This window comes from Pholis gunnellus (assembly GCF_910591455.1).
Source record: "Pholis gunnellus genome assembly, chromosome: 1".
NCBI lineage: Eukaryota > Metazoa > Chordata > Actinopteri > Perciformes > Pholidae > Pholis > Pholis gunnellus.
In genome coordinates this window covers 27,945,278-28,078,774 of record NC_136528.1, presented here as the reverse complement: position 1 = coordinate 28,078,774, position 133,497 = coordinate 27,945,278, and the positions used below count along the sequence as shown (strand labels likewise).

Below are 133,497 nucleotides of genomic sequence, written 5' to 3'. Positions count from 1 at the left end.
TGGCCGATGAAAGTGCTTTTTGAGCTGCAGGGAATTTTATTACAGTGTACTGTGGCTGAGTGGAGAGCAGGGCAGTCTTTCAATCAGAGGGTTGGTGCCATTGGTTGCATGTCGATGTGTCCTTGAGCAAGACACTTAACCCCAAAAATTGCTCCCGTAGCTGTGCCTACGTCATGATAGCATCTCAATTGTAAGTCGCTTTGGATGAAAGTGTCAGCTAAATGACTGTCATGTAATGTGTAGCGGTGGGACAATTGTGAGCAAACATATTCAAATTTGTTAAAGTTGCAGTGTGTAGGATTTTGTAGCATCTAGCGGCGAGGTTGGAGACTGCAACCAGTTGTGTGCGTGTAGGAAAACTACAGTTGCCGACTCAAAAATGTCCAGAGCCAGTGTTTGGTTTGTTCGTTCTGGGCTTCAGAAACATGGCGGACTCTGTGAAGAGGACCTGCTTCCTATGTAGATAGAAGCAGCTGATTCTAAGCTAACGAAAACATGCTAAACGCTTCAGGTTAAATGCTAAAGACTGACACGAAAGAAAACATACTTCTTAATATTACATTTCATTTCTGCCAATAGATCCCACTGAATGCTGCACACTGTTTACACCTTTAATATATCCTTGCGTCGAATGTGAAGAAGAAGTATGTGCATTTGAGCACTTACCTCAACTTTCAGTGTGGCCTTGAAATACATGCTTTAACTCCAAAAATACAAAGATTAAAAAATATTTGTCCTCAACAACAACAACAGAAAATGTATATCCCTGCCGCCACAATTAAAAGGAGTGCAACTGCGTATGACAAGAGTCAGTTTTCCGTTGATATGAAAACAGGCAGGGAGAAGTCCTCCCGGCACAAAAGAATGGACAGGGACCCTGCCGTGTTAGGAACATTGTATCCTTGGATTAACTCCACACTCCCCATTCACACCACAGCCAGTTCAGTGCAGCCACCAGAGCTGTACACACCCGTAGAATGACCTGTGATCCTGCCCCCTTTATACCGCCTCCATTTTCCTCATCTAGCCTTCCGGTGAGAATGGCGTCCTGAGGTTTATTTAAGTGTGCCGTGTTGTGGAAAAAACCAGCCTATTCACTGAGGAGGTGAGACACGTTCAGTTAAGTGTTCTTATTGATTTGTGCAGTCAGTGGGTTTTTGGGGTAAGCTTAAGGTTAACTTACACTGCCTACTCTCTGGATTTGTCTTTATTTTTGCTTTCAAGTGGACTTTCTTTTTTCTCTTTGCTCATGCAGTGTCTCACTTTCTGACTACCAGGTTTTTATTAATTCATTTATTCTCTATAGATCTCTATTCCAACCAGCCAATACAGAAATGCCAGAAAAATAATACAAAGCCAATCAGAAGATAAATACATTTCACAGCTTTGATTATCTGCTCTAAGGTTTGAGAGCGCAGCCTGTAGTTTTTCCCGAATCAGTTCGGAACAGCGTTGTTCCAGCCAGAGAGCCACAGTATCTGTAGATCTGCATCAGCCTCGTTCTGATAAGCAGCAAGCTTGTCTTACTCAGATAATTAGAACCATTAGAACTTTCATATCCATTATCATCAGTGGTTGTTGAAACAGTATCTTCATTTTAATAGCCCCTCCTTAAAGAACCCGAATTTGAACAGCACCTTTTTTATGTAGTTTCCGTCAAGGTCAAATGAAAAAGTGAGCCCAAGGCTCATCAAACGTTAAAAAAAAGGTGACACACAATCTTAAAGTTGATTAACTTCATAATCGACTCTTGACAGTTTAAAGAAGAAACACTTAATGATAATGAGTTTTACACATAAATGCCGGAAGGCATGAGGGAAATAATATTAGTACCATTACAGAAATAGAAATGCTGCCATTACCACTAAGAATAATAATTCTAATGATGATGAAGTTGAAATAATGAGTTTTTATCATAAAATCATTCCATAATTGTAATACCAATTAATTAGAAGGAGGCAATTTATACTGTTGTCCAAAGGTTTTATAATAATGTGAATAAAGATGTTTTTCTGAGATGGATTTGGACTCATATAGGGTCACGGCCGTCTGCAGTGGCACTATGGGCCTGATGTGAACCAGATGTTTTATATGGGATCAATACAAAATCCCTTTACATTACTGTCTTTAACCTTTAACTGCCCTCCGTGTACTGAGGGTCCTGAGAATTTCCATAGTTATTGTCAGTGAAACTTTAGATTTACTAGTAGGTTCCTTTTCACATTGCGACATCAACATTAAAAGAGGAATCATATAGGTGCTCTCTATTATTTCAGTTTTTTGGGGGCATAATTTAAACCTTAAGTTATATTCCATGCCTTTAAAAAAACAAAGTATATCAAACTATTAACTTAGGTCAGGCAAATGCCTTTGAAGACCTAAAAATAACCTTCGAATGAAGTGAGCCAGGGAAGATCTGACCCTGACTAATCAACTTGCACTCACCCAGATTACCTACCATTGTTCTGTGTCTCAAGCCACAGCATAAAAACAAACATGCCGCAGCTTTCTGAAATGACTCCCCTTTCATTCATGAAAGCCAGCCGAGCGCGGCAGTAAATCAGGCCTTAACGATTAATGACTAATGACGACGTACTATTTATGACCTTTCCCTCTTGACGAGACCAACTGCATGTGCAGTCCTCAGATGGAACGCCTGCACCTCGTGCTCCCTGCTGTGTGTGCATCCCTGCTGCGTTATGCTTTTAACCCGCTCAAACAGCATCGGGGAGGGTCGTTATTGTCCGTCAACAATAGGAAGACCCTTAATACTTTGATCAGCATCATTACAAGCCCTCAGCCTCAAGGAACCCGAGGGTCAGGGGGTCACAGCAGCGCGACAATGGCTGCGTCAATTTCCCTGGGACTCTACTGCAGGCGTTGATGATAAGACAAAGTGATGGAGACAAAGACTGATTGGGCAAAATAAAGTCTAACTGGATGAAAAAAAATTGTCTTTCCTGGAGTCCAATTGTCTCAGTTGAATTTAGATTTAATTAAGAAGGAATTCACATTTGGATTTTAGCCACTTATTGGGCTCTCTAAATCTGCCATATTAACATAACAAAACATAAAAAGAAACAAAAAAAAGTCCTGCCTGTCAATCTGTTCACCAATGTAACAAAACATCTTAGCTTTTACGACAAACATGCGAAGCGCAAAAGGTTCTGTGTCAAAGGTCAGAGGTCAAGCCAATTATTTTCCCTCTCCGTCTCCCTCCTTCTCCACAGTGTCCCCTTACCTGTGTTGGGGTGAGGTTGTGGGTGCCTGTTGGGGTCCCTCGGGTGCAGGTTGAGGTTCGTCAGCGTATACGTTTCCTTCCCTCGGTCTCAGCGTGGTTTTTCTGGCTACGTGGAGGCTGGAGGCAGCTGCTCTTATAGGGACCCACCCCTCCCCTTCAACCTCCTCCTCTGATTCTCGCTCTCTTTCAAAAACTCCCTCTTTCATTGCGGAGAGAAAGAGAGGGAGGGATGATGTACAGAGGGGGGAAGGAGAAAGAAGAGGGAGAGAGCAGAGGAGAGACACATAGGAGTTGGGATGGGAAGAAAAGTAAGTGGCAGAGGAAGGAGGAGAAAAAGAGAGAGGGAACAGAGATTATGGCAGAAGAAAAAAAAAAGGGGACAAAAGGATTGAAAGAGAGGAAGATGGAAGAGGGAGAGGAACGGAAGGGTGATGGTGAGGTGGAAAAATGTAAATGGGAGAAGAAAGGACAAGGGAAGATGACAGAGAAAAGGAAGACATGAAGGAAGGCATCCGGTTATCTGTCAACCTTTAATGGTGGGTGGGGGGGCTGATGCTTTGCTGCAAGATATTTACATTTTTAACTTAAAGACACTTGAGAAATTAATTCATTTCAAGAGTTTAACTGCTACTTCACTGAAAAGTCCAATTTAAGTGCCGTACTCTGCTCACACATCATTCTGAGCAGCAGCGCAGCTCAAATATCCAACGAAAGTATCAATAAGCAATGAGTGAAAATGGCACAAATGGTTCAGTCAATTCTGTTGCATTTTACTGCATTCATATTTTCATTTTGTCAAATTCTCCACAGGAATCATCACAGTTTACCTTTATCTATATCTGATCTGAACATGTGTAGAGTGACTTTTTAAAAATGTATTCTCTCATTGTACTGGCCATTACGTACATTTAACATATTCATAGGGTGTGAGATTCTGATCAGTCACAGTCAAGTTTTACACTCCGAAGTCCTAAACTTAAAGGGGCTTAAAGTCGACATCCAGGGCATTGATATAGCAGCAAACACCTATTTTGCTATGCAAGGATATAGTGGAGTAATGTCAACCTGAGCGGAGAATGAAGTCGCTCTGCCACTGTTGTAATCCAAGCTTTTCTGTGCTTTGTGCTTAATTAGCCATGCAGTGCGTGTGCCTTTAAGTGCACGTTAGCGCATGTGAGCGTGCCCCCACCGGTTGGCTCACGACTACCTGCGTCGCACTGCGCTCCGACGGCGGTTACTGCTGATAACGACGTCTTGGCTGACAGGGTCGTCGCGGAAGTGTAGCACTCAACCTCCAGTTCCCCCTCGGGTTAACACTGTTAGCTCCGTCAGCACTGTTGACGTCCTAATTTTCCTTCAGCAGTGCTTTCAAGATGATTATTCCTTGTACCTTCAAACGACTCAGACTGCATATACAGTTACGACCGTTACAAAAAATGAAGAAAATGTCGTATTTATTTGCAGCGTTCCTTAGAGGAGAGGTTGGCAGGACGTCTGGCTGTCACTCCTCCGCCATGTTGTGGGAGTGACAGTCAGATGTCCTCCAACCTCTCTTCAGGCAGTGGCAGGACTGTATTACTGTCAATTCTGCTCACAAACAAAAATCAGCGCTGGAAACAAAAGAACCACGAGGAGCGTGAGTCGCAGAGTTTCTTATTATGCATCTGTCTGGCCCTCGTTATCGGGAGGATGCGCTCTGTTGCTCCACGATTAGGGTTACTTTATTCTGGTTTTGTCAAGCGGTCATTCCTCATGAGGATCCATGTCAACCTGTTGGGGTAGTTTACTATTTCTGGAGTATTTCCTGTCTCAGGTTGTGTGCGTCATGTTTGGTTTCCTTAAGTCAACAGAGGTTTTGCGTGATGAGAAAACTGCAAGAGGCTCTTCAGTCTACACACAACAAACAAGCTCTGCTTTTCTGACAGACAGGCCAGCGGACATTTCTTATTCTTAAAGACTAAGTTTGACATTCTGGACAGTATGCTCGTTTATTTTTAATGCGAAGAGTTCGGCCAGAAGATTAATACGACTCTTGTGTCTGTCAGTTCAATATGAAGCTGGAGACAGGACATGGTTAGCTTAGCTTAGCACAAGGACTGCCCAGGGCAGAGGGGCGCTGGCGAATGCCAGACCAGGCTGGAAGAGGGTGAGGTGGAAGCAGGCAGGCGGATGATCCGGAGGCGCAGGGGGAAGAGAACCGTTAATGCCACGACATGAGGAAACGCACCCCCGAAAACACAAAACTACAGAGGCCTGAAGCGAGTCACTGAGTCAATGATCTAGCACTGGATGTACGAAGAGCTGGGGTTGAAATACTACAAGACTGATGAACTGATCAGCGGCAGGTGAGCAGGCTGGAAGAGATGACGAGTCGATAGATGACAGGTGTGCGTAGAACCGAGAGCAGACAGGAGGGGCCGGAAACACAAGAAACACTACATCTGCAGGGGGACGGCCGTGACAGAGAGCCAATGCACTACACAGTGGGTACATAATGCATCACTATTGAATATGACAGACAGAGACCCCTTCTAGTTAAGTTAGATTAAGAGCATTTTCTAAATGATGAGTCACTGCTTAGCCTCATCCCTGTGACATGTCGTCAAAAAATGTTTCCTTACTGCCAACAAACCGGCAAACTGTTGCTCGGACGGACTGGCTGTTGCGGCAGTAAAGACAGCCCTCTGGAGTTCAATAGGCTATTATTGTGTTTGTCTCTTCTAGCCAGCGGCTCATTAGTAGATAGGCATCGCAGCAGATACAGCAGCTTGGTCAAGTAATCTAAAAAGACTGTCCCATAATCAAGACGTCATGGGTTCAGTGCCCACCCGTCTCACATCTCCGTCCATCCCCACCATTAACGCCGCGTGTCATATCATGATCTGCCTCGAGGTACTTCACAAACATTGGTTAAATCTCAGAAGCATTGAAATTTTCTCACCATTTATTCGCTGAAGGGAAAATAAATGGTTTGTGCAGAGCAGCCTTATGAATTTTGATCGCCTGCAGTTCACTGTGGTTTAAGGACATGACTTCACTGTGAAGACGATGCTTTTCGTCACCAAAAAATCGTCAGTACTCAATAAATCTTCCCGAGCTGGTTGTGATTTACACTCATGGGCGGCGGTGGTGTAGCTTGGTTGTCAAAAATGGGCTGGAAAGAATTATTTGACTAGATTCAACTCGGCTCAGAACAAATATGGACTGAACTCACACACCAATCAAATTAACGGAGAGCAGAGACAGAGTGATCAGATGCATATCTCCCTCAGCTCAAAGTTGCACTCTCCTCAATCTTCAGAGACCAGACAGGAGGAAATAAACCCCCAGACAATCACCCACACGGTAATGATGGTCTGCAATGCTGACTTATTTGCCTTGCCTCATCGAGTGCCCACCCCTGATTAAACATTCTGGTGTTTTGGCAGTCTAAAGAAGAGACACAAAACGCTAAATGAGCAATTAGGTTTGTATTGTGGAGCCGACCGCAGCTAGTTGGTTCGCTAATTGAGCCAAATAGCACCGAGGAGAAATGTTGACTAACCACGTGGGACCATCTGCAGTGACACAATAAAGACATTCAAAGAAGTGTATAGTGTAACGTGTGAAACCCACAAGGGAGTAACTGAGACGAGGACTGAGATATGGTGAGAGACATCGCTTTGTCCGATCTCGTGTGTCTGATCCATGAAGCAGATTTTCCTCCAACAAATGAATCAATGTCATTAATTAAACACTCGTTAAGACTTTTCCTGCGGGAAATGGCTGATGGCTAAACAGTAAATTAGACAGAACCACAAAAGGATGCTAATTTTAGCCGGCTTCAAAACAGCCAGAAGCAAGAAAACAATATTATTTCAAGATACACCAAAGTGATGTCATACTGTTTTTTAGTTGAAACTTAAGGGAAGAACCTGCAGGTGAATAAGGTGAAATAAATAATAATAACTAATAGATATTGCCACAGGGCTTCCCCACTTGATTACTTACATTAAGACAGTGTAGTTTTGTATTAAAAGTGTTCTGAAAATATAATGTATTAAACATGCAAATGAGGCATTATCTTATCACAAAGGTGCTAATTTGCATACATTTTCAGAATAGAAATCTAAACATTGGATGAAGCAGGTTCAAAATAATTGTGTCATTTTGTTGACACATTAGAGTCAAAGGTTTTTACAGAGGACATTTTGAAAAAAGAAAATCAACTGTCACCATATTTTCAGGAATATAATGTTGTATATTATAATATTGTATATTATAATACATTGTACACAAGCCGCTGCTTGCGTTGCGGCTTCACTTTCATCGCCATGAAATCGCCACGCTCCAGTAAGGGGCTTAGATGCCTTGCTCAAGGTCACCTCAGTGGTAAATCTAACCTTTAGACCACCACTGCATCCATACATGTATTCATGCTCAATCATGTCACTGCCATGAGAGTGCTGCTAATGAGAGTGCAACCGTAATCAACCAGAGCATTCATCGGTAGATTTTTAGTTGTGTTTTGAAATGATTTTGTATGATGCATTCAGTTCTGAAGTTATATAATTACTGCCCCAATGTCAAACTAAATACTCTTTTGATGCAACTGATTAGCTAAAATTGTTCATTAATGGTAATATCTTTAAGTACATGTAAAGTTGAAAAATACAAATTCACTTTATTAGTTATTCAAAATATTTTTTAAATAATTTTCAAGTTTTCTAAACTTAAATATAATATTTCTATTTTCTAGTATTTTGTATTTCTTATCCTCAAGAGTCACAAAGTGGATATACTCATCCAAGTCCACGATTGTAAAAAAATATCTAATTTAAAGAACACAAAACAAATATTTCAATCACAATGTAGCGAAAACAATCGGGGTTCTCTCTCTTTTTGTAAATTAATGAAATAGTGACAAGTGGAACAAAGTGGAGCGTTTGCAGCCATATCTATATATATATATATATATATATATATATATATATATATATATATAGATATATATTTAGTTATATCATTACCACCATTGCTAATTATACCTAAGCTGATGTATTTGTGTCGTTCATCTCCTTCCCTCCCTCTGGTCCAGTCACGGGGAGGACGGAGAGAGGTTGCGGGTTTGTCGGAAAGAGATAACAGGTCTTATCTTCTCCCCGCCAGACGCTGAGAGGCCTGATCCGATCGAGACCTGGTTAAAACAAATCATCGACTTCTACAGCGGAGCATCAATAAGAAATAGGTTCAGGGGAAAACAAAGGTGTTGATTAAGGGAGGAGGGTCGTTTTGTTGGATTTGATGTCATCTTGAAGGAGCATTGCAGGGATTTAAGTGGGAGATGGGTTTTTTTTGGACTGACGTCAAAAGAGATTCTAATTGAGACAACAATGCGCTGGGTGTTTTTTGGAAGCACGCGTTAGGTGTTAGGAGTTATGGATTCAATACTCATCCAACACAACTTCCTGAATCAAATAAAGAAGAGCTCAGCATACATTCTTGAACAACCCCGAGCCATGTCGATTGTTGTTTAGTTGCCGGTGCGGGAGCACTGCTAGCCACCCTGGACAACGTGTGAAAACCTCTCGATGGACCATATGTCATATGTGATTCACTCAGAAGGCGTCAGACCTTGTCATTTTCTCACCCATCAAGATGCCAAAAAGGTTACCGGGACTGCCCCCTTCCTCCAGGTGGCAGCTGGCTGCCATTCTTCCCCATATAATTGAGCCGCTGTCTATTAAGGTTAATGGTCATCCTTGCGCCACTACCGTCGTCGTATCTGATGATGATGTGCAAGTGTTTATTCGGTGGCGGAGACACTACAGCTTCTCTCCACACCATTTTCAGCACACTGTCATTATTAGTCTGGCTCTATGTCCTCTGACTTCTTGATCAGTTGTATTGAAGGTTTTGCGTTCTGAGTTTTGTGTCTTCTGCGTGGTTTTCCTTGTTTCGTGTTATTTGTTCACGCTTAGTGTCGACAACTTCACTTTCTGCCCTTGTGCGTTTTTCCCGCCTGTGTGATTGTCTGCTTTTTGTGGATTTGTGGATCGTTTGCTGAGTTACCATCAAGCTTTCTCTTTCTGGGTTAACAATGATGATGAAAACCTTGGCTGTGGAAGCAACACTGGAGCTGGTTTCATAGAGTGGAATAATGCAAAAGAAGGAGATCATTTTGTATTTCTGTCTTCATATTTTCTCCTCTCCTATTCCCACATACATTTCAGAAAAGTACAATTATTTTGTGATCCTGATTCTTGAAAGGAATCTTTTCCCTTCTACCTTGACCGATGCCTACGGTGACGACTGTGGGGATCGCAGCTAGTTTTTGTTGTTCTCTTCGCCATCGCACTGCTTCATTTAACAGTAGACGTTGAGGCTAGAGCCAATCAGGCTTTAATCCCGCCTCCACCTCGACGGCTGATTTATCAGCCTCTAAAGGCCACATCGTGATGGACACATTAGCTGGAACTCATGAGCAAAAGATTGGATAAACACTTTTCTCCATCACTGTCTTGTGATGGCCCGTTGCATCCATGGAGTTTAACGATGACAGAGAGCTGGTGTGGCGCTGTAAAAATTCAATGCATTACCCATTATTCATGGCGAGGAGTCATCAGCTGGTCAATGGCGAGAGCGTCAATGATCTAGCCATCGGTCGCTTAGCTGAACGGTGTCGGAGAGAGTGGAGGAAAACAAGATGGAGGAGGAGAATCAGACTGAGAAGAGAAAAGGAATTCAGCACGCTGCTCAATTCCAAGCTAAATGGGCAGCAGTGCCACATCTGGGATTTTTGCGTCACGGACAGATGTGTTCCCTCCCCAGCCAACTGAGGCTCTCATCTGGATGGTGACTGATCAATGCTAGAGCTGAAGGTCTTTATTACAAGTTGTTTTTTGCCAATGGCTAAAACACAATTTCTGTAAGGCCCTCTGTCAAAACCCGACACACAAAAACACATACATAATTTCCACATGCCGACTGCGCACTCATATACTAAAAGTATCAGACAAAGTGACTTTAACTGAAGGCGACATGTTACTGTATTGTACTGTAAACAAAAGTACAGTTTATTGCAATTACAAGTCCTCTAACTCTCTCTCCAAAATTGGCCTCCATTGATGTGCACACCAAAGTTCACACCTGAATCCTATTTGTAATTGTCAAGCTCTGAATTCTAGGTGATCTAATTGGTCAGAGGTTGCTCCGTCCACAGGTAGAAAGATACTCTACCAGCACCTCTAAAGCTCACTAACTACCACGTTATATCTCAGACAGTTATAAAAACAGCTATGTGCCGTAGAAGTTCGTGGCTGAGTGCCGTCTCTTCCTTGAGTCTCTACGGTTTGGCTGATATTGAGGACAAAGTCAAGACCAGATCATTGCCATATATACTATGTCTATAAATGTACCAAATGTCTTGGTAAAATAATCAAAAGGCATTTGTGAAATTCATGTGTAGGACTTTTCCTTTATTCTCTATAAGCAATCACAGAAATTGTGTGAATAAATTAATCAGACAAGGCATAGGGAATTTAGTGACATCCCCAGATGTACGGTCAAATAAAAACCTACGTCCTCTTCATCTGAGAACATCACAGGGCCGAGTCAAACTGTGGAAGACAATCAACAAGTGTGTTTGAAACCGTTCTGAGACTACAGAAGTTACCTTTACCGAACCTCGTGTTCTTCATGGTTTAACCCCAGGAATATCACGGTGTCTTGATCCAGTGCCGATATTCCCAACGTGAGGGACGGCGGAATCCTTCTTGGATTTGAACAAGGCGAGGATGGCTGAAAAGAAAGAGTAAAGGCTACTTTTATGAAACAGGAACAGGAGGAGGCCGACATGTGGAGGAGGACGGAAGAGGTGAGTCTCTGATGGAAAGGGGCACTAATAGAGGTCAGAACCATTAGCCAAGGAATCTGGATGTGGACAGCAGGCCAAAGCATCAGGGACTGAGAGATGCCTGACCCCAATGGTTTGAGGTGGGGGGTTTTCCGCCTGAGGTTCAGTCCGAACCAAGATGAGAAAAAATGGATTCAAGGACAGCTGCATCAGCACAACTGCTGAAATATTTAATACACGACTTCTTAAACAGTCAACGATTTATTGTCACACATCCCGGTGTGGACTTAAAAACACACTGGCACATACACACCAGTCTATTTTCACTCCTCTGGGGTTTTATCTGAGTGAGGAAGTGATTGGTGTTCAGCAGAGCAGAGAACAGAAACACTCTGTTATCTAGCAGTGTTCCCAGGATGCTTCACTTCTGCCATCATGTCTTTGTCTCTCAAACACACACACACACACACACACACACACACACAAAATACTCTCACATACAGCAGCAGCAAAGCTTCACATTTCATGAAACTTACACAGTGGAGTACAAAAATCACTGTTGCACTGTGAGCTGTAGCTTTGACTGGTATTCAGCTCAAAATGGAGGACAGAGAAAAAGGGAAGCAGCTCCTACAGAGGTTTTAGTCTAGGTACAAAATTAAAAAAAACACCGCCTACAAGTAATGTCTGCCATAAAGGCCTGGCTTGAAAACACACCAGGATTTTAAAACACAACATTTTCCGGCAAAAATCCATTAATTTCAATGGAACCACTGCCATTGTTGGATCCACTCAAGGAGTTGAAAATAATCGGTGTAAATGTAGAGTTCAATTGATGATTACTGTATAGTTGACATGGAAATTTGCGCCGTTGACCAATAGCGAGCTTTGAGTTGACGGAGCCACGGAATTGGAGACTTTCACTCTAGTTGAAAGTTTCAAATCTGTTGCATCTGTAATCAAACCCAACTGTGATGTCATAATGTACTGACCACACCCTTGTGCCTCGCTGCAGCAAAGGGAGGTCAACAAGAACAAGATTGTCAGCTGGTGTTAATTTACTCTTTAACATTCATTCAGTTAAAAACCAGTGTCATTGAACAGCCAAAAATATTAGCAAATGTAATCTCAGATTTTGCAGAAACGTCAGTCTGGCACTCAGGTTTTATCCTTTTGTATTTTTCTCCTGGAAAAAACTTTGTTGTGGGCGTCACATTGACCAGCATGCACATTATCACTTCCTCCGGAGGCTCAACGTGCATTTTGGAAATGGAAAACATACATACCGCAGGAAATCAGTAACCGTCTGAGGCAGATAAGGCAGGGTGGGAACACAACAGAATCGCAAAATGAAGTGCGCAGAACATGTGATAAAACAAATGGGAAATCACATTTCACCCTGGCCATCACAAGCCACATCCCCAGCTTCTAGACCACTGTGTACCATCACACTCTGGGTTTAAAATAACCCTGCCAATGGTTGATCTATGAGGTGGTTCAACCAAACTCCTGCAGCTTCCTATTAAACACCGCAGGACTCAGGAAGCACCGAGCTGATAAGTCGATGCAGGAACAGTCGATGCTGCTGCCGCTGATGCACAAACGCACACATGCTGTTCAAGACATTTTAACAACCTTTCTAATTTTGTCAGTGTATGTAAATCTTAGCCTGGGTTTCTTTGTAAGTGAGACGTTAGTTGGAAATCAAAATCTACCACTGCAATCATCAAAGCTAATGGAGAGCCTCTTCTTCAAGTGCACTACATGGGTGGTGTCAGTAGTTTCTGTCTACACACGACAGAGTATCTCCCAGGCTGCACAGGAAAAACCCCGGGTACCGTTTTTCCCAACACACCAGTTTGCTTGTTGGTGGTCACCAGTGTGGCTGCTGATTATATTGGCCTGTCTAAGTAATGAGCTCATGGCCATAAAGCTGCTAAAGTCATTAACCTTAAAGAGCCAGCTGTAATGGACGGCCATATTCTGGCATGGACCTCCGCCACCAAAGCCATAAAGAGCAATCTCCACTGTCTCCTGAGCAGGGCTCTGCTGTAAGGTGCATACCTACCCCCCACCCCCCTGCACACATCCAACACTAACTGCACCCCAAACCTCCGCCATGCCCTGCACTGAGGCAATTGGCAATAAAGACAATTATATTAAGCAACCATTTGAGATCCCATTAGGATTTGGTCGGCTGGGGCTTAAGGTTTGGGAGATGTGGGAGGTTTGATGCATCGCTTTGCCTCTTGTAATGGGCAGGATGACATCACATCGCTCAGGTCATGACTGTGTTCTCAGGTGGCCTGTACTCAGATCATGTCCAGATGTTAAACGTCACTGGATGATGTTCTCCAGCTTGCGTAGGACCACAGAAATAGAATAGGAGTAGAACGGACAGTGAACCGTGGCGAGTGGTCATTTGACCGGCCCAAAAAAACAAATGCAGATTGTTGTTAGCTGCCAAAGTGACAACACACATCAGTTGGGCCATAAAGTGTTGTCGCAGCTCGCTGGGGAAGAGAGTGGACGCAGCTTCGGGAAGGCAGATGGCTGGCTGGTTATGTAAGTAGCTTGTCCTTCTCCAGAGCGGCGGGGAGTGAGGTGGAGGGGCAACAAACTAGCTAGCTTGTCAATTGGCTCTCTACGCTTCGTAACGTTACCACACCACTGCTCATTTTAGTCATTACTGTTAACCCTCACCTCAGTTGTTTGCCGTAAGTCGGTTTAGTTAATATGTAAGTAAGCCTGGCAAGGGTACACATAAAAATGTCATAAAAATAATGTCATAAAAATGTCCGCCACTCTGGCCATCCTGCTTCTGCATCTATTCTATTTCTTTGGGTAGGACAGTCAAAACTGGTGTAAAGTCATGGTCAACATTACATATTTAACTGACTGGAAAAATACCAGAAGACATTTTTAAGTTTGTGATGAACAAGTCTCTCTGATTGACAATATCAGTTTCCCAGTGTAGGTCTCACACAGCCTTGTTTTTAACATCGATTGAGTGAGGATAGAGGTTATAACCTGAGGGCTAAAAAGTAGTGTTGCACTAGCAGACATCATTATCACAAAAAACAAACACTAAAACAGTGTGTTTGTGTGTGCACAGAACACTGCCGGAGGGTGGCATCACTCAATTATGTCTTCATCCCGCCTGGATTTCCCCGAGCCTTTCGGGAATTCAACCAAGAGGCCCTCCAATCACCAGCTGGCTCCTGTAACCTGCTGCAACTGATGTCTGCTGCAGACTGACCAGGACACAAGAAAAACTGGTTAATGTCCAGAGAAATATTAAACATTTAATATATCTCTTTAAAATATAAATGTCGGTGAATAACGGAAAACACCAAAAACATTCTGTGGAAGGTTAATGGAAAAAAAAAGAAAAATAGAACACTGGCCTTTAATGAAAAGCTGTGGATCATAACTATGAATCTGTAAGATTCATATATATATATATATATATATATATATATATATATATATATATATATATATATATATATATATATATATATATATATATACACGCACACACACACCATCTCCTACTTTGGTCTGATTAGTGGCCGGAACAATTACTGTAATCGAGTCATCTTAGCAAAGGAGCAGATAAGGAGTCAGACCTTTTCCTCCACCACTCCACCCCTCCGCCCTTATCACTCAGATTACCACACACGCGCACACACACACACACACACACACACACACACACACACACACACACACACACACACACACAGAAATACAGGAGAAAGCTCTATTTCCTTCAGATGTTCACCATAGCCTTCCCTGAAGAAATAAAATCTAATGCAATGAGCATTGAAGATGTGTAACTGTCCATATTTTTGTTCATATTTCTCCAACACACTGCAATAACAATTATTAAAGAGTTTTATCAAAGAGTGGACCTGTTTTAAATTCTTGTTTGTTTGTTGTTTTTGCTCTACTTACTACCAGAATAACATAAACTGGTTGGCAAAATCCCCTCAAATATGTTGCTTTATTACATATTGACAATCCCTCATTATTCCAACATTTGTACCCCAAAACACACACAGCTGCATTGCTGTAAACCCCAGCATAACCTAACCATATATTTTACATGATTTATTATTATTTCTAGTTTCCCAAAGCCCCTTTCGTCCCCCCACAGCATTTCTAACTGTGATATCTGAAAAACTATCATTATTTCTATAGGTTTCCACAAAATATCAGTGTCGTTAACGTTTGTTGCTGTACCAAAAACAGTGTCATTTATTTCTCCTCTACTTTAAAATGCCCAGTTGGTAACCCTCTCCTGCTCCTGGTTTTAGAACTAAGATCTTATTGTTTTGCAGTTTATAATTATTTCTTTCACTAATGATAAAATTGTACTCACTAGATTAATTCCGGCCACACGCAATGAGATACAAGGCCACAAGTCAGTCTGCAGTCGTTGCTTCCTTGCTGCTTACCCTGAGTGGAAGACGCTGCTTGAAATTGAATAATAATATGAACAGTATAGTGTCATTAATATACTTCAAAGCCCCTGCCCTTTGCATAGGAAAACCCCTCGGGAGTCTTAATCAATCTAAGCCCTCCACGTTTCCTTCGGTTGTGGGGCACAAACATTTACTTTGAATTAACCAGCTTGAAATAAAGCAAACAGACCTGTAGGGCACAACTAGATTTTTTGATTGATTCTTTTCCAGTCACTTACAATGTGTCATGGTGACAGCTGTGACATCCTTCTCGCCTATGTACTTTGCCCCCCACTTCTTCTGTTTAAACCTGCTATTTCCAGTAGAAGGGGAGTGGTGCGATTCTTTAATCGTTTCACATCCACTTACTAACTTCCTTTCAGCACTTACGTGGCTCTGTACGTCACGTGTGTGGCCACGGGCAGAGCGAAGGGGAGCACCTCCAGCTGCTGTAGCAAAATCAACGAGTTATTCCCCGACGTTAAACTCACCAATTTTGAAAGGTGGTACCTGCTAACATTCATGCGGGGGGAGAAGGGAGGTTTTACATTCATCCGTACTGTACACCCTTTAAAAAATGAATTGGCTAAACTAAATGACTGGCAAACACAAATTCTTTGTGTTCTTCATCCATCACTATATTATTCTCTTTTGTTTTGAACTGTAATTACTCATAAAACAAAGTCATGCTTCATCCCCAACTTTTCTCCTCATAAAACTTTCTGATGGAATAATGATAATATTACAATAAGGAATACATCTCTTTGATATCTTAAGTCCAAAGAACTATTGTCAACATTTTGTCTATTTTTGATGAACGTGGCCTTATACGGTGAGCGTTTTTATAAATAGACACAACTTTCCAATTCCTTTTGCAGAATACAACTCCGTAATCTACGGAGCCCTCTGGGGATCACAGACAGAATGCTGTGTTACAAAACCGTCTTGGCATCCCCACAGTGGCTTTATGCTTAAGCTTAACACTGCTGTCCTGTACTGTACTGTGGGCTGGCATGATTTGAATGTGAGGTACAGTGCATAGCTTCAGAAAGTATTCAGACCCCTTACATTTTTTGCACACCGGAATGTGTTGTAAATAGAATTTTAAATGAATAAAATATACACTTTTCCCCCCCATCAATCTACACTAAATAACCCGTAATGACCAAGTGAAAACGTCCTCAAAAACTGAAATCTCTCATTCATTAAAGTATTCAGAGTCTTTGCTGTGGCTCCAGATTGTGGTCAGGTGCATTCGGTTAACTTTGATTATCCTTGAGACGTGTCTAACTTGATTGGAGTCCACCTGTGGACTTAGTGTAGAGAGGCCCACGGCTGCGTATGTAAGATCCCAAATTCACAGTGAACAAGTCATGAAGTACAAGGAACTCTCTGTAGATCACGAGGGTACGAAACCATTGCTTTACAAAACCCTTTCTTATGAAACGAGTGCTCCCGCTCCTTCTGTGGTAACTGACAGATTTCTGTTTTTGATTTGTAATACATTTGCTAAAAGCATAATTTCCCTTTGTCATTAAGGATTATTGAGTGTAGATTTTTAAATGTTTAAATGTTGTCGAACACAATCAAGTGTGGAGAAAGTGAAGGGGTCTGAATACTTTGAAGCGACTACAGATTGTGACGACCCCTGCCTTCCCTACTTGTTTTCCAGATGGCAGGCGATCGTCAGTGCTAAATGGGAACACCTGGACCTGGTGTTCCCAGGCTGCTACCAGCAGTCTCTGTCTGCATCACTGCTGCAGTTCTCTCCCTCCTCCTGCCCTCTTTGCCCTTTTTAAACTATTCTTTAACTCCACTACCACTCAGTTGCCTCAAAAGCGCACAAATCTAAAATAAAATATTAAAATAATATATAATAAAAATAAAATTATATTATATATAATTATTATATATATATATATCATATATTTTTTATTTATATTATAAAAAATAATAATATATTAAATATAATTAAATAGATTGGTTCTACATTAATTGCCTAAGAAGAGCCGGTTCATAACATTATACTTTAGCCAATGCCATGTATTTGAATCATTTCAAAGTAGATGTACCCTGAAATGTATGTGCATTAGCTATTTAAAAGAAATAAATGTTTAACAATTTCAAAAGGTGAAGCTTATTTTTAAAAAGTTGTGTCCAAAGTTAATAATTGTAATAGTACTAAGATAACAGGCGTTTAATGTACACTTGTGGAGAACTGTGATTTTTGCTGTGTACTTTTGTATTATCCCCTTTAGTGCACGTCTGGTTTGGATGGATGGTTTATCCGTTTTTATTTAAATTTTTCAAAAATTTCTGATAAAGATTTTGTGAATCATATCTTCTCCTGCGCATCTCATTTATCGGACATAAATAAGACGTGCTTCATACCAACCAGTGGCGGATGGTCAATAGAGGGCCATGGGGCCTGGCCCCACCTTGAGCCCCGAAAAAAAAAATCCTGCGCTTTTATTTTGATGGGGATTTGGTATGCAGCCGGTCCGCTCGTCATCTCCGCTTGTGTGCACGTCTGAGAACGCGCACCTAGTGGGGCTGGCCCCATCGAGGCGGGTCTATGAAGCAGTTTAGCCAATCGCTGATTAAAGATATAAATGAGTGACATACAATTTAGCCAATCAGCGTCCTCAAATAGATTCAGAATGGGGCCAAATCGTTTTGGCCACACTAGCTGCGCGTTCTCGTCAGGAGAAGTCTCTACAGGCGAGCATGAGCGCCAGAGCACTACTCCTCCAAGACCCGTCTGAGAGGAGAAGTTTGAGGAGAAAGTACAGTGAAAGAGCTGATCCCAGATCAGCCTGACCTCACAATCAGACAGCAGACTAGCGGGAAAGGGAAGCAGTACATGAAGCTTCTCTACTAGCTGTACCAGACAGGTTTGGCTAGCTGGATGCAGTCATGCTAACAACTTATTTAGCTTTTTAAAACACCGGGGACAGATCCAGCACGGACAGTTAGGGAGTGAGGGATGAGGAGGTAAGGAAACATGAGAACACCAGGGCACACATGAGAACTCTGTCAAGCTACATATTAAGCAAAGTGAACATCTTTTCTTCTACATAGTTTCATGACAACTTGGTCATGGAGGCATCAACATTTAATTGAGATGGTAAATTAACAGTGAAAACTCATCATAGCTTATATCTATAAGCGTGTGTTTTATAGTATACTGAATATTATTATATGATATATATAATACTGAATTCCCTGTGAGGGTGACTAAAATAAGATGTCCTGACGTGTTTATCAAAGTGTTATTTACTGCTTTTTCTTGTGTTGGAATAAATGTTGAATATTTAACTGCAAAGTAGTAATGCGTGTTTGATACCTTACATTAAATCATACTGGGGTGTAGCGGACCCCAGCCGGACAATGGTGAAGCTTACTGATATTTCCAGAGGCCTTTATTCTTGTTCAACTTTTATCCTTCCTTTGATGAACAGAAATATATGTTTGTCCAGAAAACACCGTAAGAGCTACGAAACAGATAAAACATGAGTGAGCTCTTACGAGTTTAAACATTCAGTGGCTTACATTTAAATATACATGGGGCATTAATCAAACATTTTCTCATGTATATCAACAGCATATGTAAAACCGAAATCTAGTATTAGCTTAAAATTACAGCTGAGTCATTTTGCTATACCCGTTAAGCTAACATTAGCATCTAGTTGAAACAGTAATACAATAAAACAGAATAAACACACAATACCTTGTTCCCGTTCCAGCTAGGTGCTTAAACGTTAATTATGAAAATATATTGCAGAGTAATATATTTCATGTCACCTTTCCTTTCAGTCTGTACCGTAAATTTCTTTCTTAGCTTGAAGCGAAGTCAAGCTACCATACTCAGACGAGATATGGCTCTGCTTCCGCTGGCCATAAGGACTTCAAAATAAAAGACCCAAAACGTAAAAAGGCACTTACAAAATAAAAGCTAGCAGGAAGTGATTAACTTGGGTAACTTGCAAAGTAAAAGGTTTGGAGGAAATAATCACATAACCTCTTAAGAGTCCTTTACATGGGGTGTTTGCTGAAATTGATTGGATGGCCCCACCTAGAAAATTTTCCACCAGCCGCCACTGATACCAACGCTAGCCATTATAAAGTCACACAAGCCTTTTTTCCTCAACTACTGGCCGTTGCCTTAATCTCACAATTCCAATAATAACTTTGTACTAAACCGTACTAAAACCAGCCATCTCACTGTTTCACTGCTGAAGAGCACCTTGATACTGTATATTCTATTTTCAAATATGCCTTTGCTGTTTCTACAACCTTCATTTCCCAAATCTCAATCTTTTGAGGAAAAGCTACAGCTGACCAATGCACTTATTTCTAACCAACACTGGGAGCCACCCAGTGGGTAAAAAGTGACCGCAGTAAAACATAAGCATTGACAGCAGACTCGAGTGTGTGTGTGTGTTTCCTGGAAAAAGAGGCGGGGTACCAATCTTTGTCTGCGTTTTTCTCCCCTCTGCCTACGCACTCAGCAGTGTGACGACTAAAGCTCATTACTCTCCGTCCTTCCGGTCATTATTTACCAGTGATGCAGGGGCAAATATAAAAAGAGTGTAAGTCATGACCTCTACTCTTTCATCATTGGGCACACTGTCAGTCATATCATAGAAAATCTTCAACTTGTGTTCTTACTTTGATATGATTTCCAATTAAATATTCTATACTATCATACTCCTGCAACTCTACACTGCAAGGAGTGGTGTTTTTAAAAAAAAATATGTTCATCCATGGTATCCACCACCATTACGCTTTAATGCTTGCAGCAGAGCGCCCTCTAGGGGTTTCAACTGCTCCACTGACCAGATCCCAGCAACAGCCAGTACAGTGCACTACCTACACCTGCTAAAAGGGCCCGCTTGTTCAAGAGCTCCAAAAATATGACACCAAACCCTCTGCGTGACCTCTGACCCCTCTGCTAAGATGTCACCGTGAAGCTCTCTTTAAGACAGAGTAAGATTCTGGTTTTCACTTTTTTAAGTGGTCCGAATTACATTTTTAACCATAATTGTTTGGGGTTTTTTGTTTGCAAAACTCCAGTGCTCTAGTATATTCAACAATTCATTGAATGTCCTCACTAGCTGATGGAGGCCCTCTTCATCCTTTCCCTCATATTTTAAATCATCTCCATTTAGCTTTCACATCAACACACTTACTCACATTCACAGTGGAAGCAGATGACGTGGATAAGGTGCAGGTCAAGTGGCCATCGACCATATCTAAATGTCTAGTCACTCATGACTTTAGTTAGAAAGAACAACTCCTTCACGAGATAATGCCTAATATCAGGCAAGATATTGCCTTATTGTTGTACAGTAATATTGCCACGTAGTACCGACAGTGCTCAGCAGGTGTCAGCAACCTTCCAGTCTTATGGGCCTATACCACAGTCGGAATTGAAATTGACAAGAATCCTTTGTTCCGTTGAAGGATGTGTCACTACTTCCGGTACTTGTTTTTCAATATAATAGCTGATTCTAAAATATATATATATAAAATATATATATATATATATATATATATATATATATATATATATATATTTTAAGTTTTTAGTTGCTGGTAAATGTTGAATGCGTGGTATTTGCTGCAATTTTAGATCAGGAGCCGTAAGATTTACAGAAATATAATAGGTAAAGGAGCTTGTCTGTCATGAAGAAATAAATATCAATACATGTTCATCTCAACAATACAGATGATTAATTGCTCAGCTTGGTGAATCATTGGGAGTTTTGCATGTGGTCCATTGTGCAAAGGATAATGTTAACCTAATGTCAATACTAATATTCATGTATGTATGTAGTCTTTCACAGCAGGTAAAATGGCAGATGACAGTTTTTGTTATAGTTTATTTTAAATTATACAATATATGGTAACATACATATATTAAACCAAATTGCTAAATTAATTACATTTGAGCTCTTAATACTGAAATTAGCATTTTTGCGTAGTTATTTCAGTGTTTTGTTTTGTTGTACTGTTGTGCTAAAGGTACTAATATATTGTGCTATATTGTGTACTGTCCACTTGTGTGAGGTGGAATGAGATGAAACTAAACTGGACTGGCTGCATGTCACTGAATGTAACTGTAACACGATGTAAGGTGACTGAATTCAAGCGAATATCAGGATTTATTTTGAAAACTATAGCAGGAAGTGTAACGTTTTAATGTGTTTACTTTGACGGTGGACAGCGGAAGTGTCGCGTGACTGCCTGGGGTCTTCAGCACATCTGGTAACAGGCACGTTTTTCCCCCCATATTTCATCTTAAAAAACGGTAGTTTAAGTTGGTATTTAGTCCGTTTCTCCAGGGGAAGAGTTAAACATTGTAAGTGACCTTACTTATCGAGCCTGACCGGCACGTTTAGCTGCCCGCTAACTTGACGTTAACGGTCACCGGCTGTAGCTCATAATGTCCCCCTGTGGAAACTGGTTGCAGCAACCTCAAGATTAACCACAAACGTGAGACTAGAGTGATGTAACGTGAAACATGTTCAACAGATACTGTCGACCAAAGTACACGAATACGTCAATGTAAACAGGTGCTTCTAGTGAAAACAATAATTTCGTCTAGCGTTATATAAATGAACGTTAACGGTGGAAGAGGTTTGGTGAGGCAGTGTGCGGTAACGTAAAGGGTTTTAGCTCACGTTCATTTTCCTATCGCTATCTTTTAATTACGATTTTAGGGTTTCTGAACTAACGTTAAACGATATTCCTATTTGACGGTAGTTAAACTGACAACGTGTGACCAGAAGTGGTCGTTTACAGTTCATCGGCGTTTGACAGCGGTCCTTCTTTGGTGGTTTGGTTCAACGAACAAATAAATGCGTCAGGACTAGCTAAAAGTATCTATGTTTTAGCTATAAGGCTACACAACTCGCCTCGTCCTAAAATATACTATTGTGTTATGTGGAAACAATGTATATTCTACTTAGAACTGAGTTTGACAGACCAGAGTTTAACCTACGCGCTTTTAATTTGAAGGGGTAATACTCAGCCGGAAAAGCGGATCCTGCTCGCTGCCTCTAGCTCGATGCAGAGGGAGGACGGAGTGGATTCCATTGGGAAGAAGTAGATCATCGCCAGGCGCTTCTCTGGCGATCTCTCTCCGTTATACGTGTAGGTTAGCGGTGTCACCTCCGGGATGAATCCACCAAGGTGCGTAGCTCGAAGGCGGGGTTGTTTTTGGGGATGCTATGTAGTCAATCGGTAGGAAATGGCCAAAACTTTCTTCCTTTCCTGCCGCTACTACCCTTCAGCTTGCCTGGCAAATTAGCTGGCTAGCCCGTTTTTTTTTTTTTTTTGTGCCTTTGCAGATAGCATGTGTTTGCTCGGTCACATCCACCAGCTGCTTTAACATCGTACTTAATTTACATTTCTCTTTTTCCTTCCAGCGTCCACGCCTCTGTGGATTTAAATTAGCCTGGAATATGAGCAGAAGAAGAAGAAGATAAGCAGCAGCAGCAGCAGCAGCAGCAGCGGTGGAGGCTGGCTTCCTGCGGGATTCTGTGCAGGCTTTTTTTCTTGTTTTTTTTCTCCCCCCGTGGACATGCCTCGTCTATGGAGCGAAGCTGAGCGGAGCTAGCTGGCTGACAGTCCGGCTAGCGCGACATTTCCAGGCTTTTGGATGATCGTTTAGCCGAAGGAGCTGATTTTATTTAGGACCAGCGCTACCTCCCCTGCCCGGGTAAGGAGTCAGCATGGGGGAGCCCAGCCTGGACGACGCCAACGTCAAGGTGGCCGTCCGTGTACGGCCCATGAACCGGAGAGGTGAGGGGGGCTCCAGTCTGCGGATTTGTTATCGATACACTCTCAAACGAGAGTACATGGAGGCTGCAACTGTCTTCATTGTCTGATTTATTTTTTCCAGGTTAACACAATGGATACACTGAGACTGTAGTGCATCTAAATGTCAGGTTAACATTGTTGCACAGAGAGAATCTCAGGTTTATAAGATGCCTAAACAACCAGGTTTACTGTAAACAAAGTGCATTTCACAATAACAGGAGACCGGCTCCACTTAAGTACCAGTTAATTTCCTGTCAGTCAGAAATCACCCACCCATTAGTGAAATGAGCTCCTGCAGATAACAGAAGAAGAAGCTGTGGTCTGGCTGGTCTGGATGGCACATGTTTGTACACTGCTGCCATAAGGGCTTCCCTCATGGCTGCCTGCCATCCAGCTAGATTTAAAGCCGAGCTGCTGTGTGAGATCTACTGTTAATAAGTCCGGATGCTTTCGGCTTCTTCGCTGGCTGACACCTAGATCCCAAATAGCCTCTTGACTTCATCTGTCACTTGCTGCAGCAGCATTCAACGTGGGCAACAGAAATAAGTCCGATACAACTTTTCTCACGAGCATCAGTGGTTACCAAGTATCTTTTACTAGAAGTTGCTTGGTGATAATGTATTTATCTGAACAGAGGCTGTTTTCTTACTCCCGTCATCGCTGCCTCACTAACATTTGGCAAACACGCCAAGTTCCCCCTGGGACGCTACATATTCTGTCAATGTATTGTCACATCCTCATCCCTAATTTTAGAAAAGCCCGGGGTAACAAAGGCAAAGTGTTACACAGATCTGCGTGGAAACGCTCCGGTCAATTATATTGCAACATTTGCAATAGAGCACACAGTAAAGGACGGATGACTTTTTTTTTTGTGTGTGTCTTTTTCTGGTCGATTGCCAAGTCGTGTTTTTGCCGTGGGAGACCATGTGTCCCATGAAAGGAGGAGGAGGAGGAGGAGGAGGAGGAGGAGGAGAGCTGCTGAGGCAGAGTGGTTGACCGACAACTGGCAGAATGAATCACGTGTCTCCCTCTCTCTCTCCCTCTCCTCCGTGAGCTTGAGTAGTCGGTCACAAGACCAAGGCAGTGGATCGCCACACTGTTCCCATAAGCAGGGGTCTACCGTGACCTTCTAATCTAGAGAACCTCAGCAGTCAGGACTGTGTTGTCATTTCAGCCATAACGCTGCAAGGGTTGGACATTTGTTTTGGGGGGACGCAAAATGAATCCATGTGTTCCTAGTTTTTGGGAGACAACCGCGAGTCAGGTGACGTTTACTCAACTAAACGGTGCGACCGAGACGGAGAGGTCACAGGTCAGCTCTGGTGGAATCCAGCTTCAGATCCGGTACGGTTAGATTCAGAAAGGGACGAGATTTACCGTCATGCACTTCTCTGGCCGCATCCCATTCATACCGGTGAAGGCAAACACGTCTATGAGATTCACTTGACCAACACACCACCTCTTTCTTTTCTTTTTTTGTGTTCCCCGTTAATTCCAGTGTTGATTGAACTCTGACTATAGACTACAAAATCCTCAGTGTTTCTGTTTATTTTTTAAATAACCACGAGTCAAGCGCCAACAAATCCACCATCAAAAGACCAAAGTCTCCCGGGTGCAGCCAAGTTTTCAAGAGAGGCGTCCTGCGTTCCCCGGTGCTCGGTTTCAAACATGCAAAGCTTATTTTGTTAACAGTGTAAACAAATTCCTCCGCGTGTCTTCCATTGCTCAGCAGGGAAGGTTACTTATGATTTGGGTGATGGTGAACAAGCGATGTTGGCAGTGGGAAAGGGGGTTTGGAACCAGCAGTGCCAAGTGTCTTTCTGCCCCCCCCCCCCCCCCCCCCCCACGTCTGAATGGAGCTTCTGTCCATACCTGTATTAATGTCAGACTTTTATGATTTCAAATAGTCCCCGAATACTTTATTAGCTCTGACTTGACACACAATTCTTTCGTCAAACGTCTGTCCAGAAGGACTGAATTGCCCCTCGAAAAATTTCAGCTCCACATTATTTGCAATCCAGGCCTCTGCACATTCTTTGAGCTGCTCAGTTCAGGTACAACTCCCTCCCTGTCCCCTGCTGCCAGACATTTGCTTCAGGACACAGTAGCAGCAGCAGCAGCAGTAGTTATGGGAGGGCGCTCTCATTTCCCCAGCTGGTGCAGCGATTCAGGCCTGCGCCTCTGAAATAATAAGCCGTCTTCTTTAACCTCGAGGGACCGGCCCCCCGCGTGTCCCAGGTTGAGGAGGAGGAGAGGTGGTGTAACAGCCCAGCTGGACAAAGGCAGGAAGGGAGTGAGTCTGAATGAATATTTGCTAACGTTGCGTAATGCTCCACGTTCCCATGGCCGTGGCCTTCGAAGAACAGAGCAACCCCGGGCGTAGCAACGGCAACACCGCGGCCAATCGGCTCCCCCGGCTGGCGTGCCAAAAAACCCTCCGCACCGGTAGAAGGAGCGAAGTGGAAAGTGGGAGCCGCCGGTTATGGAGCAGGGAGAGGCAGATAACAATGGGTACATTTATCCTCATCGCATCAAACTTTCCCCTCTATTTAACAGGAAGTGAAGCCGCAGGGGCACATGGGTAATGTAGGCAGCCGCAGCAGAGGAAGAGAGAGAAAGTTCAGCCTCTCTGTTTAACTTGATCTTGTTCTTTCGCTCTCACTGTCTTTTTGTCGCTCTGTTGGCTCACGCTGCTTTCTTTCTTTTCGCTCTGTCGTATGCTTGACAGCAGAAGAATTGGAGGGTGATTCAGGTCCTCTGACCATTTGACACCAAGTTTCCATGGCTCTACCACCGTGTTGCTGCCAGGAGCAGCCAGCAGCGTTTAGCCTCAGATGCCTAATGTTCCTGCATTGCACAGGCACAGCTAGCTTCTTCCTCACACGTAGAGCTCCTCAGGTCGGGATTCCCCTTTTGTATCTCAGGGAGGGAAGTGGTGCTAGATTTTGACTGTGGATGGGAAGTTCGAGCAGTCTACTCAAGCAGCCACCTTGTTTTAGAAAAATGACCAAACTGGTGAAGTGACTTCTACCTGCTACAGCCAGATACAAAGGTCATTTCTATGTGTTTGTTAGGAAAAACAATACCACACTAATAATGTGGCATGCAAAGCACACACACAGCCTGCTGAGCACCTGCAGAGTTGAAAAACACTCTGGGCAGGAACAGAGCTGGCAGGTATGGCCCGGTGCCGTTTGGTAAGAACGCTTCTTGCAACGGCGTTCATACTCGTCACGAAAGTGTTAAGTGGTCGTCTGGTGAAGTCTTGGTGCATTGAGGAAAGGTTTATTTGAAATTGCTCCGCCTCCTACATACTGTAATCAACCCTGGATAGATCACCGACTGTTGAGAAACTCGTTCCAACTCATTATCGAGAAAAAAGATGGCACATCCTCCACTCATCCCAGCCTCAGAGTAGTCCTGCCATGATCAGACAAAAAGCAACTGAAGGCATAAATGCCATAAACTGACAGTCATATTGCTTCAGACGGTTCCTGTAGAAGAAAGGAATTGAAACCACAGACCGTTTTTTCTGTCCTGAACACATTTGCTGAAGTTCTGCATAATGGTTACGTGATATTGTCACCAGATGGTGACGGCCAACACAGTGACTTTAAACCGCAGGATGGCTGCTTGTTTACATGGGAGGCTTGAACCAGGTCTTGCAGTTGAAGGACATTACCAGCAAGTCCCCCCTCTCTGCTGTAGTGTCCTTGAGCAAGCTTTGCTTTGCAAATAAAGGAGTGCTGTTCCAGCCTTGACCTCTGACCTCCCTGTGGAAGGTAGGCACAATAGAAGATGATATCCCCACTCTTTAAAAAAACAAATTGACATGATCCTAATTATGTTAATTAAATATTTTGTGACCATTTTTTGTTTTGGTGATGAAGTAAAGTGGTGTAGTCCGTGTGATAAATTGCACAATTGGTGTTTATGGCCATAAAACAACAAAACAAATAAAAATAAAACACCAGCTGTAAAAACAGGTGTTCTGCTGCTGGTAAATTAGTCTGCTCTGCAAGTAACCAATTATCAAATGTTTAAAAAAAAGAAATACAACCAGTTCTGACAACAACTGGATGCCCAGGACGCGCTGGCCGTGTTTGGACAGCCATCATTAGGACTCATTGGCCAGACGGATGAATGGAGAGACTTACCAGCCTCGTGAATTTCCAGTGCGGTTCATGTTGTTATTTTCCAACTCTTCACAGCAAGGCTTCTATTAGAAGGCTGTAAGACTGACTCAGCTATGAAAACAAGCACAATATGCAGTGCTTTACACGGGGGAACGTGCGAGTTCTCTGTTCTTAAAGTCGTCTCAAAGAGATCAGGTGTTTCCTCTGCTCTAACGCATTACTCGGGCGAGTGAAAACCTTGTTGAAGTAGCCTCAACGTGCCACATTATATGCTGACCTGTACAGGCGATTAGCATAAATACCCGAGTGGACGGAGCATTAGCACCACTCTGTATGCCGAGTGTTGCGTCATGACAGCCCAGGGTCAGCATGGGAGGTCCTTTTAGTCGTGTGTGTGTTTGAGAGGAAAGGAAAGAAACTGATTCCCTGCACAAGTCCTGTTGAAATGATTAGCTTAATGCTCACTCAAAGGTCCTTTTTCAGAGCTGGTGTTTGCCGGCCCGCTCACACAACTGTTTGAATTTGACGTTCCACAGGAAGTGATTCTGCCAAAATAACTATTTACCTCGTGTGCTCCATCCCTGACGTTGTGTTTAAAAAATGTTGAAAACGATCGAGGGACAACCGTAGAAACGTGTTGTTGTGAGGTTTTGGTGCTTTGGTTGTAACACTGTGTGTCATCTGATCCACAGAAAAGGATTTAAACACTAAATGTATCGTGGAGATGGAGAAGAACCAGACGATCCTCCATCCTGGAGGAGCTAACCTGGGCAAAGGAGACTCCAGGTACGCTCGTCACACGTATTCTCTACACACAACTACACAAGTCAGTGCCTATAAATATATATATTTATATATTTTACTAGGGGGATTGTATATTGCAATACACGTCTTACACAGCACTGAATATGAAAAGTGGTACTGGGAGGCGTGAGGCCCAGGTGCCTGCAGGTGTTCTGAAAACAATGGGAAGTTAACACTTATCGTCCAGTTGCGTTCAATTTGCATACATTTGTATTCCCTCTCTCAGTCATACTTCAGTCAAATCTGAAAACACAGACAGGATACACATACTTTTCACATTCTGTATGACTTGTGTGTCAATACAGCACTCTCAGTCATGGAACTCTATCTTCTCATGAGCCCTTCTCCATTGCCCTCACACAGACACCAGGTAGACCCACAGCTGTGCTTTATTTCTTTTATCCTCACTCTCAGCGATATGCTTCGCCTTGGACATTTTCTTCCTTCCCCCCCCGATTTGCTACTTTCAAAAAGCTGGTCTCAGACTTGTTTGGAATGTTCCTTTGTCGTCATGATGTAGCTTTTGGCAGGAAGCTGACTAACCAGCTGTTGGGCCTCCTCAAGGCAGGTGTATCTCAACTCAAATCACTCGTTCCCTCGCTTGGCTTTTACTCCGTTTCCCTCCTGTTGTCCAGCTGCTGTTTGGTGGGTAACGCTGAAATGTGCTCGGAGTCTTGAGTGTCTCTGAGACGGACGGACGTGTTAGATCCGGTCGCACCGGGCCGAACACAAATGTGTGACTGCGTGTACTCTGTGTCAGAGAGAGGGAGGACTAACCCCCCCCCCCCCCCCCCCCCCCATCTGTAATGAAACAGCTGTAATGAATACAGCTGTTTCAACAGCGTGGAGACCGAGGCGGACAGAGACAATTCTACAGGAAAAAGACAGACTCCAGTCCGCTCCTCCGGGTCGTAACTCCCACCGCCCGGCTTCCTCCCTTTTTTCTCAGCTCTTCCGTTTCCGTGGCAACACAGGGGGGAGGTTAACTCCGGGTCGCCGTCGGTGACCGTGAAGCCCCTTCCTCGAGTGTGGAGACGATGGAAGAGGGGGGTGAAAAAAAAAAACAAGACAAAAAAAAGAAACCTCATTTACTCGAGCATCTGTCGGCCATAAACTTTCCCCGCTGACTTTTATGGAGGACTAAACAAGAGCAGCGCTGTAGTTTCTCTCTCTGTCTCTCGCTGACAAAAGAGCGAGGAAGCAGCAGGAGGAGGAAGGACTGACTGATGGCTGCCCTCAGCATGCAGATGCTATGTTTGTTTTGTTTGTTTTTCTATTTCCATACTGGGTAAATTGGAGGATTATCTTTTACTCAGTATTTTTACTTAATTGTTAATAGTTGAGAAAGACTTGAGTGGGTGCAAAGAGGATGTTAAAGTTAGGATGCTGCAGGTGCGTTACCAGGATGCTCTTTGTGTAAAACTGAGCAGACATTTCTGCAGCAGATAAGAAAGAAGAAAGTGCCGCTTCCTGACTGAATCCAAGCCGTGTCTATTCTTTCACAGCTCACCTTTAAAACTACTGAGGTTGCAGTAGAAGCGTATGTTATTACATTGATTGGCACAATGTGTTTCAAGGATTCTCAGGTTATTGAGCGAACAAAGCGATTGGATATGAAAGAGAGGTGTTCTGTTACTTTGGAATATGAACGGTGTAGTTCTACTGTTGATAGAAGGTAAAATAAGCTATTTTTTAGACCACATTGGGTTTGTGAGGAGCCTTCCTAGACGAGTGACCGGAGTGGACACTGCGGAAAATTAGATTTCAGCGACAGTTAAAATAGTTGTTTTTTCGAAAATGTGATTAACAATTTATTATATTAATAATATTACGTTTTCTGAGTGTTTTCCTACTTTCAGACTAGTTGACTACTCTTAGTTTAAACCTCCTTTTAAATATCAGGGAAGTTACTCATTGGGAACATCCCTAGATTAAATATTTGCAGCCAAGATCATTTTCCTTGGTTGCAAAATCCTGTGCAGTGTTTTGACAGCCCATGAGCCAAACTGGACTTTCTGTCTCCCTAGTACCTTAAGCACCACCCTTATGTTGTTTTCACACCCACTAGGTCTGTTGTGATGCAACACAACCCTACACACACACACACACACAGTATATTCACCATCTTCAGAAGCAGACTCCTGGTCTCTGCAGTGTTTTCAACAAATGTCTGTAGCGGTGTTCTTCTGGGGGTTGTTGGCTGTTTGAATATAGATGAAAGATTTTCTCTCAGAAACACTTTTCCATCCACGTAATTGGTAAAAACCCATTGGAGTGGATCTGATATGCTTTAAATGGTTCGCGGCCGCTGGGAAGTAGAACATTCATTTTGTAGATGTGAATGTTTTTTGGAGCTTACGGCCGGTTAGTAAGAGGAAAGAATTCCCTACAGCTACAACAGTTAAAGTTATGGACGTATAGGGCCCATTTATTGCAAGTAGAAGCGCCATTCTTTCCCTCTTCTTTGTGATCTGCTTCCAACAAGGTTGGGAAATAACCCAAAGAGGGTAAAACGATGGTTAGTTGCCTGTTGAAGACTAATTAAACCGACATAAGTTAATATTGACCAGAGTTTGCTTGGTGGACTTTGGTCATTTCCTGGGGTCAGCAGATAGAAAATGTAGGAGAAGACAACCTTTAAAGACGTGCATTATTGAGGTGTAACTCACTATCCTGTTCTGTATGTGGAGTGGACATCAGGTCCCACCTAGCTTCACATTCTCTTACTATACTTCCACTCAGGCACGGGGGAGAAAAGACCACCCGTCATAGGAAGTAGAGCCGTGTACAGGATTGGTTAAACACTAAACCTTGAACAACCCAGACACACAATAGACCCTGTCCCCCCAGTGTGTAGACCGAGTCAGTCCCTCTCCCTCCCTCCACCACATGCTGTTACATTAGAATGAGGCCCGAGCTGCGAGACAAGAATGAATCAGTAAATTGTAATAATTCATTCGTCAGAATTATATTATTAGATTAATATGAGTTCTGTTAAGCACCTACCTAATGTATTAATAATAAAGATAAGCCACAAAAGATAAGAGTTTGATGCCATTACATTTTCTAGAAACTAAACCAAGTTTCATTCTGGGGTTTACCTGATCAAAACATCCACATCTTTGAATTCTTCCTTATTTGAAGGTTTTTAAATCTTTTTTTCCCCTCCTCTCCTCAGTTGTGTGTGTGTGTGTGTGTGTGTGTGTGTGTGTGTGTGTGTGTGTGTGTGTGTGTGTGTGTGTGTGTGTGTGTGTGTGTGTGTGTGTGTGTGTGTGTGTGTGTGTGTGTGTGTGTGTGTGTGAGATTCAGTTTTTCCACCAGCAGTGCGAGCTGGGCAGCGAGACTTCAGTTCCTCACGCTGCCACTCTCTGTGACTCACTGCGGCGATGATGGTGACATAAATCTTTTTTTAAGCACTGCTTATAGAGGATCATCAAGGGAGTATCAAGGCTGTGATGTACAAGCTCTCCGAGTTTTTATTTTTATTTCTTGGCTCTTTGTACTGTAAATCTTACGCTACATAGTCCGCACGCGTTATTTTGTCTGCCCTTCTGCTTTTGCGCCTGCTCTGCCTGAATCCCTTTTGCAACCACCCGGGATGTCCTGACCTCCACAGCGCTTTCTCTACAGTCCGTCTGATAAGCAGACAGCTCGGCTCCCACGTGTTGTCAAACACCGCAGTTTGCCTGACGACCTGAGGCTGTTTGCATTGGGTCGGTGAAGCTGGATGTTGACGCACTCCGACAGCGATCTGTCTCCCGTCAGACGTCGGTGATGCGGAGGAGATGTTGGACATTTTGTGTGTGTCTGTTCGCTAGCATGTGATTTTAGGACGTGGAGGATCTCCAGTATATTTGTTCCCGTAGGAACAGAGACGTGATATTTTGATGCAAAGTGCTTTAACAGTCCAGCCTGTAACCAACCATGTGGTGGTTGGAGTTTCTAACGGCCCGCTGACATAATGACAGAGTTAGGAATTTAGGAAAGAGAGTGTCATTCGTTCACAGGCCACGCTGGCTCATTTAATTTGAATTATTTTCCAGTTTCAGACCAGGCTCAGGTAGAGGCTGCCGAGTTGACAAAATCAATTTTAGAAAAAGTGAATATCAAAGTATAGCAAACATTTTTGCAACATCTGTCTATGTGGTGCGTTCGTGTGCTGGTGGGTAACTCGAGCGTCTTGAGGCCTCTTGTCGGGTGACAAACAAACATCGCATTCACAAGCTGTAGTGCGGCAGCCCGCCGAATATTGGACTTTCTCATGAATACACCACCATGATGAGCATAAACTGAGCTGGTCTGAAGAATAAAGGACTAATGAGTGTGAGGAGGAAGCAAGTTCCGGGATGAAGGAGGAGAGCACTGGTCCATCTCTCACACATGTGAGGAGGCCGCCATAGTCACCACTGCCCAGTTAGAGTGCCTGTCCAACTATGCATCATTGGACAGCAGCGCTGAATACAAATATGCACATTTTCCTGCTGGTGAGGCTGAACCCCGACTGTGTGAGATGGTATGAATGGATGGCATTAGCATCCAGCTCATGTTTGACATGACCATCTAGAGTCAGGGCCTGGTTGAAGAATTTCAACAGCTCGATAATATCTTGCTTATGAACCGGTTCACTGTTGGCGATGGCAAGATGCTAAACATTACTCATGCAAACTATTACTATTTTTCTAGGTCAGCTTTGCTGGTGAGTTTGCAGTGAAGAGCTTGAAAGCTAGAAGATTTCAAATGAAGCTGTCTGCCTTTCCACAGTAGAACGTGTGATGATGTGTTATCTTATACACTGGATTTATTTAGAGGTTTCCTGGTGCTAATGGGCAAACAGAATGAGAGTAGAAGCAGACCGTAATACTGAATTTGATCGTCTCAGATATTCTCACTGCCTGAATTTGATTGTCTTGAATTCTAGGCATGCGCTATAGGAACCATGAAACATCGAGTTGACCTCAAGAATGCGACAAATCTGCCTTCAGCCAACAGCTACACATACCACGTATTTACATTTTAAATGGCATAAAGTAAAATACGACCGCCTGCCAGAGAAAATCTCCCCGGGCCGTGTGGATAATGCGGTGAAACATGGACCTCTTTGACACGGCAGTGAATTTTATTTCAACGTCCTCCGTAGGCTGCGGGAATACTGTGCTTTCAATGCATGATTTGTAAAGTGACACAGCACCTGAGCAGTGATTGGTATCATCCTCTTTACGTACAGCTTGTGTATGTAGGAGGATATGCTCGGGCCGTCTACCGTATGATCATTTTCACAGTATGTGGGGAGCTACACAGTGTTGTTCAGTATATGTGCTGAACTATATTAGCCTGTTACATGAGCTGTTGTCCTCTGCCGTCACTGTGTACCGTGTTACGCTGATGCCGGTCCTGCTTCAGCTTAACATTCCAGTCTCAGGCCCAGCCTCTTTCCTTCCCAACCCCCCCCCCCCCCCCCCCCCCGGCTACCTTCAGCCTCCATTCCATCCTCCATTCCTCCCCACACAGCAGAGGATGGTACAGTCCCAGAGGAGGAAAAAAAAAAAAAGAATAATGCAAGGACGGTAGAGAAAGGAGGGGGGGGGGGGGAGCAGCCATGCAGTAAGTTATTTTTTAAATGACGGTGATCAGAGCAGAGGAGCAGGCCGAAGGGAGGAGGGACGAATGGAAGTGTTCGAGGACCGAGGGAGGCGGGCTCAGGGCTCTCCTGACTGCCTCATTCTCCCCTCTCATTGGTCGGGCTTTAGCTTCGTTCATGGGCGACCCCGCTCGCCCGCAGCCTCTGAAGCGACCACGACAGCTGTCATCACTACGTACGTCAAAGCCTGCCACACGTATTTCAGCCCTAAGGTGTCTGGAGATGTGACCGTGGGGAGATGGTCGGCATGTAGGATGCTCCCAAAGCCCCCCCCCCCCCCCCCCCCCCCCGATATATTGAGGAGTCACAGATTCATAAACGACGTCAGCGAGCCTTTAGATTCACGTTGGATGAGAGGTTCCAGTTTGTCAAGATTTGACTCCAAGCATAGAATTGCTTTTACAGAACAGTAGCATCCTGTTCTATCCCTTTGTAATGTTAGAGAATACGATGCTTTTTACACATTTTTGTCCAATATTAGGACAGAGTGAACACCAGAAACCTCTCTCTTAATGCCCCAAAAACAGTCTTCTGGATAAACGTCAACGCCCGCGTAGAAGACGTCCCAATAGTGTCGCGGTTTGAAGAGAGCTGCTGGAATCAGTTAGGCTTTACCCTGCGTGCATTCGCTCTCTGAATGCGGCACGTCAGCAGCGAAACGTCGGTGAAATATAAGGTGTTGCAGATTTTTGGACTGGGTGCTGGTTGGTTTCGCGAGAGAACTGCAGCTTTGGCGTTTTGTAAAGAATGTGCACGGGTAAAAGGAAACAGGTGTGTGTGTGTGTGTGTGTGTGTGTGTGTGTGTGTGTGTGTGTGTGTGTGTGTGTGTGTGTGTGTGTGTGTGTGTGTGTGTGTGTGTGTGTGTGTGTGTGTGTGTGTGTGTGTGTGTGTGTGTGTGTGTGTGTGTGTGTGTGGCGCGGGCGAGAGCCAGTCGGAGACATTTTTGTGACGTGGCTCGGGGGTCAAGGTTAGATGATACGGGGTCAGGTCGGGCGTTCAGCACTGATGGAGAGCATTACTGAGAATGTAGTAAGAATGAATGTAGTTGAGGGGTCACTGCCATTGTTGAGCATTCTGTTCCCTCAGGGCTTGCTGGGCCTCACGTTGTCATATTGCAGGAAGCTTTTTTGGATCAACGCGCCGACCGAATGACAAGTCACTGTCACGAGAAAGCGTGTCAGTTAGTTTTATTCAAATTTGACAAGGAATTGACCTGACATTAGCGGATTCATTGTCTGCTCATTTGACGCAGTGGCTTAAAAAAAATAACAAAGTACAAACCCCGTCACTATCTTGTCCTACCAACTACTATATTTTCTGTACGATGTTGTGATGGTTATCTTTAAAATCATAAGTGTTGACTTTAAAATGTGTAAAAAAAATAGAGACAACTGAGCAGCATTTGTTTTGTGGAGGGTGTTGTCCTTCCTCTCATGGTGACAGCTTCTCTTGTACATTTCCAAGGCAGAGTTAAGAAGTATCAGTGTCTTTATTGCACTAATATTGCTCTGTATTAGTTGTCCTTGTATAATAAATACGTCCAGTGGGGCTAATTCTCTCTCTCTCTCTCGCTCTCTCGCTCTCGCTCTCTCATTTATTTATTTTTTTTTAAATGTCAATTTAGTTATTTTTATACGTCAGAGGCGTTTTCCCTGTTCCTCTCTGAGCATGACTTCGACCCAGTAACCCCTCTACGCCGCCATCTGATTCCACCACACACTACCCTCAACCCTCTGCCAACTTCACTACCAACCCCCTACACACACAGACATTCCCACAACAATCCAGAACACACAGTCCACAGAGTTTTTTTTTATGTCTTCTCAAGCCCTCAGACATGAATGCTGGTCCTACCCCAACATCCACAGACGCACACCCTTACCAAACCCCCCGGGAAGTTGCTTTGACATGTGACAAACAAACAAGTCGTAAACGAGCTACTCACGCACAAGGCCGACTATGAATCAAATGTGTGCTAAAGTGACTAAGGCCCGAGGCCGGCGGCTCTATCTCGGCCTTTGTCTTTCATTCTGTCTCTGCTCACCCGTGTCTTTATTGCTCTTTCTGACCCGCTCCCTCTCTTTTGTCAAAAAAGAAAAAAAAGTTGATAAATAATTTCTATTCTCGGTCTGGCTTGCTGTCCCCGCAGCAGGGTTAGCATGGAGTTTGCGGGGTTAGGCCTGTCACTTTAAAATCGACTAAACACAGGGCTGAAGTAAACAACGCTGCACCTCTGAGTTTAGGTTTACGATGCGTGCGTGAAAAGGGGCCAAGTTGTCCCAGGGTCACCTCCTGCAGTGTGAAGAGCCTATTGAAGGGCTGAACTGCATCTTCTGTAACGTGTGCACTAAATGTCATCTTCCTATCTCTCCACATGCTGCTGTGGACCTTGACCTCGCCCAACATCAACAGGAATCAGTCCAAGGTAACGGCACACACCAACATGCACAGACACTTTTCAGACTGAGCTTGTTCCGTGGCTGTGAATCATCGCGGTGTCGAACAAAGAGGCCGCTGTATTTCACCGACTCGCTTTTTGCGAATCGGCAGCAACCGCCCAGACAGCGATGCAACGTAATGATTAGTAAAACTTTATTTTTTTTTAGCAGAAGGGTCTTGTTTAATTTATTAACTTTAAACGCCCGAGGAATATTTGTTGCTAGGAAACTGACATGTCTGTGGCTGTGTGGCGGCTCACTTTACTGTATGTCAGCTTTTGTCTTTTTATTTTTTTCTATCATGTGAAAAATGTTGCCCCATAAGTGCCCTAACCCATGAACCACACGAGCATAAAGTCCTGTTACACGAAGAAATAAGTCATTTATGTCCAACTTTGTTTCCTTGTTTCTGAAAGCCAATTAAATCAAACATTTTAAACTGGTAAGCTGGATATGTACATCACAAATCCCAGTTGACTGCCATTTTTAGAAATAACTCTTATTCATATACAACCTACAATTGGAGGGAAACTCTTTCATATATATGGACGATTTTCCCAAAACTGTATGGCAAGTCAAAGGTGAAATGTGTTTTTAAAATGTTTTGATTGCTGCGTTACAGTCGGCCGTAGATTAGTGACTCATGCTGCCACATGTTTCTCCCTCCAGGTCTTTGCCTACGATTACTGTTTCTGGTCCATGGATGAGACTGATAAGGAGAGATTTGCTGGTTAGTTCACGCAGTATTTCAAGTTTTAACATTTTCCCACTAAAGCATATGGGTTCATAAAGTATCCATATTCACAATGAAATAGAATAAACTTCCTTGTGTGTGTGTCCAGGTCAGGAGGTGGTCTTCCAGTGCCTTGGGGAAAGTCTCCTCCACAACGCCTTCCAGGGCTACAACGCCTGCATCTTTGCCTATGGACAAACTGGTAATTAACCGTGAGACAACTCGCTCGTCTGTTAACAATATGATGTGAATCTACTTCATTACAGAGCCTATTAAATACCTACAGGGCACGCTGTGTGAACACTGTCTCTTTAGCCTCATTAGCGTAGCGCCCTAAAGCTTTTTGTATTGTGATTAAGAGAGGAGTGTCAGTGTGGATGTGTTGCAGCAGGAAGGTTGGCCAGCCTCTGTTCTCTACGGTACGAAACAAATACCAAAGCTCAAAAGCAGAACGTTGGAGGCACGATAGACCTACAAAATGTTGCTAGAACCCAAACACATGTATACGGCGCAGATATCTGAACGGGGTAAAACTAAAGTGTTTTCATTCCATCAGACAGGCTAAAAAGAACACTTGATAGACTCTGATTCTGATGAATCATTCCGGTGTCCACACAAAGCCAGACTGAGTTGGACACTCGGGGGCCACTTTCTCAGTAACGTGACGCACTACAAACTGTTCTGCCACGTCTACTTTTATGATGGTTATAGTGTTCCAGGTTTAAGAGACTTAAGAGGTTTTAATTCAACTTTATGTTCTAGAATTGAGGTCAGAGTTGGTGGAGTGGTATCTTTTTTTATTACATTATATATTACAAATTTAGATCAATATAATCCAGTCCAGTGCAACACCACCTTTGCTCTGACCTCAGTAATAAACATATAATTGAATTTACACATTTTCGACCATGCCAAGGAATACTGAACGTTAACATTGTAACGGTATAATTTACGCCAGGGCGGTTTTATTGATTTTTATTATATTGCATACTTGCACCTAAGGTAGTGTTAATATTTTATTTTATTTAATGACTCAGTTGGAAATGGCTTGAGTGCATTTCTCAAAGTTTTGCATCAGCTGCCACTTTCCCCTTTCCAATAGCCGGTCCCCGCCGACGCCGTCTGTGTGTTTCTTTACCAGGTTCGGGGAAGTCGTACACCATGATGGGTTCGGGGGACCAGCCCGGTCTGATTCCGCGGCTGTGCAGCGCTTTGTTTGACAGAACCCAGAAGGAACAGCGGGAGGAGGAGTGCTTCACCGTTGAGGTGTCCTACATGGAGATCTACAACGAGAAGGTCCGAGATCTGCTCGACCCCAAAGGGTACGACCTCGACTTAATCCTCAAACCCTTTTTGTTACAAGGACGAATCGTTTTCTTTCTCTCTGTATGCTCTATGTAAGGTCTAAGGTATCTACGGTTACTTTTAGTTTTCAGTCATGGACTGGGGCATCAACCTTAAATATATAAGTTAGCTGGTAGAAGGAGAGAAAGTTGCTGTTGGATTCAGGAACCACCAGCTGCTGCTGTGGTCAGTGGATGAAAAGATCACTCCTCTGCTGATCGAGTCCAGTTCATCTCCAGCAGGTCAGCAGTAAATCAGCAGCACAGGCCTGCGTCTGCTGCCCCAGACAGCATGACCTCTGACCTTCCCTCACTATGTGACCTTTAATCTCAGTGAAAGGGGCCAAAGGGAAGCAGACCATCTGACAGCCATATGGGCTTTTTACCGTGGAGCAGAGAATGATGAGCTTGTGAGGCCTGGAGCAAGTTTGAATCGGCGTCGGAGAGACGAGTGCTAACCAAAGTACCTGTGAACTGGGGGGGGTAGTAGTGGTGTCCAGAACCAGCTGATTCTATATTGACTCTAATACATCAGAGGAATAGTAATCTACCAGGTGTGACCACGTTGTTTGTCTGTGTTTTAAACCTGGTTTTGTTTTCTGTCCAGGGGAAGACAAACTCTGAAGGTGAGGGAACATAAAGTTTTGGGTCCCTACGTGGACGGCCTGTCTCGACTGGCTGTGGCCTGCTACAAGGTAAAAATAAATAAATGTATTGACTTGCTAATTGACATCTCCTGCTGTGTTGCATGCTGGCTGCCGCTCTGACCAGTGTGTCGGTGTCCAGCTGACACGGATGTCTGCAGCGCATCGTACTGGCATTCCTTCTGACTTTGATCTTTAAACTTTGAGGATTTGTTACAGCGTTGCTCACATGACGGCAGCAGTCTGCTTAGTAACTGGCCTACCAATCACACTGGAAAGAGGCTAGTAATAAAAATGTCAGAATTAATTACCTTTTCTTTTGTTTATATTGAGCTTCCCAGACTCCAACTCTTGGCCAATTAAAGCAGTCACTAAATACATAACGAGGCATTGAATCTTACCAAATTTACTGTATAATATTCCTCACAGTTATTGTTTCATTTATTCGTGTATTTATTGTTTGATTTCTGCTGCTCTGCCAGGACATCGAGTCTCTGATGTCAGAGGGGAATAAGTCTCGGACCGTCGCCGCTACCAACATGAATGAGGAGAGCAGTCGGTCGCACGGCGTCTTCAACATCATCCTCACACACACACTGAAAGACTTGCAGTCTGGGGTGAGATACAACACACACAGACCAGTGTACGACAAGTTCATCCTAGTTTGCACATCATCAGACATCCCCTCCCGCCTTCTGTTGCCCCAGAATCCATCTGCTACATCTTGAATGTGTTTTTCTGTGATTTATAGTATCTGTCAACATATTCCAGACTTTTTTAAAAACGTTTTTGATCTGTACCAGAACTGAAGTGTACGTGTAATTGTGTACACTTGACTGGTCAAACAGTGTCTGGTGTCTTATCCATCACACCCTGCCACCAACGGGGAGAAACGGTAGTTAAAAAACGGGATGATGTCAGCTCAGCTGTCCGACCGGGCACTCAGACGGAGCTTAATGACTAATTCCCCATCCTCACTGACCCACTTGAGCTCTCCTGCTCCTTGCTCTTATTTCCAGATAAACTTCGCCACCAGCGAATCCTGTTAATAATTCAAAGGCATGACTTTGAGTTTGTCAGCTGATACGGCCTGCTCTGTTTTCACGGCACACCCAGAGTCCGTCACTCAGTAGCTTCATCAAGCAACCTGCTAATACGTAGATGTGTAGTCAGTGAATCACATCCTGTGTCTGGATGAGTCAGTTCTTTTTTGTTTTTAATTGCTTTATTACATTTTTTCCTCATTCTACTTGAGCTCTGATCCGATAATTCACTCTATTTTTTATTTACACCGCGTTGGTTGGTTAGTATGTAGTATGATGCCTGTTTTTATGTTCCACTTTTTGTTGCTTCGTGGTGCTCAGCAGTTATGAGCGATGTAGGACCTGTGTTCAAAGTTTGGAAGAAAACAAAGAAAAACTACAAGCATACCTTAAGTGCTTTATAACGAAACCGTTGATCTTTTTGATAATCAGTTAATCGTTAAGTTTATTTATCAAGCAAAACTACCACACATCCTCTGGTTCAGTAGGATTTGCTCTTTTTATATGATACAGAATTAAATATTTGTTTGATATTTGGGGGGGGTGGGGGTGTATAGTTGGTCGGACAAAACAGCTAATATGAAGAACCTGTGATGTGCATTTTTCACTATTTTCTGACTTCTTATGGGCTAAAAGGTTAATAATTAATCAGTGAAATAATTACCAGATTAATCAGTAATGAACATAATCATTGGTGCTTGAAACTGTTGTGCATTTAACTCAAATAACTGGATGTAGTGTTCAGTTGAGCTTTAATTATATGCAGACCATCTTGTGTTTTAACGATCGTAGCATTATGGAGCTCATCTGTGCCCCCTAATGGCCCAGCCAGTATGAGGAACAGTGATGAAGGCACATGTTTAAAAAAAAAAAAAAGAGCTACCTATGACGTGTGGCGTAATCCTGGGATGAGTCATTCTGTCGCTCACCACAGGATTTCCTTTCAGTAGCGTGTCCTGCTCAGACTTGTCAACCAAAGACTCAAAGTTCAGTCAGTCTGAACTTCGGCCCTGTTTGCTGCCACCTCTCAGTTTTTTCTTGTCAAGCTTTGGTGACGTAGTTGAATGTTCAAAAACATAATGTTTTGTTTTTTTCTCTCCATTTTCCCCCCATGACGTCACCTCCTAGATGTTTAGCGTATATTGCTGCCCTGACACTTGTTCTGTGCTGGTACCTTAAAGCTGCGGTATGTCCTGCCTCCTGACCTGGTTACTGATCTCATGGTTACACAAATCCCTTGTTAAGAAAGGAAGATGCCTCATTGGCTGGCGTTTCCTCCTTTTCTCTATTTCATCAGCCAGCTGCAGCTGCATGCTGTACGCAATTAATAAAACTGTAGAGACATGCACAAAGTGGTTTACTGGTAATTATTTCAAAGTCTGGCACCACCAGGTAACGGGACCTGGCACTGTTTGTTAGAATCTAGTCATTGCTCATTGCAATAAGGAGCTGCGATGATTGAATTGCACTAAGTTGTAGCTTCCTACTGTACATAGTAGTGTTCACCTCCCCTCTATCTGGCTCTCCAATAGGTATTGACAGTCACTGGCTCTATTTTTAGAAGTTACCAAAAAAAAGTGTCTATTTTTGGATTTTATTTGCTCAGTGTCCCAGATAGAAATCTCTTGTTTGTTTAATAATTTGTTTTACTCTGGGGGGTATTTGAGTGTTGGTCTAAAGCTGATCTGTATCAGTGCAGAGGAAGTTGTTCTTTATCAGTAAGTCTTATGATCGGGACTTTTCAGGATTCAGGTTTTGGGTTTGCGTGAGATTTAAATGTGATGTGAGCTGCGTACGATCAAACTTATTCTTTTGTACAATGGAAACTCCAAAACTAAAATAAAAAACACACACACACAACCCTCCTTTCCACCACACAGAATGTTAGACTTCATGTAATAGTTTTCTTGTACAAAATGACGTTTGTGTGTCTTGTCCAGTACACATGACTCATTTTAGTCAGCCATTTTTTTTTCAGCTTTCACTTCTTTAGCACCACAAGGATTCTTATTGTGATCATTGGCGATGAGGCAAATCTTCTTAAAGACATCTGTTTTCAGTCAAAATAAGGTCACACCACTGAAGAAGATAGCAGAAGCAGTGTGGAATCCAGATAGATTAAATGGAGGCATGAGTGTGTAGGAGTGAACCTGTTTCCTACAAGTAGGGAATATCACAGGATCTGGGCAACGTCAGGCACATTTTGTCTGACGTTAATGGGAAAACTCATTATAAACTTATTATAAAGACGCCTACCAGATAAAGCCTTAACACCAGACATGTTTCACCAACGGTTCTCAGTCGACATATAAACACTGGCTATGCGAAGGCTTGTACTTCACAGAAGCACTGCGGCTGAACACTCCCACCTTAGACACAGACGGAGGACTGCTCTGCTGTGCAGCAGTCAGGTGAAGATCAGGTGTTAACATTCGGCCCCGTCAGCTACTGACCTGTCACGCTTGGCCAGGAGTTGGATCTGTCCCGGTATAGATGGCAATGTGATATCCGCACCTTGAGCAGCCCGTGAGAGGAAACCAAAGGAAGCCGTCAACAAGAGACTGAAAGATGAGAAACCAAAGTCCTGCAGAGCACTTGGTTGGCGGAATCGCAAGAATCTGAGAAAGCATAGAGAAGGTCTGAACAAGGGCCGACGACAGCATCCAGCCAAGCGAGAGCAACATTGTCGAGGGGAGCTTTTCTGATAAAAACCAAACCCCTTGTTGTTTATTCCTGGGTTGTCTGTTGCTATCATGCTGGCAAATCAGAGAAATGCTCAGTTGAAAGCTGCTGAACAACCCAGCAGGGGTCGCCTTGATGTAGCGTCTCCTTGGTGATTAATGAGCCATCCTGTCAGACTTCATGCGGATGTACGACACCGCTCTCCTTAATGTCCTCGACCGCAGCGCCAAGTCATTTGTGTGTCCCAGAAAACCCAGACTGGTTTTGATTTAGCAAGGGACAGTGATGAGAATCAACCCATGTCATGTTTCAAGGCCACCGTTGAAGCTCCACGTCCACCCAGCCCACTGAAACTGCATGATGTTGCTACAAGACAAAAAGAATATTCTCTCACAGGGGGTAATTCATTGAGGGAAATATTCCCTAATGTTTAATACTGCCAGTTGTGGCAAGTTTTAAAGTGGTCTGGGCCGAAATTGTCCAGCGAGGCAAATTTAAAAGCTGTCTCGTGTGGACAAAAATCGAACAATCATCCGCAAAACCACTTTTTTTCTAATGGAAAGTAGGGGTGGAGCATTACTGTTTAAATATAAAATATGCAAGTTGTCAGTTTAAGAGCTGAATATACTCGAGAATGAGACGATAATCGGTCTCTTGTCTGTCTTCCTCTGCAGACGAGCGGGGAGAAGGTGAGTCGGTTGAGTCTGGTAGACTTGGCTGGAAGCGAGCGAGCAGCAAAGACTGGAGCGGCGGGGGAACGGCTGAAGGAGGGAAGCAACATCAACAAGTACGCCAACGCAGTTCAACACAGATACACAAACCCATTACTGTTTTTTTCCCCCCTATCAGGCTGTTTAATAGAGTCTTTACCCCATAAAGTGTCTTACAGATGTTTTGGCCCTGGCAGAATTGACATTTCTTTCTAACCACACATTGTACTCGTATGCCTTGTTTTTTTTGGTAATTGCATTTATAGCTGTAAATTTGAAAGAAACCATATAATCTGTTATTGGTTTTATTTATTTTTTGTGAATTTATTGTCCCACTACAGCAACTTTACTTTCAGCTAAATCATAGAATAATACGAAGTGAATGTTTCTGGAAAAACCCGAATAACAAGCTTGATTTGAGGTAATCCCATCACACAGGGACATAGCGGTATCGACCATTGAACAGATGCATGAAATGACATGAGAAGAACTTAACCCGAGTGTGTGTGTGTGTGTGTGTGTGTGTGCGTGTGCGTGTGCGTGTGTCAGGTCTCTCACCACGCTGGGCCTTGTGATCTCGGCGCTAGCTGAACAGGGAACAGCCAAGAACAAGAACAAGTTTGTTCCTTACAGAGACTCTGTTCTGACATGGCTGCTGAAGGTACATACACGATTACCATGTCCACCATAGACTGGAAACATTTCCCCCTTTGTTCGACTGTCCAGTGCATGGTCTTTATTGTCGTATAATTTCTCTTTCCTGCCTCCTCCTCCTCCTCCAGGACTGTTTGGGCGGCAACAGTCGCACGGCGATGGTTGCTACCGTGAGTCCAGCAGCCGACAACTACGAGGAGACGCTGTCGACGCTGCGCTATGCGGACCGAGCGAAGAGCATCGTTAACCACGCGGTGGTCAACGAGGACCCCAATGCTCGCATCATCAGGGAACTCCGAGAGGAAGTAGAGAAACTGAGAGTGCAACTGACTCAGGCGGAGGTGAGAGATCTTTGGAAACTGAGAAATCAGCAATCTCTGCTTTCCCAGACTCATCTGCTGTTTTCTTTATTTTCTCTCCAGTCTTTGAAGGCTCCTGAGCTGAAAGACCGACTGGAAGAGTCAGAGAAGTTGATTCAAGAGATGACCATCACGTGGGAGCAGAAGCTTCGCAAAACCGAGGAGGTCGCACAGGTGAGACACACTAGAGTGGTGAATGTATGGTTATTAAACCAAACGTGTTGAGCTACATTTGGTAAAACTACTCTCCAGCAATAATTTTAGATATTGGATTATACACTTTGTGAATGGGATCTCTGTGTGTTTTGCAGGAGCGCCAGAAGCAGTTGGAGAGTCTGGGTATTTCTCTCCAGTCTTCAGGGATTAAAGTTGGAGATGATAAGAGTTTCCTCGTCAACCTTAATGCCGATCCTGCCCTCAACGAACTGCTGGTGTACTATCTGAAGGTACACACCGAATAACAAACAGTGTTGTTACTATAATTGAGTTCACTTTCTGTGTTTGACACAATTTTAAGCTATTTGGGTTAGAGAAACTGAAGTACCATTTCCATAACGAACTGGTTTCGCAGGATTCAGTCGTCATCTGACTAAAAGTGGCTGCTTGTGGAAAGCAGTGTTATTTGTGTCGGGAGGCCTCAAGACAGGAATTAATTAGATAAAAGCACAAAACAGCTTTCAAGAAAACAAAATCAAGCTAGTGTTAAATGGGCAAGATCAGAGCAGATAAAGATACGATCTGTGATTGCTTTTCTAAAAAAAAATAGTCCATGCACATTATGAAGTTGTGTGGCTTTATTCCTGTAGACACGACTCTGTCAAGGTAGTTATATTATCCAACTCTCTGCTGATAACGTGGAATGTTGTTTCTCAGGACCACACAAAGGTGGGCTCGGCCGACTCTCAGGACATTCAGCTGTGCGGCATGGGCATCCAGGCAGAGCACTGTGTCATCGACATAACGGCGGATCCTGCGGTGATCCTCAGCCCCTACCGCAATGCTCGGTAAGGAGCGCCGATATCTCAGACCTCGAGGTCCAAGTGTGTATGGGGGGGGTGGGTGGGACATCCGTCTTCAACAGTGAATCCTGATGTCGCTGCTGTCTGTGTTGTGTTCTAGGACATGTGTTAATGGTTCTCCAGTGACCAGTGCTCTGCAGCTTCACCACGGCGACCGAATCTTCTGGGGAAACAACCACTTCTTCAGGTAAAATATCAAATATTACTCAATATTTGGTTGGTTGGTTTTTGGTTGATTTGTTTTCCCAGCCAAGAATGATTATGTAAAATAAGTTGCACCTCCTTTAAATATACTTTTAACTTTCTTCAATATAAATATTCATTGAATTTATTTGAGTTGTTTATTTAAACACAGTTTTATTACATCCTAGCAAAGTCTTCTGCACCAGCATGAGGATTGAAGATATTGTGCCATCTAAAGATATACAACATATCGCTGAGTTGACAGCAACTCAACCGACAGAAATGATACCAAAGATTATGGTCAATTAACTGGACATCCTTCCTTCAGGATCAACCTGCCTAAACGGCGCTCTCGGGGAGCTGAGGACGAGGAGGGGGAGGGTGGCGTGATGAAGAACAGCAGCAGCAGTGAGCAGCTGGATGCGGATGGGGACACAGCCAGCGAAGTGTCCAGTGAAGTCAGCTTCTCCTACGAGTTCGCCCAGACAGAGGTCATGATGAAGGCCCTGGGCAATAATGGTAAGGAGGCGTTAAGGAAATCCAATATTTATATTCTGCATTGACGGAGCTTTAGTTGGTTTGGTCTCCTGTGTTTTTTGACTCCTCTACGTTTCGCTCAATCAGACCCCATGCAAGCAGTCCTGCAATCTCTGGAGAGGCAGCACGAGGAGGAGAAGCGCTCTGCTCTGGAGCGGCAGAGACAAATGTACGAGCAGGAACTCCAGCAGCTCCGCAAGAAGCTGAACCCGGACCGCCTGTCGGCCGGCCCCTCTGGAGGGCCGGCTTCCGGCCAGCAAGGTCCAGGACAGCAGTCTCACTACCGCAGCCTGGAGAGGCTCAGCATGGGAGGGATGAGTCATTCAACCAGCGCTCAGAGCAGACTGAGACAGTGGAATGAGGACAGGTTAGAGTGAATTCATTTAATTTGTACATCTTTTTTTATCTTCATTTTGATATAAACGCAAACTGAACACCACCTCTTTCTATTCCCTCCCCCTCGCCTCTGTCCCTTCTTCTTCACTGCCATCCCCGCTCCTCCTTCAGGGAGGCGGTGTTGGTCAGGAGTCTGCGGCGGTTGAGGGAGCAGATAGTGAGAGCAAACCTCCTGGTGCAAGAAGCCTGTTTCATCTCTGAGGAGCTGGAGAGACACACAGAGTACAGAGTCACTCTGCAAATCCCATCTGACAACCTTAACGCAAACCGCAAGGTCACACACACACACACACACACACACACACACACACACACACACACACACACACACACACACACACACACACACGCATGTAGACACTTACACATGCACAGATCTTCCTGTCATCTGTTTTTAGCATGAACAATTCTCAAAATACATTGTGTGTGTGTGTGTGTGTGTGTGTATAGAGGGATGCAGTGCTCAGCGAACCAGCGATTCAGGTCCGACGACGGTGTCGAGGGAAGCAGATCTGGAGTCTGGAGAAGATGGAGAACCGTCTGGTTGACATGAGAGAGCTCTACCAAGAGTGGCAGGACTACCACCTCCATCACCAAGACAACCCTGTGAGTTAACTTGACAGAGTTAAGACACGCTAGAACTCTCATATCAGTAAAACAAAGTTTTATTGTATTCCACATTCTCCTTCTTCCCTTGTTCAGGTGATGCGCTCGTATTTCCGTCGAGCAGACCCGTTCTTCGACGAGCAGGAAAACCACAGTCTGATCGGCGTTGCAAATGTCTTCCTTTCATGTCTCTTCTATGATGTCAAGCTGCAGTACGCTGTCCCCATCATCAACCAGAAGGGAGAGGTACAGTAGTCCCAGACCTGTTGGTTATCAATTTGATTCCTCCATCTCTTTGTCATAAAAAAGGGAATCGGTAAGGAATCAGAGCTTTGGAGATAGTCTCCAGACTTGGTGTATTCTGAACTTCTTCAATGTAGTTTCTGTTGTGTTTTTTTAATTTCCTGCAGCTACTTCTGTTGAGATTTTTCTAGTGATCTCTGTGACACCATTCCAGAATGACTTTCATTGAGATCAGCAGTTTTTTCATTTCTGAATCATCATGGGTGTCAGAGTTTAAGGTCACATGATTGTCAGATGATTTTTACAATAGAACTCCAAATAGTGGATGAGTAGCTTTGGGGTAGATCAACTTGTATCTTTCATTAACAGACACATTTTCTAGGTATGGATGGGGGTAAAAGTGTTTTATCATGTTTTCCCGTCTCCTCTCCTGTGGTCAGGTGGCAGGGCGTCTCCATGTGGAGGTGGTGAGGGTTGGAGGGGGATTAGAGGACAACATGGCTGGAGGAGATGAACCCGACAACAATCAAGACACTGAAGTGCAGGATCGCAAACTGGTCTGCATGGTAAGACAGAGGGATCATCAGAGAGAAGTACACTGTCTCTGGGAGGACCTGCACAGTCCTGCAATCAATTCTGGAGTTTGTTCTGAAATGACTTTTGACCCGTGTTCCCTCTACAGATTAAGATCCTGCAGGCCACTGGTCTTCCCCAGTACCTGTCCAACTTCGTCTTCTGTCAGTACTCCTTCTGGGACCAGCCTGAGCCCATCATCGTGGCTCCTGAAGTAGACCCAGCGTCCTCGTCGCCCAGCACCAAGGACCCACACTGCATGGTGGTGTTTGACAGCTGCAAGGTGAAGCCTGGGACGGAGGGCAACTATAATCGTTGTGTTAAACTCTCACATGGAGAGCTGGAAAGCTGATATTTATGTAAAAGGTGGTGTGTGGGGACATGTTGTTGGTGTAAGACTGATCTTCCTTTGGTGCTGCAGGAGGTGGCCGTGTCAGTGACCGAGGATTTCATCGAATACTTGACTGAAGGGGCAGTTGTCATCGAGGTATTTGGACACAGACAGGCGGATGCAGGAAGAAACCCCGCCCTGTGGGACCTCAGCATCATCCAGGCCAAGACGCGCACACTACGAGACAGGTAGACAGTCATCTTTGACTTTTTACGTTTCCCCTTTGCTTTCCAGTAAATGATGAAAAACGGATGGGCTGGTGTGGCCCAGATGTGCTGATGAGGTTTGTTTTTTTGTAGGTGGAGTGAGGTAACGCGTCGCCTGGAGCTGTGGATTCAAATCCTGGAGATAAACGAGAACGGAGACTTTGTTCCAGTGGAAGTGGTTCCTGCTCGGGATGTGCAGACCGGGGGAATCTTCCAGCTTCGGCAGGTAGGGGAAAACAAAACCACAGTCGACTTGATCACAGCAGGTGGAACTGAAAAGCCAGCTTCTAATTATTTTCTGTGTCTTGCTCCTCCTCCTCCTCATCTCCAGGGTCAGTCAAGGCGAATCCAGGTGGACGTGCGTTCGGTTCAGGACTCGGGCACCATGCCTCTGATCGCTGAAATACTGCTCGCAGTGTCAGTGGGTTGTGTGGAGATTCGAAACACAGCAGCAGACCAGGAAGGAGACGAGATGGACAGCTATCAGGTAGATCAGACGAATACAGCTCTGCCCACAGCTCGTTGGCCTCCTTCAATAAGTCTTAAATTGACTTAAAAGTGAACTGAAGCCCGAAATGATGAACTTGCTGGTTTGTTGTTGCAGGAAAGAGACCTGGAACGTTTGCGGCGGCAGTGGTTAGCTGCTCTCACCAAGAGACAGGAATACCTCGACCAGCACCTGCAGAGCCTGGTCAGCAAAGCAGGTAACACACACACACACACACACACACAAGTATACAAACATTCATAAAAACAAGCTTACACATTACAAAATCCTTACACATTACAAAATCCACCCTCTCTTTGGGTTGTTTGGTGTCTTTCAGTGTAGGAAGTGTTAAATGTGTGAGCGTTGTTGTGTGCACAGAAAAGACAGAGGATGACATGGAGAGGGAGGCCCAGCTGCTGGAGTGGCGCTTGACTCTGACGGAGGAGAGAAACGCTGTCATGGTGCCCTCCGCTGGCAGCGGCATTCCTGGAGCGCCTGCTGAATGGTATGACACACAGCAGGACGTGTGCACGTCTCTAAATAGATTTATTTGATGTTTCTTTGTGAAGGCCTCTCTCAGCTTTCTCCTATAACGGACAGAATCGTGTATATGTTGATCCCGGTGTGTATCGCTTGTTTGTTCACAGGGTTCCTCTGCCGGGCATGGAGACTCATACTCCTGTCCTCTTCCTGAACCTCAAACGTATGTCACTTCTTTGCCAAATAAAATATGCCGGCTCACGTGTTTTTCTACTCGCCGGCTGATTTGCGATGTTTTCCCCAGCTGATGACCTCAGCTCTCAAGAGCAGTTCGAGGTTCCCGAGGCCGGAGGTTGGGACGCCACCCTGAGCAGAGAGGACGAGGACGACTTCTTTGACCTGCAGATCGTCAAACACTACGACGGAGAGGTGAGGATGACGGACCCGCATTAAGGTATTTTCCCCCACCGAGGACGCCCACTTGGGTAAACCGTGTCATTAACCAAGTGTGTGTTTGTCGACCCCTGCAGGTCAAAGCAGAGGCATCATGGGACTCCACCGTCCACGAGTGTCCCCAGCTCAGTCGCGGGGGGGCGTGGCCGGAGCACCGGGTATACCTGACGGTTCGAGTGGTGGTGCAGCTCAGCCACCCCGCCGACATGCAGCTGGTCCTGAGGAAGAGGATCTGCGTCAACGTTAACCCGGGACGCCAGGGTTTTGCACACAACTTTCTCAGAAGGATGTCCACCCGCAGCACCATACCTGGCTGCGGGGTCACCTTCGAGGTGGTCTCCAACATCCCCGGGGTAAGGCCAGGGGAAAATATCAGGCGTGTTTCGCCTAAGAAACTTTCACAAATCTTTTATGATGTTTTTGTGCCATCAGGACGCCCCTGGTTCAGAGGACAGGGAGATGCTGGCCAACCTCGCCGCCAGCGCACACAACAGCCAGTCGGCTGATAACGAGGCCGCAATTGAGAAATACCTCCGCAGCGTCCTCAGTCTGGAGAACATCCTGACTCTGGATAGACTCAGACAGGTAGGTGAAGAAACCGGTAGAGAGACAGACAATCTCAAGTCGGTAGAAAAATAGATCTGTTGATCGATAGGCAGACATGCAGTGTTTTAACACACAGCAGCCTAGAAGACAAACGGCTTAATTATAAAAAAATTTCAAAGTTGTGATTTCTTTGTACTTTTTCATTTGAGTACTTTCTTGTGTGTGTGTGTGTGTGTGTGTGTGTGTGTGTGTGTGTGTGTGTGTGTGTGTGTGTGTGTGTGTGTGTGTGTGTGTGTGTGTGTGTGTGTGTGTGTGTGTGTGTGTGTGTGTGTTAGGAGGTGGCAGTGAAGGAGCAACTGACGAGCAGAGGGAAGAGCAACAGACGGAGCATCAGTTCTCCTTCTGTCCACAGGGTAAAACACATATACAGTGCCACTATAGTAATACTACAAGACGATGCAAAATAGTACAACATAATCTGATTTCTCTCTCACACTGTCCATCCATCCTCAGCTGTCTGGAAGTAGACAAGACCTGTCCACAACCTGCCTGGACGACAAGGTAACGCACTATTAGCTTCTTGCCTCGACATGTTGACTCTTCTCAGCAACAGCTGGTTAAGAGTGAGACGTTTGAATATGATGTAACTGAAGAACACATTTCCAAACCCATGCCCTGCCTGTCTGTTTCTCAGGGCCGATGGGAGAGTCAGCAGGATATCTTCATGCCTTCTCAGTTTTACCGCACCCTCCCCCGGCCCGCCTCGTCCCCTTCCACCTACTCCACCTCCCCGTCTTCATCCCCGACTCCCTTCGGCATGTCGCCCCTGCAGAACCAGGAGCCGGAGCAAGGTAAACCTCCCTTTACTCCCTCTATCTCTACTCTCTTCTCTGCCATACATCCATTGTCACTTTTCTCTCTTCTACCAGTTTCTTCATCCCTCTTCTCTCCTAAACGGGTTCATCCGTTTCTACTACACGCTGATCTCAATAAGACGTTGATCTCCATCATGAGACTCCACTCCTTGTAATTGATGTGTGTCATTGTTAACGTTACTAAATGCTGGGTCTCAATGCTCTGTTCCCTTTCCTTGACGCGTAAGATGATGTGTCTCTTCCTATCGGCTCCTCCTGGTGTCGCTTACATCCATTTCTGTAACCGTCTTCGTCTAACGCAGTGCTGCGAACCTCCTCTCTCCTCATGGTCAAAGCTTTTCATTGTAATCAGTCTGAATATGTCTCGTAGTGATTTCTTGCCCATGCCAGAATGCATGTTATTGTGACGTGCTTTTAGATTAATTCCGTTCACGAAATGAACAGAATTAATATTTTTTAGTAGTAGTGTTTTTTTTAATCACATTGTAATTGCCAAAAATCAACCGTCGGTGTGTCTTATTGCCGGCGGATGTCTTCTTCTGTCAGTCTATCACTGTGTTGTTGTTTTTTTGCCATTTCCTGGACCCGCTTTCAACTTTCTTGTCTTACTCTTTCACACCTCCTCTACCTCCCACACCTGCTCCTCGCTCCTTTCCTCTCCTCTGCCTCCTCCTCCTCCTCCTCCTCCTCCTCCTCCTCCTCCTCCTCCTCCTCCTCCTCCTCCTCCTCCTCCTCCTCTCTCACCTCAACCCCCTCCCCCCAGGTCGTTCAGGACTTGCTGCCTCTTATCTTTCAGTTAAGGCGCTGGTTCCTCAGATGCCCAAACTGCTCAAGTCTCTGTTTCCAGCGCGGGACGAGAAGAAGGAGCTGAGACCGTCGCCACACAGCCAGCAGGTCAGCAGAGCTCCGTGCTTTGTTTTACTGTGAGGATGGTGAAGCTGGGTGGGACCCAGTTAGCCTCGCTGACGGAATAGAGATTACAAAGTTCAAGCATATAATTTGTAGTAAATTATGCTAGACTGGTTTTAAAAAAATGCCAAGCTCTGGCAGCAAGGTGAGTGTACAGGTGTGTTGTGTGTGTTGCCATGTCATGACCTTGCTTGTTGTTACTCTGCAGCATGTCCCTCGCATCATGACATCCGGAGGGGACGACAATCGAGTCAAAGCCGACACGGTGAGTTTCTCCTGTTCGATCCCCCGTCGCTCAGATTGTGATTCATGTCACGGTTGGATTTGATCAATATGGGGATTGTTTTGTGCCAATACGTTACAAAAATCTTTAGCTTTTTTCTTTTTGTGTATTCGTAATTGGATCAGATTACTAGAAGCACTGCAGCTTTCATCAATCTAATACGCAGTCATATTCAAGCTGCACAACACTTCCCGCAATTGCAATCTGGGGCCCCTCTGGACATTAAATCGTCTACTGCCATACTGCGTTTAAGGGTCGCTGCAGCTATTTATTACTGCTCCCCCCCCGCCATAAATTTTGGTGGACTGACAGAGACTGTGAATCAGCAGAGGCTGAGATTACCCTGTATGTTAGTCCACAGTATGGGCCGGGCTCTAGATACACTGGATCATACACCTCCAATAATGCAGGCAATAGTATCTTTGTGTTAGACGCTCTCTGCCTGGGAAATACTCGCGTCCCATGAACGCCTTTAACTAACTCTTCTGCTTCCTTATTGGTTCCTGATCTGGCGCCGTTTGCAGTAACATAAGTGTATATGTGGTTTTGTTCCAAAGACCTTTTCATGTATTTACTCATTAGCCCAAAGGGCGACTGCGTTATTTATCGCTGTCAAGCAGCGTGTGGCTGCAAATGTCAATGTTTTCATGCTGCACATAACGGACCCTAGATGTAAGAGCAGCTGATTGGTGACATTTTTGGGGGGGGAAGTTGATGATTTTTTGTTCTGTTGTTTTGCCTTGCACGTTCTCGTCTGAAACCGTTGGTTTCCTGTAGACTGCAGTTCTACGGCCCCCGGCCAAAGACAGACGGGCAGAGTTCCCAGACGTCCCTCCTCTTCCTGTGCATGACCCGCATGACATCACCCCCCTCAGCCCTCTCAGCCAGTCATCGAGTGGCTACTTCTCCGGTAGTGTTTCTACGGTTACCCTGTGTGACGTCCTCCAACCCTCCTCCTCGTCTTCCTCCCTCCTGGCTGCCGAGACCGCGTTGCCCACAAACCCCCAACAGCAGGGTGCTGACAGGAACGATGTTGTAACCTCTCCTTCTCAGTGTGGCACCAAGACGGCCGCCGTCGCTCCGCCCGCCTCCCACAGCTCAGCCAATCACAACAACGTCACAGCAGAAAACTCCTTCTCTGAACACAAGCTGGTCGACTCAGGAGGAGGAGGAGGCTTTGAGAGGCTGGAGATCTTTATGGACGATGACGAGTGCAGCCATGATGACGTGCTGCCTGATTGGCTGACAGAAGGGGCGTATGTTACAGTAGGAAGCAATAAGGCCGGGACAGTGCGTTACGTGGGAATGACGCAGTTCGCCGAAGGAGTGTGGGTGGGGGTGGAGCTGGACACCCCTGTAGGTAAGTACACAATTAAAGGGCCACTTCACACAAATTACCCAAATAAATGAAAAAGCACTTCCTCAAGCACCAGTAAAAGAGTATACCGTCACAAATATTGATTTGTTAATGTACGGCCTTTGATTGGTGGAGCTGACCACAGTTTACTTCTGAATGACGTCCGGCTGGCGCTGACGGCCTTCTTTGTTTTTCTCCCCACAGGTAAAAATGACGGTTCAGTCGGAGGTCATCGGTATTTCCACTGCAAACTGGGTTACGGGGTGCTGGTTCGCCCGGACCGGCTCTCCTGCCGTGACCGGACCAGCCGGCGCACGGGAGACTTCGCCGCTCCCGCCCACGTCCCCGTGCTGCGAGGAGAAGCCATTGTTGCCCGACGGGGGGAGAACCGCAAGTCCTGGAGCAGTTGAGGCGGGGAAAGTAGGAGCTGGATGGGAGAGATGAACTCCCCGACAACCCTCCTCCTCTTCCTCTCCTCTCCCAGCTATGCAACAGGCTCAAGCATTCAGAACTGACACACTGCCTACCCTCCTGTTAGAAATACACTCACTACATCCATTCACAAGTGATGGATGGAGGTAGAACAAAGACAATGAAGAGGCCATTCAGAACCAATGCAAGTAAGTTGATGAAAGACTATGCAGAGTATGTACAAGTCCGTGGAAGGACTATTTATCATGTGGGAAGATGATGCTCAATGAATGGCGGTCAATGGGAAGACTGCTGAGAGTGAATGGAAGGCAGTGCAGACTTTGTCTCTGAGCTGATATACAGGGATGCAAACTGGTCACTTTATTTTACTCCCAGTTCCCTTCTGAGAATACATATTTCAGCTTAAAGTGCAGACGAAACACTTCTAGAATGAAAAGGCTTCATCTTTTCCACTTGGATGCTGGCTGTTATTATTATTATTATTATTTGCCATTTTTTCATCTATCCACCATTCACAACGATGAGTAGTCATAGCTTCTAGAAATATTTAATCGATTTTTTTGTGTTTCTTTTGCCTTTTTTTATCATCCTTTCACGTCTCACTAGCATGAGCTTTCGTGAATTAGGAAACAAAAATGGATCAAATTTAGATTTCTTTTTAAATTTGGGGGTCATACCGTGCTACAGTGTATCCCGCTGTGTGTTTGCATCCCTGGATATGATGTCTCTACCTGGTAGTCCTGAGACTGTATGTCCCAGAATCCTCTGCTCCGGCTGCCGCTCTCTCTCCCCTGAACACTTTGACACATTGTTTGAGACTCGTCTCCTCCTCCTGGACTCCTTTTTTTCTTTTGAAGATGGATCCTCCCAGAATGTGCCTTCACCATGGCTTTGGTTTGCATTTGTATTTTGTCTTTATTTAATTTCTGTGAGCTGTGTTTTGTGTTTTAAGAGAATGCCTTGTGCTAAGTGTGAGGTGATCTCAGGGACTGCAGAGGGGGAATGTGTGTTTGTGTGTGTGTAAATGTTGTACAGTGTTGTCCTGTGTGCACAGATGAGTTCATATTGTAGTCGTGTCGATGTCGAAGACTTTATGTGCTAAGCAGGAGAAGTTGTGTCCTTTTTGTGGGACAAAGCCACTAAGGGAGCAAGTTGCTTGTACCGGGAGGCATTTAAAGTCTATTTTGCACTGGAGACGTTGGATAAGAAGCATCTGTATGTGAGCAAAACGCGTCCGCGTTGTCGCGGTGCAGCGAGACGGAGAGGCAGACTGAGCGTGGACGGATTCCTCGAATCAACTGGCAACGTGAAGACGGTTGTTGGACGTCTGTCCTTGAAGCCGGTGAGCTGGTCGTCCTCTGTGACTGACGTTTGGACACCGGGGGGCGCTGTGGTACTCCGGTGCGGTCGGTGGGCATGTGTACGTGTTGAGGAGAAGAAAGTGATGGAGACGCCGCATGTATTTCACGCTTGGGAAGAGAATCGATTTGCTTCTCTGCATTTGATCTGTTTTTGAAAGAGTCTAGTTTTAGGTTCTAAATGGGAGAACAATAATTGGGAGGACGTTTAAAAACAGGAAAGCAGTTCTGACTGAACATTCCTGGCACGGCTGTTGGAGAGAACGCAAGATGATGTGGCACACTTTGGGATTTACAAAAACAATATATTTTCCTATTGAACATCCCATTAACATTTGACAGTGACCTCGTTCTCTGTGTGTTGATTTGTGGAAAAGCATCAGCAGTGGTTTCCTCATCATGAGGAGCACTACCAAGGCTGTGGAAAGCTCTGTGAGAGTGTCTGATGAACTAGATTAAGGTCGGAGGTCAAAGTGTTTGCTTTGAGTCGGAGCGATGCTGTCGCTGTTCTGATGATGGGAAAAGTAATATTTCATCATGATCGGCATCACTTGGTTACTTTAGCACCATGTGTCATTTATTAACGACCATTCTAAGTTCATATCCCGATGATGAAGGACCTGAATATGCTTATTATTATATGCGGTTTCTATGGTGACATCCATAAGGAGTCTGTTGCGATGATGCACACGTGACCACGTTATCTGGAGAAACACCACCACCATCATCATCGTTAATGTTTTATCGTGCGTCTTCTTAATTCGAGAGGCCTGACTTTACTATTTATATTTAAATGCTTGTACACATGCATTTTATCGCATGAAAATTGATAAACGCCTTTTTATTTTGATAAATATTGCACAAATGATTCCATGAAAATTGCTGCTATTAGCATTGTAGATCGACCGGTTTATCGAACACTCGGTGTCTCTTACTGTGTACTAGATTTGGGATTCCAGTAGTTTTCTTTTTAACCCCAGACGGAGAAACTAAAGTCAACGCTTTGGTTCAGCTTTTAAATATGAAGCGGTTTAAAAAAATAAAATAAAAATCAGGCACTTATGTGAGCCTTTTGAAGATAAGCTGAGAGGGAAAAGGGTCGTAATATTCCTGCATCGAGCTCTGGAGAGGAAGTGTGATATTGGACGAGGAGACGATGCATCACCATAGCTCAGTCATAATCTGTGTGTGTAATATCTCTGGCTGGTTACTGTTGGTGGCTGTCTGGTATGTTAGTAGTTGGCGAATAGCGAAGTGGTTTGTAGGTTGGACTGCTGTTTATTTAATAATGTTGTGGTTCAGAACAGTCATGTGGTAATGAAGGAAGGGACGACAGTTCAGTTTCTCGTGTGTTTGATTGTGTGTGAATGTTGGGTGGACCTGGCTCTGATTCAGTTATGTCGGCGAGTTGCTGCCAAGACGAGAAATGACCACCAGCTGCCACTTTCCTTAACACACTGAGGGGGCAACACTCTCTCACCTCTCTCTCGCTCTCTCTCTCTCTCTCTCTCTCTGGGGGAGTTCTGGACACCCCTCTCTGTGGCTGGTGGACTCTCCCGTCCTGGTCTCGGCTCGCAGCGCTGCTCTAGGGGTTCGAGATCACTTCAGGCTTCCCTTGTATGCGTTTGTGCCTCAGAAACCACGTGACTGAGTATCTTGCACACACTGTTTCCATATCGACAACGCTTCAGTTCATTTGCACAAGAGGGAATCGAAGAGTTAATATCTGGGAACACTTGTTTCTGTCTGAAGAAAATACAACCTGATGTCATGTTATGATCCAGTGTTCTGTGTTTTTAATTGTACTTAACTCGTTGTAATGTTTTCTGCTTTCAGTCACTCACCGCTCAATTACATTTTAAGTCCGACTGGTTCAATTGAGAGCTGTTATTTTGCGTGACAAGCGACTCGGGTCACAACAGAAACGAGTCTTTTCTTCCAGCGCACATCTTCCTCTGTAGCTCTCCACTCGGTCTGCGGCGTCGTGTGCGCATCACTTTATCAGATTTAAGTGTGACGCTGACGTTAGATTTAAAAACATAATAATTCCGGCTCGCATTTCAATAAGGAACTGTAAAAACTAGCGTTGGAGAGAACTATTTTGCTCAGAACGGATTTAATGTTGTAACTTGTAATTCAGTGGCCTCCGTGTCTGCCACTGTAGAGATTACAGCAAAGCCACAAGTGTTATTTATGGGACTGTATCGACCCCAAGAACCACATCCAATTCCATTTTTATTGATGCGATTTGTGTCCCGGCATATTCATACTTGTATGTTCAAATCTTCCCCTCAGAGTTTCTTTTTGTTTGTGTTGTCTGTTCTTGTGTTAAGTGCTTCTGTTTCGCTCAGAATTCGGTCCCATATCTGCGCTGCATTCACCTCATCAGCTCTCACACGACACACATCACTGCTGTACCATGAAACCTATTATTTAACAGGATCATTCCAAAATGATATGAAACCTTTCTTCTTTTTAAAGACAGAGTAACCGTATCTTCATTTATGCACCGCTGCTGTCCGGTTTTTAAGACATCAAAGGGAGTTTTGTCACTGGTTTAAACTCCTGTATTACTGCCTTGCTGGAGGGGCCTGACTTCCACACAGGGAATTTTATAAACCACCATAAAATCCTCCAAATCTGTGGATTTACAACCCACCACTGCCCTGCTGCAGCCACAGCTCCTGCCTACCTGGGACCATCACCAGATCTGACGAGGTGTTCTGATTTTGAAAACTTTTTACCTGCAGAAAAGTAGTTTCTTTTTTTTTACTACCTCTTTCTCGCCTTCTTCCCTGAGGCCTTTTTTAATTTATTTTTAGCTGACAGAGTTTTAACCTGCTTTGCTGCTGAACAGTTCACCCCTCTGTGTGTTCTCACACATTAGAATAAACCACACAGACGAGCGACACGCAGTGCAGCCTCAGTGTAGTGTTTTGTTTTTGCAATAACAGATTTATTTCGACAGCCGTGGATTCAGATACGACTTCTCGTCTTGGTGCATTTTTAAAGGCAGTTGGTATCAACGTGTAATGTGTTGCATTCAAACTTCCTCGGCACCAGCAGCCGTATTTCACTGAGCTGAGTAATACGAGGAGCTGAAGGAGAGGACTTGGTGCTCGCTAAGTCATGTTCCTCCTGCAGAGAAGACCCTCCAGAAACACGCGGCTCAACAGTATTACCATATCATCCTGACTAATCATTATCAGTGTCTGTCGCTGCTGTTGATTCTGTGGCGGCGACTTTGCCTTGATGTGTCATTTGTATGTGTGAGTGGTCGTTAGGTGTGTGTGTGTGTGTGTGTGTGTGTGTGTGTGTGTATGCGCATATTAAGACTTATATAAAGACAAATCTGAGCACAAGTTTGGGTTTTGATTAATTTAATTGTTTTCTGTAATTCTATGCTGCAATCCAAAGAATAAACATGTATTATAATACATTTATCATTTCCTTTTTTTTTTTTTTTTATCATCTGAACAGTAATCTGGTAAGAAAAAATAAAAAAAGGAAGATTAAAAGAGTTCATTTGTTTATTTGCACCAAACCGATTTAGTGTTGACGGACACGTGCAGAGCTGAGGGAGGCTGATGACGTGTTGAAGGTAAGTGAGGTGAGGAAACAGCAATTCACAAAACAAACTATTCACTTAAACTAACGGTATTGTAACAATTCTGACTCCTGGTCCACTTATTTATCCAGAGCTTTCAACCTTACCGCCCCGTCTTCATCAGCGGATGAAGTTTGCTCGGTTGTCATGGGGATAGTTCTGTTTACAAGTTCGGTACCTCGTCGTCTCGAAAACCCTCATCTGGTGAAGACTCTGTGATACAGCTGAAAGCTCCAGAAAAGGCCCTTGATTCGGGATTGGTTTAACAGTTTAGGGTATTTCACACATGGCTCTTGATGTTGATCTGTATGGAGCTAAATCCAGGTCAGATAGTTACACGTTGAACAACCGCGTCATTGACTCGTTTGGCCACAAGAGGGAGTTTACCTTTAGTGAGCGCTTCTGTCGGCAGTGAACTAATGCAGGAAACATGCGTTTTATTTATCACCACAGGTAGAGAGATGTTTTCCTCTGGTTTTGAAAATATTTTTCTGAATTCATGAATCCATTGTGCAATGAAATTCGTTAGCATAGCCGTTAATTCACCCCAGTTTAGTCTGCTGGTGCAACTGATGTTAGCCTATTAGCTTAGCTTGATAAAAACGAGTAGCCATACTTTTACAATTCGTCATTTTTTTTTTACTAAACCAATTAAAACTACCAACAGTCATACCTTCAAGGACCATAGTGTATTGTCACATATTGTCAAATAAAGGCTAAACTGCCGCGGCTCCTCTCCCACACAGCGGCACAACTTCCCGCTGCAGCTGAGCAGCGCTGACACACTTTGAGCTTCCCCTTTCTCGCGGACGCTATCGCGAGGATACTACGCTGCAATCACAGTCGTGTGGAAGTGCGAAACGTCAGATATTAAAGTGTGGTAGTTGAACGGACCGATATGTCAGTTTATTGCTCTTTTACTGTGATTCGTGCCAAGTAGAGGCTAACACAGCTGGCTAAATAGAACTTTGTCACTAGCGTAATTTTCTTTACTTGCAATCACGTGAATATGGTTTATAGAAAGTGTTGAATCATAATTCTCGCGGTGCCCACATTACCTGAAGGCAACGTGGTTGAGGACGGTCCTCGGCCTTCTTTGTTATACTGTCACTCATGATGCCACGCCCCTCTCCGTTGATGCCACGCCCCCCACGTTCGATCAGGGTAAAAAATCTGAACTGAAAAAAAGATTTGAATCTGAAAATATTAAATCTGAAAATGAAAAATATAAGAACTCAAATATCAAAATATATATGAAAGTGAAAAATAAAATGTATTCAAAAATTCCAGAACTGAATCAAAATTATATTCAACCCCAAAAAACTTTTCATTCACTTATTTTTATTTTGAATACATTGCTGTATGTTCCAATGTTCAAGACCACAACTTGAACTTTCAGGTTCAAATTCTTTTTTCAAATGAACAAAACTTTTGACCTGGATTTATTTCCATAGATCTGTTGCTTCTTTAGCTGTGAATAGGAATTGCTTGACAAAGACAACTGTGAAATTAAGTATTCAGGGAGAGTTTACGGTACTTTGACCGTATACACATTTACAGTACAGTAACAGCCGTCTCTCTCTCTCTCTCTCTCTCACTCTCACTCTCACACTCACTCTCACACACACACACGCACAACAAACCAAGACACACTGCATGGACTCGGATCACGTTTTATTCCCTTGTAAATAGAATATCAATAAAAACACCTTTTAAAAATAACAAATAAGGTTTATCCAACAGATGAAAGTAACAAAAGGCATATGTAGATCTTCTACATAGCGATTACAGAACAGTCTACCGTCCAAAAAAGGCACTAAATCTTGAAATAGAAAAGAACGAGGGGATAGAAATCAAGTCAAAGTGATACAACAAACATCCTGCTGAGGTTTGATATTTTTCATTCTATAGAGAATTAATAGTTTATTGCCAAAATGAAATGGAAACCACTGTGTTTTTCTTTTCTTTCTTTCTTTTTTTTTTTACATGACTGATAACTTTTTTTAAAGTAGTATTTATTTACAGTCATTGGCTGATTTAATGAGGACATTAAGACTGGAACAACCACATTTTATGATGAATGCATGAATGTCTTTTTTTCCTTCACCTAAATAAAAACAGCATTTCGAGGACACCACTCTGCAAATGTCATGCGGCATCTCGTGTATTCCCAATATTGACGCACGACCGGCACCATTCAGTCCTGAGGCGTGAACTGACTGAAACCACGATGGCGGCGCAGTCATCTGTCCTTTTCTATTGGTTCACACAGCAGACCTCGGATCAGATCAAGAGCCTCTGCCACCCCCCACTAACGCCTTCATCGACATGCACCCTCATTTTGTCACGCTAAACAGCCCACTGTGCCAATCCAAACAGTGTGGTTAAGACAAACATTTACTGCGCTGCCTGTGTAAAGGGACGGGGACGTTGCCGGAGGAAGTTGGACTTGGCAGGAGAAAGACAAATGTGATCAAGATAACGTCGATACCAAGCGTCTGACACACTGGACGCTTTTCTTTTTTTCCTGTGAAGAACCAGCGAATGGAAGCTCATCCTTCTAAACCAAACGGTACAGCAAGGCAACAGAGGGCTAAAGGCAGGTGATAAAACTGCATTTAAAGCAACGAAGAGATGCAACATGTTGCCCTCAGCAATGTCAGAAACAAAGTGCTGAATCTAACTGGACGAACAAAGGTCATGTTTATGGAAAATGATCATGATCACTTTGACTCATGGTGCAATTCAAGTTCATTATAATGAGAATAAACACTTTAAAACACTTCTGTAAAGAAAAAGTATGGAGCCAGTTCAGGGTCAAAAGCTGAAAGCAAAGTGAAATGTAAAGACCAATCACAGGTAAACTCGACAGTAAATGAGAAAAGATCGCACGTTTGGGTTCGTCGTTTTGGGTTTCTCATTATGGACGACGTGTTTTGTCGTTTTTTGGACTCCTATGTTTCTCGTTTCTTTTTCCTTTCAGATTTTTTGGCTCTAAAATGACACAAAACAACTCCATTTTCATTTCACATTAATGTGCAACTTCAGGTCTCAAAAGTACAACTTCATGAGAAGACCATGAAGGCGGCAACTGAAATGGTTTAAAATCCTGAAATAATCTCAAAACAGCACATCGTCTTAAATAAACCCAGAGGTTCACCTCAGAAAGGCTTCTGCTTGGCAGATAAAAAAATTCTAACCCATAGAAGTATATTTTGGTGTAAATAATTCAAACAGATGACAGAAAGCTACATCACTGACTTATGATGACTCAGAGTTTCACAAACGCTTAAAGCAAAAGACACATGGGACAGCTGTGCTGCCGTACAGTTAAAGAGACAATCCACCACAGAACTTGAATTCTTAAAGACGTTCAATCTGAAACCAACACTGACGAGTTGTGTTAGTATTCCACCAGGATGAGGGAAACAATCTCTCATATATATATATATATAATAAGTATTTCTTGGACTTGGTGGAAGCAGGAGCTTATGAATGATCTTTTTTTTGGAGTGGAATTTCCCTTTATGTTTAAACTTAATAATTATTGGCTCAAGTTCAAGAAGGAATTTCCCTTTTAGAGGACACCGACATTTCTGATCCCAGATCAGCCAGTGAACCGTCTTTACAGCCTCGTCACAGTTTGCCGGCAGTCTCCTCTGAATAAATCGTCCCTACACTTTTTACTATCGACTGTCTAAACTTTGATTCACATTGAAGCAGCTGTGGAGGAACCTGCGGGGTGTAGCTTATAGCTGAGCGGGGTAAAGTGAGGTATTTGTGTTGAGTTTTTAAAACTCTGAACTAGTAGCTTAGCCTGTAAAGCACCTGGTGATGAACAATGATGGCGCCGTTTACAGAACACCATGTTCCTTCTTGCATTGTTTTCTAGTACAGTGATGAATGTACAGCCATTGTGGAAGTCCTTCTTCGCGCACTGATCCTGTGTTAATACACAGTAAATAAATAAGGCACTTCAACTTAAAACCATACGGTACATATCGTGTGCTGAAATTATTCTGGATGGCTGGATCGCCTAGCATTACTTTCTCTTTAGCTAGTGAGAAAGTGTTCAGTGGCAGGTGGTAATGTGTCAGTAAAGTACACGCTTACGCAAAGAAAAAGGACGTTTCGATGTCTGATGGAATTTCTACGGTGTTCAAGAGCATCAGCAGTGATCAGCTACTGAACTTGAACGTTAACTTTTGGTAACGTTAAGATGTAGTATTTCAATTGGAACGTGATCGATAAAAGGTGCACTTAGCTGAGTTTTTCCGGTCGCATGCGTCCGTGACTGAGTGTGCAACTCGGTGTCTGTCCACGCCTAATCTCGCGCTCTGCTGTAGAAAAACTACTTCATATTTTTCGATGCCCAATTATGGTTGCGTGCCCAAGGACATCAAGAGGTTGCGGTGACTCACACTTTTATACTGCCATTGACTCCTCAATCGACTCCTCACTCACTACTCTTAAAACGGATCTCCGGCCGGTAGTTGTTGCTATTGATAACATAGCTGAGAACACAGCGGCCCCCCCAGCCACCACTCTTTACCCACAATGGGGGGATAACATTTTGCTTGGACTTACAGCTAACGGAATGGACGGTGTGTTTGGCTAACCCCTAACTGCTAACGGATCTACCAGTACACACACTGCTGGACCGGCTTACTTTTTTTTTTATTGTTTTGGACAGTGGTTTTGGCTAACCGATCTACCAGTACACACACTGCTGGACTGGCTTACTTCTATTGTTCTGTATAGTGTTTAGTGTTTTGGGCTAACCGCTAACGGAACTGCCAGCATGCACACTGCTAGTCATTGCCGCAACTCAGCCAACGCTAGGCGGGAAGACAGCTTGGCGAGTTTAATTTTGTTTTGGCAAGATTGTATGAAATATCTTGTGTGACAACTTTTTTTTGCCGCTTTTTTAGCTTTTAGCTCATTGTTTTGGTTGTCTAGTCCGCAAACTCCTGCTGCCCTGTGTTGTCAGTGAAAAAGCTCCAATAAACCCTACCTGCCCAGCAACAAACAGCAGACTAAGGAAGTCAGCAACTAACGTTAGCTAGTGAACACGAGGAGCATTTGGCAGCTAAAGACAGATACTTTCCTCGGGGAGTGGTGGCAGCCAGAACGGAGCTAAAAGAGAGCAGCCTGTTTGGAAGACAAATATAGTTGGATGTATAACACAAGCTAAGACTGTTTCCTGATAAGCTAGCACATGAACACGTGGTAAGATGTTTGTAGACCTTTTTAAAATCTAAAGATCCAACTAGTTATCAGACTGTGGTTAAATATTCCTGTGCAAAAGGATAATAAAAAAAAAGGGCATAACCTGACTTTAACAAAAAAAAAATTCCTTGTTGGGTTGGAGATTAACAAAAATGCAGAAAAAGACTTCAACAACGGCTGGACTGGGATACATATTTCTTGAATTGACTAGTTTATTCGTTCTTTTCCCAAGAACACTTCTTGCTGTGGTTGTTTCAAGGGAAACCTAACTCACTCGTTTCCCAAATCATCGTCTCTTCCTACTGCCTCTCTGGTCTGTCAGTCGGTCATGCTGATCAATCGAATGTTTAAACAGCAGGGACCCTAAGCACCATGATAATGATCCAATAAAGTGTCATTTGAAATAAAAATACAATTTAAAACTGGACAATGTGTGTTTAGAACACATGGCATATCGAGCACAAACACGGATATGCCTAAAAAAGGAAATGCATTTTCCTCGCAATAATTGGACACATCTGATGCGTCTTTGATTAGCATATCTCTAAACACATAGCTCCATCCATGACTATCACACACTCTGAAAATACGCAAAATTAAAAACTTAATACTTTGGCTAATGCGTCACTCACCTTTCACCAACAAGACAGACTCATACTGACGCTTTCTCTCATTTGAAGCTAATATTTCTATATAGAAATGGATCAGGGTGTAATATACATATATATATATATATATATATATATATATATATATATATATATATACTGTATTTACCCCACGGTTTATATAACATACTGTATATGCATACATACATGTGTAGTATATGTATGTATTCAAGTTACACTTTTATCTGTAGTATTTAAACAGTCACTGTTAAATACTTCCCAACTGACTGATCTGTATTGATTATAGATCATCTCACGCTAATCATTCATTATGCCTGACCACAAATTAATAACACCCGGTCACCTGGACATCCGGGTTTCTAGTTCTCATACAAATCTGTATGCAGTTATGTATTGAATAACTTTTTGCTTGTTATTGATATGGAAGCAAAGAGAGGCCATGAGGATTTAAGTTTTATAAGCAACTGACTGCCTAATTGTGGAATCTCTACTGATTACTTGATATTTAAATACTGCTAAATGTATACTAAATGTATAGTATGTTTATAATGTTATCTAGATAACTGCCTTTTTATGTGGTTTAAACTCCTCTTTGCAATTTCAAGTTGGGCAATAAAAATAAAATACTTGAAATTTGAGAACCCTAAAAAAAAAAAACTGTAGATCAAAATAAACTAAATTCAGGTTGCTCAACTTCATTCATTTTCTGAACCAAAACATGTTTGGGACAAGAGGATGAGCAGTGAAGCCTAGACGGGATCTCTGGCCTATCGGGCAATGTTCTGTGAGTCATGTGATGCAAGAAAGGAGTTCATTTTTATAAAAATGTCAATATTATACATTCAGGTCTTCCTTTCTTTGCTTCCATATTTGAAGCTTGTTCTACCAGGGCAGGAGGTGGAGAAGTGGGTCATTCTGTTCTCTACATTTTTAAATCATCAGAGGCCCACAGAACATATCACCTACGTGCTGTGACCTCGGAAAAAAGCGGAGCTTATTCTGCTCTTCTTCACACTCGAAGGAACCAACAGCAAAAATTTGAAATAAACTCAACTGCGATGAAATGCGCGACAGAATTTCAAAAGTCAGTTGAAGTGAACTTGACTTTCAACCTGGCGCGTTTATCTTTTGAGGCTGTTCAGTTGTGTTGTGATCACAGTGCGCCCCGGGTCAAATACAGTGTTGTCCTGCGCTGAAAGATGCAGCTTCCAAAGAAACCCGCACAATTCATCGTGTCCCTACGGAAGATTTAAAATGCCGAAAACAAATCAACAAAGAAGTAAAGTGAAAAAACACTTGTTACTATGTGTACTTCCTTTTATGGGTCATAATTAAAGAATGCATAATCAACTTCACTTTCTTGGTTTGATTTGGGCATTTTTAACCTTCCATAGTCTGCTGGGGAGCACTTTAAGAAATAAAAGTTTATTGTTATTATCATCATTATTATTAGAATATACTAGTAAGTCCTATAAGAGCGTAGCAGAGCAGGTTGGTGGTTGGAGGTAGGGTTGGGAGGTATCTCAGGGTTGGACTTTACACGACTTTTGGTCTTTTTTTTCCTTTCACTTATTACATTCCTATAAAATCTGCTTGCATATTAACACACCTCTGATCCTGCTCCATTCATCTCTCTGACAACTCCAATGTCCGCCGCCCATTTCAGTCGTCCTCCAGCGTTTCCGTCTTGATGTCATTCCCGATACTGCACCCCGCCCCGTCCACCTGATTGGCCAGGGCGTGGCTACCGTGATTGACAGCCGCCTTCTCCAAACCGATTGGGTCCTGGGGCTCGGACAGCGCGCTGTGAATGCTGGGTTCGTCCTGGAGGGAGGGCAACGGGGGAGACCAGGACACGCCTGTCAATCTGGAACCTTCCGACTGAGGGCCCGCCCCTGACACGAGGGAGCGGCCAATCAGAGAGGCGCCCCTCTGTCCAGACAAGCCTCCTCTACTCAGGACGGAAAACCAGCTGGGGAGCAGCGTGGGTACCTGAGCGAGGGGAGGATGAATTAAGGGAAGGGTTAGTAGATATTGTATTTAATCTTTCTAGACTGTCTTGGAAATTTTGACTGTAAATCTGCCACAAAGCTCTTTGTTGGGCAGTTACAGTGTGTGTGTGTGTGTAGTCGGGCTGTACCTGGGTTGGAGAGGACAGGTCAGCTCGACTGAAACCAAACTGCTTGGCTGAAGCTCTCTTGTCAAATAAGGACACCTCGCAACCCTGTGACAGAGCAGCGCTCAGGTTACACAATAACCAGGTCATTCCACTGACAAGAATAGTGCCGACCGCTGACCTCTTCACAGCTAGTTATTAATAATCTCAGAGTCAAAGGTGTGACTAAAGTAAACGGGTTACCCAAAGTGGACTCAAAATAAGGATTATTTCCCCTTTGTATGAGCCCTGCTGTGTGTTTACTGCATACCTCTGAGCTGCTCAGTGCAAACAACACCCAGTCCCGCCCCGGTTTACCTGGTCAGGGAAGTCGTTGCCGTCCACCTCGTCGCTGTTGGACTGGCCGCCTGGACTCTGAACCTCGATGCCGTGGCTCTCCAAGATGGCTGCTTCTTCAAAAACACAAACCTCATCATAGCATATCGACCTCAAGTGACGCGCTAGGTAAGAGAGAAGGAAGACGCTCTTTTAGAGCAGAGCAACGTCCCGCTGACGCCATGGTGTGTGTGAAATACACACAGCAGCGTTGTGTGCAGCAGGACGGCATCTATGTGTTGGCTGTGATACAGAGAGCAAGGAGCATCCAACGAGGATGAAGCAAAAGCTCTTTTATGTGTGTGTGTATTGATTTATTTAGAGACAGCTCAGCACAGTGGATATATGGTTCTTAAAGGGATAACACGCATTGAGTTTAAGGTCTTTAGTCACACTTGGACACATTGTGAGTATAACCCCAATAACACACACACACACACACACACACACACACACACACACACACACACACACACACACACACACACACACACACACACACACACACACACACACACACACACACACACACACACACACACAAAGAGGGGTAGACATTACCAATGTTGGCGCGCCTCTTGATGTCTTTGCGGCGGTTGGCAAACCAGTTGTAGACCTTCAGAGACGTAACCCTCTCCAAATCAGACAGCTTCTTTCCTGCAAAACACACACACACACACACACACACACACACACACACACACACACACACACACACACACACACACACACACACACACACACACACACACACACACACACACACACACACACACACACACACACACACACACATAAATAACAGCTACTGGGCTGCTGCTTCTGTCTTCTACTCCTTCAGTCTCTCCCTGCGAGTGTTTTTGACGGCTCATTCAAGCGTATCTAACTTCACTGGTCAGAAAGTCTCTTCGCAGCAATGCAGGGTTCTTCCTTTGACAGATATCTGATGACGCTGTATTTTCTGAATAAAGTTAGCTTACAATGCAGTTCAAAGATTCAATGCTCCTGGCTATTTATCCTACGTACCGTATATTTAACCCTTTTGCATCACTAGGGACATTTTGACATCATTTCGGCTATGTTAAAGCATGTGGCATACATTTTGGGAGCGCAAACAAATCTTTAAAGTGACATTTAAAGAGATACATTCTGTAAATATGTGGTATTCATGATCCGGACTGATTGGACAGACTCAGTGAATGTGGAAAATAATATTAATATACAGGACTGTCTCAGAAAATTAGAATATTGTGATAATCCCCATACGTGTGATTTAGTTTACTGAACCAAGCGGAGTGTTTTTCAAGGCTCAGGAAACCCTTGCAGGTGTTTCGAGTTAATTAGACGATTCAAGTGATTAGTTGAATACCCTACTAGTATACTTTTTCATGATATTCTAATATTTAGAGATAGGATATTTGAGTTTTCTTAAGCTGTAAGCCATAATCAGCAATATTAAAAGAATAAAAGGCTTGCAATATTTCAGTTGATTTGTAATGAATCCAGAATGCATGACATTTTTGTTTTTTTAATTGCATTACACAAAATAAAGAACTTTATCACAATATTCTAATTTTCTGAGACAGTCCTGTATAGTTCTATAGCAGTTTTACGAAGGAGACACTTTCGTCCTCTGGACATCAGGGCTACTTTGTGAAACTGAGGCAGAGGGGTTAATTTGTGCGTTTGTTATGATGCAACTCTTCTGGTTACTTAGTTTTATTATTTTTTTATTGTTGAAACATGACCAATACGTTAACCAATAAAACCAAATCACTTCTCCAGATGGATGCAACCACATATACTCACCACGTCCGCCAAAAGAAAGAGGATGCCAGCCTGCAGTCTTGATAAGTGGACGTTGTAAAAGCACTTTCTGTTGTGTCTCAGTATACAAAGTAATGGACATGACAGAGGGAACGCCACAGTGTTTTTCCTATAAGATCATCTATTTCCCCTCAGTCATTACAAAATAAGAGTCTGACTCACAGCCAACTACACATCTAGAAATAACCATGTTTGCATTTGGACCATGTGACTCCTTGACATGGCAGGTCTACATCTCAGCTCTGTTGCTAAAAGCCTAAAGACTAAAACTATTTTGTTAACCAAGCAGTGATATTTACACTATTTACCATTTCCATTGACCTACCTGGTTTCTGAATGACGGCGTTGCAGGAGGTGGCAATCTCCTCTCTCTTCGCTTCATCTGGGTACTGGTTGTCAATGAAGTAGCTGTGTAGACAGACACACACGTTATAATCCCGAAGCCGTTTAAAACACCGTACTTGGTTACACCTCCTCCTCACCTCTCCATAACAGCCAGGCACTCCTTCCTCCAGGTGAACCTGCTCCCGCGCCGCAGACGGAAGCCCCCGGGGGCCGAGCTAAACGGAGGCGGGGCTTGCTGCCACTCCATCACGTCCTCCAGGGCCAATGGGGCGGCTCGCATGGCCAGAGTGGCTCCTGAAGTCACAAAGACAGGCTTTTTTTCAGCGCCTCGATAAATCACAAGCAGTTTTCTGTTCAGCGTCACTCCACCTAAAGAGGTCTCAAATAAAACTATTATTGAATATTGCAAATTTGCTATGTACCTTTAGCGTGTGTACACTTCATCATGAGACCGCAAGGACAAAAAGTAATTCATCAAACCCTGACATTTATCTCAGAGCATCGAGCCAACGAACCAAATTAAAGTCAAGAGATCTTAATTAAGGCACCGTGCCAGTTTTTGAAGGACGACGCAGGGATAACTAGACTGCACTGATTTTCTTTGTACATTCCACTGTGTTGGTCTCGACTCAACACAACGTAGTCATTGTTCAATCACAGACAAAAAGTTAACAGCCTCTTATTCCTTTGACGTCTCAAGGCGCCCGTTAAAGATGCGCACACATGCCACAGCTTTCTTTTCTGTCAGAAGAGACTCCTTGATGGCAACTCTCCGATCGCCGGAAGCCCGTCCTCCGCTGCCAAACTGAGGAACTCACCTCTCCTAGTTCATGTCGAAACCACAGCTACGAATACCAATGAGCTGAGGTACAGTTTACTGTTGTGCTCTGGTGTGTCGGAGCGGTCAGTCTGGGGGTGTCCGGGGTCCTACTCGGGGAGACTTTGACAATGTGCGTGACGGCAACATGTTTTGAACAGATAACGAGCTCTTCCCATTCTGTTCTCGGAAGAATTGTCCTCGGAAGTCTGAATGGATTGATTTTTGCTCAGTCAGCGTTAAGAAAACTCTACGTGTTATTAAAGTCGGCACTGCAAGTCGGGCATTCAGGGCAGGTGGTTATTGAAAAACACAGTATTAAAAAGTATTTTTAAGTGGAGGGTGGTGTTACCGGGGTTGGTCTTCTCCAGCTGGTACCAGCGAAAGAAGGCCCGTTTCTTCTGCTCGCTGAGGTCTGATCCCTGCTGCAGGAGCCAGTGGGAGATCCGGCTCTGACTGATCCCTGGAGGGGAGGGGAGAGGAGCGGAGCGAGATCTGTATGGTCAGGAGGCCGGACGCCTGCCGGCATGTCAAACTCTCTCTGGAGGCAATTCAGTGGAGCTGGGTGAAGTGCAGAGGGAGTCGATACTCACCCGTTACCTGAGCGACCACGGCCTGGGAGATCCGCCTGTTCGCCAGGAAGGACTTAATCTCCTCTTTGATCATAGCACTGTCCCTCCTACAAGCAGAGGAGAGAGGGGGGGGGGGGTTCTACTGTTTTATCACAAAGTACCGTCTGACATTACACATATAGTGCACACTTAAAACCATCTGTAAATCTGCAATCATATATATATATATATATATATATATATATCGCCATGGCAGCAGCTGCTGAGGCTGAATATGTGCATGAATCAGAGGCCAGACGCTGCTGTAATATTCGCTGCTTTCTGCTTTGATTTCATCTTCACACACCCTCGAATCAATACCGCTCTGATTGCTGCTGTCTGACTGCAGACTACAGATGAGGGGTACTAGTGACTGTGTGTGTGTGTGTGTGCAGGAATTAATCCTTGAATCCTTCAGGTTCAGTGTGAGCTACAGGCAGAGAAGCCGACCATCAGGCCCTGCCGTCTGCTGCAGCGGTCTACTCTTTGTGCTTCCAGTGAGGCTCTAAAGCCACATTGTACCCATTTGATTACAAAAAGAAATCACAATGAGCTGAATTTTCATGCTAATTATATAATCAACGGCTCTAAATGCAGTTGGTCGGTGCTACTAACGGTCGGTCTGCTTCTCTTTAATACTGTCAGCAACAAGGTTAGGTTTCTCGGCACTCTGAGGAAATACTGCCAACGCACGAGGCATGGCGTCGGCCAACTAGTACAAACAAGTTTATGCACTGAAGAAATGTACTGGGCAGAAAAACAAACTTGTCGTTACTCTCTGGTAAAGCGTGGTACCGCTTCAAAACATTTTGGGCATTCTTTGTGCTTCGATTTCTTGTCATTCATCAGCTGACGTCAGCTGGTCTGGCCTGCTTCTTCCTGGTCGAGCCAGTTCTGGTCCAACCTAGTCTAAGCCGTGTGGTCTTACCTCATCAAGTCCTCCACCTTGTCGTCGACATCGATGTCCTCTTCACTGGTCTCAAACACGTAGCCCGGCACCGTCACGCCGCCGCTAACCACGGCGAGGGGAAACCGGGGCGGCGACAGCTTCCCGTTGGTGACGGCAACCAGGCCGTTCTGGACCACTGCCGCCATGGCGACAGGCGAGGCCACTGGGATCGGCAGAGGCGGGGAGGCGGTGTCGAAGTTGTTGTTGGGCGACAGCGAGAGCCGGTTGTTCAGGAAACTTGTCTGCGTGGCGGTGGAAGTCATGGAGGACGAGGCGACGACGGTGCTGGAGGAAGACAAGGAAGAGGAGGGAGGCACGTAGGGAGGTTTGTGGGCCAGCTTGTGTCCATGTTGGCGGTCCAGGTGGTCCAGCGTGTCCAGGGCGTGGAGGACCTCCGTCTGCGTGATGCCTGTCCTCCTTAGCCTCTGGAGGAGGTCGATCTGCTCGATGGTGAAACGAGGCTCCTCGCACTGCTGGAACATCCTGGAGGAGATCGAAACAACGACAAGAACGTAAATGGCAAAGAAAAATGTGAAGAGTCGGTTTTCCAAATACAGCAGTAAAAAACAAAAACAAAAAAAAACAGGAAAGGCGTCTGAGAAATTGTCAGGGATAACACATCAAAGTCCAGGACATCACGGCCCCTGTTGTTCCATCGCTTCATCCTCGCCACATGCATGCCAAAGAAAAGAAATAGTAATATATTGGACTTCTTTTCCTTTATACAAGAAAAATAGATTTTGGTGTATTAAAATGACTATTTACTTATGAAGAGATGTTAGCTAGCAGCCTCTGTTTGACCTTTTTCTTAAAGGAACAGTGTGTAAGATTGAGTGCCATCTAGTGGTGAGGTTGCAGATTGCAGCAAAGTCAATACCCCTACCCTCCCTTCTCTTATCCATACCGAAATAATTACTTTTAAAAACATTTATATCATTTTAAAAACGAATACATTCAGAACAGGAACAAGTATAAGTAAACATTGTTTCTAGAGCAGCAACAATATTTTTTTACAAAAGAAAAGACAATATAAAGTCATATCTCACATGTCAATAAAAGTTTAGAAATGCTTTTATACGAGCTGATGCGCTGCGCTTGTGTGAACATAGCGATGGTGGGTGAGAGACAGCAGACAGATGGAAATAGGTTTCACTTTTGTTTACATGTTCATGCTTGCTGAGCAGACGTATTGATAAAGTACTGCAAATGTTCCTTGCAAATGTTTAATAGTAACAAGCGTATTGTCTGAATCGTCTCCACCATGCCCCTCTACTCGCTGACTTTTCTGCGCGCGTGCGTGCGTGCGTGCGTGCGTGCGTGTGTGTGTGTGGGAGCTCAGCCCCGACACAGAGAGCAGAGGAGATGCTCGCTGTAGAGCGATGATAATACCTTACACCAGAACATTAGAAAGTTCTAATAAAAAGCCACAGTAACGTCAAGGCTTATCAGTTAATCATTTAGCACAGAGGCCCGTTTAATACCGGGTTTCGGTGCCCATCCCTTACTTTAGTTAGTGTCAAAAGGCTCTCGATGGGGCCAGTGTTCATTCTGAGCTGCTGTAGAAACATGGCGGGCTCCGTGAAGAGGACTGTGTAGACATAAATGGCTTTTTTCTCAGCTAACGAAAACCCTAATGATTCTTAGTTTCAGGTCATGATACACGAATGAAAATGTAGTTGTACATAGCCAATAAATCCCCCTAAATGTTACACCCTGTTCCTTTAAGATCCTGTGGACCACGCTGTCCTGATCTTAGGCTGCACAAATGACTTCATTTTAGGCGGTCCAAAAACAAGCCGGTTCCACTACGGTCCCCGGTCCTGGAACGATCTGCAGGCAAAGCTTGAACTGGAGAGCCTTATCCCTTTAAATGAATTCTAACTTAGAATAAAAGGAAGTGGTCACTGCTAGCTGCAGGGTTTTTTTTTTTGTCATATCTATTGTTGATCACTGCTGTGATCTGATGTTCTATGTCCTGTCTTGCCCAAGTCTCGCATGCAAAAGAGGTTTTTAATCTCAATGCGACTTCCTATTTAAATAAACGTTAAGATGTACTGTCGAGAGGAAATTGACAAATGCGTGAGTGGCTCTTGCGTAAAGAATGCTGGCCATAAATGGAGCTTGTTATAAGGAAAATCCACATTGTCTACTCCTGATTCACAAATACATTTTCAGCTCATTGGTGACCTCTCTCTACAAACTGAGCTTCACATCCCGTCAAGGAGACAATCACAGAACAAAATGGAAGAACGGTCACATCTGTTAGCTTCCTGCCAGCAGATTTACAGCGTGCGCACGCACTCACACACGCACACACACACACACGCACACACACACACGCACACACACACACACACACACACACACACACACACACACACACACACACACACACACACACACACACATCAGAGCTCAGCAGCTGCTATCCAGATATACAATGCATTCCTGCAGATTAAATGCGGCTTTTATCATAGTTTCCAACCCGTATAATCATATAACGTGGCCCTGCTATTATAATGTATGGTATTTATTCAAACCAAAAACATGCTCGCTACAATGTGGCTTTAACAAAAACACACTGATGTAATATCATCTCAAAAAAACGCTCGTAATAATATTCACAGAACTGAACTGAGAGAGAGAGCATAACGCATCTGTCTTGATGCTTTTCTTTCTGATGCCGAGAAGAAAAACAGGCCACAGCAGAGAATCAAAGTCAGCAGAGCAGACATGTCAACACTTATATAGAGGAGAGTGTGTGTGTGTGTGTGCGTGTGTGTGTGTGTGTGCGCGTGTGTGCGTGTGTGCGTCTTGGGAAAAATGCCAACAAAATTGACATCGCAGGCAGCCAAGTTCCATACTTTCTCCCACTGCTGCAGAGGATGAGTCACGCTATATGAAGTTAAGACTGATACATAGGTTCCACACAGGGCTGCTGAATTATGGGCCGGCTCAACTGTTATGTTTTCATTTCATACTAGCAAATTAACAGCGACACAGTTATCTCAGTGTGGTGTTCACCGTCTTCCTGCACGGCTGTCACCGCAAAACTGATACGACCGACACTCTGTACGGCATCTGGGCTTGTTCCTCGTGATACGCTTTCAAACCAAAGTATCTGTGGTTTACGCAACAGTTCTCTGAGCACGCAAAGGAAACTTAATTGATGGATGACGAATACGATTATGGGTTTCTATTCATTGTGCAAAACCTCCGGCCGGCAGGATGCCCAAACAAATAACTTTGAATTAACCCCGCCTTCTTTAGCTTCACAGTTCCCGGGTCATTCTTGCCACTGCCTGCATTTGGCCAGAACCTTCCATTTTTTATAATGACCCGGTTCGCTTGACGTGCACTTGTGAATTGTCAGAACTACAACAAGACAACAACAACACACACTGACAGTTGGCCAGATGCTGTCTAATCCAAAGGAAACCAGATGGATCCACTGACTGGTCCACATAAGACCTCAGTGGCAGCCTCGCAAGAAAGCGTACTGAAGCTGCAGCTACTTCAAGTTCGGTGCAGAGCAGGAAGGTGCTGACCTGCCCTGACATACACACTGCTCATCAAAAACAGTGCAATTGTCTGTCTCATAGTGGGCAGATTTCTTTAACTTGTGATCACATGACCCCGCTTGAGGCAGCTGGGACAAAACAAACTCCTGCCTGGAAAGGACCTCCTCAGGTGCGATCACTTCCACTAAATGAGAGGCTGTATAAGCTGCCTTCATCCCCTTTGTGCCTCCTTTCCTGACCTCAGACATGATGTGTGTGTGTGTCCTGTGAGTGAATTTCATCCTTCAGCGCTTTGATTTACCTTGTCGTACAATATCTGGTGACGTTTTCAGTTGTATTGTTCTCTCTCTCATTTACCAGAGCTGAAACTACACACAGAGGCAAAGAACGACTAATTAGGAGCTTTGAAAATAAACCGCTCTGCATGAGTGGAACCTGCTGACTGCTCCTCCTTCTGTGCTCCCATCAATTAAGTCGAGTCAAGTGTATTCCTATCGTGACAGCACTACCGTTGTGAGGAAACTTGTTGGAATTATTTATTTGGCTGTCGGATCGGTTTTGGGTCGAAGCTCACACACACACACACACACACACACACACACACACACACACACACACACACACACACACACACACACACACACACACACACACACACACACACACACACACACACACACACACACACACACACACACACACACACACACACACACACACACACACACACACACACACACACACACACACACACACACACACACCCCTTGATGCTCACTGGAGTTTCAGTACATGAACCGAGCCTTTCCAGCAGCCACGCTCAGTTCCAGATTTGAACTTGTAGTTTGTATGTTAAAGAGGAAACTAGGATATTTAAGAATGTAGGGATAGAAGGTCTAGTAAAGACTGCTCAACTCCAGAGATCTGTGTGGGCCCGCATGGAAGTACAGACGCACCAAAACCTGGGTCATATTTTAACAGTGTTGACTCAGATCCTGAGGTGTCATTGAGCTCCTACCAGCTAAACTTGTCCTGACCTCGGACCTCCCCGTGGAGCACGGAGCTTCTCAAACACAAACCCCCAGAGGATTACATTGTGATCCATCCACTGCACTGAAGCTTCCCATCATCACACCTCCCAAACAAACTTGCAAGACTAGGCCCTCGCTTTTGTCCTAAACGTGTTAAAGAGAAACCACCTCTCTTCCTGAACCCCGTGACCCATGATCCATAACCAGACGTGGCGTACCGATGAACTGTACCCCTTGGGTTGTGTACACGCGCCAGCTGAGCACGTACACAAGTCATTTAATTACAGTCGGCAACTTTCTTTCTTTAACTGGCCTTGAAATGTAACCAGAAACGGAACAGCTGGCTCGTGTGGCCGCAGACACTACACCGTAGCGATCCCAAATGTCGAGGTAGCCCCGGTGCGGAGTGCTCCCTTGATCGACTTTCACGCCAAATCACATTGGGAAAATATGGATTTTAATTTCCCCCTGCTTCTGGGGGAATTAGCATGCCCGACAGAGGGTGTCTTCAGACGTTTTTATGGATAGTGAAGGACAACCCCTCACTCCGGCGTATTTAACGTAAACTAATCCACTCCACGCACACCGGAATTGTACATTTTGTCGCTTGTTCGCCGCGATTATCGCTACTAAAACACAACGTGCAGCGCGGCAGCGAGCGTTGTAGACCAACTGGAAAAGTTGACATTGTGTTGGATCAACTGTTTGTTACTGGACTATGTGCAAGCCGAATTACACGCCGACTGTTTATGGTCCGGATAAGACCGTGTGTAACAGTTGAGGTGGTGTTGACAGCAACCGCCGAGTAAAACGCCGCAGCACAGCCCTATTTTTTGAGGAGTTTTTCAGTTATCACCGCACGGAGAAAAGGAAATGTATCGGGCCAGCGGGATCGTTTGACGGCAGCAGTAGTTGGAGCTGCAGGACTTAACTTACCTTAATATTCCGGTCTAAGAGCCTGCGCAGACGTGTGTTTGACCATATATCTGTTGCCTTGGGGCGCCGGGACACACGGACACTGACAGTTTTCCCAAAATGTCTCCTCTGTCTCTAATTGGGTTTCAATCCTCCGTCAGACAGATTCGCCTTTTGTCCGGCAGACAGGCGCCATGTTGACACAATGACGCAAGGAACGACGGGAGTCGCAGTTTACAGAACTTACTGTACGCGGTGCCAGTTTATTAGGTACACCTGGCCAACACTGAAATTCAATACAATGTCAGCAGATTGACAACGGGGAGGGGGCACTGTAGGATGTTTCTAACATGTTAAACAGGACTTTGTATATATATATATATATATATATATATATATATATATATATATATATATATATATATATATATATAATGCAGCTTCAGAACCAACTTGTACCTTTTTTCAGAATCACTTTTCCTTATCCATGTTTTACATGTATTTCAGTCTACACATTTAGATTTACTTAAACACAAATAGTATTTAAAAAAATATTATCCAGCTCAAGTAAATATTTTTTTAATCGTGAATAAAAGCTCTCCCTAGTGCCTTGTGCTGTACCCTCAGAGCTGCAAAGCATGGAACCAGACAGGTGGTCACAGTATTACAGTTTAGTTACATTACGCAGTCTCTCTAATTTCAGCACTCACAACAAAAAGCACAGGGGCAGTTATCCTACTTGTGAGTCTTCTGAAGGCGATAACGGGGTCTTAGAACTCCTTTACCCAGAATGCCAGTGGTGTGTTAGGAACAGAGGGAACTGTGTGTGACCCTTCACTAAATCAGTGACACTTGTGCTCATTACACAGAGTCTAGCTGCTGAATCGGTGACAAATTAACATCTGGGAGAACATAGAATACAATTATCCACCTGGTAGGTGAGAAGACCTGTAGTGCTGACCACCACTGCTGTATGAAAGGAAACATGTTACAAACTGGTAACCCCCTGCAAGTTTCACAAACACGTCGCGGAATCAGTGTTAGGAGTTGCCAAAATAGTAGCCCACCTGACCTCTAAAAGGATCAATTTGTTCTCTCACTGCTCATAATTTGACGACCTACAGTGCGTCTAAAGAATCCAAACAAAATGAATGAATCACTGAGTGATAATGACGGCTTCCTGTCCACGTTATGCTTTGTTGGACGGGCCTCGTGTAAAAAAACAATTGAACATTAATCTCAGTGAGCTCCTAATCTAATGAAATCAATATATTGAACTCAAACTAATGAGGTGTGTGCATTCACGTTCAAATCCTTACAATGAAAACAGTATTTTATTTAGTGGTAGAAAACATGAGTCTACAGTCAGGTAAAAAATATAAAAATAAATGTTAATGACAACTAACACCTACTGTAGCTACAGTACTGACAATTACAAACAAAGCAGTTGTAAAGTGAGGTTTGTGTGTTCAGGAGGGAACCCAGATGTTGCCGTGTGTGTCGGGAGGCTGGCTGTATGGAATGTTCCAGATCCAAGGCTGATCTGAAAACAAAGACAAGAGGTCAGTGACATTAATATAAATATATATAATACATTGTTTCATATATTTAAAAAAATGGACATTGCATAGGAGAAAAATGGCAATGGCAGCATATATGCCGTCTTCATTGACTGTTTCAGTGGAAGAGCATGCTCCACTCCAAGATCATCAACGGCTCTGGCTTCAGAAATAATCTATACAATACGATATGCTTTGAATTGAACTAATCATACACTTGTTCAGTTTTTCTTCAGTTTCAGCTCCTCTGGTGGATAAACTCTGGAAAGCAGGAGTGAAGTTCTGCAAGAAAACTACCAATCCATTCAACCCTCATTGGTGGAATTATTGCGATTCACGCTGAACACAACACATGATATAGTGCCAATTCGGCAGAGTCATCCTCCGATATGTCGATTCCCCAACAGCACTTTCTGATGAGGACAATTTGGGAAATGGATTTTGTTTGACGTCTGCAATTAATCCGGACAATTTGTTGAACACAGCAGAGGGAGAGTCGCACAACACAAAACACAGCTCGGTTGACGGGTTAGCTGTTGAGACTAATTTGAACCTGTGTTTCGTGGAAGAAATACTGTTTCCTCTTCAGCCTCTTTACAGCTACGGTTTTAGTTTAAACTCTTTCACCTGAATGCCACTAGATGTCACTGTGACTGCACTTCAAGCTAAAGCTAAAAGACCATAGAGTTCAGTATAAAGCTGAAATTAAAAATGTTTCTTTTCAGTAGAAAAATTAGTAGTAAAAAGCAAAGACCATGTGGTATTTTAACCACACACACACACACACACACACACACACACACACACACACACACACACACACACACACACACACACACACACACACACACACACACACACACACACACACACACACACACACACTTCTGTTGTGTACCTTTAGGAGAGTAGCATGTGGGGGGGAGGTCAAAGGGGACAGGGAAACCAGCAGAGGAGGAGACAGGAAACTGATTTTTGTGAACGGGGAAGGTCTTCATGTTCTGGAAGGAGACAACCACACGTTACTATACTGCGGCTCCGTAAAGGTTTCACTGTTATTTCATACTGCCGCTGTTTGTCCGTGTGTTGTTCTTACGAAGGCAGAGGGCACGTAGAGGACTCCCAGCTCGTATGAACGGACCATCACCTGAGTGTTGTTCTTCTCCAGTGCACCCCAGGCTGCTTTGGAGAGGTTGGCACTGAAACACACACATTTAAAAACACAGGATGTTAAGATACAGCATATTAATAATCGGAATATGATCATCTCAATTCATTTTCAGTAGGATAGGATTTGAACGCAGTGCTGCGCAAAAAAAAAAGTTATGTTTTGCATGCAACACACAGTGTGCTGCTAATTCTATAACAGGGGGAAATTAAATCAGAAAAGTTGTCTTTGTGTTGATTATCAATAAGAAAATACGTTTGTTTTTATATAGAAAATAAAAAACTATGAAAGACAATAGATTTTTGAGAATCTAGTGAAAGTTCTTCATAATGAATTTGAAGGTGAAACTCTTGGATAAACGTTAATGAACCATTTATTTAACGGGTTATCACAACAGTTTCAGCAGTAAGTAACATGTGAGATATAAGAGAACCAATCAGAAAATCACATAAAGACAAAATTCTGCAAATACAAAGCGCACACACACACACCTTGTGACGAGGAACCAGGCAAGCTGAGTGAAATCTGGTGACGCCCTCATGTAGGTCTTGATGTGTGGCATGGCATGACTCCTTCCTGTTGAAGTGGCTTTCCAACGGCTACACACACACACACACACACACACACACACACACACACACACACACACACACACACACACACACACACACACACACACACACACACACACACACACACACACACACACACACAATGACTATCAATCTGTGGAATTGAACTTGATGGAATGTATAAATGTGAATATGTCTGTGTCAACTCAGCTTAAATCATCCTGTACGTAGCCCTGCCCCATCATTTCTGACCCAAGTTCAAATGTAATTTAGGTGTGTGTAACCTTGTATGGTGTGACCAGCTACTTGGGTGCAATATGGGTATTATTTTAAAAAAAAGATATCCTGAGTAGCTAACCGGTTTAAACAGAGGTTAACTTACTGGAAGAAGGAGTGGAGCCAGAGTTGTTTCTGAGCCGTCTGGATGCTGTAGGGAAGAGAGCCTCCCGCTGGAGGACAAAAGACACGCAACAGTCACCAAATGATCAAAAGATCCATCGAGCAATTAGATGTTCGAAGGGAATTATTAAATTAACAAATAGAAAACAAAAAGACTGCAAATGTGATCATGCTGTGAATTTGACCTGCATTTAGTAAAGGTTGTGACCTCTTCCACACATGACGTTAACAAATCAATTTAAAATGTAATTTAAAAAACATTGCTTACCTGGATAGCCTTCTAAACTAGTCCTCACATCTTCAACTGATGGATACACCTGTGAAAAAAGATGAACCAATAAGCAGCTTGAGCTAGGGAGGCTGTGCAACTCATGCTGAACTGTGGCCAAACATTACAGGATTTACAAGTGAAAGAAAGTATTGTTTATTCTTTCAATAGTTATGTAGTTTCACTTTAATTTATTTTTGTCTTTGACACAATACATTGCATGCACAAGATCGGTTCGTCATGCCAACGGGGCAGGTAGGGGTTAACTTTTCGAATCAAGCATTATTGTGTCTGGAACACTTTACAAATTGGTTTTAGGCAATCGCTTGTCCTGCAGGGAGGAAGTGTACAAATCATCTACCACTTTAAAGCTGAGGCAAATGCTATTCTCTATTACAGAACACAGCAGCAGCTGCAGAACTTGCAGAAAACCTAATTTGCATCGAATCATTTCGTCCTGTGGATTTGAACGCTGCATCACACAAGCAAGGGTCAAGTGTGTTCTCCGGGAACGTACCAAGTGCATGGGGGGTTCTGGGCGAAGAGAGGATTTCCCCAGCGTGGTCATGGTGCGCTGAAATTCCCCCGTCAACCATTTGGTCTTATCCACTCCCATAGAGCCGATGCTGGAGAACTGGCCAATCACAGGCCACCTCTCCTCCCCGGGAACAGGATCTGCGTGGTCATACAACAGCTAATACAACAAGGAGAAGAAATCCCAGTTAGAGACCATGTTGAAATTCTTACATTTCATCACATTTTAAAGTGATGTTGTCAGTGTCTTCTGAGGTTACACTAGCAACATTTAGATATTTTTCCAATTCCGCCTGGTAATCAGGGTGTTATTATCTGATTAAAGAGGAGAAATCTTTACCTTCCTCAGCCTCAGGTGGCCCCAGCGCTCCATGTCTGAGCCAACATATCTCCCAGGGGTTGAGCCGACCAAATAAACCCTAGTAATAGAAGATATGCGGAGAAGATTATGAGTTAATCCAGATTTTGTATTCGCTCACATCTACACTGAATGTTGCAGGGCCGTCATTTAGCAGCAGATCAATGTCCATATCTATATACCTGGTTGAGTTATTGTTATATGGCTACTCCCATCACAGAAGACGCTCAACAGTAACGTGTGCATCATATACGTATGCATGCAAGCGACCGCACGCGTCTTGTGTATACCTGGCCTCTGACAGGTCGTGCTCTTTGATTCGCCGGATCCACTCCTCGAGTTCTGGTGCGCGGTACGACGCCAGGTATTCCAGCAGGTCCCTCTTGAAGAAGGTCGGTGACTCGCCTGCGCTCTCATCGCTGCCCTCCGGTAACCGTTGAAACACGGGGCTCATCCACATCCTGGTTAGGAAATGATATATTCAGGGGCGACTAGAAACAATATGAAACCACTGTCGTTCTCAACTTCACGTTGCTGCTGGGACTGATGTGTACAACAAGACAGACTCACCCTTGTGTTTTCTGGTACCAGTCGGCTCTGATGAGGTTGGAGGTCAGAATGATGACTCTGAAGCCTTCCTCGTACCAAAGCAACATCATCTTCCTGCACAATGACACACAATTTTGTGCTTTATAAGGCAACAACTAAGAGACCGGTTAAATATGCAATGCACGTCAGGTTATAAAGTCACCTTCTGCAATTTGCAATACCACTAACCGTATCTTAATCGTCAGCACACATTCATGTTTAATCATTTCATCCAGAACTTCTGAGAAATTTAGAAATACTCCATACAAGCTATACGTTTATATAGGTTGCTAACAGTGCAATAATGTCAGACCTATTTCGATTACGTGACTGTGACTACGTCCACTTCTAGAGTGTGGACCAGAGTGGTAGACTGACCGACCGAGCCTTACATAAAGCTGCACCAAAATCTGAAACTAATGTGAAAATGTGATAAACAGATCAGGTATGATACCAGGCAGGGAAAGAAAAGCTTACGTGTGGTGAGTTCCAAAAGCAATATCCAGCTTGGCCTGTCAGGGAGAGTCACACACATCAGTCCAATTTAAGGGGAAAATCTTGGACCTTATTAACAGGAATATCTCAGTGTGATTATCCTACTTTACAGCTCAGTGTATGTAATATCAGCCTAACTGCACTTCAGAGAAGCTGATGTTGAACAACTGTGTCCTGTGGTGGTGAGTCTGTACCTGGCAGAAGCGAATATGTGGAAAAGGCTGAGCTTGCTTGAGCAGCCGGGCCTTGGCCTCCCTCTTATCTCCGTGGACGATCAGAACTGGACGATCCCTGTAGACACAACACCAATCTCCTTTTAACTGGGATTCACTGTGAAAAGTCCAAACTAATTCATGGCCGGTTGCAGAACTGCAGAAGCAAAGCTTACCTAAACTCTGGTGGGTACTGCTTAACCATCCAGGCTAAATCAAAGCAGTAGTTAAACTACGGAGAAAGAGAGTACATTTATGTTAATGAGCGAATTTCTCTCCATCACTGATAAGAAGATGCATACAAGAGTCTACAGCGGTGGTTCTCAACCTGGGGGTCGGGACCCCCAAGGGGGTCAGCAGGTCAGGGGGACAGAAAAAGTCACAACACAATAAATCCACAGCACCTGGAGCACATTGGACAACGTCTATGTGCTAGCTGTTCAAACTAAACTAAACTGGGGGGTCACGACTCGAAAATGTTGATAATCGCTGGTCTTCAGCTTTGCTAGCAGCTAGCTGTGGCAATTTGCTTGCGCTAAATGCTAACGTCAGCACACTAACATGCTCACCATGCAAACATGCCGATGTTTAGCAGGTGAAAAGATTACCATGTCTCCCGCCTCAGTGGAGCATATTAGCATGCTAACATTAGCTAATTAGCACTAAACACAAAGTACAGTTGAGGCTGATGCGACTGTGATTAGTTTCGTATTTTTTACCAGATGAAAAGTTAAGGGATCATCAAAGTGATTACGTTTCATCATTTCATCATCATCATGGTGACCAGATGAAAATTCACATGATCTCCGAAGTTAGTAGGATTCATCCTCTGGAGACCAGGAGTTTTTGAACAATAGATCACAGCAATCCATCCCATAGTTGTTGGGAAATGTTAGTCTGGACTGAAGTAGTGCACCGATCAACCAACCAACAGACATACGTTGCCATGGCTTAAAAAACAACAACCTCACAGGACATAACTTAACTCACCTGAACAGACTCTTTCAGGGTCCCAAATAATGGCGAGAGAATGTCTAGATGACAGAAAAAGTAAAAGTTACTAGAATAGAATGTATAACAGACAGATGACGAGAGGTAGAAGCTGTACTCTGATTACAAACAGGCAGAAGAAACTAGCACCTTCATCTCACCAGAGGGTTTCTCCACCTATGAGATCGCCCTGCTGCCATTTCATAAAATGACATAACAAAAAAGTTTTAACACACAAGCAGAGCCAAAAAACAAGTAGGGTGAAGATATTCAGCCTCCATTCACCCAGAGAGCATGCTCAGCTTTTCAGACTGGGAGCTTCCCAGCATACTGAGCAACTCTGCTGGTTCAATGAAGGAGATTTGGAGTTGAAAAGAATGAGTGATGCCAGACATCCTGCTGGTCTGGGATATAAACTTGCAACACTCTGACCAAAAGCATGATTTAACTGTTACTCTAACTAAACTGTCTGCACCAGATGTTATTAAATGAAGCTCTTCTCACCTCTGATGTGCAGAGCCCCACTGTTGTACTTCCTGTCCAGACCTGTGACCTTGTTGAGGTAAAACCTGTAGGTGTCGTTCAAACAAGGAACACTGGACTCAAAGAAGTCCTCTGGCTCGTCGATGTAGTAGAAGCGACCGTGGGGACTCGGAGGGCGCTCGGTCTCCACCTTCGGTTTCTTCGTTTTGGGGCTTGGAGGGCCCCTCTTAACGAGGCCCTTCCCCTTCACATCTCCATCGTCGTCGTCGCTATCTGAGAGAGCCCAGCCTGAGCCGTCCGACGCCTCTTTCTTCCGCTTTCCAGCCAACGACGGACTGGTTTCACACTTCACTGGATTCAACTGGTTCGTTGCTGCCGACTGTCTGGCCTCAGAGACGACGACAAGTGAGGCTAGAGGGGCATTAGCTGGTTCTGGTTTAACCTCCACAGCGGCCGTTACTGGTTCCACTTTGGGGCTAGGGAGTGAAGCAGACAGATGGGAGCCGTGACTGGATAAAGCGGGTCGGTGGGGCCCGGAAGTTGTGGTCCCAGAGAGAGGAATAGCCTCGTCATCGTCGTCACTGCTGGAGATGGTCCACCTGCCATGTTGACTGTCCTGAGACATGCCTGGCCAGAGATACAGAGAGTTCAAAGCATCAGCTGAGCATCAGGATGAGAGCAAGCCTGAAGTAAAAGCCACTGGTCATTCAGACCGGATGGCACCAGTCTGAACTGATGGGACTGGGAGAGCTCCAGCAATTAAAAGACCAAGCACAACTTGATGTAGCTTAAATTGGTGGTGATCTGTGACAATTACTGTGTATTAAAAAAAAGATCCTAATAAAGACAGGTTTAATTTTAAATGATGTTTGCAGCTGGAAAAACCCATGTGACAGTATGTCAGCATTTGGGTGCATTTGGCTATTTTGAATGAATGCAAAGTGCAAAGTCAACAACATGGGACTAACTCCTGGGTCTACATCGTAAAGGGTGTAATATAACTACATGCGCATGTGCACAATAACATCAAAGAATGCCTCGACGAAATCGTTCAGAAACGGGCAAAATATGAAATAAACGCAAATATACAGCACTAAAAAAACGTTTATACGAATGATTAACACAGTAAACACAAATAAATAAAAAAAAACATACAAATAGAACAGATCATGCAAGTTCTGCCATTTGCAAGTGATAAGATGACAACACAGTGTTATTGTTATGAAAAGCGTAAATGACGTAACATTGAGGCCGCGCGTGATACTTGCTTTACCAAGTCAGATAAGTGAGCAGCAGTACAGGTGAATCACGTTGTGGCTCTTATCGTTCCACCGCTGAACGAACTTAATACAATACATTCCCATTAACAAACCACAGTGCACGAGGTGCACAGGGAACACGTGTCCGGGTCGAAACTCTTTGTTCCTGCTTTGTCTTCTAGTTCCGCCTCGACGGCGGGACGTAAATTCAAACCAGCTGCTTTACCACTAGCTTGATCAAATAAGGGCTATTACACCAGAGATGGGCAGTATTTCTATTACTTGTATTTGAAATACGTATTTCAATTACTTTTGAGTATTTTGTAATTTGTATTTGATTGGGCCGATTAAAAATCTAACGTAATTTGTAACAAAATACTTTAGAGTGGAGTAATTTTGTGTTTAAAATACTCAAAATACTTTCTCCACGAATCAAAAAACAGTTCCCGAGTTCAGTCTTCAGATCTTCAAGTTCAACGGATTATCTGTCAAGTTAAATATTGTATCTGAATGTGACATGTCAACTAGCTCGATGTATAACTTATGTCTGGGTCTGGCTACATAGCCTATTGTATATACATGGTGATGGTTATAATATCAAGCTAGCGATCGATGTTAATGACGCTAGCATGCTGTCTAGGCTAGTGCATAGCCAGTGTTTAGCAAGTTAACTTATCAGTCGAGTAGCTAGCTATAGGAAGAGGGAGATTGGGAGCTTGTATGTCATATGTGATGAATATTTTCTTGTTGATACAAAGCCAAAGTGTATGGGCTGTTAAGTCCCATTACTAAAAATATATATATACATAATCAAGTTGTTGTCTTTCAATAGCTTTGCTAAGTTACACTGACATTCTGTGACTGTTCTTCCTTTTTGTGGGGTTCACCAGAGCTTTGTGTACATTATAGCCCAAACCTGAATGCTCTGCTATACCAAATTGTGAGAAAACAGAAAATCCAGAAAAAAGTATTTCCTATATTTTAAATACAGAATACATGTATTTTGTTACATTTTCTGGCACCAGTATTTTGTATTTTGTTGTAATACATTTATTTGGGGGTATTTTGTATTTTGTATCAAAATACATTTTTGATGTATTTTTGCCCATCTCTGTATTACACACATATAAATCAGTCGGTTTGTTCAACATTTAGTCGTTGATTATTTCTGTTGTTTTTGTAAATGTATTAATCACTTTAGTTTAATGTTTATTTAGTTAGTTAGTCAGTTATTTCCGTAAATTACATTGTGACTCAGATTAACTGGCCCACTCCTTGGTGAGTGAGGACCACCAGCCACCTGTCTAAACAAACAGTTTGTATGGAGATTGGCACACACAAAAAAAGCATTCTAATGTATTCTAACTTGTTGTGTAACAAATGCTGTTTTCGAAAATGTGAGGATGTGTTGCTTTTCCTTTTTAATGAGTTTAATAATTTTCATTTATTCTGAATCATTTGGAATCGTAGACTATGTTGTGAAGGTGTCACTTTGGGCTCTGAGAACTTGTGATGGCATTTCTCACTGTTTTAAGAATTTTTACAAGCCAAACAAAACAACTGACTAATGGGGAAATAATCAGCAGATTGATCCATAATGAAAATAATCAGAGAGAGAGAGGCCTCTGTTAGAGGCCTGTAATGAGGGAATATGCAGAGCACAACTCCTCCTTTTTCCAGTTTCGTGCTTGTATTTTGTTTCTGTCTGTTCATACTCCTGAACAGTCGGTGGCAGTATTGCACCAATGAGTTGTTGGTTAGCAGTCATAATATCAAAATCGGTGTTAGCCCTCGGTCTCTGTTTCACATTGTGCTGCTACCGCTGTGGTGCTTGCTTGGTGTGCTGTTCGGTTTCTTAAACAGTGAACCTTTGTGGAAGGAGGATTTCACAGTATGGCGTTAAACCTCACCATCAACACAAGCAATCCGCCTCTAGGTGAGTTGCAGCGTGCGACCCCTAAATAAGTACTTCTTCAATGAGTCTCGTGCGTGCACTTACTGACAGTTGGCTAGCTAGCTGTTAGCTAGCACTCCTACGTGTCACCCTATCAAATGAGACAAATTCTATTTTAAAACTATCTCCTAATGTTTATCTGCGTATCATAACAATATCAATACATGTGTACAAGAAAATTAAAGATACCGGATCAGTCATTACGATTTGGTTAAGACGGAAGACATGAAGACGACTGTACAATTTAAAAGACAATATTAAAAGTTTCTTGTTTGTAATTGTGCCAATTTTTTTTAATAACAACGAGCCGAATGTTTGCAACTCGAGAATGGACCACGAAGCAGCCATGTTGTTTATAATAAGTAACGCCTGTAACGTGGATTATAGGCCTGACGTTTTATGAATTAAAATTAGTATGTCTGTATGTCCATATAAGTTCAAACGGTGCGTGTATGACGTTAGCTAACCAGCTAGCGTTAGCTCATGAGAGAAGGCAGCACCGGCTCTGTAAAGCTAACGTTAGCCAAGTTGACGTCGTGGCACTCGGCACCACAACATGTGGACAGGTCATTGTAATGAGCTACATTACCATTTACACTTCCACTTTTCAGCTTCGCCGTGGGATGCCTATGAAAAAAACGTCTTTATGAACTCGGAAATAACACATGCACAAATGGTACACACACATTGTGTATCAGTTGGCACAGTGTCCGTAGCTAACGCAGGTTAGCCCAGCTGGGTGGGTTTGGGTTAGACGTTTATACAGTTACATGTTGCTAAAATGCATCAATAACATGACGTATTTCACCAGTATGTGATTGTTCCATGTGTTCAACAAAGCTTTCCACTGGTTAGTGTGTCAATGCTTGTGACAGCTGCTAAACAGCGCCATGTGCGTTTCCAGTTAAAACAGCAGGCTGATGCAAGCATATTGAAACGTTGGCTGTGGGATGGGGAGTGCATCATTTTTGCATAATAGCTGATTGCTATTTCATTTGCTTTGCACCAGCACTCCTGGGATGTGTAATGCTGGGCAATCGTTGGTCAGTGGTTGAGGTGGTGCCCACAAAACTCAGTTTTCCTCTTTAAAGGTGAACCTAAAAAGTAAAACCATCTCTGCAGCTCTTCCACCAGACATGTATGGTAGACTGTTAAGATGTACTGTAAGGGTTAGGGTGAGACAAAGACAAAGGAATGCTGAGAGCATAGAGCGGCTGTGGCTCAGCAGGTAGAGCGGGTCCACGACTCCTCCAGGCCATAGTGATTAAATATTAAACGTGTGAATGAGCACCTTGTATGGCAGCCTCCGCTATCAGTGTATGAATTGGGTAAATGTTGGCATGTAGTGTAAAGTGCTTTAAATGGTCAGAAGGTGATATATAAATGCAAGTATACATGCATGCTAAACTACATAATTAGTCTATTTTGTATTCAAATGTTTATTTTTTTTCTCTAACCTGTTAAAATGTTCAGGGTTACCTCACTTTTTTTTTCTTATCTCAGAGAATTGTCAATGTATCTTCCGAGGATCTTACGGTTGAGCTTCGAGCTGATGTGCCATACTACGTATATGCATTGATCTCAAGTCCATGGCATCACAAGGGTTGTTATGCGAAGCCGCTTGAGTACTGACACGTTATAAAACCACTGCATAAGGCAGGCAGTACCTCTACAAAGATGGAAACATCTAACACAGTAACGTGAAACACCGGAGTGAGCATGCTTGAGAACCGGTTGAACAGGACCAGTTCAACCGGTTCTCAAACCAAAAATATATGTGAAGATTGACTTAACTGCTCTAGATTCTCGAAACAAAGTTGAGTTGAGGCTGTTCAGCCATGTTTACACAGACTCACGGCAATCTCTTCACCCTGGATTTTCTCCTCTGTCCTTTCAGGAGCGCTGCTGACAGCAGAGCACGTGAAGGGCAGTGTGCAGGTGTCCGTGGAGGAAGGCAAAGACACCCAGCTTCACGTCTCAGAGTAGGTGACATCATTGTTTCGTCAAATTGCTCGATGAGCTCCAACGGCGTGCTGTAGAAAAAGTTGTGCAATTTTGGGGTTTTTATTATTATTTGTCATTTATTTCTACTCCGTGCGCCCTTCACCTCCCTCAGTGCGATCCAGTTCAATGATGCCAACTCTATCAGTCGGTACTTGGCCCGGGTGGCTCCAGCTCTTGGCCTCTACGGAGCCAACATGATGGAGCAGACTGAGGTGTGTGTTCGTGCATGTGAAGTGATGTTCTGTTCTGTTCGGTGATCTTTTCCCCACTCATTTGAGATGCTGTCTGGTTACCTGCAGGTCGACCACTGGTTGGAGTTCAGTGCTCGGTGTCTGTGTGGTCAGACTGCTTTGAGCGAAGCACTGGGTGGATTGGATAAGGCCCTTTCCCTGCGGACCTTCCTGGTTGGACACACCCTCACCCTGGCTGACCTGTCCATCTGGGCTGCTCTCAAAGGTCAGTAGTACCGTACAGGATGTACCAGTTTGGATCTTTGCCACGTTTTCTGTCTGTCTTTTTTAATGTGGACTTTGTCTAGCTTAAACGGGGAAATGGAGCACTACAGGTTGTGGTTGCTTATCTGCAGGTCATGGGGAATGGCCGAGCCAGGGCAAGTCCTTCACCCACGTCAACCGCTGGTTCTCTTTCCTGAGCTCGCAGGTTCCCTTCACTGCTGTGGGAAACAAGTATGCCAGTAAGAAAGCTCCATCAAGCAAATCCAACGTAAGTGTTATTTCAGTCATTGTTAAGCGATTTGTGATTCAATGTTCAGCCAACTGGGGCTGATCTGGAGTGTTTGTGCTCACTGTACTGGAGAAAAAACTAATTTATAGTGTCTTTGTGTGAATATCTTTGTTAACTAAACAACACAAGCTCTCATCTATGTATTCATCATTTCTATGTTGTAAAACACATTTCTCAATCCTCACAGATTCTTTGGTTTTGTTATTACGTTTGTGATCAGTTAACTCAAACCGAGTCTTCCTTTGACCTCAGTGGAACTCACTTTGACTGTTTGTCTCCCTGATTGACAGTCGGATGAGAAGAAGCAAGATCTTGGCAAGTTTGTGGATTTGCCCGGAGCTGAGATGGGCAAGGTGGTGGTTCGCTTCCCTCCTGAGGCCAGCGGGTATGTTTTGATCTGGAGTTTCGGAGAGGTTCATATTACACATGGTCGTTTAGTACCTTTCTTAAGGGAGACCAATTTTCAATTTCTCTCTGTGGTCAGATACCTGCACATCGGTCATGCCAAGGCTGCTCTGCTCAACCAGCACTACCAGATCACATTCAAAGGCAAGCTCATCATGCGCTTCGACGACACCAACCCCGAGAAGGAAAAGGAGGACTTTGAGAAGGTAAGACGTGAATTAGTTATTTCCATACCACCTGTAAGGAAATGGTACTGTCACCTGCCACAAATGTGTTTTGTGTTCTTATTTCTACTTGTCTTTATTGCTTCTCAGGTGATCCTGGAAGATGTCGCCATGCTCCAGATCCATCCGGACCAGTTCACCTACACCAGCGACCATTTTACCACCATAATGGGATTTGCGGAACAGATCCTGGCTGAGGGCAAAGCCTACATCGACAACACGCCTCCCGAGCAGATGAAGCTGGAGAGGGAGCAGCGCACCGAGTCCAAATGCAGAAATAACAGTACGCTCGGGGGGGAAACACACCACGTTTACCAGTCACAGTGAAGGTTGACGCTACAGTGCGAATTTCTGAACTCCCTGAAGCTACAACTTCTCTTTTTTTTCCTCTCTCTCTCTCCTGTGTAGCGGTGGAGCAGAACATGAAGATGTGGTCGGAGATGAAAGCTGGGACAAAGAGCGGTCAGACCTGCTGCATGAGGGCCAAGATCGACATGAACTCCAACAACGGCTGCTTGAGAGACCCCACCCTCTACCGCTGCAAGAACACTCCCCACCCTCGCACCGGAAACACCTTCAAGTACTTGACTTAAATAATTCCTGGGAGGGGCAAACTACGTTATTAGCCCTATTAATTTTAAATATAAAAACAAAACGATTTGCACTTAAACATCTGGAGTATTTACCTCACATATTGGACATATTGAAATACCCGACAAGTATTCATTGTTCAAACCCCCCCCCCCCCCCCCCCCCTCATTTTTTCCAGCGTCTACCCAACATATGACTTTGCCTGTCCCATCGTGGACAGTTTGGAGGATGTGACCCATGCCCTCAGGACCACTGAGTACCACGATCGTGACGAGCAGTTCTACTGGATAATCGACGCACTGCGCCTCAGGAAGCCCCACATCTGGGAGTACGCCCGACTCAACCTCAACAACACGGTGCTGTCCAAGAGGAAGCTCACCTGGTTTGTCGAACAGGGATACGTCGATGGATGGTAGGTCTAGTTTAATTTATCTGTTGACCGATGCTTAGTCGTGTGTCTATCCGGAATGTTTAAGGCGTCTATTTCTTCTGTTCCCTCTTGGTGGCCTTTTCACAACCTCCTCTACCACTCCCTGTCCCCCAATGCCCCCTTTATTCCTCCCTTCTTCTCTTTACCCTTACTCTATCCCCATGTTTTTTTTTATTTATCTTCTCATCTCGTCCTCCAGGGATGACCCTCGCTTCCCCACTGTCAGAGGAGTCCTGAGGAGAGGAATGACCGTTGAGGGTCTGAAACAGTTCATAGCAGCCCAGGTACATCTGTCATAGTTGGAGACGGGCAGCGCAAAAGCCCGGATACATGAAAAATACATTTCATTTTCACATGGGCTTTGATGGTTAAGCATACTTTTAAACATGGCGTACATGATTCCATATTCTACACAATTACAATTTTTTGTTTCCTCTTTTAAGTGTCAAAATCAAGGACTTGAGAGAGTTTGCAAATATGGCAAATCTAATTATTTATAGCTTCACTATTCCATGGTGTGCAAAAGGCTTTTGCGTCAGTTTAAAAAGGTGTTTTTCTTTTATCCGCCTCCTTCTAGGGTGGATCTCGGTCAGTGGTGAACATGGAGTGGGACAAGATCTGGGCCTTCAATAAGAAGGTACATTTTTCTCCTTTGTCATCTCACATCTAGTCCTGTTAGAGTGAACCTAGCTCTGATGATCACAATGATCACAATTAAGGGTCCTTCTGTAGGCCATCGTTGAGCTGTATCTCGTAAGATACAACTGCAGACATTTTTCAATCAATGACATTTGTGTAATGGGCTAGTTTTGAAGATTAAGGGCTAATTTTACGTTTGTTAGACCTGACTCGTATGTTAGAGAATATTAGTAGTGAATCTGATGCTGTAATTGGCAGAGGTTCAGAGAACGGGCCGTGGGTTCGCTGATGGCATGGCTTCTTTCTGCTTCGCCGTTCTCATTATGTTGAACGCTTTCATTTGCTACCTGCTTTCCCGCCTCATTACCTCACCTTCCATATCGCCCCCTAATAACACCCAAAAACTTCAAAAAACCAAACCAGTCGCCTCATTTCATGTCCCACATTTGATTGCAGTCATGTTTTGTTGTCCCCATCTCCATCTGTCCGGACACCAGTGTTGCTTCCTCTGTGTGGTTTTCCTTGCTGGCAGTCGCTGCTTCATCCCAGAGTCAAGTAAAAGGTGTGAAGCTTATAGTTTAAAAATGCACATAAACAGAGATGTTCTTCTGAATGGTGGAGTTGAAAACAGAATCTAAGGATTCATCAGGGACCAAGAAGAGCTACCAAAGTAGTGATGACAGTTGGCTTCAGGATTTAGGAACAAGCTTTGGCTTCATATGCATGTTCCACTAACCCACTCCTCCTTGCCCTCTTCAGACAGTTTCAGGACCCCAACATTTCTTTACGTGAACTGGCCAATATTTAAATATTTAATTTCTGAAGGAAACACAGTTTTTGGCAGCGGAAGCATGCCTGTTTCCGTTTGTAGTTCGAGTGGTATCGACCTATCACGTGTGAGCGGAAATGCAATCCCGGAACCCATCGGCAATCACCTGACCATGATTTAGCGTTTTATAAGCGTTTTGATTTCATTCATCTGCATTCATTTGCAGATATGTTTTTAGAGATTAGCCGTCAACTCTTAACTCAAACTCCATTCTCTCGTCTCAAGTTGCTAATCAGGCTGTAAAGAACGACGGAAGAGCAAGTCTTGGCTGTTGGCTACACTGCAACCCCAGAAATATTTGCGGTTGTCCCAAGAGGTTAAATCGTCATCAGACCGATAGCCGATGGGTTCCCGAGATAGATGCATAAGAGACTAGCGTCATAGATGGAGGTTAGCATGATGTTCCCTCGGGACAGGAGTCATAGGTGGCTGGAGGTGGAAACACTAACAACAAATGAAAACAGGAAGGTGTAATGGTTGTAGTGAAGGGAAATAATGTAAACGTTCCATTCTGTGTAAATGTGTCTCTACCTCTCTCCTCTCTCTCTCTCTTCCTCCCTCCCTGTATCTGACATTAAATAGCATCTCACTCTTCTGTTTCCAAGCTGCCAATTAGCTGTCTGAAGGTACTCCTCCCGCTCCACCTCCTCCCGCTCATTTTCACCCACTCCCTCCCCGCTTTCATCATGGGCTGGTTTATCTGAAAATCCACCAACAGCCTTCACTGTTTTACCAACCGATCAGATGTATGGTGTAAATCCTAATAGTGACTGGTTACCTGTCAAAGAACAAACGGTGTTGGAAAGCGAAGGACAGCGGAGTTGTGCGGTAGGAAGTCAGAGAGACGTGTGATAGACACCGGCAGTCTCCACCAGCTCCCAGCTGCTGTTTAAAAGCTGAACTCTGACCTCATTCTGGAGGATGCATTTGTTGCATTCATCTAGGTCTGGGCGATATGGCTGACATTTTCTTTCCCCGTATTGCTCATATCATATAGATAATGATATATATATATGTTTTCTGGTAGTTCAATGAATAGCCTGTATGAAGTAACCACATGGTAAACACTCTTTTTGTAAACAGAATTACTTATTTATATGCACACATTTTCTCCTTTTTAATTAGGACCTTTAGTGGAAAATTAACGTGGCAATTTCAAGTGAAATTATGGATATAAATGCAATATATTTTCGTCCGCAGCCCTTGTGTGATCTAGAATGATTTAAAACTGAGTGAGATGGAGGGATTTTCAAAATGCAGGTTTGAATCTGTACAAAACAGACTGCTTACATAAACTTCTAAATATATTTGAAAAGTCTGACAGTCCTTCACCAGAGATAGTATCACGTCCTCCTCCTTTAATGTGTTCCTCTCCATCTATTCCCTTCCCTTCATCCTTTAATCCATTGCAGCTTTTTGAGCGAGCACCTAAGACGTTTCCTCTTCATTTATTTAGAATATCCACTTCATTTAACGTGATCATTCCTTTAGGTGAGCTTTGAAAAGTGCCTCACACTTTTATTTCCTAAGTCACCATAAATATGTTTTTAAAAAAATTACGATTATTTTGAATGAGCACGCAAATGTATAATTAATAGTTTGAAGAGTGTCTGGTTCTATTCTGAGTAAACCGAGCTTATCATCTGGTTCCATTCCATCATTGTTAAAGCAAAAGACTGTTATTTTTTGTGAATGTCTACTTCTATTGTACTTGTACTGTGAAGTAGTTTCCATTGGAAGTATTCGACGCTTCTCTCTGTGATCGCCTGGTGAAATATATAGTTTGTAGATGGCGTTGGTCTGTTTCTGCTTGGATAGTCTATTCGTCAAATCATTCCTAAACACTCGAGCTGGCTGGTAAAATAGCGAAAGGGGACTGAAGAAGCAGCTGGAGAAAAGGCTTGTTTCCCTCGACTCGCTGATTCGCTCATGAAATCCGCTTTTCTTTCTCCACTCGTCTTTCTTCTTGTGCGTCAAAAAAATTAAGACCAGCTCAGAAACTGACAAACAGAGAAACTCTGTTTGTCAGTTTCTGAGCTGGTCTTAATTTTTTTTATCCATTTTTGATTTGTTTTTTAAAGAAAACCGTTTATGAATGAAGTTGCATCCTTCTCTGCTTTATCCTTTCATGACTCAGCATTTTGTATGTAGAGATTGTTACAAAGCACCGGTCTGCTGCTGCTTTTACTGACCTGTGTGTGTTTGCATGTCTTGTTTTAGGTTATTGACCCGGTAGCTCCCAGGTACACGGCTCTGTCCAGCTCCTACGTGGTTCCTGTCTCCATCTCAGAGGCTACAGAGGAGATGACGGAGGTGGCCAAACACCCTAAGGTTAGAGCAACACTGTTATCAGCAGACCTCCAACTTGTGCTGTTTGTTTGTGCCTGGAGAAATTCTGATGTAGGAGATACAAAAAAAAGAGAGAAATTGTTGACTTTTTGCCCTATCATCGGCAGTTTAGTAGAAGTGAAAAGCAACAGGAGGCGGCTGTGCTGCATGTTCACACCCTATGAAGAAGCTCCGTCACCTGTTGGTGTCTACACATGATTTGAATAGTGATTCAGTTCTGTGATTCTGTTACAAACAACGCTGTACTGTAGTGTTGGACACATGGAGCTTTTAGAGGTCACTGTAATCTCATTTCTGTGTCCATCCAGAACGCAGAGGTGGGAATGAAGAAGGTTTGGTACGGACCTCGAGTTCTGGTTGAAGGGGCCGATGCTGAGACCTTCTCAGAGGGAGAGATGGTCACCTTCATCAACTGGGGCAACCTCATCATCACCAAGATCAACAAGTATGTGGGATCATTGCTCAGCTCATCTGGATTGTTGTAGAGATTTGCGTGAAAGTAACGAAATGCACCCTTTCTCCCTGCTCAGAGGGGCCGACGCTAAGGTCGTGTCCATGGAGGCTCGCCTGGCCCTGGAGAACAAGGACTTCAAGAAGACGACAAAGATCACGTGGCTGGCCGACACAAACAGTGCCCCCCTGCTGCCCACCATCTGCATAAACTACCTGCCACTCATCTCCAAGGCCGTCATCACCAAAGACGACGACTTCAAGGAGTACATCAATAAAAACAGCAAGGTCTGCTCTGCGACACGTGTTCTCAATCTCACGGCGTGCATTGCATTTCTCATTTTCAAATGTTTCGCTTTGGTTGATCGTCTCGTTGTCGCTTTCTCAGCTGGAGGAGAAGATGCTCGGCGATCCGTGTCTGCAGAGCCTGAAGAAAGGTGACATCATCCAGCTCCAGAGGCGGGGCTTCTACATCTGTGACCAGCCGTATGAGCCCGTCAGGTGAGGGGGAGGACCCAATTTCATGGAGATCAACAAATACTTGGATCTCACTATGTCGGTTGTGGTTCTGTCTGTGTCTAACTGGGGTTAACATCTTCAGTCCCAACAGCTGTAAGGAGAGTCCCTGTGTGCTGCTCTACATTCCTGATGGACACACCAAGGAGATGCCGACCGCTGGATCCAAGGACAAGAGCAAGAGCCAGGCCTCCAGCAAAGCAGTGAGTGCTCTTGAGGAAAACCCCACTCCAAATGTTTCCGTATGCATTATGCCCAATTATATCTGTGAATCAGACTTGTAATCAATGTATAAGACCTCTTAAATGAATACTATAACAGCAGAGAGCTGCACTCTGGTCCTCACCTCAAGTCAGCTTGTTGAATATTTAGACCCAAGTGCACTCTGATCGCTTGTTTCTTAGCTTTCGCTAATTGTGGATGTAAAATGACAGAGGGAGACCACTGTATAGTCTTAAGAAGGGAAAAGGGGTGTTCAACCCTGGGCTGGCTACAGACAGAAGTTCTAAGAGGAGTTAGCCGTTTTGGGACATCAACAGCAGTAGAAGCAGGAACCTGTGCGTAGTGATTGCTAACTGATCCAAACAGTAATGCAACCAATCAGGTTCTTGCGCCTCTTGTGTTTTTGAATCTGCCTTTCCTCTCGTCTCAGCCTGCCTCCACCCCAGCCAAAGCTGCCTCCACCCCAGCCAAAGCTGCCTCACCCCCTGCCCCAGCGCCTGCCGCAACCTCAGCCAGTGACTTGTTCTCGAGCATCGTAGCACAAGGTGAAGCTGTCCGTCAACTAAAGGTTGCCAAGGCTCCTAAAGACGAAGTGGACAAGGCAGTTCAGCAGCTGCTCTCCCTAAAGGTACGGCAGCTGTGATGAAAAGCAATAAAAACACCGTATTTATTCAAATGTTTGCTATGTCATTTTTACTTTCTCTCTCTGCAGGCACAGTTTAAGCAGCAGACCGGTATGGACTACAAGCCGGGCATGGCCCCTCCCACCTCTGCTCCAGCCCCGCCCACCACATCAACAGACTCCGCCTCTTGTCCGTTCACCCAAGTTACCCAGCAGGGCGAGCTGGTCAGGAAACTGAAGGCAGAGAAGGCACCCAAGGTATCTAGATATTTGTTCAATAACTGAACGTGTCCACATCTGCATGTCCACTCACTCTTCATGTCCACATCCTTCTGTCAGTCGTCTGTCCGTCCATTAATATTGTGCTGAGCGATTCGTCCAGTCATCCCTCGTGTCCTCATTTTTTGTCCTGTGAATACTCACGTCCAAAGTCGTTTGTCTAGTCGCTCGCTGCTCGTGTCCCAAATTATTTGTCCAGTCATTGCGCATGTCCCCACGTCGTTTGCATGCCAGTCAATTTCATCCATAACTACCTGCAACAATAAGCTGGTTTGTTGGTGGCACCAGGACCAGGTTGACGTAGCAGTGAAGCAGCTCCTCGCTCTCAAGGCGGAGTTTAAAAAGCTGACTGGTCAGGATTACAAGCCTGGGATGGCCCCTTCTGCTCCTGCCTCCTCCTCTGCTCCATCTCCTGCGGCCTCCTCCTCTTCTTCCTCCTCTTCCTCCTCTTCCTGCTCTTCTTCGGGCCTGTATGAGCGTGTTTCACAAAAGGGGGAGAATGTGAGGAAACTGAAGTCTGAAAAAGCCCCCAAGGTATTCTGATGCAGACAGTAGAGAATGACGAAGTGACAGAAAATACTTTAAAAATAAAAACCAGTGCTTGTTAAAGCCCAAAGCATGATTTTTGTAAATCGGTGTGCTGCGAGTAGCTACCTATTGTCCCTAATGAAGAATACCTCATTACTGATACAAACACCATTTAAAAAAATGAACAAATCAACTTCACATGACCAAGACGCCATTAATGCCAGTCAATATAACTTTTGAGAGGTAGAAATCATTTCAGGCTCACTAGCTAGTGGCTGATCCAAAATAGTCATTTCAAGGCATGGAGAAGTTCTGCAAATACGATTAAACTCGGAAAGTTTAGAAAAAGTCATGGAAATCTGCTTCACAGATCCCTGTATAATAGAGTATTTGTAGTTCGAGGGCTGTTTCTGGTCTTATTTGACATGCTTAATTCAATGATGTTCAAACAGGATTATGCAAAAGACAAGTCTTAGTAGAACATATGAGAAAGGGACTCCGAATGGTTACAGCGAAAGCCACATAACCGCTAAGTCCCCGTTTCGATTCCAACCTTGGAACCTTTGCTGCATGGCATACTCCTCTCTCTTTCCAATCTGCCTCTACATTTTCCTCTGTCCAAGAAACGGAGAAACAAACCGCTGTTCTTAGCTACCAACTGGGATACGGTGGGAAACGTCTTATTGCTGTTTGTCCTATATGCTAAAACACAGCTTACGTTGGGCTGTCAGTGAAGTTTACTAAACATCCAACCATAGCCGAAGACAAACAAGCAATTTTGCACTTGAAAGACGTCTAATATCAGTCTATACGTAGACGTGACATCGACGCCAAAACAAAGCTACATCTGACCTGGCCGGTGATTTTTTTTTATCATCATCACAATACCAATATTTTTACCCAGTTCTTTTGCTAATTATGCTCATGTGTTGATACAACAGTGTTTACCCATTGCAGGGTAATAGAAATATGAAGTGAGTCACAGTATCCTTGTCCGTGTGTCCCCAGGACCAGGTTGACGCAGCAGTGAAACAGCTGCTTGCCCTGAAGGCCGAATACAAACAGGTCACAGGTCAGGACTACAAGCCTGGAGCGGCCCCAGTCCAGAAAGCCCAGGCCCCAGTCCAGAAAGCCCAGGCCCCAGTCCAGAAAGCCCAGGCCCCAGTCCAGAAAGCCCAGGCCCCAGTCCAGAAAGCCCCTGCCCCAGTCCAGAACAGCCCTAGCTCTGCCCCTGCAGCCACCAGCCTGTATGAGAAGGTCTCTGAGCAGGGTGAAGTGGTCCGGAAACTGAAGGTTGAAAAGGCGTCCAAGGTGAGAGTATAACTGCAGCATCACAACCACTACATATCCATCTGGTACTAGTGTTTGCCCTGCTTTCAGAGTCTTTATATTGTCGGATAGTCCTGCAACTGTCACTGCTGCTAGACCTAAATGGTTCTCTCCGTGCTGGCTGTTCATCAGGATCATGTAGACGCTGCAGTGAAGCAGCTGTTGGCCCTGAAGGCAGAGTATAAACAGCAGACCGGACAGGATTACAAGCCTGGATTGCAAGCCCCAGGTAGCCAGGCCCAGACCCAGTCCAGCGCTTCCTCGACCAAGTCAGGCTCTCCCGCGCAGGGCGAGGAACTCTTCTCCCAGGTGACCCAACAGGGAGAGCTAGTGAGAAAGTTGAAATCCGAGAAGGCCCCCAAGGTAAGGAGCAAGTCGCGGAATGGTGTTAAATACACAGCTAGTACTGGAAAAGAAAAGAACCACAACTCTTGTTTCCATTTCAGGACAAGGTGGATGAAGCCGTGAAGACTCTCCTGGACCTGAAGAGCCAGTACAAGACGCTTACTGGACAGGACTACAAACCAGTGGCTGCTGCTGGAGCCACTGGAGGAGAGGACAAAAACCGCAAGGAGAGGGAGAACAAGTCTGAGAAACAGGGAGGAGGAGCACCAGGAGGAGGGAAGAAGGGTAAAGGAGACAAAGCCAACCAGGGCAAGGAGGCTTCAGGAGGAGCAGGAGGCTCAGGAGAGGGTCAAGGACCTAAGAAACAAACACGGTGAGAGACTGGAAACGGATATAGAAGAAGAGGGGTTATGATGATAAACTAGCTCTTTCCTCCTCTGGCAGTAGTGTGAACTGTTACCAGCCGGCACAATGTTCCGTATAAAATGAGCTCTATAATGGCGAGTTGTATCTTATTTCAGATCAAATCCTAAAACGTATTACAATCAATACTGTGAACGTCATGATAAGGATACTTAGTCGGGCTGAACGATTCAAATAAATGACATCTTAATTTGTTTTTGACTGTGATCATTTCTACATCATTCTCATTTTCATAGTATCTGAAAATGATTGTGCAAAGTTTCTATTCTAAAGTGTGGAGAATAGGCCAGAACTACTCTGCAGTACGGCAATATTTAACTTAAAATGGTATTTTCACACATTTCTCCTTTTACAAATACTGCGCCTCCTACGATTTTATAATTGCAGTGGTTCATGTTGCGAAGTTGACGACAATCAGTTGTGTAGCTTTAACACTGAGGAACAAAATGTTATTGTACTTTTTTGCATCTGAAGTCAACTTTTCTATTTCAAGCCCTCTTGCAGCCTCTCTCTCTCTCTCTGTAAGTGCAGATTTAACCTCCCACAGGATTTTCAGTCATCCCACATGCGCAGCAAGGCTCTGCAGACTGAAGAAAGGTGTATGGATTTACAGGCGGTTAGATGAACTTGTGTATGGCGAGATTATACGGCAGTTACAGTTGGTTGTTCTGAAAATGAATTGGCTAAAATTGACAGCTCAGTGGAGTCATAAATGCAGAGCCAATAAAAAGTTCTGAACTGTCTTTTCTGTTTTGGACACAATATAGATTGTTGAATGAGATGCTTCACTAGCGAGATGCATTTGTTTCGTACGGAGGTGTTGAATTGTTTCCACAAAACGGTGAACATTCAGCGAATGGTTTCATTTAAACCGTACGATGCCGTGAGTTGTATGTTTTTAGTCTTTAAACAAATACTGGAGCGGTGACAGAGGCACATGCTTGGATTTTTTACCTGGACACTGAAGATGGATGCTACAGTTGCTTAACAACTGAAGAGGTTTTGTTTTTTTTGTATTCAAGATTTGGTGAGTTTTTAAATGGTTGGTGTGTTTTCCCTCTGCTTGATCAGTGCTCGTAGTCTGCTGTAAGCCTCATGGATGAAATGTGATCGCTCTTTGATACACTGCACTACTAATATATATATTTAAACATCTATATCCTGCATGGTTTTCTATCCAGAGTAACAACAGAACACACCAGCACTCTTAAACCCCGAAGACCTTCTGAAGTTGATACGGTTTTGATCTAAGATGCAAAAGTATGAAAAACTTCTGTTCCTCAGATAAAGACCTTTAATCATGATCACACTATCGCCCCAATAGTTGAGATGAAGATGTTGCCTATATGGTGCAGCTCCATCTCCGTGTTGAACGTTAGCAGGTGGAAGCCGGTTTGCTGGCTTCATTGCTACTGATGTGAGCTTTGAGTTGCATGGTTGTCAGTGCTGGGAATGGCTGTGTGTTTCTGTTAATGCACTAGAGTACTCTTGTACCTGCACTAGGGCTGTATCGAATAGTTCGAAGCTTTGAAGCTTCATTCGTAACGTCCCCCCCCCTCCCCCCATTTTGAATTCTAAATCAACATTTGAATGCTGTGCAGCAGCTTTACTCTTAGTCCACAGTAATAGTATTAGTGTAATACTATTTGTAGAAGTGGATTCCAGTGGTGGCTGCAAAGGATTGTTTCAGACTAACGTGATCGTTGGAAAGTCAAAATGTATTGGAAATAGGTGGGTGGAATCGTTTCCCAAATGCGCAACATGTTTTTATCAAACGAAATATTCCGCCTCACTCCATATTCGTTGGCATTAAGCCTTTAAAAATCTACTGAGGTCAAAAACTGTTTTCTCTCTTGCTTGCCGCACTCAAAGGGTGGCACATCCGTATTAACGGGGCGGTCAAGCAGCAATCTATCAACACCATAAGTTACATTTATACAACTACAATAACACAATCTACTATTTTCCTTTTTTGAGGGGGATGACGATCTAAGCTTCAGTCAAAAAGCTCAGTAGACGTTCTGAATGTAAAAAAGGACGTTCGGTACAGCCCGATCTTGCGCCTCGACTCACTAACCAGGAGGCCTGGCCTGACATATTATAGTTGTGTTCATTACCCATAATGCTCTGCAACTGTGTTTGGGCAGCACTTCATCACCGCTACCTTCAATTTGACAACTAAAAATAACAGTTTGAGTGGAGAATACGCAAATAAACAGACAAAAACTGTCTTCGCTACTTAAAAAGTGTGACTTCTACGAACATAAATAACAAATAAAATGTGTGATTTACAAAATGAAAAACACAGTACACTTTAATATGTGTTGTATTGCAGTGTTTTGGACCTCTTCATTTCAAGGTTGCATCTCACTAACATCGCTGTCTGTCTTTTGGCAGGTTGGGCTTGGAGGCCAAGAAAGAGGAGAACCTGTCTGACTGGTACTCTCAGGTGAGTAATAAAACCTTTTTCTACTTCCAGGAAAAGGTTTTTAAACCACTTTTTAAAATCCCGGTGTCTTTTGGAAATTCCTCTTCAACGTAACGTTGCTCCTCCCCTTCCAGGTCATCACTAAAGCGGAGATGATCGAGTACTACGACGTCAGCGGCTGCTATGTACTGCGGCCCTGGTCCTACTCCATTTGGGAGGCCATCCAAGAGTTCTTCAACCGGGAGATTAAGAAATTGGGCGTAGAAAACTGCTACTTCCCCATGTTCGTCTCGCAGGCTGCCCTGGAGAAGGAAAAAAACCACATAGAAGATTTTGCTCCAGAGGTGAAAGGACCTCCCTTTGGTCAAATAACGTAATGGAGGGGGAAAGCATAACAAATAACAGAAGTGTACTTTACTGAAACAATAAGAAAATGAACAATATAACTGCACAACTTTAATAATCATAAAATATAATCATTTTAATGGTGATGTCTTTGTCAGGTTGCCTGGGTAACCCGGTCAGGAAAGACCGAGCTGGCGGAGCCCATTGCCGTCAGACCCACCAGTGAGACAGGTCTGAACCACAGCTCCTTAGTGGACTCTGACTTTATTCCAAACTTTAGAGTATTTAATCAATGCAGACTTGTGAACTTAATATGTAAATAGCTTTTTTTCTTTATGGTTTTGCTGTTCCATATGAACCTGTGGTTTGTTTTGCTTCAGCCATGTACCCTGCCTACGCTAAATGGGTCCAGTCCCACAGAGACCTGCCAATCAAACTCAACCAGTGGTGTAACGTCGTGGTCAGTATCCTCCCACAGTCACAGTCGCAGCTACTCCGCACCTACCATTTGTACATGTTTACTTCGGAGTTTCAAGCTTGTTAAAGAAAATTGGTACAAAGAAGATTGATGTATTTTTCTCTCCCCCGCTTCTCCCTCCAGAGATGGGAGTTCAAACACCCCCAGCCCTTCCTGAGGACGAGAGAGTTCCTGTGGCAGGAGGGTCATTCAGCCTTTGCCACCAAAGAGGAGGCTGCTGAGGAGGTAAAGGCCCCGGCAACGCTGCCTTACATCTACCGCGATCACGCCTCTGTCCGTTATGTCTGATGAAATACACCACAACTGTTTTTGATATTCAACCTCGCAGTACATTTACAGTCCCAACATTTGTGCTGTTGTTTTAACTATGCTGTATTGTACAAAACTAAGTCTTTGTGTGCTTCACACATTATGTATCTGCAGGTGCTTCAGATCCTGGACCTGTACGCCAGGGTGTACGAGGAGCTGATGGCGATCCCCGTGGTGAAGGGGAGGAAGACGGAGAAGGAGAAGTTTGCCGGAGGAGATTACACCACCACGGTGGAGGCATTCATCTCTGCCAGCGGCCGAGCCATTCAGGTACTGTGGTGTACTGGTTCACTTCATTTGATCCTTTCACACAGAGACCAGCAGAATATTACGTTTAATTCCTTTGATGAGCTGCAGAGAAACAGACAGTGATTCGTGATCATTTTTCTCATCTTTTCGACACTTGATCCTCATGCAGTCGGACAGTGATTGGTTAGAGTTGATGTTGTAGAACAAAGTAGGCCAAAAAGATAAAATCATCTTGCCTTTTTGCATGGCCTTGTGCCTCCTCAGGGTGCTACGTCTCACCACCTCGGTCAGAACTTCGCCAAGATGTTTGACATCATGTTTGAGGATCCGAAGAAGCCGGGCGAGAAACAGCTGGCTTTCCAGAACTCCTGGGGAATCACAACCAGGACCATCGGTGTCCTCACCATGGTCCACGGAGACAACATGGGACTCGTACTGCCACCCAGGGTGGCCTGCCTGCAGGTAGACACACAGAGACATGGAAATACAGCAGGTTAACTGACAAATGTGTCATGACATACCATTTAAGCCCAAGTCTCCTACTTTTTTTAATATCCCTCTCTCATACAGCACTGGGTAAAAGGTCTCTTCTTATTTCCAGGTTGTCGTCATCCCATGTGGGATCACTGCCTCCCTGCCGGAGCAGGAGAAGGAGGCAGTGTTGACCCAGTGCTCTAAGTACATGAACAGGCTGCAGGATGCTGGCGTCAGGGTGAAGACTGACCTCCGAGACAATTACTCCCCAGGATGGAAGTTCAACCACTGGGAACTCAAGGTCACTGGAGTGCTTTATCTAAAGGCAGCAATATGAGACACTGAAAACAAGGAAGATAAAAGTCACCACAGCCAGGATTGTTGTGAAGGCATTGATAGTGACTGTCTGTTTCTCTCTCTCTTTGTTGTTTCTACCTCTGTATGTCTGCGTGTTTCTTCCAGGGAGTTCCTATCCGTCTGGAAGTGGGTCCTAAAGATATGCAGCAGCGTCAGTGCGTCGCAGTGAGGAGAGACTCGGGCGCAAAGGGGACAATTCCAGAGGCCGAGGTGGAGAAGAGGCTGGTCGCCATGTTGGAGGACATCCAGAACAGCCTGTTCAACAAGTAAGATGCAGCATTACATTCTGCTGAAAACTTGACATATTAGCATTCAAGTACAACCGACCACAGAAAGGCATGTTTTGTAGTTATGGAAGAAAAGGCTGCAGTGAAACCTTTCTCGCCTCACTGAAAGGATTTCATGTGATAGAAAAAAGACAAGTGGGCAAAATTTAAAATGATCATGTGTCCCCCAACCAGCTGGGGGCAACATTGTGTCAGAACTGATGTACACAGACTGTGGCGGATCCAGCTGTGAAACGAGAATACACAGCAGAATGAAGAGACGCTTACGTGGTGTTCATGAACAAACAAGAAGACTGATGAAAGTGTGTGTGTGTGTGTGTGTGTGTGTGTGTGTGTGTGTGTGTGTGTGTGTGTGTGTGTGTGTGTGTGTGTGTGTGTGTGTGTGTGTGTGTGTGTGTGTGTGTGTGTGTGTGTGTGTGTGTGTGTTTGTCAGAGCTTCAGACGACCTGAAGAGTAACATGGTGCCCGCAGACACGATGGAGCAGTTCCAGAAAGAGTTGGAACAGGGCAAGGTAAGGAACACAAACCACCACATGCAGCACACAACGTTTTAAATTTTCTGTCTCTCACCCGAGGGAACGGTTGACAATACATCCACCTTGCTTGATAGATTGTCCAGATCCCGTTCTGTGGAGGGATGGAGTGCGAAGATTGGATCAAGAAAACCACTGCCAAGTACGTCCAACATGTCACCGGCCCAAACGATTGAGTTAATGCTTTGTTTAACCAGACAACCAAGTCGCCCACATCATTATCTGTACAGATGATGAGTCCATAAAATATACATATGCAATAAGCACATCCAGGGGGGTAAAAAGTCATTTCCAATGCATGTATTCAAGATTCAGGTTGTTTGTAAAGTAATATATAATTCTTCCCATTCACATCTTTTTTTTATTTTATTTTATTTATACCAAATGTTAAATATTAGTTTCTCCTGCCCATGTTGACCCCATTTAGCTTTGTGTTTGTCTTTTTAATGGTTGAAATTCATTGTTGTGCTTGGTGGTCCTGTAGGGACCAGGACCTGGAGCCTGGAGCTCCTTCCATGGGAGCCAAGAGCCTCTGCATCCCCTTCTCACCCCTGAAGACACTGCAGCCTGGTCAGATGTGCGTCTGCGGCAAGGAGCCTGCCCAGTACTACACCCTGTTCGGACGCAGCTACTGAACACCTGCTCTGCCAGAGCACGGGGGATGAACATCTTAGTCGAAAAGGACTTTCCTACCTTCTCTCATCTATTTCTTTTTGTCTGATCTCTTGCGAGCGTATAGGGTGACAGGTGTACGAGGTGACTGGACTGTGGGATTAGAATGAGAAGATGTTTTGTTTAAACGTATGTTAACCTAGTTATGAATACATCTGGAAGAAAGTGGAGGTGAAAGAAACTGTTTAACTCTTTGATTTCCGTTATGAGAGGAAATGTTTGTGTGGCGCTGCTTCTCTCCCACATGGCTCATTACTTTTTAAAGGTCTTACTAAAAGAACACTAACTGTCCTGCAGTGGTTGGTTTTAGCATCGCAAGTAAAACCAGAAACTAAGGAAATATTACATCTTTACAATCCTTTCAGAATTGATGTTTTTTTATAAGTTCCTACACAAAACTGTCAAAAAAAAGGTTTGATTTCATTTTTGTTAGTAGAAGTTTCTGTCAACAAGTACTGATTCTGTGGGTCTGCACCTTTTTGGAAATCTGGAAAAATTCTCAAAACAAACAAACTTACATTGCCGTCTGGGGAAGAGTACTCGGTGCTTGCCCACAGTCTCATCTCTCTTGCAGCCCAACTGTCTCAGGAACTCAGGCTTGCAGATGTGGTAATATTCTCACAGCTTTATCAGCACTGCCCTCTGTACAACTGGTTACAGTATGCGGCTCAAGCTTAATATTAATTTCTCAGATCCACCTAAAACCAAATGACATGAAGCTGTGAGCATCTGAATGTGGTAAATATTAATGCAGTCACCTGCCGATACTCTCCTGTTAATTAACTCTACAACTTGTCCGTTATAAAATTATTAACATGGAAAACTGCTCTGTGTTGTTTTTGATCCATAATAAAGATTGATGGAGCTGTTAAACCAGGGGATCCCTAGCTGGCTCAGTTGGTCATTCATTATTTGTGTTGCCTGAAGAAAAAGAAATGCAAGTATTACATGTCAAATGAAGAAAAGTAATGTAAACGTGGTAATGGACTGAAATAGTCCTTCAAGCTTCCTTGGTTACGTAACACTGAGCCTTGTCTCTCCAACAGATCACAACTGGCACTTCCTGTCTCCATTTTCAAAATAATATTGTTGGCATGTGTCGAGAGCTTCACTTCGAATGCAAGTGCTAAAAAGAGAATGCTAGAGGTGCTTACACGAGGTTAGGGTTAGGAATGCATTGGCAATACTCAGACACTTTTCTTATTTATCCACGGACGTTTCCTAATCTTCTAGCCAATCATTTATGTTTATTCCGTGGTGACATGAGGAATACTGTACACAGACGAACTGTAAACCGCTACTCCATGCGAGTACCATACTTCACTGGAGCAGAGGAGTCTCCGCGGGGACTCGCACACCTTCTCCAGTCACCTCACCTGGCAAATCTTGCTCATAAGGATCGTGTACATCAGCAAAGTGTGGAAATAAAGCCAGTGACAGCTCTCTCGCACAATCACTCCATATCCTCATCAGTCCTGGTCATAATGCCATATTTTCAACGGGCACTGCATTAGCAATTATAAAGGAGGGTTCTTCTGAAGGGTCAATGGACCACCAGTGCTGTCCTGCAATGCAAATGAAGTCGTCTTCTTCTCCTTTTAAATTTTTTGGCGGATGGCATCCAGTGAACGGTGCATTCCCGCCACATACTGTAGTGGAGTGTGGACCAGAGTACCCTATCCCCTTACAAAACAAAACAAAGTAAAAACAACAAAACAAAAGGGAGATTCATCAAATGAAGTCTGCTTCTCCCATCTGCTTTTAAAGGCGTCTTTTATTTGGAAATCTGCCGCCGGAAGCTGTTTTCGGCTAAAGTTCCCCGCAGCTGAGTCCCGCTCCCTGTCAGTCTGCCCCGCCGAGCCGCGGTCCTGCTTCGTACAGTCTGTTTACGAAAATGAGCGACAAAGGTCTGTCAGACGAGGCAGCGACATCGGCTTGCAAAGATGGAGACCCGATTACTAAGGTTAGTCTGTTGTCCTTTTTTTAAACTTCTACCAGACACCATGGAACCCAACAGGCCAACGTCTCCCAGGCAGGCTGAGCGAGATCTGCGCACTGCGTCCATTATCGGACATCGAGGTTTCTTCACAAATGTGCGTTAGTTACCCGGTGACAAGTGATTTGCTTCTGTAAAACAAGTTTGCCCATGCTCACAGCGAGTGTTGTAGCCATGTACCCATTTCAGGTAACTCCTATTTGATGTGTCTTTTTATATATACCGGGCTGTTGTAAGCTAGCTAACTTTCAGCCGAACTTTCTTTCGTGTGGACAGAAACTCACTCCAAACTTGTTAGAAAAACGCTGAGACGTGATTTTATCAAAGCATGCGTAACAACAAGTCTGTCTGTAACACAAAAAACTGCCCGTAAGTTGTAACTTGTACTCGCTCTGGTGCAAAGCAGGCGGGACTGTGAACGGCTAATGTGGGCTGAGTTGCAAGCAACGAGCGGGCTGAAGCTAACCGGGCTAATGAATCCACATCCACAGGTTCAAGTGTCTACTCATACGTGTTATCGTCCTCACTGCCCGTCATTTAACGCCCCCCCCCTCCCCAACTGTGTTGCCTGTATTCTTTCTCAGACCGTGTATACAACTGTGTACACACAATACCATAATAATATAATCAATCAACACTTGGTCAGGGTCAATAATCACAATATCTCCCAAATTGGCTGGACACTGGAGATTCCCATCTCTTCCGCATGCACGTGTTAACTCGGGGTCGTTTGGAGCAGCTTCTTCAAATATTTGCTCTGGTGGTTCTTCACATCAATCATCGAAGTCCACGCTCAAGACTGTCAAGAATGTGTCTCCAGGTGAAGTGTGAGCAGGGTCCCAGAATCAGAGTCCACATCTGATGGAGTTTGACACGAGGAATAAAAGATGTCATAATACTATATGGACGCAGAAACCTCTGTGTCATCATGATCCACTCCTCTGCTGCTTGTTTGCTTCGAGTTTTCCACATAATCAGATTTTGTACCGCTTCTGTGTCATCCCATCGACCCTCTTTTGGAGTTTTGAAGCTCCAAGAAGTAATGACTTTAGCTACAAGGTGGCAGAAGAACTGCGACGGTTTGGGACGTGGTTGAGTAGGGGGGCAATGGGTTATGCCGCAGGAGTGTTTTTGAGGGGTTTCTATGGCTACGTTGACACTTTTGCACATAGGGAAAGTTTGACACTGCTGGAGGAAGGGCACAGGAAAAAGGGAACGGTTGCTAACCCACGGAGATAACACTCAACTGTGACACGGACACAGAGCGGCGCTTGTGTTCTCGCACATCAGGATCAGAGGAAAAACGAGCTTTGCATACTTTGCGATTCACGAGACGGGTTTCTTCTCGCATCAGTTCTGACACATTTAACATATCAAAACACACACAATTTACCTGCAACCTATGAGCAACAGTCCCTTTGAGAAAAAGCAACGCTGTCGCTGTTCGCTCGCAAATCATCGCTTCTGTGAAATGGGCCCTCGGTCTTTAGGAGATCATCAGACCTCACTTACCCAAACAGGCATGATCAGCTGGGTGTGGCGATACCGGCCGAGGCGTAGCTCACATAGATGTGGTGATCATTGATTTATATGCGCCTGCTCGCACAGAGGTGTAGTTTGGCTGGAATCCCTTTTTTCGCGAGTGAGTGCCAGGATGCAAATGTTTTCCTCGGCTGGAAACGGCCAACAGAGAACTTCAGACCCTGCAAGCTAATGAGTCTGGAAGGCTTCGCATAGCTTTGTAACACAATGATATAATACACTTCTTTATATAAAACATCTGTAACTGTCCCTGCTGTGCCTTAGACTGCCTTACGGTAATCTTTGTGATTGATTCCTTGTGTTGCCGACCACTTGACTAAAAGTGTCATAAAGCTCTTGTGTTGTTGTTGTTTCTGTGTCTTTAGGATTTCATGATGCAGCAGACTATGCTGCGGGTTAAAGATCCGGCCAAATCCTTGGATTTTTACACCAGAATCCTCGGCATGACGTGAGTGTGTGTGTGTGTGTGTGTGTGTGTGTGTGTGTGTGTGTGTGTGTGTGTGTGTGTGTGTGTGTGTGTGTGTGTGTGTGTGTGGGTGTGGGTGTGGGTGTGGTGTGGGCTTCAGTTGAATGAATCTATATTTCCACTTGCAACAAATTATTCCTAAATAGTGACATAATGTGCATTTTTGGAGCTGCTTTTGTGTGGGCGGGTTGTTGAGCACGTCTGCCACTGGACATGGTGGCTAAAGTGGGGTTTTGTCTTCCAGGCTCCTGCAGAAGTTTGACTTCCCCTCCATGCGCTTCTCACTCTTCTTCTTGGGCTACGAGGACAAGAAGGAGATTCCCACAGCTGTGCAGGAGAAGACGGCCTGGACCTTCTCCAGAAGAGCCACCATTGAGTTGACTCAGTAAGGGTCTTCAACAGGAGCTTCATTTTTCTCATTCCTTCTTCTTCTCTTCATTTCCGCTCTTACCTTCTTGTACCCCCCCCCCCCCCCCCCCTCTCCTCTCTTTCAGTAACTGGGGCTCTGAGGCTGATGAGAGCCAGTCTTATCACAATGGAAACTCAGATCCACGTGGCTTTGGTAAGATTGAACAGATCAATTCAACTATATTTGAAAGTGATATGAAAAGTGAGATTTACAATTTCAAGACTTTGTTGTCCCAACAGCGAGTTTTCTTGTATGAAATGAAGGCATCTAATATATGATTGTATGCACTTGAAATGTAGTAACACACAGTAAAGGGATTAAACGCACTCTTGGTTAAACTGTAACATTTTAGCGGTCTCGATCTGTGTTTTAAAAGTTCAGACAATGCCAATTCATCTGTCATTTATTCCTTTTTAATAATCATTTTTATTTAGCTTTCTACGTGTTTACTGTTACTATTTAAAGGCTCACTAGAGCCAATGTTGTGCTGCTATATTGTGGATTTATTGTGACCAGTCTCCGTCTGTCTGGCGTTAACAGGACACATTGGAATTGCAGTTCCTGACGTCTATGCAGCCTGCAAACTGTTTGAAGAGCAAGGAGTCACATTCGTCAAGAAGCCAGACGATGGTAAGATGTGAAGTGTTTGTGGATATGAGGGTCATGGACAGTATAATCCTTTACCTTAAAGCTTTCTTTATTTTTCAAAGTCCCACTTTAGTTGGCTTGAACAATCAAAATGGAAAATGATTCCAACTGAAATTAGGGTTGAAACCCTTCATACAAGAGAGAAAAGTCTTGATTCAAATTCTCCGGATGGGCAGTAATAAAATCCACTACAGTAAATCTCACAGGTGATGTTATTGTATATTTAATTTCTACACAGCGGTGTTTCATTCACGTCACCCCAAGATTAATAAAGCAAGACATTTATAGAATGCCTATAGCTTTCCTTTTACTGCCTCATAACAGTATGAAATGCAGTGTATTGTCATTACTGCACCGAGGTTAGAGCGCTCATTCTGAACCTTTAAAACAAAAGTATTTTACACGTTTATTCTTACAGCATTAACACCCCCCCCCCCCCCCCCCTCTTATTTCCTCCTCAGGTAAAATGAAAGGCTTGGCCTTCGTTCAGGACCCTGATGGTTACTGGATTGAGATCCTGAGTCCTAACAATATGGTGTCCATTACCTCCTAAAAGCTATGACGGTGTGCTACCGGCTGCAGCGTAAACAGGCCAGACCTGCTTCAGCGAGGAGAACGTCACTTGCACAATGGCAACCGGTGTGCCCTGGCACGGGCTGGACAGCTGATTAGCAAATAGATTCGCTACCTGAGTTAATTCCTATGAACAGAAACAAGTTTGTGTGTCTGTTGGGCTCGTCTACCATCATCCGTTTGTATGGGTCTTCAAAAAGTGATGCCGAAATAAACGCGGTATTACTGTATAATAAATGTGAACGCCACCGTTTGAACATAAATGGATTCGTGATTTCTTGTAGTTTTGAGAGACGAAGCAAAAAAAGTAACTTTTTGTTAAAACACTGAAGGGCAGTGGATCCGAATTAAGATTAAAGCAAGCAATAAAAAGATGAAGACCTGGGTTTTTATCACATTTCAGTCATAAAGAGAATGTGAGTTAGTTTTTAAATGTTTTCAGAATTAGTTATTTTAAAGTCAAATCTGAATCTCGTATAGTTCTAAAGTCACCATGGCTGCTCTACCACCTCCACCAGCACCACTGTTACCATTCTAGAGTCTACATGATTTTAAAGACCATTTGCTTTGATAAGTGAAAATCGGGGCTGGGAAATGTTAAGGCGACCCTCTCTACCCCACGAGCCACGGTCGCCCCCTTTATTTCTGCCCCATCCAAGGGGTTTAGTGTGTTGATAAAGCATTAAGGAAACCGCCCAAGTTGTTCCTGCAGTCAAACTGTTTCAGGGCATGGATGTGCTGGAAAATGATACCAATAAAGGCTTCCTTTGTGGAAATGTAAGATTTAAAGACTTCTACAAATGACCACTTCAGACCAATCGAGGGAGGAGGAAGATGAAGAACTTAAATTATATTTATGAAATCTCTCCTAATGCTCTGTGTCGTTATAAGCTGCTTTCTAGACTCTTGGTTAACTTGTTTTTCATATATAGACTTTCTTGTCTTATGTACAGTCTTTCTTGATCAAACCTTTTCTTTAATGTGATTTTGAAATGCCTAAAGAGTGAGGCAGTTATATGCTCCTCCCACAACGTGTAGATTTTGATTGTGGACATGATTGAAAACACATGTGCCCCTATTTTCTGTCTCTCTTCACCCTGGAGAAGACTCCCATGTTGAAATGTTGGTAAATTATAAAATATCTTTTGCCCCGTGGCTACGAGTGTGCGACTTATTTTCCTTCACACATGTGGAAGATGTATCCCATTAAAATTAAATGTCACAACTATACAATTACTCAACTAATATCAAAGGCTTCTAATACATATTTCTGTAGGCTTAGTATTTAATTGAATTCTTTGAGGGATGACTCTTGAATTATTCTCAGGTTTTACAGAAGGCTCTTATGTCCATGTCATTTCAGTCCCTCACTCTCTTTCTTGTAGGTGAAACAAGCAAAGATGAGTTTGTTTGAAAGCATCAGTCCGGCCTTGTACGGGAAAGAGCAGTGAGCGTCACCCCTTCCTGTGTGATAAGGTGCTGATTCTGGTCCAGGAGACGAAGACACGGGCAGAGGCGTTGCTCCACTGTAGAAAGCTGCAGGCCACGATGGGCCCCACAGTGGGAGGAACCACAAACTCATACAACCTTGCCACCCTGCTAGAATGAAATAACACTCTGGTGGACACAGAGACAGTTAGACTGAGAGCAACCACCAATTAGGTGAAATGTTTTTTGTTTGTGTGTGTTTGTGGTCAGGTGTGTGGGGGTGATGTTAGAGGAACGGTTCGACATTTTGAGAAATACGCTCACTTGCTCTCTTGCTGAGAGCAGCTGGTTAGCTTAGCTTCGAGACTGGGAACAGCGAGCCTGGTCTGTCCAAAGCTAACAAGATCCAGCACCTCTGAAGGTCCCTTATTAACCAATTATATCCATTTGTTTAATACAAAAAATGTTAAGCGTGAAAGTTATGTTGTGGTTTTACGGGAAGGCTTATGTAACGGACTATTCATTGGCCGGGTGCAGTGACTTTATGGAGTCTGTGCTGGTTGCCTGGATACATACTGTATTGAACCCACAATGTTAAGACCGTAAATATGAGTCGCAAAAAAACGGGTCAGAGATATCAGGAATATTTGACGGCTTCAGTATCTCCCACTATAGGTGAGATGAACTACATAAGTACTCCCGTACCAATCGCCCCTGTTGTCTCCTGTAGCTGTGGGTCGGTTTGCGATTCCTGGATGGTGAGTGTGGTTGAGCGGAGAGGCGGCGACGAGCTCCGTCTTTCCTCGCTGTCCTGCCCAGCAGCAGCACTGCGGCGCCCTGGTTCCCCGACAAAATAGGCTGGAGGATAGTGGACTGTAGTAAGAGAAGAGACCACCTCTGCAGCATGAATCGGTCGATGCTGGGAGAGGAATATTTTGGTGATTTTAACTGTCTGTTCTCATGATACAATTTTGTGTGTATTTCATGTGGATGAAAGTGCTTTAAGTCAAATCCCTAAAAGTAGTGGTGGAACAGGCACGGGCCTCTTATGTTTTTTAGGAATGAGGTATGTTAAAGAAACAACCTATAAAAGCTTAATGAAGGCCTGAAAAGACAATTTCACTTGTTTGCCGAGAGACAGCGAGATCCTTTTTGCGGCACTGGCACCCAGAGGCAGGTGTCGGAACTGTGTCAGTCAGGTGCCACAACTGTGGCAGTCGAGCGGCACTGAGCGGCACTGTTCGGCATCTGAGCGGCACTGTTCGGCAGCTGCCGAGCTGAGTGGGCGGAGTCACATTTCTAGAGAACACACATTGTTGTTACGACAGTTCAGCTGCCATAAATCAGTTTTATGATTTTAGTTGATTCACCGGAGCCGCCCGTTCTCTGCATACATCCTGTGAGTAACCACGTTGTACTTTTTTGTTTGTTATTCATTTTATTTAAGTATGATTTTGCTGGTTTTGCAACAAAAGGAAACATAATACACTCCTTCCAAATTATTACTTTTATAGTCATTTACAACAATCGGCAAAAATAATGAAACCAAATCATCCGTTTTATTATCATTTAAAAGTATATATATATATAAACGTTTTTAAATGAAAACCCATAAAATCTCCAATCCAAAAATACATGTCTGAAAATATCTGAAATGTCTGAAAACAAGCTGCCAGTGACAATAGTTGTCACAAGAGTTCCGCCAGCAGTCAGAGGGGTGTCGGAGGGTGCCGGAGAGTGCCGGAGAGTGCCGGAGAGTGCCGGAGGGTGCCAGAGATTGCCGCGAGCAGTCAGGGGGTGCCAGAGAGTGCCGGAGAGTGCCAGAGAGTGCCGCGAGCTGTCAGAGGGTGTCGGAGGGCAGAGGGGTGTGCCCCCCCTGGTCCGTGTATGTTTTGATAGTCTGTTTTATGGTTTATTTGTTTTTCTTTTCAAGAGCGACGCAAAGTCAGACAGGTAGTTCGGAAGTAAGAATATGTCAAAAAAGGTAATAGAATGACCATATACAAGAAAATGGTTCGTCTATGATGCAAGCACATACCAGGGTAACATTAGGAGCCACAGCTGTGGCACCTGACTGACACAGTTCCGACACCTGCCACTGGGTGCCAGTGCCGCAAAAAGGATCTCGGCCCTGCACCGCTTGAGTCCTCCACCATGCCCCGTGACATATATATATATATATGTCCTGAGTTGTTTATTTTTAATGCCATCTGAAATACAGGCACGTGAAAATTAGATTTAAGTTATGTGCTGATGTTTTTGTTGCCCCATGTCTATATAGCCATAAAGCCGCTTCTTACACATACTGTGAAAGTGACACTAAAATCTGCTTTCAGCGGTCACAAGCTCTTGTCCTTACAAATGTATGTTGTTTGCCTAACTACACTTTTTTCAAATAGCTGAGCATCTCAAGCTCCCTGTACTAGTACACATACATAACACAACTGGCACCCTGGAAAAAATGTAATTGTTTTTTTTCTAATAGGATTAAGCAGGGAAATTGGAGCTCCAGATTTCTTTTTTGTGACAATTTCACAAGCTTAAAGTCTTAAGAGTTACAACTGTAATAAAATGTGTAATGTTGCTATGGCGTCAATATAACTATCATTTTCACTGTCTCTATTTGTGTTACAGTTTCAATGTCTATCTGTAGAATATATCACAGAAATGAAATGAAAACAAATATATAATTTATTTTAACTTAACGCTTCCTGTCTCCATTTCAAATGTGTCTGTGGATGAAATCCCTACATTTGTTAACAAAGCTTTTATTGATGGTCATCATCAAAGACAAACTCCACGTTCAAAGATAGGGCTGGCAGCTGTGTGAACAGCACACGCACGTGCGAGCCGCAGCAGTTCAGCGAGGTAGCCAACGCACAGGTAGAGGTATAGGCAGTATGGCCCAGGCGCAATACTGTGGCGTCTATCAGCACCCTGGACAATACTACGGACAGTGTAGTGCATGCGGACGTGTACGCTGTTCAATTCATACTTTTTCCGGAATTCCGCACAAATGATTAATTGGGCAAAGAGCTCGCGCAGATTATGAAAATAATTGTCTTTCATTTTGAGCGTGCTCATGCACAAGTGTTATTACTCGTAACTTTATTACTCATGTAATTAATATTTTGCTGATGAAGCCATTTTGTAAAACAGATTATATATGTGAAGATGTAGCCTATAAGTGAATCCATGCGTCTCCTGGTGTGGTGAAGGAAAACGGATTAGTTGGTCGGAAGATGAGCGAGACGCAATGCATGAATGACGCACACGGAGGAGAACATTTTTTTTTCAACTTCTTTTCCAAACGTGATTTTGAAATTCTTGCAATGCTGACATGTAAAGAACAAATATCTAGGAAAATTAAGCCAAGGTGGATAATGTAAATTATAATTCATTTCTAGATGTGAGATGTGCCTGTCGGCAGTTCCATTGCACCAGCGAGCATTCTAAATGCACTTCAAGTGTCTCGTGCGCAGGCCGCTGTCCATGGTGCTGAAGGATTTACACCGCAAGCTCTTCCAAAGTTGTATTACCTCACCTGCCCTCTGTCCATGGTTTTGCCGATTGTGTAGACAGACGATGCATTCATAGCATTGGTCAGCGCTGTTCATGAGTGGAAGTGCTCTTGGCAAGCTGATATAGACATCCTATCATCCTATTATGTATTATTAATGAATAGATAGGCCTATAGTTAATTTTTTGGGCTGGTTAGTCACCATTATTGTGGGTGGTCAGCTGTTATAAATCTACATGTTAGTGTTAGTAGCATCCTGGTCTTAAATAGGTGACAACAATGTGAGGCTTTTTATCATTGTTGTACTCGGTCGTTATTTTGCACGGAGCGACGGATCCCCTTCCGCATGCTGTGTATGTCAATTTAACAGATTAAAGTAGACACAGCTTATACATTTCATCAAATCATTCCCGATTATTATTTTTCTTCTGTTGGGTTTGCATCTCCTGTGTGTCATTTGGGGTTTGTATGTGTTTAGTGTAGCTACGTAGGTGTGTGTGCTCGCGCACACAGAAATGACAGCGATGGGGAGCCAAGCAGACACACACCAGCGGCTGATGATTTTGTAACTTTTGATATATTCAACCAGATCAAAACGAAAGACCTGAGAACCAGTGCTGCCTCCTGCTTCTGAATTGTAAATGCCAAGACCACAACATCAACATCATAGGCATAGCAGGCAGCTACATATAGATGCAACTGTCAAAGTTGGCAGCTATACACTGTAACAGTACAGTACATTCTTTTAAAACTTTGACAATAAACAAGTGTACTGTATACACTAATGAGAACATGATGAGGATGCTGCTAGGTGTGGAACTGGATGTCTGACGATTTAGCCAATAGATTCCGAGACAAAATGGTTGTTTTGACTGACTAACCCTGAGAGTTGAACAGATAAGTGATTTTTGCCATTGTGCTCTTTTCATCAAAAATTACTTACATTCTCCCAGAGCAAGAGAACACTGAACAATTGTACTTTGTAATCATTGTAATTTTACTTTTGATACTAGATGTTTACACCACTTACTTTAGGCATGTATTCGGTCAGTCTGCCATATATGTCCTTCACAATGGGATTAAGCCTTAAACTTAAGTGACATTAACTAATGCCAGCCAAAATGTTACTTTTGTAGTGTTAACTTTACATAACAATTGCTTAGCTCAAAAACAAAACAAGAAAAGCTCAAAGCATTGTTTCCATAGACCTTGATACATTAAAGTGCCAACAAAAGTTACTTAAACGTACATATTTGTCCTCCTTGATCTCCACCAGCGTGATGCTATTATGTCCTATGGTGTTACCCTTAACAAATGATCTAGGTAACAAACAGGACAGTTTGTCTTTAGAGTTATTTTTTTAACATCACAATCTTATGCAAGGTTCTACGAGAGGACGCTTGGTCACTAACATACACGGAAATAACAAGATTTTACATTGAATGTGTGTGAATACCATAAACACACACATACTCCCTGGACTAGATTAGATTATGTCCATTACCCACACATTAGACTCCAACACCGTGTTCATCTCAGAGCTGAAGTCAGGCTAGCTGTCATAATGGACTGACAGCTGCAGCACACAGCCACAAGTATGGGCCATGTATCTGACCCTCTGCAGAACCTGAGCAACAAACACAGATGCTGCGCATCAGCATTCCTCAAATATGTGGTTAGGTACTTCTGAATGTCCTTCTGGTGGACATTCATTGTCTCTGGGAAGGTGAGAGACTTCACCACCTTTCTTACAGTTGGTTGCAGGGTTTCGTATACAGTTGTGAGGTCCTGAAGGCTGTGCCCGGCGGTGCTGAGTATTGTTGCCCATTGTTTTGTTCAATGACGTCGGCAGGCTCTTGGTCAAGCCTTTTGTGGGCATGCTCCTGGAGGATTTCATTAATATTGCTGGCTGTTGGTATCCTTCTGCAGCTTTGGTTATCTAGGATCTCAATTAATTCTTCTTGGTCAACGCTGTTAAAATCTAATCTGATCTCCATGATTCAAACACTGTACGCTCAGACTCAGGCATGTAAATTCTCCACTACAGGGTTCTTCACATATCCAAAGGCATCTTGCTCTAATATGACAGGCGCGATCTTCATAAGGACAATATTTCTCCCTCGCCCAAAATGGCGACGCTTCGTACTGATGTCTTTGATGAACTTTATTTGCCGCATTGTCTCTCTCTCTCTCTGCACCTCAGACACCTCAGACACCGTGAAAACTACAAACAAAACATAAACATTTTTACATAAATTGCGAGCTCTTCCTGGAGTCTCTCAGGCAAATGTCCATTGCCAAACAGGCTAGCACATATTAGCACATTAATAATGACATAAACTACAATCTCAAAAAATGCAACACATGTAAACATAAATGCAGGTCAACAACAATACACACAAATATATGTACAAATGAACACTTTACCGTGTGCACCTCTTGTACCACGTGCAGAATCAGTTTAACCTGGGGTCGTTCACTCCTCTGCTTCTGTGCCAGCAAACAACCCACAATGCCACGGTCATATGCCCACACCAACTCTGGGTGTGGCCCGTCACTTTACGACATTACATAACGAACTACGATACCTTGAGGCACCACAAACGGTACCATATAAACTCAATAAATTTCATTTACACATGTGTGGTGGCGTGGGCCTGGTTGGGCTCACCTGCAGAGGGGACTGAGTGTGGGTAGGGAGTGGTTCAGGGAACGGGGCCGGGGGGAGGACTAATCAGCCTCAGCTGGGGACAATTGGTAATTGTATCTGTCCCCTTTTAAACGAGCAGTAGGGACGGAGGCGGGAGACTGACACACAGGCGGGCCGAGCGACGCTGAGAGCGAGAAGTCTGACAAGGAGGATCGCTCAGAGCTGGGCGCTGGAACCCACGGCGGCAGAGCGCCCGGCCGAGACCAGCGTGAGCGGTGAAATAAATAAAAGAGATTACGATCCGCTTCCTGACTGTGTGGCGTCATTGTGCCTTAAGAACCCCATGGTAACAAGGACATGTTACAACATGTCTCTTTGACAGTTACAGTGGAGCTGTAGCAGCACTGAGAGAAGAAGTGGAGGACTGATTCTTAGAGCTCTCTTGTCTCTCCAAAGATGGAGCCAAACCCGCGCTGTGACTGTGTGGACTGTCAAATAAAACCTAACAAGAGGGAGTTTTGTGTCAGTGTACAATTGTCCAACTGTAATTACATTGTCAACTGTCACCTCTTGATAATTTGAGCTCTAACTCCAAATCTGTTTTTTTCTCCTGTCCTTTGAAACGTCAAATTGTCATGTTCCACTTCCTCGTCTGGCTCTCACTTGCTTGAAAGCCTCTTTTTCATTATCATAATGCATCCATTCTGTTTTTGTCATTGTCCTCAGAGCATATCTTTGCTGAGGTGGTTGTGAGTGCTCCCCTTGGTTTTTGCTGCAGCCTCCTTCATCACAAGGTTCAGGCACTCAAAAAGCTTGAAAGCCTCTTTTTCATTATCATAATGCATCCATTCTGTTTTTGTCATTGTCCTCAGAGCATATCTTTGCTGAGGTGGTTGTGAGTGCTCCCCTTGGTTTTTGCTGCAGCCTCCTTCATCACAAGGTTCAGGCACTCAAAAAGCTTGAAAGACTCTTTTTCATTATCATAATGCATCCATTCTGTTTTTGTCATTTGTAGCGTGAGCGGCTCCTGCCCCGTTTCTAGGCGGGGAAGTCTTCAGCACCTAACACGGTGGTCACTCCGTCGGCTGTCCCACCTTTTACGGCTAACGCCCTAGGCGCTCTCAATGGGATGCAACCCTAACACCCTGTATGTAATAGTTATGTACATCGTCTGTACTTTATTATTGCCTATTGTGAACATTCTCACACTTGGCAGTGTTTATGACTAACACTGCTAAGTCTTCACCCAGGGAACTCACCTTAAGCTCCGTATGGTAGCTTCAGTCGTCACATCTGGATCGCACGGTTAATGGACAGGGGAAGAGGGTTACATTGTTTTAAAGGACCAGAATACTGTGTTTGGTTTCAGACACTTACTAAATGTAAGGCTGTGTTTTTATTTCAGGTCTTCACACAAGATTCACATTCAACAAATTCAATTCAATGAAACAGTTACAGTGGCTAGAATTCTAACATTCCTCTTTTTTCAGCTTTCACTGATCTGAGGTATTCTCCAGTCACTCTCTGGCTATTCTCCCCCTCCTCTCGTCTGTCTGCTCTGCTCTGCTGTTTGTATTCTGCTCTCAGGCTGGAACCTCCTCTATGTTCACGTGTCACTCACACACGAGTCCTCTCTCTAGAGCTGACACAGAGTGTAACTGGTTGTAACTGATTTGATCCTGTTAGAACCAGAAGCACTGTTTAACACTCAAGCGTCTAACTCTAAACAGTTTATATGTTAAATCACATCTATCAAAAAATAAAACAAGTTACATTATGATGGTTATAAAAAGTGTGAACAAGCTATATGTTGTGATGGTTATACTATGAACTCAAAAAAGGTTACAGGTTATAATAGCTATACTTTTATGCTTTCATACATTTCTACGATCTTTCTACACATTGTCCTCAGAGCATATCTTTGCTGAGGTGGTTGTGAGTGCGCCCCTTGGTTTTTGCTGCAGCCTCCTACATCATAAGGTTTTCTTTCGGCCAATTTGTCTTTCAGGCACTCAAAAAGCTTTGATGTTCAAATGTTGTGGCTGTTTTCCTTCTGCTTACAAAATCCCAACACTGCTAGGCGATCACCATATGATGGCAAATAAGTCTTTCAACCTTCATCTGTCATCAGCTGTATGGTGCTGGCATCAATCTAAACATGGACAATGGAATTGTTTAAAAAACAGCAATCCTGATTAGATAACCTAATCATGTTTGATCATATTTAGATATCTACAGTTTGATGAAACAGCAAAACAAGTAAGCTCATGTTTATTTTCAGAAACAATCATTTAGAAGCAATAATAAGTGTCTATGAAAAGTACAGTTGTTCGACTCAAATATTCTGCTTTTGCAGTTTAGTACCTTCTCATGCTCCAAGGTCTCTGTTGTTTCCTCAGGAACATTTCTCTGTCTCAAGAAGCCACTTAGATCATCCATCCTGTGAGCATGCATTACAAGGAAAGTTATTGGAGGATATCACCATACATACATCATATATACACAACAAGAGTCTAGGCTACAGATGAGCTATGATTTTAAGAGGGAAGTGGCATTGTCACTTTGCATTTGTACAGTTTTTTTTAAATCTGTGACACCACTACTGTGTTCTGCAATGCACCATGGCTAATATTGATATGAATTTGAAAGGCATTGAAACATACTAGTTGAATTCTGTAAATGTAGCTTATATAAAAGGCAAGTCACTGACTATTGTTTTGAGGTCTGAGGCAATCGCTCTAACTAGCAGGTTTCAGTAAACACTGCTGTACCTGCAGTAAAGTCTTGGTCAAATACATTTTTGTAACAATAACAGTCTGCTTTTACTATCTTAATCTTGGTTCATGCCAACATTTGTAAATGCAATCATCAACTGTGTAGTATGAACTAAAGTACCCTGTATATAGTGTAAGTGTAGTTTTATACAGATAACGTTCACCTTTCAATAAAAGAAAACACATGCCATTCTTATGGCTCATGATCTCTCACTGACGATCAGCTGTCAGCTGTCCTTCACATCTCACCTCACACATTCAACCTGACTTCAGTGCACTCGTTCAAGCACAACACAGACTCGATTTTTCACACTGAACTGAAAAACAGAAAATTAGGTAATACTCAAGTAAAGTAAAGTACCTTGAAAGTGTACTTAAAAAAGAAAGTGTCCCTGTTTCTAATGTGGCACTTGGTAGAATGAATTGCCCACCGCTGTCTTAGAGAGTCAGACACCCAGCACCTCTCCCTTTTCCTTCGATTTTTCACAGGATCAGACTTGTTCACAGGAAAAAGCATCACTGTCAGCTTCACACAACTTCAGGGATTTCAGAGAAGACCTGTTGTTCATACATGTGGCTGTTACTTGGAGTGTCTAGTCAGTTATGACAACTACCCAGATTTTTGCCATGAAATGAACAAAGATCAACACCTTCACCGTCCAATAACTGCAGTAATATTCAAACTGTTTCTCTCTCAGTCACAATTTCATGTCACCAACACTTTTGGTGCATTCATCTGTAACCATGACACTGACCAGATGTTTCCAGTTGCTGTTCAATGAAGGTTGCCGCCTCAGCCACATCGGTTTTATTCTTTCTACACCAGAGCTGCTTCTTGCTTAAAATCCTTTCAAGGGTGCGTTCGTACAATCCCACGTGAAGCAGCAAGCAATTGAAGTATTTCATGTGTTGTAAAGCCACGTTTAAAGTAGTCTTCAATGTACTCACCATCCATTTCTATGTCAAATGTAGGGTAACCTATTCCAAAGGGCTGCTTCTATGACTGTTGTTTAAGTATCTTATAATTTCTACTTTCAATCTCATCATGACTAACCAAGGGGATAATTTGGTCACACTTTATAACAACTACAGCTATGAAACATTAAGTATGAGTAAACACTTAATTCATAAGTTATAAAGCATTGTTCCTACATTAACAATAATTAGCATACAATTCTTGATTGATAAGCTTGTCTATTATGTGTTTCATGATTGTGTTTTCATACTTTATAAATGATGGATACCCCATTTAAATTAAGTATTTTATAAGTTACAAACCAATTATTAATGAGTTGTAGATAATTAATAAGATAATTTATAAAGTGTAAGTAACTTACACTCAGTTTTCATCTTCTTTTTTTTTATGACGTCAGTGCCCTTCCATAACGTCCATTGAATCGTTAAAGAAAAAAAAGTGAGAGGGCGAGTGAGAGATGTGAGAGCATCTGTCTCCAAAGCCTCACAACTCTCCAAGGTACGAACGATGTGGTTTACCGACTTTGTCATCACATCACTCTACGGCATGATCGGGGTTTGTGGGCTAATTGGCAACTTCACCGTCATCAAGACGTTCTGCTCTGACAATTACCTCCGCAATGTGCCCAATATCTTCATGTCCAGTCTCGCGCTCGGGAATGTTTTACTGCTGGTGACCTACGCTCCGGTCGATGTCAGCCGCTACCTGTCAGAGGAGTGGTTGTTTGGGAGAGCGGGCTGTAAAGTCATCCCCTTCATTCAGCTCACCTCGGTCGGGGTGTCTGTGTTCACTCTCACTGCCCTCGCTGCTGACAGGTAGGCTATAGGTTTCTGTTCTAATCATGTTATTGACCTATAATCACTTTAAAATAGCCAGCCTAATTAACCAAACGTCCTATTGTTCCTCTCGTTATGAAGATAGTCACAGGCAATATGTACAATCTAAATTACCACAATGTAAAGCAACAATGCAACTGTTTATTGATCAGGGTGAGTATTACGCACGAGAGAGCTGTGCGCTTCTGTTCAAGGCTGCTGACAAGTGCGCGCTTGATAGAGGCAATAGATTTCTAATTTCAAAAGTGTGTTGTTATAAAGAAGACTTTTGCCTGTTTAGAGGATATCAATGTGTTTTAAATCATTGGCTGTGAGTGGAAAACTTGAATGGTGTAGTAGAATAATGTTTTAAAATGTGTTCCAGGATGCTTTCATATCACGGTTAGAATACGTGTTTCTGTTCTTCCTCATTATTTCCCATCTTTGACCGCTTGTTAAGTTTTTTTCTCCCGACTAATGTTTCAGGAACCCCTTATTGTCTCACATACAGTCAGACCTGTGTGCTGTTATAAAAGAAGATGAAAAGATGAAAAGAAAAATGTGAAAATTAGAATACTGGTGCGGTGTCCTGTGTATCTAATAACGTTTAATTCAAATTAATTATTTTTGGAGTCTCGAAATTAATTGTAATCCTGGCCACTATGCGCGTCTTTGTTATTTTAAGATTAAGATTATTTCAGCCGCCCTGCTTTCCAATAACACCCGTAGACAACCTGTGGCCTATAAAGTGAAATTAAAAAGTAAAATCGCTATATTTATTTTGTTCACAGTTTTTGTTCCTTTCATCAGAATCATTTTCTTCTGTGATTCAGATTCAGATTTCTTTTATTTTATTTTATTTTTTATTGCAAGACAAGAGACAATACATACACATAATAACAACGACAAGAACAGTGAGATACAAGCCATCATATCATCATATAGTCAGTGTATGGGAGAACGGTGTGTGTGTGTGTGTGTGTGTGTTTCTGAGCCTTTTGAGATGTAAGAAAAAAACATAAGAAATACATAAATGAGGGCAAATTACATACATTACTAAATAATAATTGTTAACGTAAACAAAGTCAGGGGCAGTATCGCCCCGTCCACTGGCAGCAAACCACGACCAGGGCACCGTCAGGGAGCTCCAGAACAGGACAGTGGATCAGTCATGCCAGGTCAACCGGGTTAAATATTATTGAATTAATTTAGTTATTTTTGTTGTTGTTTTAATTATAATTGGTGTATTGATTGTGTTTTAATTTATTTAGTATGATCATATGTTTTTTTTAAAGACTGATCGGTCGCCCCCAGACCGTTTGAGGAGGGGGCTAGCCCAGTGCGGGTTTGAGCTCTTTTAAAAAAAGGAAACGGCTCCCAGACCCTGGGGGGGGCGGTTCTTTTGTGGGGGCTTATGTATATACATATATATACATATATATATATTATATATTCTCAACATCCAGGGCTGAGGGGTAGGCTACAATGTTCAGCCAGAGAAATGTTAAAAGCTGACATTGTGGTGTTGTGCAGTTCAGTTCTTGGAAACGTGTCTAAAAGCAGGCTGCTCAGGTCAGATCTTAATCAGGTTTTTTAAGGTAATGATATAATTTGAGCACTGGTCTTACACATTATCCTTAAATTGAGTTACCAGACATCATTCAGAAAAAACCTTTGGGTTGACCGGTTGCTAAAAGAATTGTGTCACTGCTCTCATCAGCGTAGTATCAACATGAAGAACACCAACACGTTGTGTTAACACCTTTATCTATCCATCCAACTTATATCTCCACATCCATCAGGTACAAGGCCATCGTGAAGACCCAGGACATCCAAACATCGAGCACTACCACCTGCATTGTCCTGCGGGCGGCACTCATCTGGCTCCTCTCCCTGGTCCTGGCTATCCCCGAGGCCGTCTTCTCTGACCTCCACACCGTCAACGTCACCTCCACTAATAAGAGCTTCGTCACTTGCGCCCATGTGGGGGAACTGCACCCCAAGATCCACTCCATGGCCTCTTTCCTCATTTTCTACCTCATTCCCCTGCTGGTCATATCCGTGTACTACACATTCATCATCAGGAGCCTGATGAGGAGCGCCTCAAACCTGCCTGTGGAGGGGACCTTGCATGCAAGACGAGAGGCCAGTGTTCAAACTACCATCCCTAGTGCCGTAGCTCGATCTTTGATGTACTGAGGTCATGAGTAAAAAGACAAAATACCATTTTAATCTACTGAAACCTAACCATTATGTGTTGATTGTTTTATAAAACTTGGCGTGGAATTCACTACGGTTATATCCCCCAAATACCCAGAAATAATACCAATGGCATAACCTCAGTGACCTTAATGGAAGCTAGAGCCCTGCTCATTACATGTTTGATTTGTTTTAATTAAAGGCGCACTGTGAATTATTAGAAGTGTGAATCTTCATGGCCCCATAATTCAATCCGATCACCATTACTGCACATGAATACTTTTTCATCAATTAATACAAGCACTCAGACAAATCTGAACTCACATTTTATTTACAAAGGGCTTTCAAAAATCTGACTATAACAGTCTTTGACATAAAAAGCTGCATCGTTTCAATACAATCTCTGTGAGGCAGTTCATACACATAACAAAAACATAAATCATTCTGCAGTGCATCACAGTCTGCTGACAGAGCACCGAGTGCCATTTTACACTGCATGAATTAGCCTAGCGGACTTAACTACTGAAATAGTCTACAAACTAACAGCAGGGAAAGAACATTTCATTGGGCAACACTACACCTGTGGAATTTTGACGTTGCGCAAAAACTATCCAATCCAAGAGCAGACGTTTCATGAGCACACAGACGCAGCCCACGTGTGAGGAGAAGGGCCGAAGCTGGAGCCTGCAGGAAATCTGTATTCTCTCACATCTGAGTGCAGCACACAGTTTTAGCAGAAACTGCTTAGTCATGCTCTCAAATTGAAAGAACACATTCTTGAATAAAGATAACACAAAATTATAAATATAATGCAGAAGTGACGGTAGGTAACTATGTACATTAACTGAAATACTGTACTTAAGTACACTTTTGAGGTACTTGTACTTTAGTTGAGTATTAAGATTACATTTTTCAGAACAGGCCATATATTTATATGGTATAGATTAAGCAACCCAACAGTACATAAAGTATTTACTAGTAACTTAACCTCCACCAGCTACAACATGAAAATGCAGTTTACACAGTAATACATCAGTAATGATAATAACTGTAGTGGCCATTTGTCGAATAAATCAAAATAAAACAAACAATAATCAAAGGCCACTGATGCACCACCGTGGTTTGTTTCTTCATGCAGGCAGAAGAGAGTTTGAATGTCCAGACAGGATTCCGATTTTTCTTATTTATTTAAGTAAGCCAAACAAAACAAGCAAACAAACAAAAAGAACAAAGAAAACTCCTGTCTTACGCCGTCTCTCCTGTGCTGGTAAAAAACTATAGGCCCACCCCGGTGCATGCTGGTCCTACCTACCTCCTCCTATATAGAGCCACAGGTGCCCACAGTGTTACCCAAAGAACTAAACCAAACTAACTAACCCAAAACTAAGTATATTTAAACAACAAAAGATAATATAACGTAACAAATGACTATTAAAGAGAAAAAGCAATCTTAATATATCACACAAACATTCTAACCTATATAAACAAACATCTACCATAATTAAACAATACTACTTATTAATTAAATAACAAAATATCATCATCAAATATATAGCTCCTACAATAACAATTGATGAAGAAAACGTGTACTTCTTGTACGAATAAAAGAATAAAACCTGTTCAGGCCAAGTTGAACTGAGTTGCATATATGTTTTATTACAGTCCATAAATCAGAGAAGCCTTCAGTACAGAGAGCCCACAAGGGTACAGTCTCCACCAAAAACTTTAATAAAACCTTAATATGTCTCTATTTGTATCCTATACCCTTATATAATATATTATATGAGATATCTGAGTAGACCCGGTGTGTCTCTACCCACCAGATAGAACCAGTCTGTACACATATGATCCAAGGTTCTGCTATTCATGACCTCATATTTAATACTTACATAATCAATATCTCTACTACAATACGTTATTCTTTCTATCACACAAATAATCCAATATACAAAAAACTGACACTGAAAGAGGTAATTCTGCTTCGCACTGAGCCCTTTTACATTTGAGTACATTGAGTACAAAGTACATTTTGCTGGTGATACTTTTGCTTAAGTAGAATTTTGAATGCAGGACTATGTAAAAAGATCTAAACACCTCCTCCACCTATGGCAAAAATACACTTAAATGTTAAAACACTAATGTCTATCATATACCAGCATTGTTCTTTGGTTTTGACGGGTTTGTTCTTCACCCAACAGTTCGAATCAAAAAAGTGCTTCGCCAGGACAGTGCTGCTGTTTGTTGCTCTCTTTGCACTGTGCTGGCTTCCCCGTTACATCATCTACTTAGACCGCCCCTATCACTACTCCCAGGTAGGCTGCACAAAACAAACACATGTTTATTCTATGTGTTCATATCCACTCGGTGTGTAACACACAGTTATTATCTGTATCTGTTTATTTCACAAAAATATTTGTATTTGTGTCTTTATTCTGATCTCTGTCTACTGGATCATCGTCTATACCATTTATTTTACTGCCATTTAAGTTTCACATAAGTTTAACTTGTAATATACTATTTTAACCATGTACTAATATGAATGTATCGTATTTTAGCTCCTAAAAATCACAAAGCTACTGACAAAACAGGCCGTACTCGCTCATTTAGACAAATGTTACTGCACAAATTCTGATTCTGGTCCAGAGCACATTCATATCCAACGGATCTATTTGTATTTGGTGACTTCCCTTGTACATGCACACCTCTATGTCTCTTCATCATTCAAACCAATTTTTCCCAACCCTCCCCCCTACTTCTCTACGACCAGGTGGACACTTCCATGGTTGACTTTGTGTGCAGCGTCCTCGCTGATATCCTCGCCTTCACCAACTCCTTCCTCTACCCGTTTGCCCTTTACCTCCTGAGCAGCGACACCTTCCAGGAGCACTTCAATCAGCACCTGTGCTGCTGATGTCATATGATCCTCAGCAGAACCCCACTCTTTTTCACACGCATGTGACATATGTCCGCAACACATCACTCCAGCCCGAGCATGATCAACCTGAAATGGGGTTGCATGTGAGGGATGTGTGTTTCTGTGTTTCTGCTTCTTTGCTTTTGAGTCAGTGATCCATTACCATTTTTACTGTATGTTTTCACAAAACAGTTTGATCATAAGAACCTTGCATGAAGATATGTCGTTGAGTTATTGTACCAAAAGGGATACTCCAGTGTTTGAATATTGCACTTTTAGACAGACAGACATTGTCATTATTATAATAATGGTCGTCAGAGCAGCAGAGCATATGGGTCAAACTTTAAAAATGCTTGATCCTACATATTCCAGCCCTGTCTCCAGAAAGTATATTTAAACGTATACTACAAATTGGATTTACCTATTACACCTTGCTGCCTGTATTATGTTCAAAGGCAACTGTTTTTCCAGTGCAGAAGGTTTGACATCTTTGTACCACACGGCTGTCATAAGGACACCCTTGACTCACACATACACATGTGTAGATTTAGGTAACAAAAGAACTTAAAGGTAGAAAAAGATGGATATTGCTGTTTAAAGTTAATTTCCAGTCATGTTACATGCTTCAAGCCACGGAGGAAGTGTTAAAACAACACCACAATCTTTCTCCTTAACTTACTGCTGTGAGCGTCTGAACATAGCCATAAAAATAATCTAGAGTCATGCTAGTAGCTAGGAGACAGGTTTGACCTTTCCCATAATGCAACGCAACATCATCTATGTGCTATACCCTGTGTACCTGGGAAATTACTATACCTTTCAATACAAACACCTCCTGTTTGTCGCAGGCTGTTATAAACGTTTTGTCTCTCCAGTGGCGGGCCGTATATTTTATACCTGGGCCTTCAGTGCTGTCCTACTACAGTTGGACCACCTCCCAATAACGTCATTATGACGCCACAGCTACAGGTTATTTTATTGTGTAAAAAACGCATATTCACATAACACGACAACATTTGACAAGTGAAACTAGTTGAAATAGCAGTAGTAGTAGTAGCATTAGTAGTAATAGCATTTGTAGTAGTAGTAGTTGTAGTTGTTGTAGTTTTAGCAGTAGTAGTAGTAGTAATAGCATTTGTAGTAGTAGTAGTTGTAGTAGTTTTAGCAGTAGTAGTAATAGCATTTGTAGTAGTAGTAGTTGTAGTTGTTGTAGTTTTAGCAGTAGTAGTAGTAGTAGTAATAGCATTTGAAGTAGTAGTAGTAGTTGTAGTAGTTTTAGCAGTAGTAGTAATAGCATTTGTAGTAGTAGTAGTAGTAGTTACAGTAATAGTGGTAGTAACAGCAGTTGTAGTAGTAGTAGAAGTGGTACTATACATATTATTGGTAGTAAAAGTATTGATAGCATTAGAAGAAGTACAAGTAGTAGTAGTAGTAATATTGGTAGTAGCAGCAGTAGCAGCAGCAGTAGTAGTGTGATGACCCCTCCCTTCCACTTGTGGTCTGTGTCCTGTTTGCTGTCTGTTTGTCTTTCAGGATGTTAATCGGCCACTGATGAGCGACACCTGAGCCTGGTTTGGTCCCAGCTATAAAGGTTCCCCCTCTTCTTTGGCTGGTCTCTTCTTCTTAGCTGCCTCTTCTTGGCTGACACGGCTGCTGCTATGTTTTGATTGTTTGGTTATTTGTAATTTAAATAAATGTCTATTTAATACTTTCAACTCGTCTTGTCTCCCTTATGTTGCAGCCTTTGAGCCAGGTTGTGACAGTAGTCATGGTCGTAGTAATAGCTGTAGTAGTGGTCGTAGTAGTAGTTGAAATAACAGTATTAGTAGAAGTAGTAGTAATAGCATTTGTGGTAGTATTAGTAGTAATAGCATTTGTTGTAGTGGTAGTAGAAGTATTAGTAGTAGTAGAAGTATTAGTAGCATTAGAAGTAGTAGTAGAAGTAATAGTTATGACTTACTATCTCATAATTATGAGATACTTACTTTCTCATATAGTATCTCTACCTCACATGCGCCAAAGCAACAGAAGCAAATGGATGAGACAAACCTTAGCAGATCCAAATGGATATCATCATTGAAGACTACTTTAGACGTGGATTCACAAATCGTGAAAATGTAGTCGTTTTGGAGGAATCACATGATATCAAACTCAGCCTCCGGACCCTAGAGAGAAAGCTACAAAAGAATCAACTTTGGTGGAGATGAAATAAGATAGATGAAGCTGAGGTAGCATCCTTCATTCACCAACAGCTACAAACGTCTGACAAACAGCACGGCTACAGATGGATGCACCAGAAATGTGGGATGGCCGGGATAATAACAGAGATAATAACAGAGAAACTGTGCATCAATTGATGCAACTGATGGACGGGAATGGGGTAGACCTGCGTGCCGTTTAAGACGGCGTATGTATGTCAGCCGTGGGCCAAACTGGCATATAGATGGGTACGACAAATTAAAGCCTTATGGAATATGGCTGCATCAGTGGTTGCATAGATGGGTTCTCGAGAAAAATGATATGGCTAGAAGCATACAAAACCAACAATGACCCTCTTATTATCGCAGGTTACTTCATAGATGCTGTGACAGAAAACAATTGATGTCCGCAAAAAATCAGGTTAGATCACGGTACTGAGAATAACCACCTTGCAATAATGCAAACGTTTCTGCACACCAGTGAGGATGAGAATGGTGAAAGCTGAAAGCAGATGGCTATTTTGTTGACAGCTTCATTGACAAATCTCTGATCCAGTTTTGCTTCCAAAATACCATGCAGGTACAGTATCCTAAAAACCTATTGATCACAGTATCAACACAGATG

The 133,497-nt window shown here is 43.6% G+C and overlaps 6 protein-coding genes across 9 annotated transcripts; 4 read left to right on the top strand and 2 right to left on the bottom strand.

Moving 5' to 3' along the window:
• Positions 1–22,638: 22,638 nt before the first annotated feature.
• kif13ba (kinesin family member 13Ba) lies at positions 22,639–59,323 on the top strand. Its single transcript, XM_079162577.1, has 39 exons — positions 22,639–22,741; positions 22,978–23,353; positions 28,200–28,293; positions 36,362–36,374; positions 37,057–37,117; positions 37,230–37,322; positions 38,262–38,442; positions 39,071–39,158; positions 39,590–39,724; positions 43,507–43,619; positions 44,092–44,203; positions 44,325–44,537; positions 44,619–44,729; positions 44,867–45,001; positions 45,429–45,559; positions 45,675–45,761; positions 46,086–46,276; positions 46,382–46,661; positions 46,802–46,964; positions 47,141–47,296; positions 47,393–47,542; positions 47,980–48,105; positions 48,222–48,395; positions 48,534–48,691; positions 48,803–48,935; positions 49,041–49,196; positions 49,314–49,413; positions 49,578–49,704; positions 49,847–49,902; positions 49,984–50,108; positions 50,210–50,485; positions 50,565–50,717; positions 51,014–51,091; positions 51,192–51,239; positions 51,373–51,529; positions 52,350–52,447; positions 52,671–52,727; positions 53,523–54,105; positions 54,307–59,323. The coding sequence occupies exons 2-39, from the start codon at positions 23,284–23,286 to the stop codon at positions 54,510–54,512; spliced, it is 5,388 nt and encodes a 1,795-aa protein (XP_079018703.1). The 5' UTR covers positions 22,639–22,741; positions 22,978–23,283; the 3' UTR covers positions 54,513–59,323.
• A 6,795-nt stretch (positions 59,324–66,118) lies between these two features.
• Positions 66,119–78,030, bottom strand: LOC306701172 (homeobox-containing protein 1-like). Of its 2 annotated transcripts, none has more exons than XM_079166426.1 (10): positions 77,886–78,030; positions 72,377–72,880; positions 71,431–71,516; positions 71,190–71,300; positions 70,158–70,314; positions 70,001–70,083; positions 68,410–68,505; positions 67,831–67,922; positions 67,498–67,581; positions 66,119–67,349 (listed from the first exon to the last, which is right to left on the bottom strand). In XM_079166426.1, exons 2-10 carry the CDS (start codon positions 72,877–72,879, stop codon positions 67,020–67,022), a joined length of 1,542 nt encoding a protein of 513 aa, XP_079022552.1. In that variant the 5' UTR covers position 72,880; positions 77,886–78,030; the 3' UTR covers positions 66,119–67,019. The 2 variants fall into 2 exon arrangements, with proteins under 2 accessions (XP_079022552.1, XP_079022553.1); XM_079166427.1 differs by having other exon boundaries at positions 67,831–67,919.
• Positions 78,031–79,222: 1,192 nt separating this feature from the next.
• On the bottom strand, positions 79,223–86,862 carry tdp1 (tyrosyl-DNA phosphodiesterase 1). 2 transcript variants are annotated; one of them, XM_079157226.1, is made up of 16 exons: positions 86,764–86,862; positions 85,512–86,117; positions 85,008–85,051; positions 84,194–84,249; positions 84,000–84,096; positions 83,788–83,822; positions 83,293–83,385; positions 83,013–83,183; positions 82,705–82,783; positions 82,348–82,524; positions 81,831–81,879; positions 81,546–81,612; positions 81,083–81,190; positions 80,520–80,622; positions 80,322–80,424; positions 79,223–79,407 (listed from the first exon to the last, which is right to left on the bottom strand). In XM_079157226.1, exons 2-16 carry the CDS (start codon positions 86,113–86,115, stop codon positions 79,334–79,336), a joined length of 1,860 nt encoding a protein of 619 aa, XP_079013352.1. In that variant the 5' UTR covers positions 86,116–86,117; positions 86,764–86,862; the 3' UTR covers positions 79,223–79,333. The 2 variants fall into 2 exon arrangements, with proteins under 2 accessions (XP_079013352.1, XP_079013353.1); XM_079157227.1 differs by lacking the exon at positions 86,764–86,862 and having other exon boundaries at positions 85,512–86,145.
• A 1,685-nt stretch (positions 86,863–88,547) lies between these two features.
• Positions 88,548–108,645, top strand: eprs1 (glutamyl-prolyl-tRNA synthetase 1). Of its 2 annotated transcripts, XM_079164530.1 has the most exons (35): positions 88,548–88,685; positions 90,601–90,685; positions 90,820–90,919; positions 91,007–91,163; positions 91,294–91,430; positions 91,742–91,836; positions 91,936–92,062; positions 92,171–92,363; positions 92,489–92,660; positions 92,850–93,083; positions 93,301–93,385; positions 93,679–93,738; positions 96,790–96,900; positions 97,227–97,363; positions 97,449–97,656; positions 97,757–97,869; positions 97,970–98,087; positions 98,537–98,734; positions 98,819–98,986; positions 99,296–99,541; positions 100,544–100,846; positions 100,997–101,227; positions 101,311–101,582; positions 104,030–104,081; positions 104,195–104,404; positions 104,564–104,636; positions 104,786–104,865; positions 105,007–105,108; positions 105,307–105,462; positions 105,706–105,903; positions 106,043–106,216; positions 106,378–106,538; positions 106,993–107,071; positions 107,170–107,234; positions 107,577–108,645. In XM_079164530.1, the coding sequence occupies exons 1-35, from the start codon at positions 88,643–88,645 to the stop codon at positions 107,725–107,727; spliced, it is 5,094 nt and encodes a 1,697-aa protein (XP_079020656.1). In that variant the 5' UTR covers positions 88,548–88,642; the 3' UTR covers positions 107,728–108,645. The 2 variants fall into 2 exon arrangements, with proteins under 2 accessions (XP_079020656.1, XP_079020657.1); XM_079164531.1 differs by lacking the exon at positions 99,296–99,541.
• A 935-nt stretch (positions 108,646–109,580) lies between these two features.
• LOC306712724 (lactoylglutathione lyase-like) lies at positions 109,581–114,553 on the top strand. Its single transcript, XM_079182127.1, has 6 exons — positions 109,581–109,727; positions 111,668–111,750; positions 112,013–112,153; positions 112,263–112,330; positions 112,718–112,807; positions 113,287–114,553. The coding sequence occupies exons 1-6, from the start codon at positions 109,659–109,661 to the stop codon at positions 113,376–113,378; spliced, it is 543 nt and encodes a 180-aa protein (XP_079038253.1). The 5' UTR covers positions 109,581–109,658; the 3' UTR covers positions 113,379–114,553.
• A 10,700-nt stretch (positions 114,554–125,253) lies between these two features.
• LOC306697261 (gastrin-releasing peptide receptor-like) lies at positions 125,254–130,671 on the top strand (the record flags this gene model as incomplete). The annotated part of the gene is made up of 4 exons (XM_079161071.1): positions 125,254–125,561; positions 127,364–127,706; positions 129,959–130,072; positions 130,528–130,671. 4 exons carry the CDS (start codon positions 125,254–125,256, stop codon positions 130,669–130,671), a joined length of 909 nt encoding a protein of 302 aa, XP_079017197.1.
• Positions 130,672–133,497: the final 2,826 nt, after the last annotated feature.

Excerpts from the sequence above, each read along its gene's own strand:
- kif13ba (XM_079162577.1), top strand. The coding sequence starts at position 23,284 with ATGGGGGAGCCCAGCCTGGACGACGCCAACGTCAAGGTGGCCGTCCGT. Across the intron at positions 38,443-39,070 it reads GATCTGCTCGACCCCAAAGG|GGGAAGACAAACTCTGAAGG; the intron begins GTACGACCTCGA and ends TTTTCTGTCCAG. Across the intron at positions 43,620-44,091 it reads GAGGGAAGCAACATCAACAA|GTCTCTCACCACGCTGGGCC; the intron begins GTACGCCAACGC and ends TGCGTGTGTCAG.
- LOC306701172 (XM_079166426.1), bottom strand. The coding sequence starts at position 72,879 with ATGTTCCAGCAGTGCGAGGAGCCTCGTTTCACCATCGAGCAGATCGAC. Across the intron at positions 70,315-71,189 it reads GCTGGAGAAGACCAACCCCG|GAGCCACTCTGGCCATGCGA; the intron begins GTAACACCACCC and ends TTGTGACTTCAG. Across the intron at positions 70,084-70,157 it reads TGCCTGGCTGTTATGGAGAG|CTACTTCATTGACAACCAGT; the intron begins GTGAGGAGGAGG and ends CTGTCTACACAG.
- tdp1 (XM_079157226.1), bottom strand. The coding sequence starts at position 86,115 with ATGTCTCAGGACAGTCAACATGGCAGGTGGACCATCTCCAGCAGTGAC. Across the intron at positions 84,097-84,193 it reads CAGTACCCACCAGAGTTTAG|GGATCGTCCAGTTCTGATCG; the intron begins GTAAGCTTTGCT and ends TTGTGTCTACAG. Across the intron at positions 80,623-81,082 it reads GCCTGGTTCCTCGTCACAAG|TGCCAACCTCTCCAAAGCAG; the intron begins GTGTGTGTGTGT and ends TGTGTGTTTCAG.
- eprs1 (XM_079164530.1), top strand. The coding sequence starts at position 88,643 with ATGGCGTTAAACCTCACCATCAACACAAGCAATCCGCCTCTAG. Across the intron at positions 91,431-91,741 it reads CTCCATCAAGCAAATCCAAC|TCGGATGAGAAGAAGCAAGA; the intron begins GTAAGTGTTATT and ends CCTGATTGACAG. Across the intron at positions 104,082-104,194 it reads TGTCTGACTGGTACTCTCAG|GTCATCACTAAAGCGGAGAT; the intron begins GTGAGTAATAAA and ends CTCCCCTTCCAG.
- LOC306712724 (XM_079182127.1), top strand. The coding sequence starts at position 109,659 with ATGAGCGACAAAGGTCTGTCAGACGAGGCAGCGACATCGGCTTGCAAA. Across the intron at positions 109,728-111,667 it reads ATGGAGACCCGATTACTAAG|GATTTCATGATGCAGCAGAC; the intron begins GTTAGTCTGTTG and ends CTGTGTCTTTAG. Across the intron at positions 112,154-112,262 it reads GCCACCATTGAGTTGACTCA|TAACTGGGGCTCTGAGGCTG; the intron begins GTAAGGGTCTTC and ends CCTCTCTTTCAG.